We start from the raw sequence: 142,857 nt of genomic DNA, 5'->3' as shown, positions 1-142,857 counted from the left end.
GTGTAGCTACTCTGGTTATTGTTTACCTGGTGTATCTTTCAGCCATCCTTTTCTTTTTTTCAAGACAAAAGCCCAATTTTATTATTTTTATTTTTTATTGATTTATTTTCTGAGATAGGGTCTCACTCTGTTGCCCAGGCTGGAGTGGAGTGGTGTGATCACTTCAGCCTCAACCTCCCTAGGCTCAGGATCCTCCCATCTCAGCCTCCCAAGTAGCTGGGACTACAGGCATGCACCAACACGCCTGAATAAATTTTGTATTTTTTATAGAGACAGCGTTTTCCCATGTTGCCCAGGCTGTTCTTGAACTTCTGGGCTCAAGCAATCCTCCTACCTAGGCCTCCCAAAGTGCTGGGATTATGAGTGTGAGTCACCACACCTGGCCTTATCCATCCTTCTAGATTCAACTTTCTTATGTTTTTATATTTGATGTGTCTCTTATAACCAGCCATATAACCTTTTTTTTTTTTTCCCCCGAGACAGAGTTGTACTGTAAACAGAGTGCCTCTGTTGCCCAGGCTGGAGTACAGTGGTGTGATCTCGGCTCATTGCAGCCTCCACTTCCTCAGTTCACTGCAGCCTCCACTTCCTCGGTTCAAGTGAATCTCCTAAGCCTTCAGAGTAGCTGAGACTACAGGCGTGCACCACCATGCCCAGCCAATTTTTGTATTTTTAGTAGAGACAGGGTTTCACCATGTTGGCCAGGCTGGTCTTGAACTCCTGACCTCAAGTGATCCACCCACCTCAGCCTCCCAAAGTGCTGAGATCACAGGTGTGAGCCACTGTTTCCGGTCATGTGTCACTTTTATAATCAGCAAAAAAGAATGCTAACAACAAGATAATATTTTTTCAATTTCTGATAAGACCAGGCACAATTTAAATAAAGAAATACTTAATTCTGTAGATCAATGCTTCAAAAAAGTAAAATTATACATAATAGTCTATAGTGATTATGAAATTTCTATAGGAGATTTAGTTAAAAACAAGATACAACTGGAGAAGTCTGTTGTGTAACATTCAATAATGAAATTGAGGCCAGGCGTGGTGTAATCCCAGCACGTTGGGAGGCCGAGGCAGGCGGATCACAAGGGCAGGCGTTCAAGACCAGCTTGGCCAATACAATAAAACCCAGTCACTATTAAAAATACAAAAATTAGCCAGGCGTGGTGGCACATGTCTGTAGTCCGGGCTACTCAGGAGGCTGAGGCAGAAGAACTGCTTGAACCCGGGAGGCGGACATTGCAGTGAGCTAAGGTCACGCCACTGCACTCCAGCCTGGGCAACAGAGTGAGACTCCGTCTCAAAAAAAAGAAAAGGATATACCAGAATAATTTAATGAAACAAATTTTATCTTTACACATAAAAAATCTATAGTAAAGGGGAAAATAATATACCAAAATTAAGAGAAAGACAAACTGAGAAGAAATTAGAGCACACTGAAAATATAAGCTAAAGCCTGAAAATCTAAGATGAATGTGGATTTCTGAGATTTTCTGATGCTTTTACTAGTACTCACTATTTATCATTACAGGTTTTAAACCGGGATCTGCTAAGTTATCAATTATTTTTGCAAACGTATTATTTACCGAAATATAAATTTTAAGACAAGACGAAGTATTAACCTTTTGGTAAGTCTGACAACCAGAGTGCAATCAAATCTAACAAAATAGCATGTACTTCCCAAACCAGCAAACTCTAGGCCAGAACAAAATCACTGCAATTTCACTGAGCCAGAAGGATCCACTAAGAAGGCATTTCACTAGTCAAAACCTAATGCCTACCAGCTAAAGCAGCATCTTCTTCACTCTCTGAGCCATACTGAAGTGCCATTGTAATTGCTGATAAACGACCTCCTTGTACTGCTCTTTTATTGCTACAAAGAAAAAAAAAAAAGCATTTAGAAGACAGGGAAGGATGTTATAATAATTAGGTTACTTAACAGGGAACAGGAACTGTTAACAAAGTGTTAAGATAAAAGAAAAATAATTTCTATTCAATTGCCTCCTTAGTTTATCTCTGTACTTAATGGTTCTCAAAATCAATCTTAGCCAAGAAAACTATTTTTTCCTCTTAGAAAAGAGGGAATGGAAAATAAGGACTCAGTCACAGTTGCTGATAATTCTAAGATGTTCATATTTTACAATACAAATTCTATTATGAGGTTGGGCACGGTTGCTCATGCCTGTAATCCCAGCACTTTGGTAGGCCGAGGCGGGTGGATCACCTGAGGTCAGGAGTTTGAGACCAGCCTGGCCAACATGGTGAAACCCCGTCTCTACTACAAATACAAAAAATTAGCGAGGTGAGGTAGTAGGCATCTATAATCCCAGCTATTCAGGAGGCTGGGGCAGGAGAATTACTTGAATCTGGGAGGCAGAGGTTGCAGAGATTGTGCCACTGCACTCCAGCCTGGGCAACGAGAGCAAAACTTCATCTCAAAAAAAATCCCAAAAACCAAACAAACCAAAAAAAAAAAAAACCCAAATTACATTATGAATTAAAAAAACCTACTAGTATTTAACCTCACATTTTATTGGTAGCTAACATTAAACACTGCCTGAGAAACAATGCTTAAGCATCGTCTGAGAGGTGCTGTAAGGCCTACTTTAGTAATTCAATCTTTTTTTTTTTTTTTGAGATGGAGTTTTCCTCTGTTGCCCTGGCTGGAGTGCTGTGGCATGATCTCGGCTGACTGCAAACTCTGCCTCCCGAGCAAATGATTCTCCTGCCTCAGTCTCCCAAGTAGCTGGGATTACAAGCACCCACCACCACACCCAGCTAATTTGTGTAGTTTTTAGTAGAGACGGAGTTTCACCACGTTGGCCAGACTGGTCTCGAACACCTGACCTCAAGTGATCCACACGCCTCAGCCTCCCAAAGTGCTGGGATTACAGGGCCACCGTGCCCACCCTAGTAACTCAACCTTTTAAATAAACCATTTGACAACAGATTTTCGTAACAACCAAACTATACCCAAAAATATTCCTTCAAGATAGCCACTGGCCAAATACTAGTATGCCTATCTTTAAAAGCACAGGTCAACTCTCAGACTAAACACTCTTTTTCTCACCGGTAATACTTGCTAGTGGGATTTCTCTCTTCACCAAGGCTGCCTTTACTGTGTGAAGGACCTGTCAGTCTGGCTGCAGCCAAATTGGATGGAGTCCTATCCAGAGATAAGATAAAAAGCTTAGAAACTTGGTAGCTGAAATTAGAGTGCTGGGTAAACAAATAAACACACACACAACCATTTTCTTCTCTTCTAAATAGAAATGCTAAAATACTTCTGAACTTCTACTATGCAGCAGATTCTGTTTCAGGCCCTGGGGACTCTGCAGGGAAGAACAGACCATGGCTGGTCCTAGGGGAGCTTTTGGTCACTGCAGTGACCAGAGGACCGGTACTGAAACAATGTCAAGGCCAGAGGAAAGCTTTGAAAACCATCACCCAACCTTCCCATTTCAGGTGGGGGGAAATGCAATCCTAGAACTAAAACTAGTTCAAGATCACAGTCCTGGCTGGGTGCGGCAGCTCACGCCTGTAATCCCAGCACTTCGTGAGACCGAGGTGGGTGGATCATGAGGTTGGGAGTTCAAGACCAGCCTGGCCAACATAGTGAAACCCCGTCGCTACTAAAAATACAAAAACATTAACTGAGCATGGTGGCGTGTGTCTGTAGTCCCAGCTACTCGGGAGGCTAAGGCAGAAGAATTGCTTGAACCCGGGAGGTGGAGGTTGCAGTGGGCCGAGATTGTGCCACTGCACTCCACCTTGGGCAACAGAGTGAGACTCTGTCTCAAAAAAAAAAAAAAAAAAAAAAGTCACAGTCCTAGTACAAGGAAAAGCCAGGATGAGACTGGATCTCCTGATACCTGGCTAAATAGCCTTACCGAAAATGTGAATATATACAACTAATATTATATATAAATGCTATACTATTATCTATTCTGTATAATATTAATGTATACCATATTATGTGTATATATATTCATATTTGTACAAATTAATAATATTTGTACAAAGTATATAGTGATGTAACGTTTTTAAAAATGTTTCTTTTTAAATGAAGCCCTTCAGCAGCAAAGGGGCTAAGAGTTACTACTATCTTTAGAATCATAATATCAACTGTAAGTATCATCTTTAAATGCAACACACACCGTGTTTATGTTTATTGATTTCACTACCTAGAAAATTCAGCAACTATAAAGGCATAAGGGTTTTAGACATTTTCTTTTCTTTTTTTTGTTTTTGAGACAGAGTCTGCTCTGTCGCCAGGCTGGAGTGCAGTGGTGCGGTCTCAGCTCACTGTAACCCCCACTTCCTGGGTTTAAGCAATTCTCCTGCCTCAGCCTCCTGAGTAGCTGGGACTACAGGCATATGCCACCACGCCTGGCTAATCTTTGTATTTTTAGTGGAGATAGGGTTTCACCATGTTGGCCAGAATGGTCTCTATCTCTTGACCTCATGATCCGCCCACCTCAGCCTCCCAAAGTGCTGGGATTACAGGCATGAGCCACCACGCCCAGCCTAGACATTTTCTTAAACCTACCTCATTCGAAGACTTGACTTAGCCATTTCATGATGTTCAATTTCAGCCTTTTTCATATAAAATATTTTTTTAATTGAATTTGCATCCTGTCAAGATAAAATTACTTGGTTTAAAAAAGTAACAGATAAAAGGACAGCTTAATGCCCCCAACTCATGCACTGGGCACCTTTTATGGCACTCTTTCCACTTGGAGCAGACTTCCATTCAATACTCACAAAGCTGCATCCTCCAATCTTTCTACAAGCTTCCAAAATATCTATCTTCATAAAGTTGTCACTAATTAAATGTAAGTTAAAATGCCTCCTAGTTCTTTCCTGATTAGTCAAGTAATATTTAGACAAAGATCTAATGGTATAATGCAGTAATGCCCCATTGTCCATGGAGGATACATTCCAAGACCCCCAGTGGATGCCTGAAACCTTGGACAGTACCAAAGTCTTCCATCCATAAATTTAATTCCTTTTCCATATTAACTAAGCACTTTTCATGCACTGTGGCTGTAACTTTTTGCAGTCTGAGGTGCAACAATAAAACTAGCAGACACTTCTTTTTTTTTTCCTTCTTTACAATTTCATGAACAGTAGATTCATCTTTTTTTCTTTTTTCTTTTGGTGGAGGCAGAGTCTTGCTATGTAGACCAGGCTGGTCTCAAACCCCTAGCCTCAAGTGATCCTCCTGCCTTGGCCTCTCAAAGTGCTGGGATTACAGGCCTAAACCATAGTGCCCAGCTGGGAGATTTGTTCTTACTGTAGATCTTAGCAATCTCAGCATACCTTTCTTTTTTCCCTTCTTAAGGAAAACAACTTTCTTAAGTCAACAACTTTCACCTTTTCATTTAAAGGGCGCACTTTAAAGCTTCTTGAATTGCCAGCATCACAACTCCTGTGCTTTGAGGCCATTATTAAATACAATAAGGTTATTTGAATATAAGCACTGTGATACCACAACAGTCAATCTGATAACTGAGATGGCTACTTAGTGACTAACAGCAGGTGGCGTACACAGTGTGGACAGGCTGAACAAAGGAATGATTCATGTTCCAGGTGAGACTGGATAGGACAGAGGTGGATGGCATGAATTTCATCACAATACTCAGAATAGTGTGCAATTTAAACTTATGAAGTGCCTATTTCTGGAATTTTCCATTTAATATTTTCTGACCTCAGAACCATACAAAAGCAAAACCGCAGATAAAGTGAGGTACTACGGACAAGGAACTCTACTTGTGTACACTGACCTAAAAGTCAAAATAAAGATGCACTTCTAAGATTAAAGATTATATACACAAGTTTAGAATGAATGTACTTGCTTAAGTTTCCCTTCTCTTTAAAACTCAAGTTAGAAAAAATAATTAGACCCAAAAGTAAAATTCTTAACTATAACAACAATTAGTACTATATACTATTAAAATGTCCTATTAGGAACTAGGAACACAAGGACTTCATAGTTCTTTCCTTATTTTCTCTCAGAATTTCTTAAAAGATGAAAAATAAAAGTTAACATTAACTACCAACAGCAATTTTGAGTATTTGAGTCAGCATTCAGAAAATTTAAATGATTTTATTACCAAAAGATTTTGAGTCTCCTTTGGCAAATTCCCCATTATACATGATTAATAAATTTCTACAAGCAATTATTCATTACAGAACTATAAAACTTCTGAGATGGAATTTGCAAAGCAATGAAACAGTCATTTCACACTGTGTACTGCACTACACAGATTGCTTTTTGTATTTATGAAGTTTAAATGCAGGGAATAAGTCAATATTTAACTAAAAAATGGATTCAAAACTAACCAGGTCTGCCATAAGGACAGAAATTTAGGTGAGTGGAATAGAATAAAGAATCTAGAAATAAACCCATACATCTATGGTCAACTGATTTCTAACAAAGTTGTCAAGACAATTCAATGGGGAAAGAATAATCTTTTCTCCATATATGGTGCTGGGATAATATGTCATATCAAAGAATGAATTTGGACTCCTACCTTACATGTACCTCACATATACAAAAATTAGTTCAAACTGGATCAAAGATCTAAATATGTTAAGAGCTAAACTATAAAATTCTTACAAGAAAACATAGGTGTAAATCTTTGTGATTTTGGATTAGGCAATGGTTTATTTGACATGACACTTAAGCATCAGCAACCAAAGAAAAAAATAGATAAAGTGAAATTCAAAATGAAAAACTCCTGTGTGTCAACAGACACAATCACAAAAGTGAAAAGACAAGAGAATGGGAGAAAATATTTGCAAACCATTTACATGATAAGGGTATAATATCCAGAACATATAAAGAACTCTTACAACTCAACAACAAAAAGACAGGTAACACAATTAAAAAATCGGCAAATGATCTGAACAGACATTTCTTGAAAGACATATGAATGACCTAAAAATCAAAATAAAGAATTATTTTATTACATCTCATTAGGGAGATGTAAGTCAAAACCACAATGCCATACCACTGCACACTCCCTAGGATATCTATAATAAGAACAAAAACAAAAATGGAAAACAAGTGTTGGTGAGGATGTGGAGAAATGGCAACACCTGGATATCGCTGGTGGGAATGTAAAATGGTATACTTCGGAAAACAGTTTGGCGGTTCTTCAGAAAGCTAAATAGACAGTTACCACACATGATCCCACAATTCCATTCCTAGGTATGTACCCAAGAGAAAGAAAAAAAAAAAAAAAAAAATATATATATATATATATATGTATATGCAGTATTTATACGTCCACATAAAAATTTATATGTGAACATTCACAACAGCATTATTTATAATAGCCAATAAGTAGAAACTATCCAAGTATCTATCAACTGATGAATGGGTAAATAAAATACAGTATATCCTCATAGTAGAGTCTGACACAAGCTACAAAATGGATAAACCCTGAAAACATTATGCTAACTGAAGGAATCTAGTCGCAAAAAATCCCTATCACATATTTTATGATTCCATTTGTGTGAAATGGCAATAGGCAAACACAGAGATTGAAAATAGATTTGAGGTTGCTTAGGGCTGGAGAAACTGGGGGGACATAAAGGGCGACTGTTAATTGACTGGAGTGATGGCTGCCCAACTCCATGAATATAATAAAAACCATTAAAGTAAATACTTTTTTTTTTTTTCTTTTTGAGACAGAGTCTCGCACTGTCGCCTGGGCTGGAGTGCAGTGGCGCGATCTCAGCTCACTGCAACCTCTGCCTCCAGGATTCAACCGATTCTCCTACCTCAGCCTCCTGATTAGCTGGGATTACAGGAGCCTGCCACCACGCCTGGCTAATTTTTGTATTTTTAGTAAAGATGGGGTTTCACTATGTTGGCCAGGCTGTTATGGAACACCTGACTATCGTGATCCACCCACCTAGGCCTCCCAAAGTGCTGGGATTATAGGCGTGAGCCACTGCGCCCAGCCTAAATTAAATACTTTCAATGGGTAAAGTCCATGGTATGTGAATTATATCTCAATAAAGTTGTTATATAAAAATTATTGACTTTAAACTATCTACTATTACCAAGGAAAACAGCAACAACAACAACAAAACTAACCTTGAATACTTGAGAGCCAGGCTCATTGTAAGTTTTGGCATTTTTTGCGAGGAGATCTATATCTTTGGCCATTGCATGAATACTTTTGTAGCTTCCATTCTATAATAAACAACAAAATATAGCAGTTCCTTTTAATGAGAGTTAATCAGTACAACCTTGAAAAAAAGAACTCCACATATTTCTAAATTGTCATCATATTCCAAGACTTTATTGGAAAATACACATATGAACAACATGTAAAGTCATTTTCTTTTTTATAAATTATTACTGTACCCATTTATAAGTAAGTTTTTGAGATAGGTAACAAAACCAGAGCTGCATTATTCTCATAAAAATAAATTACAATTTTTAAAAAGTCAAATAAGGTAAAAGTTTTATTTTGCAAACACATAGTGCTTACTATGTGCCAACCACAGTTCTAAGTGTTTCATGAATACTAATTCTTTAAAGTGGATTTAATAGTGTGAAGCAAAACTCCCTCTAGTTACATGAACCACTTGGGATAAAATATGAAATCAGTCCAGCACAGAGGCTAACATTTTCTGAGTACCTACTGTGTGCTAGAGCTGTCAGGTCTGAAGGCTCACTCAATCCAAAACAACCCAGGAATACTCATACAGTTGCCTAAATTTACAAAGGAAATGAAAGAGGGACACACTTTTAGGTAACAGGCACACCTGCCTAATGATAAGTACACAGAAATGAAAAAGACATGGTCTAGAGAGAGTAAGGAAACCAAACTGAGTGAAATGGAAGGTGCAGAAGGGTAGAACCATAAGCACAGGTAGGGTAAAAACAAAAGAGGCAGAATCCAGAGAGCCAGGCAAAGGAGTGTAACTATTTGCCATGTGGGACTACCAACAACTATACATCCTTCTTATATGGAGGGAATCAGCATAGGTGTAGGGAGGGCTCTACCTCCCACAATGAGGATGAAAGTGGGCAGATGGTCACTTCGCCAGCAGCCTGGCAGCCAGGGCAAGGGGAAATAACCACAGGTCAGCTAATTCATGTTTGGGTCTAGAGGGATTAATGGAATGGCCAGGAATTCATTCCTGACTCCTGCAGGAATGGCAGGAATTCATTTCTGACTCCTGTAGAGGACAGTCTAGCAGTAGAGCAGCAAGTATCCAGGGACCACAGTAGCAAATGACAGTGGTAACAGCAATGGCACCACAAAGAGGCTGTGCATGATCTCGGCTGTGCCATGATGTTCCTGAGTTCTGCCTAGTATCCAAAGGCTAGTTCCTCAACCTTTCTTCTCAACAATTCTGAGCTATCCAATATGCTTTTCAAAAATTATTTTTCCACTTAAGTTAGTCAGAGTCGGTTTTGTTCAACTGGTACAAGCAGTTGTGACACACTTTAGCAGGCATTGGAAAACAAGTTAATTAAGTCTCTGAGCAGGGGACTGGCAGGAAGAAAGCCAAGGTCAGGAGGCAAGATATAGAAAGGACTAGAAAGCCTTTCATCAGAGAGGCAAAATAGATTATTCCAGTAATTTGGACATAAGAGGACAAGGACCTTGAATCAGGTGATGGCAAAAGGTGACTCTGAGACTTTTGGAAAGAAGAAAGCACAAGATAAGGCGAGAAGTCAAAAGAGAAGACTGGGGCTGAGAGAGAGATGATTAAGGATCTGATTTGATTTCCAGGATTATGAAAACATAATCCTCTTACACAGATGTTAGAAATTCCAGGGATTTAAGAGACTTGAGTCATTCTCAGTAGCAGTTATTGGGCTGATCTAAAAACCCAACAAGGCCTGGCATGGTGGCTCACACCTATAATCTCAGCACTTTGGGAGGCCAAGGCAGGTGGATCACTTAGGGTCAGGAGTTCGAGATCAGCCTGGCCAAAATGGTGAAATCCTATCTCTATTAAAAATACAAAAATCAACCAGGTTTTATGGCAGGTGCCTATAATCCCAGATACTCGGGAGGCTGAGGCAGGAGAATGACTGGAGTCCAGGAGATGGAGGTTGCAGTGAACTGAGATCACGGCACTGTACTCCAGCCTGGGTGACAGGGCAAGACTCTGTCTCAAAAGAAAAAAAAAAAAACTCTTAAAAAAAAAACAGATGATACATTAGGCAATCTGTATTTTATCATTCTGTGAAAATTTATCTGTGGTACCAGTAATTATATACTGTTACTCTTTACTACTCTCTTAGAATTTAAAGTCAAAGAAGTTTCTCCTTCCTGGCAAACCACAGTGGCTATCAGTCTCATTTCTCAATGACACTATGTAACACACTGTTTTCCTTTTTGCCTTACCTCCTGGGAGTGGCAAACTCTCCTTATCCTGGGAAGATCAGTGACTCACATTTATAAGGACCTCATGCTGTAGGTTCTATGTGAGATGCTTTTTCTATATTATCACTAACCTCTATGACTCTGCAAAGCAGTGATACTACACGCAACATACAGCAGAGGAAGCAGGTAAATCACCTGACCAAAGTGACATAGCTGGTTAAGTAGCAGAGCTAGAAAAAGAACCATATCAGTTCTACTCTAAATACTCAATTTCTGGTACAATTTACCTCTTTTTCCCTATACTTTCCCTTACTACTAATAATCAAATTTTAAATCCTAGTCACTCAGTCATATAATTAATATTTATTAACCACCTACTCTGTGAAGAAACAGTAAGTGTAAGGGTTGAGAACACAGACTACAGCTAGACTGTCTGGATTCAAATCCTAGTTCTCCTTACTAGGCGGTGATTTGGGCAAGTTACTTAACATTTCTGTGCTTCGGTTTTCTAACTTGTAAAATGGGAATAATAACAGTACTACCCTGTGGGGTTTTAAGAATTAATTAGCTAATACACATAAAGCGCTTAAAACAGTGCTAGGTACATAGCAAGTCTATGCTGAGTGCTTAGTTGCCACTATTTACTGCTAGGGATACAGTGAAGGGGGAGGGTAGAGAGGGCCAAAGAGAAGAAAGTCATATCTAATTCCACTGACCTTACACTCTAACATCTGTTGTGGGTAGCTTTTATTCTAACGTATCCTAAAGCTATTTGGAAGCAGATAAAAATAAACAACAGGTTACCCCATCTACCCTGATGTGATTATTATGCATTGTATGCCAGTAGCAAAATTTCATGTACCCCATAAATATATACACACCTGCTATGTACCCACAAAAATAAAAAATTAAAACATTAAAAATGAAACAAAGCTTTTATCACAAATGTATCTTTTATAAACAGAAATGTCAGTAACCAACGCGTTTTAACTTTTGTCCTAAGATGCAATCCAAAGCTACAATCAGTAACACTATTTTAATTTATTTACATGATTTGCTAATAACCCCTTACAGAGACAACTAGCTTCTCTGTCTTCTAAAAGCTCCTAGGAAAGATCATAGGCCAATCCGCTCTAAACCACAAACATTTATGTATGGTCATCTTCATACCTGTATCCTCTGGGCAATGGTCTTGAGATCTATAGGCTCTTTAATTATTGCATAATAATCTGGATATTGCTGGAAGACAAAAAGCCAGGCATGCTCAATAAGCTAATGAGAAGAGAAGGAAGCACATTGACAATCTGTTGTTCAAACAACCAGTTAAGCAGCTTTGTGAGATTCGAGGCTAAAGACACCGCTGTACAGCACGTTTATTATATCAGAACCATAAATAATTTAATTTTAAGAAGCTTCATGATCTATCCAACAGCATGGCATAGGAGTTAGAACTTGGCATTTGAGTGTTATTATTATGCAACTAGCATACAATTTAATGTTTTAAAAAAGTCTAGGCTGGGGCTAGGTGTGGTAGTTCACACCTGTAATTCCAGCACTTTGGGAGGCTGAGGCGGGCAGATCACCTGAGGTCAAGAGATCGAGACCAGCCTGGCCAACATGGTGAAACCCCATCTCTACTAAAAATACAAAAATTAGCCGGGCGTGGTGACAAGCACCTGTAATCCCAGCTACTCAGGAGGCTGAGGCAAGAAAATCACTTGGACCTGGGAAATGGGGGTTGCAGTGAGCTGAGAGCATGCCATTGTACTCCAGCCTAGGGGACAAGGGTGAGACTTCATCTCAAAAAAAAAAAAAAAAATCTAGGCAGGGTGTGCTGGCTCACACTTGTAATCCCAGCATTTTTTGGGAGGCCGAGGTGGGTGGTTCACCTGGGGTCAGGAGTTCGAGACTAGCCTGGCCAACATGGAGAAACCCCGTCTCTACCAAAAACACAAAATTAGCCTGGTGTGTTGGTGCATGTATGTAATCCCAGATACTTGGGAGGCTGAGGCAGGAGAATCACTTGAACCTGGGAGGTGGAGGTTGCAGTGAGCTGAGATTGTGCCACTGCACTGCACTGCAGTCTGAGCAGTAAGAGCAAAACTCTGTCTCAAAAAAAAAAAAAAAAAAAAAAAAAAAAAAAAAAAAAAAAAAAAAAAAGGCCGGGCGCGGTGGCTCACGCCTATAATCCCAGCACTTTGGGAGGCCAAGGCGGGCGGATCACAAGGTCAGGAGATCGAGACCACGGTGAAACCCCGTCTCTACTAAAAATACAAAAAACTAGCAGGGCGCGGTGGCGGGCGCCTGTAGTCCCAGTTACTCAGGAGGCTGAGGCAGGAGAATGGCCTAAACCCGGGAGGCGGAGCTTGCAGTGAGCCGAGATCGCGCCACTGCACTCCAGCCTGGGCGACAGAGCGAGACTCCGTCTCAACAAAAAAAAAAAAAATAAGAAGAAGCAAAATTCTGGTCAGGCACAGTGGCTCATGCCTGTAATCCCAGCACTTTGGGAAGCTGAGACGGGTGGATCACGAGGTCAGGAGTTCAAGACCAGCCTGGCCAATATGATGAAACCCTGTCTCTACTAAAAATACAAAAATTAGCTGGGTGTAGTGGTGGGCGCCTGTAATCCCAGCTACTCGGGAGGCTGAGGCAGGAGAATTGCTTGAACCTGGGAGGCAGAGGTTGCAGTCAGCTGAGATTGAGCCACTGCACTCCAGTCTGGGTGACAGAGCAAGACAGTCTTGAAAAAACAAACAAACAAAAAAAATGAACCTAAATTATTAACAACTTCTGATTTATCAAATACTAGCTCATCCCAAGAAGTTGAACATGTTGAGGAATGTCCTTGAAGCTTTCACAACAACCTAGAATCACTTACTGTCCTCAGGCTTTCCTACAGATTTTCTTCCTTGGAGGAAATAACTGCAGTTGCCCAAATATCAAAAGTTGGTCTTATCAGATGGGAGAGGTTCAGGGGAAGTCAGATTGTGTTCTCCCAGCTCTTCCTACCTGTTCAAACCCTACCGAAGCCCAAACAACAACAACAAAAACAGAAAGTCACAGCCTTCACTCAGTTACTGGGCTGAATAGATGATCTCTGTGTTGCTTTATCTCATCTGTCCCCTAAGCTTATCACTACTTTCTTAACCCTACTCCTTCCTTTACTTGGATCAATCTCCATTGCTGCCCCTTCTCTTTACCAGCTCTACTTCTGAGACAAAGTTCAGAGGACAAATTATGGCAAAGCCACCCAGCATGGAGTACAAAGTAATTCGAAGTCATCCAATCCCACAAATTCCCAATCTACCTCTCCCACACAGCCAGCCTGCTTGGGATGGACTTACTAAGGAAAGGTGAAAACTGCCCTGCCCCTTCAGGTCTCAATTCTTGTTGTCTTTCAAACTGTCACACCCTGAGGGACCAATAGAAACCTGCTTTTCCCAACCAGTTCCTTCAAGCTGACCTTGAAGGGGGTATGGGGGGAACTAATCATTAACGTTTCATTGCCCCAAATCACTGTTGTTGATTTGACCATCACTGATTATCTCCTGCAGCGTAAGAATAAATCTTGAGCGAAGACAGTACTTCTTTTCTATTTTGCGTGTATGTGTGTGCGGGTGAATGAGAGTGACAGAAAGCGAGAGAGAGAAAAAGAGACAGGGTCTCTTTCTGTTGCCTAGGTTGGAATGAAGTGGCATGATCACAGCTCACTGCAGGCTTGAACTCCTAGGCTCAAGTGATCCTCCCAACTCAGAACCCTCAAACAGCTGTGACCACAGGTGTACACCACCATGTCCAGCTAATTAAAAAAATTTTTTTTTGTAGAGACACAGTCTCAGCTATGTTGGCCTCTCAAAGTGCTGGGATTACAGGTGTGGGTCACTGCACCTATCCTGCACTTCTTTTATAATTTTTTTATAAATAAAAATAAAATAAAATACAATTCACATAGTAACATAAAATTTACCATTTGAGCCAATTTTAAGCGTACAGTTCTGTGGCATTAGGTACACTCACACTGCTGTGCAACTATCACCAACATCCACCTCCAGAACTTTTTAATCTTGCAAAATGGAAACTCTGTACACATTAAACTAATTCCCCATTCCCTCCAGCCCCTGGCAACCACCATTCTAACTTTACGTCTCTAAGATTTTGAGTATTCTAGGTACCTCATATAAGAAATCATACAGTATTTGCCCTTTTGTGACTGGCTCATTTTGCTTAACAAAATGTCTTTAGGGTTCATCCATGTAGGATGTTTCAGAATTTCCTTCCTTTTTAATGCCAAATAATATGCCACTATATGTATATGTCACATATTGTTTATCCATTCATTCACTGATGGACACCTGAGTTGCTTCCATTTTTAGCTATTGTGAATAATGCTGCTATGAATATGGGTATACAAATATCTCTTCAATACCCTGCTTTCACTTGCTTCGGAGTATGTATCCAAAGTGGAACTGCTGGATCATATGGTAATTCCATGTTTAATTCTTCAAAGAATCATCACACTGTTTACTCCTTTTCTTAAAATTTTAAGTCATATGACCAATATTAATAATTATATCTTTCTAGTAAGACTCACACCTAGGACAGCAGTGGTCAGATGCTTTATTTCTAATGTTGTAACTATTCTACAGCTAGTCAAGACACATCTTTAAATAACTAGACTTGCCAGTGACTGATGAGGAAAGTTGCATGCTACTCATCAGTCAACAAGCATCTTGCATACCTATGACCACCCAGCATGGGGTACAAAGTAATTCGAAGTCATCCAATCCTTCGGATCGGGTTCCAGTTATAGACAGGAACACAAAGGTAAATACAGCACAGTCACTGTCCTCAAGAAATTCAGGGAGAAAAGGAGGTAGACAGAAAAGTAAATGATCACAATAGGGCTAAGTGCTACCGTAGAGTACTTCTGGAAGTATACCCTTACCTAGAAATATAAGAATGCTGAGGCCGTGAAAATGTTTCCGGTTTCATAGGCTAATGTGAGTCAAATCTGTATGTTACCTATCTTTTGGGTGTAAAGGCATAAGGAACTCTGATACTTTTTAAAGGTCTCACTTGTTTAGAAAACCTCTTCCTTTTTCAGGTAGAAGAGTACCTAATTCATTTTTCTTTTTTCAGCATCACCAGAAGATCAAAGAGAACTAAAAGGAGGAAGAACTCATTTATCTTCCTCTTACCCTGTCTCCTACACAAAGAGAAAGTTTCCACTCACAAATGCAACGTTTAGGCTGGGTGTAGTAGCTCATGTCTGTAATCCCAGCACTCTGGGAGGCTGAGGCAAGTGTATCACTTGAGGTCAAGAGTTCAAGATCAGCCTGGCCAACATAGTGAAACCCTGTCTCTACTAAAAAATACAAAAATTAGCCGGGTGTGGTGGTGCATGCCTGTAATCCCAGCTACTCGAGAGGCTGAGACAGGACAATTGCTTGAACTCGGGAGGCAGAGGTTGCAGTGAGCCAAGATCATGCCACTGCACTCCAGTCTGGATAACAGAGTGAGACTCCGTCTCAAAAAAATAAATAATAAATAAGGCTTAGTTAAGGTGCTTATTTTATCAATGAAGAATTACCAATCTTGGAAACAACCCAATGTCCACTGACAGATGAATGAGTAAACAAAATGTAATAAGGCATGGTGGCACACGCCTGTATACCCAGCTACATGGGAGGCTGAGGTGGGAGGATCGCTTGAGCCCAGGAGTTTGAGGTCAGCCTAGGCAACACAGCAAGACTCTATCTCTAAACAAAACCAAACACCCCAAAAAACTTATAAACAAAAGATATTATATATAAATAACAAAATGCCATTCAGTTTTAAAAAGGAATGAAATTCTGATTCAGGCTACAATATAGATGAATCCTGAACATATGCTAATTGAAACAAGCCAGTCACAGGACAAATATTGTATGATTCTTCTTCTATGATATACCTAGAATAGTCAAACTCATAGACAGAAAGCAGAATGGTAGTTGCCAGAAGCTAGGAGAAGAGGAGAGTGGACTTGGTGTTTAATGGGTATGGAGTTTTGGTTTTGTAAGACTAAAAAGTTCCAGATGGTGGTGATGGTTGCATAAAAATGTGAATGTACTGTACACTTAAAAATGGCTAAAATGATAAATTTTATGATACATATCCTTTACCATAGTAAGAAACAAACAAAAAGAATTACCAATCAAAAAACAAAAAACATAAAAATCACAACCTTCTGATCATGTAAAATGATAGACCGTGTATGTTTTGTGCTGCTTGTGAGGAGGATCTCTTGGCTGCCTCCAACATCTTCCTTTTATTTATTTTTTGAGACGGAATCTTGCCCTGTCACCCAGGCTGGAGTGCAATGGCGTGATGTCAGCTCACTGTAACTTCCACCTCCCAGGTTCAAGCAATTCTCCTGCCTCAGCCTCCCGAGTAGGTGGGATTACAGGCACGCACCACCACGCCAGGGTAATTTTTATACTTTTACTAGAGATGGGTTTTCACCATGTTGGCCAGGCTTGTCTCAAACTCCTGACCTCAGGTGATCTGCCTGTCTTGCTTGGCCTCCCAAAGTGCTGGGACTACAGGCGTGAGCCACTGCGCCTGGTCCAACATCCTCCATTTTTTTTTTTTTTAATTTGAGATGGGGTTTCACCCTTGTTGCCCAGGCTGGAGTGCAATGGCACAATCTTGGCTCACCCACCACAACCTCTGCCTCCAGGGTTCAAGTGATTCTCCTACCTCAGCTTCCTGAGTAGCTGGGATTACAGGCATGCGCCACCAGGCCTGGCTAATTTTTTGTATTTTTAGTAGAGATGGGGTTTCTCCATGTTGGTCAGGCTGGTCTCGAACTCCCAACTTCAGTTGATCCACCTGCTTCAGCCTCCCAAAGTGCTGGGATTACAGGCAGTGAGCCACCATGCCTGGCCCAACACCTTCCTTTTAAACTTACTTTATTTATCAGTAATTAATAAAATTCTTGAAGTACTAAAAACAAAACACTGACATTTACCTGTTTTTATAATTGCATCACTTACCACTTTAGAAGGCAGTTTCTGAAAAAGTTCGCTAATGAGACGTCCTGATGGATTTGTAGCTACAACTATGGCTTCAAGAAGCTGTTCCAGGATCTCCTTCAAGTAAGTTGGAGAAGACTGGTAATGTGGAGAAAAAAGTACTTTGTAAGAAAAATAATAAAATGCTGAATATTACATAGCTTCTAAAATTGTAAAGCTAATTCATAAGACCAACTTCTTTTTTTTTTTTGAGATGGAGAGGCTGGAGTACGGTGGCACAATCTCAGCTCACTGCAACCTCCACCTCCTGGGTTTAAGCAATTCTCCTGCCTCAGCCTCCCGAGTAGCTGGGATCATAGGCGTGCGCCACCAGGCCCAGCTAAGTTTTATATTTTTAGTAGGGACTGGGGTTTCACCATGTTGGCCAGGCTGGTCTCAAACTCCTGACCTCATGTCCGTCCACCTCGGCCTCTCAAAGTGCTGGCATTACAGGCATGAGCCACTGTACCTGGCCAAAAAAAAGCAACTCCTAACCAGTACTTATTTTAACTCCAAATTTCAAGAATATCCCATAATGTTCTGATGCTGGACACAGGCACTGCATCCCTAGAATAACCTATATGAACCTAATGAGGCTCCTTATGTTATTTTTGCAATGAAATCCCTTGTAGTAGGTCCTTTTATTGAACCTTTTTCTACAGTAAACATTATAATGGCAAAGTTTAAGTGCTACAAATGTAAAATGAGCAACTGAGCAGGAGAAAACATGTCCCATAATAGTCGGTCATTTCTATATCTGCTATTCACATCTATTGGTCTTCATATTCTTACAGGACAATGACTACTTACATAAAGTTGGGACTACATACTTTTCACCATGGGGTGCTCTACCAGGTCTAACAACTGAATTCAAATTAAGTCAAAACTAAATAGTGATTAAGTAAATCAATGTACACCATTTCTGCTCTTTAGACTGACTGGTTTATACCTAGCTTAGTCACTGTTTCAACACAGGAAGTATATGCCCCAAAGAGTACTTGACCAAGGAGGGTCCAAGTCTGAAGCAAGTTTCTAGAATAAGCAATGGAATGTCTCAGTCAAGGATTAAATGATGCTTCTAGTCCAAATCATTCTTTGTACATATAAAATAAAGAGTAATGGTTTTTCCTTGTTTAAATCACAAAAGTAAAGGTATTCTGTCCCAATACAACAGAAGCTCTTTTTATTTAGTATAGTCTCAATTTTAAGGTTCAGCACTTTTTTTTCTCACCACTCTGTTGCCCAGGTTGGAGTGAAGTGGCGTGACCATGGCTCATTGCAGCCTCAAACTCCAGGGCTCAGGCAATCCTCCCACATCAGCTTTTCAAGTAGCTGTGACCACAGATGTGTACCATCATGCTTGGCTAGTTTTTTTTACTTTGTGAACACATGGGCATCTCACTATGTTGCCCAGGCTGGTCTCAAACACTTGGGCTCAAGTGATCCTCCAGTCTTAGCTTCCCAAAGTGTCGGGATTGCAGGAGTGAGCCACCGCGCCAGTCCCAAGAAAATCATCCTTGATTTAAACATTAGAAACCTGAAAATGTCTTCTCCCTCCATGAGAATTATAGAGCTATAAAGAGGCTTGGGGTCTAGCATGGTGGCTCACGCCTATAATCCCAAGCACTTCGGGAAGCTGAAGTGGGAGGATCACCTGAGGTCAGTAGTTAGAGACCAGCCTGGCCAACATGGTGAAACCTCATCTATACTAAAAATACAAAAATTAGCTGGTGTGGTGGCAGGCATCTGCATTCACAGCTACTTGGGAAGCTGAGGCAGAAGAATCGTTTGAACCCAAGATATGGAGGTTGCAGTGAGCTGTGATTGTGCCATTGCACTCCAGCCTGGGCCAAAGAATAAGACACCGTCTGAAAAAAACAAAATTTGAAAGAGGCTTGGGAGGTATAAATGGGAACATACAAGATCCTCCCAATTTCTCATCAATTATGCACTACAGAAAGAAATATGGGCAAGTCCTAAATGTAGGCATTTTAATTTTTTGACTAGAGCCCTGAAGGTCTACACTAAGGGTGGGGCCTCTGCAAGCAGTGTTCTACTGAAGAAAGCATGGGTTGCTTCTCCTGCATTTATACCAGAGAGTAGAATTCCAGGAAATTCCTAATTTTAGCCTTCTATCTAGTTCCAATCACTTAATTACTTAAATTGACAAGGTGCTGAGGAACTATATATTTATATATCATATATAAAATACAAAATTTTACACATATAAAATATACATAATATATAGGAACTATATGTATGTGTATGTGTGTATATATATACACACACATATATATATATATTTTTTTTTGAGACAGGGTCTCATTCTACCACCCAGGTTGGAGTACAGTGGCATGATCTCAGCTCACTGCAACCTCTGCCTCCCAGGTTCAAGTGATTCTCCTGCCTCAGCCTCCCAAGTAGCTGGGACTAAAGGTGCCCACCACCATGCCCAGCTAATTTTTGTATTTTCAGTAGAAATGGGGTTTCACCATGTTTGAAACCAGGCTGGTCACAAACTCCTGACCTCAGGTGATCTGTCTGCCTCGGTCTCCAAAAGTGCTGGGATTACAGGGGTGAGCCATAGCACCTGACTAGGAACTGTATTTTGAGACTCTAATAAGTAATTATATTTTTGAGAAATTCACCCATCACTGCTTCTCTGTGTTCCAGCAAAAGGCCTATGTAGATAAGTTACGGAAGAAAGGGGAATATTCTGCACTGTGCTTCTTATAATTTAGCGGTAGAAGAGTTGTGATCTCCTCTACTATTCTTTTCTCCTCTTTTCAAACATGTCTTTTTATTTTCTTTTTTCATTTTTTTTTGAGATGGAGTCTCACTCACTCTGTCGCCCAGTCTGGAGTACAGTGGCGCCATCTCGGCTCACTGCACCCTCCACCTCCCAGGTTCAAGCAATTATCGTGCCTCAGCCTCCTGAGTAGCTGGGATTATAGGCATTTGCCACCATGCCTAGCTAATTTTTGTATTTTTGGTAAAGATGGGGCTTTACAATGTTGGCCAGGCTGTTCTTGAACTCCTAACCTCAAGTGATCCTCCCGCCTTGGCCTCCCAAAGTGCTGGGATTACAGATGTGAGCCACTGTGCCTGGCCATGAAGCATGTGTATTTATTTAGTAAATATTTATCAGCACCTACGTGCCAGGTATAGTGTAGATATAAAGAATAAATGAACAAGAAGATACCTGCTCAGGAGCAATCATTCTGCTTGGGGGAAGAGAGAAAAACAAGTAAACTAGTATGTTATTATTTCACATATAGTGACATTATAAAAACTGAAGACAACCCTGTGATGACAGGGTGGGGTAGGAACTAAAAAGGAGGAAGGCAGAGCAAACAATTTAGATAGGGTGGTCAGGAAAGTCCTGTCTCAGTAGATACCACTTTAGATGGTGTCAGAATAATAAAAAAGAGACAGTCACGGGAAAAGCCAAAGGAAACATTTTCTACGCAGAAGAACAACTGCAAAATTCCAGTGGTAGAAACACACCTGGTATGTTCTAGGAACAGTAACCATTCTAACCTACAGAAATATTCCTCACTAAGGTGATTACATTCCAACTTCTAATCATACTGCCTTCCCTTACATGATGTCTCAATGTAGCAATACTGGACTAATCCTTGATAATATCAAGATTCTCTTTAAAACTGAGCAGGAAATATGCATTAATATAAGTACAATTCATGAAAATCACCACGCATGGCACACATTGTCCAGGATATCCTAGGATCCCTTAAAAATGGAGTGGGGCTCTCTGGCTGAATGTCCTTTTATCCTCCCAGTTACTAATACAATTGCACAGGAATTCTAGTTGCCCACAACATCCCAGAGGGAATCACAAGCAGGGCCCTCTCTGCCTTCCAAGAGCCCATCCATCACAATTTCCAGCTGCACACTTACTCCTTCAGTCACCGTGCCCTGATTGTCTTGCCCATCTTCATCATCATCTTCATCATCTGCTTCTCCTTTCTGAACAAACTCATTTCTTGTTCGAAGGTACAAATCCCAGAGTTTGCAAGCAGCTTTATATTCAGGAGAATCTGGCTGTATGTTAGCAAAAAGAAAAAAAATCACTTTAGTAATGTATTGGAGATTAGTTGCTACTTTTAAAGTACCTGCTTCAGCAAAGACCAGTATTTTGACACAATTTTGAAAATTCTATTACAAATTTTAACATCCTCATGATTAAAACATATATGGGTCTTAATCCCACTTCCAAAAAATTAAGTGTATGTTTTAAAGACATTCTGAAATCAAATTATTTATGTCTTATCTCATTACAGAAAGACTTCAGGCAGAAGACAAATGATTTGCTAAATTAAAACTAATTATGACCGGGTATGGTGGCTCACTCCTGTAATCCCAGCACTTTGGGAGGCCAAGACAGGTGGATCATGAAGTCAACAGATCGAGACCATCCTGGCCAATATGGTGAAATCCCGTCTCTACTAAACATACAAAAATTAGCTGGGCATGGTGGTGCGTGCCTATAGTCCCAGCTACTTGGGAGGCTGAGGCAGGAGAATCACTTGAACCAGAGAGGTAGAGGTTGCAGTGAGCCGAGATTGTGCCACTGTATTTCAGCCTGGCGACAGAGCAAGACTCTGTCTCAAAAAAAAAAAAAAAACCAAAAAAACCCAAAAAAACTAATTACTCAGACACTAAGAAAGACAACTTAAAGGATAAGATTTGATTTAAAGGATAGACGCTAATGACTGTTCTGATGTTATTAATATTTCTAGTTTGAAATTCCTTAATACCTTGTTTCAAAATGTCTGTTCACGAAGTATAGCGGGTATAATAAACTCTTGACTGAAACCTTCTAGTTAAAACAACATTGGATGCAAACTTTAAGAAATAAAACTTTAAAAATGCATACATGGAATGCCAATAGGAAGTAAGGATGTTCATAAAATTAAAGGAGTAAAAGCAGGAACCCAGATGAAAACCCAGAACACTGAAGTCAAATGTTCACTTTGTGGGCATTCATTTGTGATAAAACAAGCTTTGATTTCCAAGCCTTCTCTGGCAGCAAGGAGGGAAGACAAACGTCGGGGTCTACCAGAAGCTGGGAATCCAAAGGCCATGGCTGCACTGTTAGTGGGAACTCAAATCAGTTTCTGCACTGCCAAGGAGCAAGGAGGACTGCCCATCTCAACCTCTACCTATCTAAACTCACACCTATCTCAAACCATGGCACTGAGAGGAGAGGAGAGGCGTGAAATGAATCTCTGAGAACTCTTCATCATAAGTTAGCCTTAACAAAGACAGGGCAGTCATCCTGGACAAGCAACAAATCATTTCTGGATGAAATCAACTTGAATTTAATGCTCCAGTGATCTCTAGAGATAAAGTTCCAAGAAATATGAGCTCATAGTAAAAAATCATGAGGCACATAAGAATCAAAGAATCACAAGAGAAAGCTAGCAAAAATGACAGTGAAACTAAACAAATATATGTATTAGATACTGGAATTCAAATATTAGATTGTCAGAATAATCTGCCATAGAATAAAAAACAGATGTGTTAAAAATGTTTAAAAGTTGGGCATGGTGGACGGGCGTGGTGGCTCACGCCTGTAATCCCAGCACTTTGGGAGGCTGAGGCAGGCGGATCATGAGGTCAGGAGATTGAGACCATCCTGGCTAACATAGTGAAACTTGTCTCTACTGAAAATACAAAAAATATATCACAATGAAACTATAAAATACAAAAGAGAAAAAGATACTAAAGGTAGCTAGAAAAGAAAAGACAGATAACCTTTAAAGGAACTACAATCATACTGACGGATGACTTCTCAATAGCAAAAAGGAATGAAGAATAAAGAAAGTCGCAATAATGAATTGTACTGACTCTACAAATCAGTATTATTGTTATTATTAACGTTTTTAAAGACAGGATCTCACTGTTGCCCAGGCTGGAGTACAGTCGCATGGTCATAGCACACTGCGGCCTTGAACTCTTGGGCTTAAATGATCCTTCCACCTCAGCCCCTCAAGTAGCTGGGACTACTGGTGCACACCACCATGCTCAGCCAATTAAAACAATTTTTTTTTTGGTAGAGATGGGGTCTTAGTACACTGCCTAGGCTGATTTCAAACTCTTGGCTTTAAGCACTCTTCTGCCTCAACCTCCCAAAGCGCTGGGATTACAGGCATGAGCCATCATGCCTGGCTGAATAGTATTTTATGGCAGGGGTCCCCCACCCCCAGGCCACAAACAGCTACCAGTCCATGGCCTGTTTGGAACTGGGCCACACAGCAGGAGGTGAGCAGCAGGCAAGAGAGCATTATGGCCTGAGCTCCTCCTATCACATCAGCAGTGGCATTAGATTCTCATAGGAGTGTGAACCCTATTATGAACTGAGCGTGCAAGAGATCTAGGTTGTGAGCTCCTTATAAGAATCTAATGCCTGATGACATGAGAAGGAAGAGTTTCATCCTGACCTTGCCCCCCACCCCCCATATCCACTGCTGTCCATGGAAAAACTGTCTTCCACAAAACTGGTCCCTGGTTCCAAAAAGCTTGGGGATCACTTTCTACGAGATTCAAAAATTGCCACAAAAGAACTAAAGTACACAGCACCAGCATTATAAATAAGGAAAAGAGTGACCAGAGTTGAATTATTCTAAAGTCTTTGTATTGTTTGGAGGATTAAGATCCTGATTAGCTTCTGGCTTTGATAAGTTAATTATGCATACTAAAACTTCTTAGATAAGAACTAAAAGATTATCCATAGGTGTTACAATTTCCAAATTTTAGAGGTAATAAGAGGAAAAAAGTTTTGCAAAAAAATGAAATCAAAAGAAGGCATAGAGAAAAAAATAACAAAATGCATTGAAGTGCAAAATACAGAAACTGAGCAAGGTGGTGTGCACCTGCAGTCCTAGCTATCTGGTAAGACTGCAATGGGAAGACTGCTTGAGTCCAGGAGTTTGAGTCTGGCCTGGGCAACTTAGTGAGACCTCATCTTTAAAAACACTTAAGGCCAGGTATGGTGGCTCATGCCTATAATCCTAGAACTTTTGGGAGGTCAAGGCAGGCAGATCACCTGAGGTCAGGAGCTCAGGACCAGCCTGGCCAACATGGTAAAACCCCATAAAAATACAAAAATTAGCTGGGCATGATGGTAGGTGCCTGTAATCCCAGCTACTCAGGAGGCTGAGATGGAAGAATCATTTGAATCCGGGAGATGGTGGTTGCAGTGAGCCAAGATCGCACCACTGCACTCCAGCCTGGGCGGCTGAGTGAGACTCCGTCTCAAAAAAAAAAATAAATAAATAAATAAAAAGATTTAAAAAAAAAATTTAAAAAGATGAAATGAATAGAGTAGAAATTTAGATGGTAGAAACGTATCTAAACATAATGGTAATTACTAAAACTATAAAGAGTTGAAATGCTCTAGTTAAAAGATAAAGATTATACACTGGAGTAATAGAAGTTCATATATATGTTGTTTACAAGACATACCTCAGCATTAAAAGAATATGAACATGTTAAAAGTGTAAGAATAGGCCGGGCGCGGTGGCTCAAGCCTGTAATCCCAGCACTTTGGGAGGCCGAGACAGGCAGATCACGAGGTCAGGAGATCGAGACCATCCTGGCTAACATGGTGAAACCCCGTCTCTACTAAAAAATACAAAAAACCAGCCAGGCGAGGTGGCGGGCGCCTGTAGTCCCAGCTACTCGGGAGGCTGAGGCAGGAGAATGGCATAAACCTGGGAGGCAGAGCTTGCAGTGAGCTGAGATCCGGCCACTGCACTCCAGCCTGGGCGACAGAGCGAGACTCCGTCTCAAAAAAAAAAAAAAAAAAGTGTAAGAATAAAAAAAACAAACTAGGTAAACACCAAAATAAAGCTAGTGTAACTACATTAATGTCAACAAAATACATTACTAGTAACAAAAAGGGCTATCACATAATGCCAAAAAGTTCCATTTACTAGGACAATGTAATAATTTTAAACTGGTATGCTCCTATTTGCATGATTTCAAAATATATAAGGCAAATAGTAACAGAATTATAAGGAGAAACAGACAAATCGATAATCAGAGTATAAGATTTTAAAACACTGAATTCAGTAAGTAGAAAGTTCATGCAGACAAATCAGCGAGGATATAAAAGATTTTAAAAGGACTGGGCACAGCAGCTCACGCCTGTAATCCCAACACTTTGGGAGGCCAAAGTGGGTGGATCACCTGAGGTCAGGAGTTCGTGACCAGCCTTGACAACATGGTGAAACTCCATCTCTACTAAAAATACAAAAATTAGCTGGACATGGTGGCACATGCCTGTAATCCCAGCTACTTGGGAGGCTGAGGAAGGAGAATCACTTGAACCAGGGAGTCGGAGGTTGCAGTGAGCCGAGATCAGGCCACTGCAACTCCAGCCTGGCGACAGAGCAAGACTCCATCTCGAAACAAAACAAAACAAAATAAAAAAAAACCCAAAACCAAAACATTTATAGTTTCAAGAATAAACAACATATTTACAGAATCTTTATGAAGAAACATTTAAAGCTTTACTAAAATACTTTTAAAAAGACGTAAATAAATGAAGACATACCAAATTCACAGATTGGAACAGTCAACATTATGTCAATTTTCACTAATACGATCTACAGTCAAAGCAATCACAATAAAAATTCAAAAAAATTTGTTTGTGTGCTTGTTGACTTAACACACTAATATAAAATGTGTGTGAAATGGCAAAGGGTCAAGTGTAATTAACCTACTTTCTAACCAGAAAAAGAAGTATAAAGCAAGCTGGGCATGGTGGTTTATGCCTGTAATCCCAGCACTTGGGTGGCTGAGGGGCGTATATAGCTTGAGCCCAGGAGTTCAAGACTAGCCTGGGCAACGTGGCGAAATCCCATCTCTATCAAAAATACAACAAATTAGCCATGTGTGATGGTGAGCACCTGTAGTTCCAGCTAATCAGGAGGCTAAGGTAGGAAGATTGCTTGAACCCAGGAGATGAGGGCTGTAGTGAGCCAAAATCACGCCACTGCACTTCAGCCTGGGCAACAAGAGAGATCGTGTCTCAAAAAAAAAAAAAAATTATAAAGCCAAAGTAATTAAGGTAGAAATAGAATGGCCTATTAGAATAAAAGGACAGAAATAGATCCATGAATACATGAAAATGATGACAGCAGTGACTGCGAACAAACGCAGAGAGAATAGTGTTAGTTATACACGTGGGAAAAAAATTGATTCCTACCTTATAAAAGACTAAAATCAATCCCAGCTACATTTATTCCTACCTTATAAAAGACAAAAATCAATCCCAGCTGCATTAAAGGCTTATATGAAAGACAAAACTATAAAACTTTAAGAAAAGCATATAATAGAAGAATATCTTGGGCAAGAGAAATCTCTGAAACAAGATACAAATAAACCCATTTAAAGATTGATAAATTTGATTATACTAAAATAAAACGTTTCTGTTCATCAAAAAATACCATGAAAGGTAAAAAGATACGCACACAGTGGGAGAAGATATTTGAAACACACAAAATCAAAGAAAAAAAAAATATATAAAAACTAAAACATATAATTAAAAAAGGTTTAGTATCTACGATAATTCAAAAATTTTGGCCAGGCGCGGTGGCTCACGCCTGTAATCCCAGCACTTTGGGAGGCTGAGGCAGGTGGATCACGAGGTCAGGAGATGGAGACCATCCTGGCTAACACGGTGAAACCCCGTCTCTACTAAAAATACAAAAAATTAGCCAGGCGTGGTGGCGGGGGCCTGTAGTCCCAGTTACTCGGGAGGCTGAGGCAGGAGAATGGTGTGAACCCAGGAGGCGAAGCATGCAGTGAGCCGAGATCATGCCACTGCACTCCAGCCTGGGCAACAGAGTGAGACTCCATCTCAAGGAAAAAAAAAAATTTCTATGGCCAGGCATGGTGGCTCATGCCTGTTGTCCCAGCACTTTGGGAGGCCAAGGTGGGTGGATCACTTGAGGTCAGGAGTTCAAGACTAGCCTGGCCAACATGGTGAAACCCCATCTCTACTGAAAATACAAAAAAATTAGCCGGGCGTGGTGGTGGGCACATGTAATCCCAGCTACTTGGGGGGCTGAGGCAGGAGAATCACTTGAACCTGGGAAGAAGAGGTCACAGTGAGCTGAGATCGTGCCACTGCACTCACTCCAACCTGGGCAATAGACTTTGTCTCAAAAAAAAAAAAAAAAAAAAAAATTTCTAAAGCCAGGAGTGGTGGCTCATGTCTATAGTCCCAGCTACTCACAAGGCTAAGGCAGGAGGATCACTCGAGGCCGGGAGTTTGAGACCAGCCTGGGTAACATAGTGAGACTGTCTCTAAAAAAAAGGAAAAAAAAAGTTCCAGAAATATGAAAATGACCAACAAACCAAGAGAAAAATGGGCAAAAGATTTGAGAAGACAGAGGAAAAATAAGAATAGTTCATAATCACATGAACGTGGGTTGGGCACAGTGGCTCACGTACATAATTCCAGCACTTTGGGAGGCCAAGGCAGGCAGATTACTTGAGCCCAGGAGTTCAAGACCAGCCTGGGCAACATAGTGAAACCCTGGTCTCTACAAAACATGCAAAAATTAGCTGGGCATGGTGGCACACGACTGTAGCGCCAGCTACTCGGAAGGCTGAGGTGGGAGAATTGCTTGAACCTGGGAGGTGGAGGTTGCTGTGGCTAAGATCTCACCACTGCACTGCAGCCCGGGTAACAGAGCAAGACCCTGTCTCAAAAAAATAATAAATTAAAATATGTAAATAAATAAGAAATAAAACTCCTATGAATGTTCAGTCTCTTTACGAATAAGACAAATACGAACTCAAGCCACAAAAAGAAACTACAACTCACCTGCCAGATTTATAAAGAAGCCAATTATCAAATTGGTATCTTCCAAATTTCATAATTTCTTACCTTATAATAGGCCTTTGCATTGTTAAAAAGAAGCTGGAAGTCAGCAGTCAGCAAATTAACATCATCATACTCTTCCATTTTTAGTTTCTGTTGGATTTTCATCAAGTCAATGGGCTGAGAAACCACTTCATAATAGTCTGGTTGATTTCTGTTATAATTTAAATTTTTTTAAAGGAGATATTAATCTGAAGCTTACAAAAAGTTGTATTTCAAAACTATTTATGGTAATGCTCAATATCCCAAGTGACGGGCACATTAGAAGCTTTCACAGACTTCGGAGCTTACTAAAAAAAAAAAAAAAAAAAAAAAAAAAAATTCCACCATCAAACTCACATTAGAACTAAAAGGGAGTAAAAAAAGCAAGATGCCCATGCATTCCCTTTTCAAAACATATGTTAATGATATAAAAACCTAAATTAACACCTGTGATGATCTTTTCTATGCTAAATATTTAACGTTTAGGGCATCAACGCTAAACCTGTGTCAATGGCATCTTTTATAGATGAAGATGATTTACCATTCATAGTGCTCAAAAGTGTGAAAACAGATATATGTCTCAACTCTCTTTATAAACTTACAAAATGGACTCTTTCTTCAGTAAGTGACCACATAAATTTTTTCTGCCAAGTACTATCAAATGCCTATTATAAATGCTGCTTTAATACCAATTACTAAAATTACAAAGGACGAAGATGAGCCCTTGGCTTAAGTAGCTTAACAAAGATGAATGGACATCAGATACATCTAAACACAACCAAACTCTTAGGAAAAAAAAAAAGCATGGGACTAAGAAATACAAAATTTGGCTTTGTAGTTATACCTTGAAGGAGAGGGGTAGTGAGGAACACACAAGAAATTTTGGAGGTAATTACAATGACAAAATTTCTTAAAATAATTAAGTAATTTATTTAATTCCTTAAGTAATTTTAATGACAATTTCTTAAGTTCCCAAAATAACTTCTTGGGTTTAGGGTTCATGGATGTTTAGTATTTTTTCTGACTTTCTTCAAATGAAGTTCCATGAAACAAGTAAACCTGAAAAATGATGTGACTATTTTCTCAATTCTCCCACAGGGGTAGGTATTCAGCCCCATTCTACATGTGTAAGAGATTAAGTTATTACAAATAACATCATGGCGATTAAGGCTTAAATCTCCCTTGAAACCTTAGCTGACAAGTTATAGCCATTCTTTTATTACGCATATTTAAATTATTTTTAAATTTGTATTCTGACATAAAAGTTGCAAAAATAGTACTTTTTTCTGAACCATTTGAATAAGCTCTGACATGATGCCCTATCATGCCTGATAATTTAGTGTTTGTTTCTCACAAACAAGGACCACAGCTCAACCACCAAAATCAGGATGTGAATGTTAATACAGTACAGTTGACCACTGAACTGTGCAGGTCCACTTATATGAAACTTTTTTCAACCAAAAAAATCAGAATATTGAGATATCAGAGAAAAAGCAGAAAGAATACTGATGTTGTCAGTGGTATTAAGGAACCTTCTCACAGCAAACATTAGGGCTTTGATAACTTGATATCCAAGATGGTCCTCTCCATCTGGGCTTACTGGACCAACAGTCCAGTGCTCTTTGCCGAGGCAGGACCCCAGCAGTGCCTCAAGCTAAGGGGATTATCTGTAGACAATTGAGAATTCAATGAGGACATGTGCCTAGAATGGACACTATCCCCCAGAATCAATGCTACAAGGTTCCTCACAAATATTTTTAGAATTACCACAAAGACAAAAGAAAAATCAGGATACCAACCTCTCACTCTATGTCATATGGTCAAAACAGGGTCCCCCCATTTCAAAATGAAATAGTTCTAATTTCTAACAGTACTAATTTTTTCCACTGAAATCAAACATACAGAAAACCATCAAAAGTAAGAATCATCCTTATAATCCAGAATAAACAGCACTATTTGCATTTTTACACATTCTTCCAGACTTCTCTATAGGCACATGTATGCACAAACCAAATTTAACATAAACAGGATTATATTGCATGTTCTTTCAAAACAACTTTTCTCTTTAAACAATAGGTGAGGGCAGTCTGGCATACAGCTGCAAAACAGCCAAAACGCAAAGTTTTAATCAGAATAATGAGAAACACTAGCCCTGGTGTGCAGAGAGCCTGTGGGCTACTCCATACCCCATTCTCCCTTCTTCCCAGGATGACAGCATTCTAAGCTGCTGCATGGCTACTAATAAGACCATATTCTCAGCCAGCATGGTGTTGCATGCCTATAGTCCCAGCTACTTGGGAGGCTGAGGGAGGACTGAGTGAGTCCAGGAGGTCAAAGCTGTAGTGTGGAAAGATGGTGCTTGTGAGTAGCCTGCATTCCAGCCTATGTGACATGGCGAAACCTTGTCTCTAAGGAAAACAAAACAAAATAAAACAAAACCTTAAAGACCATATTTATTCTCCAGCCTCACTGCAGCTAGGTTCTAGCCAATATGAGAGCTGAAGTGTGTCACATCCAAGTCATGTCCTTAACACTCATTATTTTTCCATACTGGCTAGAAGGTAGTTGTGGTAGTGAGTCATCTCAGACCGTGCAGGCAAGGGTGATACCACAAAGACCGCAGAATAGAGTTGGCTAATACTTGTACCTCGACAACTTCACAGAACAGAACTTTTACACAAGAGAAAGAAATTTCTCTTTTGTTTCAGCCATTGTTGATTTGGATGTCCTAGTACAAAGCAGACTAATAAAGTAACTAAAACAAAGTATCAAAAAGGTATTCACAAATTGTGTAGCTCTGAGCAATACTAATTCTCATAAATACTTGAGAAAAAATACACATTCCACAGAGGTACGTCAGAGAAAGCCACATTATCTTTGAGGTTGTAACGTAACAGTGGTCCAGCACCCAAGGTGTGTATCCTCTGCCCCTCAGCACTAGCCTGCCAGTGAAAAGGAGGCAGCAGAGGGATGGTATCTTCTATAAAAGGTGTTTTGTATACTTCAGTATGATGCTGCTACTCTATACCACATAATGGTTAAGAGCATAGGCTTTGGAGTCAGAACGACCTTAGTCTCAACAACAGTTATCTTTTAGTAGTTACAAGAACTTGTGCAAGTTCTCACCTATAAACTGGGATAACTCAGAATTTTAAATAAGATATGGTCGGGAAAATGCTTGGTATTGTGTCTAGAATGTGGCAAACAATAAATACATGTTTTTACTATTTTATGCTAATTAAATAACTTTCAGAAGACTATTACTGATAAACCAACTCAAATATGGAGACAGTTACCTCATTTTAAAAACAATGCTTCCTTTTTGGCCATGGCTAATTTGCTAATTTACAGGGCTCTCCTAATTCAGAATGATGACACTGCACTCTCAGTGGCTCACTCCTTGAGGTGAGAAATTTGTCTCCAGTTCAACTTACAGCTTGGTAGCTACCTACTGTAGCATTAACAATCATGAAGGAATCTAAATCTTTAGTTAACTCACAGCTTTCTACAGCTGCTGTACCAAATTACCACAAACTTGAAGGCTTAAAACAAAACACATTTATTATATTAGTTCTAAAGGTCAGAAGTCCAAAATGGGTCTCACTGGTCTAAAATCAAGGTATTGGCAGGGCTGCATGCCCTCTGGATGTCTAGTACAGAGCATCTAGTGAAAAAGGTTTCCTCGCCTTTTTCAGCTTCTAGAGCTCACCTGCATTCCTTGGCTTGTAGTCTCCTTCCTCCATCTTCAGAGCCAGCAGTACAGCATCTTCAAATCTCTGACTGAACTTGTCTCCCTCTTCCCCATTTAAGGACCCTTGTGATTACACTGGACCCACATGGATAATCCAGGATAACCGCTCCAAATCAAGATCAGCTGATTAGCAAACTTAATTCCCCTCTGCCATGTAACACAATATATTCACAGGTTTCAGGGATTAGAATGTGGAAATATTTGGGGACCAGTTTTCTAACACTCTCATATATGTTTTCAGAACAAATAACTTCAATTCCCAGATGGGTTTTTTTTGGCTTTTTTTTTTTTTTTTTGAGTCAGAGTTTCACTCTTGTTGTCCAGGCTGGAGTGCAATGGCGTGATCTTGGCTCACGGCAACCTCTGCCTCCTGGGTTCAAGTGATTCTCCTGCCTCAGCCTCCCGAGTAGCTGAGATTATAGGCGCACGTCACCACAACCGGTTAATTTTGTATTTTTAATAGAGATGGGGTTTCTCCATGTTGGTCAGGCTGGTCTTGAACTCCTGAACTCAGGTGATCCACCTGCCTCGGGCTCCCAAAGTGTTGGGATTACAGGCATGAGCCACCACGTCTGGCCAATTGCCAGAGTTTTGAAGAGAATAGTGATTATATTTTGACAGCAAGAGAGGAAAGATGTTCTAGTTAGCGGAACATACCTTCCATAGGAAGGTGTGTGCAAGATAACTCTCTGTGTAATTTAAAAAACTGATCCCTTTTAAACACCACTGTGACAACTTCAATACTGTCTTAAGAACTAAAAAAATTTTTTTATGAATTTTTAATTTTCTCGAGATGGAGTTTTGCTCTTGTTGTCCAGGCTGGAGTGCAGCGGTGCGACCTCAGCTCACTGTAACCTCCACCTCCCGGGTTCAAGCAATTGTCCCACCTCAACCTCCCAAGTACCTGGGATTACAGGCATCTACCACCACGCCTGGCTAATTTTTGCATTTTTAGTAGAGATGGGGTTTCACCATGTTGGCCAGGCTGGTCTTGAACTCCTGACCTCAAGTGATCCACTCACCTCGGCCTCCCAAAGTGATGGGATTACAGGCATGAGCCACCGCGCCCAGCCATAAGAACTATTAATTTTTATACAGACTGTGTGAACCAGGTGTTAAAAAAAAAAATGAAACAAAAAAATTAAATAATTTAAAAAATATGCTTCACTCTCAGCCAGGCGCAGTGGCTCAAGCCTGTAATCCCAGCACTTTGGGAGGCTGAGGCAGGTGGATCACCTGAGGTCAGAAGTTCGAGACCAGCCTGGCCAATACGGCGAAACCCTGTCTCTAATAAAAGTACAAAAAAAATTAGCCAGGCATAGTGGTGTATGCCTGTAATCCCAGCTACTCGGGAGGCTGAGGCAGGAGAATCACTTGAACCCAGGAGGTGGAAGTTGAAGTGAGCCAAGACTGTGCCACTGCACTCCAGCCTGGGCAAGAGAGCAGGACTCCATCTCAAAAAAAAAAAAAAAAAAAAAAAAGAAAAAGAAAAGCTTCACTCTCAAGGAATTAAAGAAGAGCAAACTAAGCCCAAAGCTAGCAGTAGATAATAAATAGAAAGGAGGGCTAGTGCAGTAGCTCATGCCTGTAATTCCAGCACTTTGGGAGGCTGAGGTGGACAGATCACTTGAGGTCACGAGTTTAAGATCAGCCTGGGCAACAAAGTGAAACCCAACCTCTACTAAAAATACAAAAATTAGCCAGGCATAGTGGCACACGTCTATAATCCCAGCTACCTGGGAGGCTGAAGCATAAAAATTGCTTGAACCTAGAAGGCAGAGGCTGCAATGAGCCATGATCATGCCACTGCATTACAGCCTGGGCAACAGAGCAAGACATTGTCTCCAAAAAAAAAAAAGAAAAAGATAGAATGCAGATAAATGAAATTAGAGAACAGAAAAACAATTTTAAAAATTAAAGTTTTTTTTTTTTTTGAAAGATCAACAAAATTGGTAAATCCTTAGCTAGATTAACCAAGAAAGAAAGAGCTGGGCACGGTGGCTCACGCCTGTAATCCCAGCACTTTGGGAGGCCAAGGTGGGCGGATCACCTAAGGTCAGGAGTTCAAGATCAGCCTGACCAACATAGAGAAACCCCATCTCTATTACAAATACAAAATTAGCTGGGCGTGGTGGCGCATGCCTGTAATCCCAGCTACTCGGGAGGCTGGGGCAGAAGTGCTTGAACCCGGGAGGAGGAGGTTGTGGTGAGCCATGATCGAGATCGCACCACTGCACTGCAGCCTGGGCAACAAGAGCGAAACCCTGTCTCAAAAAAAAAAAGAAAAAAGAGAGGCTGGGTGTGGTGGCTCACACTTGTGATCCTAGCACTTTGGGAGGCCAAGGTAGGAGGGGATCACTTGAGCCCAGGAGTTTGAGACCAGCCTGGGCAACACAGGGAAACCGTGTCTCCACAAAAAAAAAAAAAAAAAAAAAAAAAAGTATATATATGTATATATCTCTATATATATCTCCTTACCTAACATTACATACGTATTTTTTAATATATGTATGTTGTATTATGTAAGAATCCAGCATATTTTTACATATATGAATAAAAATACACATTATATGTAGCACATATATTTTATATGTTTACTATGTAAATATACACATATATAAAATACATATATTTGCCAGGTATAGTGGCATGCAGGTGATAGGACTGCCTGAGTCCAGGAGGTTGAGTCTGCACTGAACTGTGATTGCCACTGCACTCCAGCCTGGGTGTCAAAGCAAGATCCTGTCTCAAAAAAAGACAGAAAGAAGGAGGGAGGGAGAGAAGAAGGAAGGGAGAAAAGAGATGCAAATAACTAAAATCATAAAGAGGAGACATTACAACCAATGCCACAAAAATAAAAAGGATTATGAGAGAGTTCTAGGAAAACATGTATGCTAACAAATTAGATAAACTAGAAGAAATGGATAATTTTCTAGAAACACACAACCTACCAAAGAAATACAAAGCCTGAGTAAACCTACAACTAGTAAGGACACTAAATCAGTTAACAAAAAATCTCCCACAAAGAAAAAGCCCTAGACGGATAGCTTCACTGATGAATTCTAATCAGACATTTCAAAAACTAACACCAAACCTTATGAAACTTTTCCAAAAAACTGAAGAGAGATCACGTCCTAACTTATTCTATGACGCTAGCATTATCCTGATACCAAAGCCAGACAAAGACACTACAAGAAAACTACTGATCCATATCCCTTATGAACACTGATGCAAAATTTCTCAATAAAATATTAGCAAACTGAATTCAGCAGCATATTACAAGGATTATATACCATAACCAAGTGGGATTTATTCCACAGTGAACACGGTGTTGAATAGAAGTGGTGAAAGTGGGCATCTCTGTCTTGTTCGTGATCTTAGAGGAAAAGCTTTAAGTCTTTTGCCACTGAATATGTTGCTTGCAGTAGCCAAAATGTGTGCTACTGGTATAAAAACAGACACAGGGACAAATGGAATAGAATGGAGCCTAGAAATAACCCTCACATACATGGTCAAGCGAATTTTGACAAAGGTGCCAAAACCATTCAGTGAGAAAAGCACAGTCTTTTCAACAAATGATGCTGGGAAAACTGGATATACACATATAAAGAACGAAGCTGGATCCTTACCTAAACACTACTTATAAAAATTAATTCAAAATGGATCAAAGGCCTAAATGTAAGAGCTAAAACTATAAAACTCTTAGAGGAAAACTGATATGGTTGTGCTGTGTCCATTCAAATCTCAACTTGAATTGCATCTCCCAGAATTCCCACATACTGTGGGAGGGACCCAGCGGGAGGTAACTGAATCATGGGGGCCAGTCTTTCCCATGCTATTCTTGTGATAGTGATTAAGTTGCAAGAGATCTGATGGATTTATTAGGGGTTTCCACTTTTGCTTCTTGCTCATTTTTCTCTTGCCACTGATGTAAGAAGTGCCTTTCACCTCCCACCATGATTCTGAGGCTTCCCCAGTCACATGGAACTGTAAGTTCAGTTAAACCTCTTTTTCTTCCCAGTCTCGGGTATGTTTTTATCAGCAGTGTGAAAACGAACTAATACAGTAAATTGGTACCAGTAGAGTTGGGCGCTGCTGAAAAGATACCCAAAAATGTGAAAGCAACTTTGGAACTGGACAACAGGCAGAGGATGGAACAGTTTGGAGGGCTCAGAAGAAGACAGGAAAATGTGGGAAAGTTTGGAACTTCCTAGAGACTTGAATGGCTTTGACCAAAAGCCTGATAACAATATGGACAATAAGGTCCAGGCCGAGGTGGTCTCAAATGGAGATGAGGAACTTGCTGGGAATTGGAGTAAAGGTGACTTTTGTTATGTTTTAGCAAAGAGACTGGGGCATTTTGCCCCTGCCCTAGAGATTTGTGCAACTTTGAACTTGAGAAAGATGATTTAGGGTATCTGGCAGAAGAAATGTCTAAGCAGCAAAGCATTCAAGAGGTGAGTTGGGTACTGTTTAACGCAATCAGTTTTACAAAAGAAGCAGAGCATAAAAGTTTGGAAAATTTGCAGCCTAGTCCTGTCCAAGAGAATCCTGATTAACACAAAAACATAGGGGAAAAGCTTCATGATACTGGATTTGGCATTCATTTCATGGATACAACACCAAAGGCACAGGCAACAAAAGAAAAAGATGACATAAACTTTATGAAAATTAAAATCTTTTGTACATGAAGGACACCGTACAAAATGAAAAGGCAACCTACAGAATGGCTCTATCACCCAGGCTGGAGTACAGTGGCATGATCTTAGCTCACTGCAACCTCCGCCTCCCAGGTTCAAGCAGTTCTCCTGCCTCAGTCTCCCAAGTAGCTGGGATTACAGGTGCCAACCACCATGCCCGGCTTTTTTTTTGTTGTTTTTTTCTGAGATGGAGTTTCACTCTTGTCATCCAGGCTGGAGTGCAACGGTGCGATCTTGGCTCACTGCAACCTCCACCTCCCAGGTTCAAGCGATTCTCCTGCCTCGGTGTCCCAAGTAGCTGGGATTAGAGGCGTCTGCCACCAAGCCCAGCTAATTCTTGTATTTTTAGTACAGTGTTTCACCACGTTGGCAAGGCTGGTCTTGAACTCCTGACCTCAGGTGATCCACCCGCCTTGGCCTCCCAAAGTGCTGGGATTACAGGCTTGAGCCACTGCGCCCAGCCTTGCGTTGGCTAATTTTTTTATTTTTTAGTAGAGTCAGGGTTTTGCCATGTTGGCCAGGCTGGTCTTCTCTCCTGGCCTCAGGTGATTTGTCCACCTAGACCTCCCAGAGTGGTGAGATTACAGGCGTGAGCCACCGCACCCAGCCAGTACTCTTTTTAAAATATTTATTTTTAGGCAAGCTCTTGCTCCATCACCCAGGCTGGAGTGCAGTGACACTCATGGCTCACTGTAGCCTCAAACTCCTGGGCTCAAACAATCCTCCCACCCCAGCCTCCCTAGTAGCTGGGTCTATAGGTAAGCACCACCACACCTGACTAATTTTAAAAAATTTTTTTGTAGAGATGGGACTCATTATGTTGCCCAGGCTGGTCTCAAATTTGTGGCCTCAAGAGATCTTTCTGCATAGGTCTTTTTGTTTTTGTTTTTGTTTTTAAGAGACAGGGTCTCATTATGTCGCCCAGGCTGGTGTCAAACTCCTTGGCTCAAGCAATTCACTTGCCTCAGTCTCCCAAACAGCTAGGATTACAAGTGCATGCTCCTGTGCCTGGCTCAAAAAATCAAGTAGGTGGGATTATAGGTGCATGTTACTGTGCCTGGCTCAAACAGATTTTTAATTTAAAAAAAGCTTCACTACGGCTTGACTACTAAAAACTAAAATTGGACCCCAGTATACTTAAGCCATTCCTGCCAATAAAAAGCTCAATTTCCAAACACTTTAATAAACATGGACTCTGGACCAAATCCCCCCCAACTGTACTGATGTGCTTCCAACTTACCTTCGCTTTGGTGCCCTAATGAAGAGCTCACAGAGAAGTCTGCCCTGTTCATCCTTATAGTCTCGGATGGTGTTATAGAGTTCATGGCACACGGCAATCTACACATTAGCAAAGGAGAAAATCATTAAAAACGTGAACAGAAAGCCAGTGTAGATGTAAGAATTATTTTCTATTCTTCAATAAAAGACAAGTAGAGAAGAAATATGATGACTCTCAATATTACCAAACATGCTAAAGTCTGAAATATGGTGACAGTATGTCTCCATGTCTCCTTTCAAACAATCAAGTTGACTAACTTTTTGGTATCTTTCATCAGATTTATGTTCCTGGTGATTTTGTCTTTTAAACTAAATCAGTTCATCACTCTCTTGCTTAAAGCCATCCAACAGAAGGGTTTCTCACTTCACAGAGAATAAAATCTAAACTCCAAACATTGCTTGTGTGGGCCCTACATACTCTGAACGGGTGGAGCTTGCCAGTTTCCTTCTCCTTCCTGACCATCTACTGCTCCAAGACACACAAAACTCATCCCTGACCCAACCTCTCTGCACTGGTTCTGTCTGTCTGGAACTCTCTTCTAGGGAATTTAGGCCAAAACAGTCCAAATCACCCAAAATTTTCCTCTTAGCACTTATTACTAGCTGAGGATACATTATTCTTTGTTTACTTGTTTATATTCTACTCCCTGCCCGCCCTGGAATCTAAGTTCCATGTGAAAAATGGGCTTGTTTCCCACATGGTTATATCCCAACCATGAGAACAGTGCTTGTCACATGATAGTCACACAGTTATTTGTTGAACGAATATATGATGTAACATACTGAAATTATTCATAAGATCACACTATTACTCTAAGACTTAGCTGAATACATAATATTCATAAAAAAAGACAATCAAGAGAATCTTAAAAAAGTGGAGACACCTTGCATCGTACCAATTTTATCATTAAAGGGAAGATAGGGGAATCGTGGGAAAAGCACACAGAAACCATGTAATCCAAGTTACTCACAGGATCTACAGTTGGAAGATTGGAAAGTCTCCTCCTTTTCCTGCTTGGGCCTGGTGTTGACACAGAATGGTGCCCATCATCAAAGTCCCCGCTGACACTGCTAGAAGGGGAGGTAGCTCTTCTTCTCTTGGAACCCATGGAATCCAACTTCTTCTATAAGAAATAATTAGCCATGTTCTTACATTTAAATAGACTCTGTCACCAAGTCTTCAGCTGGTCACGTGCCACCAAAGTCCTGGCTCACTTAGGAGAACATTTTAACGTGTTGTAGTTTAGCTATAAGTGTGTGTGTGTGTGTGTGTGTGTGTGTGTGTGTTTTAAGCCCTGGACTTCCTTGTTTTAGTCTTTCACTTACCAGAATGTTATACTTTCAATTTTGATGGGACAAATTCAATAAAAGCATATTCATTTGTGTATCATCCATCTTGAGTGACTCAACAACTTCTGGCTCCAAATTTGCCCTAGACTGGAGTTTCCCGTTTCCCAACCTACATGTAGTAGTACAATAGTGTGCTGAAGGTATTAAGCCTTCAGCCCATGAGGCAGGCAGGCAGGCCTGGGGTATAGAGGCCCCAAGGTATCCAATTCTGGAGTCAGCACCTCATCTGCTTCTCCATGTGCCTTACAATTATGATCATTTGCTAGGCGGGCCATCACGTGGAAAAGAACAAGAAGTAGAGCCTAGGACAAATGAGTAGTGCAAAAAGGTAAGGGGACAGAGGACAATTAACCTTCTAGCATTTTAGATGTACTCTAAAATTAATACCCTGAAAATGAATGTTCTCCATTCATTAAAGCAGGATCCACAAGACATACCCCTGAAAAACACTTAATGAGACTTGCTATACCTAGACAGAAGTACAAATTGTCCTTCGAAACTCTTCTGTTAATTCAAACTAATCTCCTTTTAGTGATATGACGTACTCTAACACTTTTAACTGTAACTATTTATAACACAAGAAATGCAACCACTGAAATGATCTGCTACATATAGTATATACCCAAGAAAGTTCTGCAATGTTTATATTGTAATATAATCTAACAATACTATCAAATAGTATATTGTGATTTGAAAGGCCTTTTTCTTTATTTTAATTTTTTTTAAGATAGAGTCTCGCTCTGTCACCAGGCTGGAGTACAGTGGCACGATCTCTGCTCACTGCAACCTCCGCCTCCCAGGTTCAAGCGATTCTCCTGCCTCACCCTCCCGAGTAGCTGGGACTACTGGTGTGTGCCACCATGCCCAGCTAATTTTTGTATTTTCAGTAGAGACGGGTTTTCACCATGTTGGCCAGGATGGTCTCGATCTCTTGACCTCATGATCCGCCCGTCAAAGGCCTTTTTCTAAAGCTAAAAGAAAAAAAAGATCCCAGTTTCACTCATCAACACTGAAGGTATTGATCCTTCAGTACCTGAGGTAGTCAGGCAGGCCTGGGGTTCAGAGGCCCCAAGATATTTACTTCTTGAGTCAGCACCTCATCTGCTTTTCCATGTGCCTTACAATCATGAGGAACCTCATACAACTAGAGTACCTCATAATTGTGGGCACATGGAAACACTGAATTTCAGGACAATATGACACCAGCAGCTGAATGATTAGAAGGAGAGCTCTGGTTGCCAGCAGTATGGAAAGAAAAGTTGGGGATCTCCAGGAAACAGAAGGAGCAAAGCAATCACATTTGAAAATCCTGGTGAGCAATTAAGGAAAAAGAGAAGTCTAAGATCTCTTTTTCCAAACTGAAGTCCACAAGCTGTTTAAAACAAAATCTACCATGATGATGTTCCTTACTCTAGGCTTCGGTTTGTTATACAGTATTATTAGTTTGAAGTTGGCTAAAAGTAGTTAAAAGCATCAAAAGGCTTAACCACAACTTAGCCAAGTTTTGCTGATTTTTGTTCCTTTTATAAAAGGCTGATCAACAAGCCTCAATTCATTAAGATAAAGAAATTAAGGATCAATCCCTGTTAAACAATCTACGACAAAGACACAAGTGAATTTGATGAACATAAGGAGGGAATCTTTATGGAAAGGATAACAAAAATTTAAGAAAGGTGGAAGGAAAAAGTCAAGGAAGGACAGAAAAGGGAAAGGGTGTAGATAATCAGTAATTTACCAGCTTTACCAGAGCACAACCAGCGCCTCGAAAAGCCAGTCTCCTCATTATGTCTGAAAGTCAAGTGAAGCCAGTGGGAGAAGGAAGGGCTTTAGAAGTGCTGATTCAGTGTTAGTATATTCAAAACTGAAAAAGAAGAACAAGAGAAGGGGGAAATAGAAAAGAAAGGTCAGAAGGAGTAAAAATGAGTACAAATAGATAGAAAACATTCCAATAGAACTGCTAAAGGAAGATAAAGAGAACTGGAGAAAACAAGCATATCAGTTCTCTTTTATCTATCAAACAAACTTCTGCAAAGGCTCAGACACTAACAGTATCTGACAGTTCTTCCATTTTAAAACCAAATGCTTTCATATGTTTAAAGATGTCTCATTGAGGTTCCCCTTTACTCACATTAGGAATGACTGTCAATTCCAGGAATGAAGCATGCCTGCCCAACTGCCCCCTAGTCAATAAGAGCAGAGTTCAATCACAGAGCTGGAATGGAGAGTGAATACATGTGGGAGGCTCACATGTGACACCAAGTGTTGGCAAGCTGGAACAAACCAAGAATGGCTCATGTGAGCAAAAGGTCTGGAAAACACCCTCCCCCACAAAAAAAAAATTCAGAGAAAGAACATTTATTTCCAAACGTCCTATCTGCATTGGAGACACTATATAAAAATTTGACAAGGTTAAAAAAAAAAAAAAGCCAACCATTTTGGCAGGAGTTCAGAATTACTTTTATAAATAATCCACTGAAAATCAAATGACAAAAAACATAAATTATCAGCATGTGTATGTCATTCAGATGATACAATATCCTTGAATCATTAATTTACTTTGGTAAGACAAGAAAAAGTTTCAACTTAAGGATAATTTTCAAGTATTTACTTATCCATGGGACACATTTTAAAATATATTTTAAAAGTTTAACAAGAAGGGCAATGTTATAAGGTAGGAGAAACAACAGGACCTTTGCTCATAAGACCAGAATAGGAGTCCTAAGTCTTCCACCTCTGATTATCAGCTTGATGTCGTCTGAGTGATAGCCTCTCAGATCTGTTTCTTCATCTCTAAAATAAGAACGTAACGCTGGGTGTGGTGGGTCGTGCCTGTAATCCCAGCACTTTGGGAGGCTGAGGCAGGTGGATCACCTGAGGTCAGGAGATCAAGACCATCCTGGCTAACACAGTGAAACTCCGTCTCTACTAAAAATACAAACAAATTGGCTGAGCATGGTGGCATGCACCTATAATCCCAGCTACTCGGGAGACTGAGGCAGGAGAATCACTTGAACCCGGGAGGCAGAGGTTGCAGTGAGCCAAGATGGCGCCACTGCACTCCAGCCTAAGCGACAGAGCAGGACTGTCTCAAAAAAAAAAAAAAAAAAAAAAAATTAGCTGGGTGAGGCAGTGCATGCCTGTAAACCCAGCTACTCGGGAGGCTGAGGCACGAGAATTGCTTGAACCCAGGAGGCGGAGGTTGCAGTGAGCCAAGATCGTACCACTGCACTCCAGTCTGGGCGACAGAGCAAGACCCTGTCTCAAGAAAAAAAAAAAAAAAACATAAAGTGAAATCACTTCTGCAAGTTCCCCAGGCACAGGAACAGCATATTCATTTTTGTAGACCTGTCTTACAGAACAGTATTTGGTATAGGTTAGGTGCTCAATTTATCTTTTAATAAATGTATTAAAAGTGCACTTAGGGCCAGGCACAGTGGCTCATGCCTGTAATCCCAGCAATTTAGGAAGCTGAGGTGGGCAGATCACCTGAGGTAAGGAGTTCAAGACCAGCCTGGCCAACACGGTGAAACCCCGTCTCTATAAAAAATACAAAAAATTAGCTAGGCGAGGTGGTGGCATGGGCCTGTAATCCCAGGTACTCGAAAGGGTGAGGCACGAGAATTGCTTGAACCTGGGAGGCAGAGATTGCAGTGAGCCAGGATCTTGCCACTGCACTCCAGGCTGGGGGACAGAGTAAGACTCTGTCTCCAAAAAAAAAAAAAAAAAAAAAGAAAGTGCACTTGAGTGCGATCTTTAAAAAAAAAAGCTTTATTTGCATAGTTTATAAGGCCTCAGCCAGGCACAGGGTCTCATATCTGTAATCCTAGCACTTGGAGAGGTTGAGGCAGGATGACCGCTTGAGGCAGAGGGTTCAAGACCAGATTGGACAACACAGATTGACCTTGTCTCTACAAAAATAAAAATTAGCTGGGTGTGGTGCTGCACATCTGTAATCCCAGCTACTCAGGATGCTGAAGTGAGAGGATTGCTTGAGCCTAGGAGCACAAGGCTTCAGTGAGCCATGATCACTTTACTGAACTCCAGCCTAGGCAACAAAGTGAGACCTTGTCTCAAAAAAAAAAAAAAAAAAAAACCTGTAAGCATCCCTTCAGCAATTTTGTTTTTCCATGAAGAGGAAAGACAGATTCCAGAGTTCAATTCCAAGTTTTAAAATGGCCTTGATTATAGTTACAAGTTCAAGAGTCTGACAATCAATAATTTATAGTGGCAGTTAAGAATACTTAATAATGTGCAACTAGAAGAATATCGACTTAGTATAGACAAACGGTGTATTTCAACCGTTTATGAAATTTAGCCCTCTCCTGTATTTCTAGTAATATTTAGCAATACATGCCTAAAACAACATCTTTGAAAACAGGACTCAAAGGAAAAAAACACCTATAAACCTACTTCCAAGAAAAAACCACGTTTAACGTTGTCATTCACAGTTTTTGGGTATTTATGCCTTAGTTACCTATTATTTTTTACCAAAATGTTAACAAACCACATATTTTACAGCCTGTGTTTTAGTGAAGATTCTTCCAAGTCAACATTCTTCCTCATGATGTTTGATGACTTGATAGTAATCTATCATACAGATATACCACAATTTACTTATCTTGGGAATTTTGGTAGGATATTAACATTTGAGGTATTTTGTACATTCCCAAAGCCAAAGAAAGCGGTCAAGGCCCTTCCATTCATCCACACATAACTCTTTATTGTTTTAATTTGAAACACCTCTTCAAAACATATTTTCCAATCTTCCATTTTGGAGCTCAAAATCAAATATGGGCGACCTGTAAGTAATAAAGCAAAAATTATGCTACTCTTTTATGTGCATGAGTCCAATATGCACTTTTTGGGGAAAAGCACATAGCCAAATGGAGAAAAAAAAAACACCTAAAATTATTTGTCAAGAGTCCTAATGTGTTGGAAAGTAAGTTAAAACATTTTACCTCAACATACGCTTCTATAACTATTGTAAGAATTTCTATATCCACTATACCGTGTACTTATTTTTCAGGACTTTTTTCATATTTTTGCAACTCTTTCTGCCCCTTTAAATTAAAACTTATTATAATAACAAAACTGTGCTTCCCAAACCAAGAAATATACACAGTTCCCAAAAACCCGGATTCTTTGTGGTGTTGAGAAGTTGAAATATCTGGCCTCTACTTATACATACAAGTCCCATTGATTAAAACACCCGGAAAAAATACGGAAAGAAAATCATTAAGAGTTTGTGTCGAACCGCCAAGAAATAACAACAAAAAAAAGAGGCCCTGAGCAACGGAGGAAATGAAGGACTTTCCCGACCTGTCACTGGTATTGGGGGCTGAGGGAAACGTTGACAGCTTAGAAGCTGCCCCGCAACGAGCGGGAAAGAGGAGGGCGGGGAGTTTCCGGGCCTTAGTGCGCCTTTGTCCCTGCCGGCAGGTGCGACAAAGCTACTGGGCCCATCGGAAGGCCCGCCGCCGCGCCCCGCCCAACCCCGCGCGCCCGGCCCGACCGGCGCGTCCCCACGGCCGGGGCGGGGCCTCCGCGGCGGCTCCCGCCCGCCCGGGCCCACACAAAGGCCCGGCAGCTGGCCGAGGGGGAGCGGCCCCACCCGCCCTGGGCCCGGCCTTACCCAGCCGCTCCGCCGCCTGCAGCCCCGGCCGCGGTCACCGACCGCCGCGCCCCGCCCCGTGGCCGCCACGGCTGCTGCTATTGCTCCTCCGGCCGCGGCCGCTGCCGTCGCTCCGGCACCCGCCGCCCTCACCTCCCTTACCCCTCCCGGTGCCGCCGCAAAACCAGTCCCGCGGCCGCCAAGCGATCCCTGCTCCGCGCGACACTGCGTGCGCGCACACGCAGAGAGGCGGTGACGCACTTTACGGCGGCAGCGTAAGTGCGTGACGCTCGTCAGTGGCTTCACTTCACACGTGGCGCTAGCGGAGGCAGGCTGTTGTGCTCGTGCGGCTTTCTACAGCCAAGATGAAGCGGCCTAGTAAGTGGGGTCGGGAAGCGGGCGTGGAGGGACCCATGTCTGGAAGTTGCTGCAGCCACCACGACGCTCTTTTACCGCTACGGCTTTGTCTCTGCTGGTATGGGGGTGAGAGCCTACGTGTAGGCCTTGGCCCTATTTCCTCGTAGGACCGAGAGTTGGAAATCCCTACGGCGATCATGTTAACCGCGCGGGCTCATTCTGTGTAACGAAACCGGGCAGAGGGTGGGGAAGACTAGGCCAGATTTTCGTAAGGATCTGAGCCATTTTTCAGGCCCAATATCTTCCTTTCCGTGGCCACGTGCAGGCTGGCCCACGTGAGAGCTGAGACTCGCCTCCCAGACTCAGTGTTCCTCTCCTGCCTTATGATTCGTGCTGTTTGACACAAAGTGGCTGTCGTTTTGGGTCTCATAAACGCTCATACACGCTGCTGTGTATGATCCCATTCTGATACTGTAAAAGTAGGTGCAGGGAACTTGTACTCCATTCTGGATCTACTGAATCTAATTCTCTGGAATTTGAAAGTGGCATGTATGTTTGCATTAGGCATTTCGCATTAGTCTTAACGTTAGGTTTGGCAGCCAATAACACGAGAAAAGGATGTAACTCCATAGTGCGTTAACCCAGAACTAATCATTTGCGTTAACAGATTTGTCATGTTTCTTTGTAGAGTTAAAGAAAGCAAGTAAACGCATGACCTGCCATAAGCGGTATAAAATCCAAAAAAAGGTAAGTGTAGTGCTTGAGAGAGCTATACCAAACACACTGCTAAACTGATTTTGCCCTATTCCTTTGCAGGAAAGTCTGGGTTAATGTGATTTGGTTTCGGGAAATGGCATTGGATAGACTGACCATGGGCACAGACTCTTAGGCATCAGGAGTGCAGCTGTAAGAAAGTGCAATGATTTGGTGATAAGTCTCTAAATTTGTTCAACATGTTAATCTCTGCATAGAGAGCCTTCTGGTTACATTTTCTTACTGTTTTATACTTACCTATGCGTTACTTTGTAAGATTCCAACTAAAGCTCCATTTTCCTATTACATTTTATAGGCATAACTAAATTGCAGCCAGATTGGTTTCTCACTTGAATTCTGCTTAAGTATAAAGATATTTTTGTAAGCAGACAAAATCTATTTTAATAGGTTCGAGAACATCATCGAAAATTAAGGAAGGAGGCTAAAAAGCGGGGTCACAAGAAGCCTAGGAAAGACCCAGGAGTTCCAAACAGTGCTCCCTTTAAGGAGGCTCTTCTTAGGGAAGCTGAGCTAAGGAAACAGAGGGTAAGTTATGTTAGCCAGAATTTTCAATGAGTGGTGTAGTGTGTTATGTGTGATACTTTTCGGAGTAAGGTAACAACACTAGTTACTGGTTCACCTATTTCCCTTACGGCTCTGACACAGCTTGAAGAACTAAAACAGCAGCAGAAACTTGACAGGCAGAAGGAACTGGAAAAGAAAAGAAAATTTGAAACTAATCCTGATATTAAGCCATCAAATGTGGAACCTATGGAAAAGGTATGATTAGGTCTCTTTATGAATGAGAGATCAGGGGTTTTGATTTTGTTTTTGTTTCTTGGGCCTGAGTGCAGTGGCACAATCACAGCTCACTGCAACCTCGACCACCCAGGCTCAAGCAGTCTTACCACCTCAGTCTCTTAAGTAGCTGGGACTACAGAAGCACACCATCATGCCTGGCTAATTTTTTTTAGTAGACATGGGCTTTCACTATATTGCCAAGGCTGGTCTCAAACTCTTGGACTCAAGTGATCCACCCCGCTCAGCCTCCCAGTTTCTGGTATTACAGGTGTGGGCTGTTGCACCTGGCTGAGATGAGTTCTGGTGCAAAAATAAAAGCACATCTACAGGCTGCTGAGATTCTTGGGAGGAAGACAACTGAGTTCAGACTCCATCTTACCTATTTAACAACTGCAAGTGCTGCTACTCAGCTGTGGAAAATGGAGATAGAGGTTACAACTGCTCTACTTCTAATTTTGTGTCCTTTCCCCCTTTATCCTCTAGGCGTTTGGGCTTTGCAAAACTGAGAACAAAGCCAAGTCAGGCAAACAGAATTCAAAGAAGCTGTACTGCCAAGAACTTAAAAAGGTATCTTAGCCTAGGTCAGTGTCTGACAGTGGTAATGAGGTTTAAAAGACTCAAGTCATTTTTTTTTTAACCTTTTAAGATCAAGGGTACATGTGCAGGTTTGTTATATGGGTAAACTTGTGTCGTGGGGGTTTGTTGTACATATTATTTCATCACCCAGGCATTAAGCCTAGTACCGATTAGTTATCTTTCCTGATCCTCTCCCTCCTCCCACCTTCCACCAACAAATCATTTCGTGACTCGACTCTAGCTTATGCTGTTTAATGCCTTTCCTGCTATGTTTACCTGACAGAAATAGTTTCTTTGGTTCTAAATATTTGCACAAAACTGGTTCTGCCTGTAAGCATGACTTACAACATTTTTAAAAAAATGTTGACATAGTGTTGAGACTGAGAAAAGTACATTGGAGTAAGCAGTGTCAGGCTAAGGGTCTCTAAAGTACTCTGTTGAAACCTAAGTGAAAGAGGACAAGAGGGTATTGTCTCCTTGGTGTAGTTGCTCTCCAGCACTCCCATCCCCAACATACATTTTCCCAAGCTCACTCCCCCGTGGATAGAACCTGACTGCCCTTCAGCAGCTTTTGGCAAGGCCAGAGGGACCTACCAAACTACATAATTTACTATGGGAGGATTCAGACAGGGATATTTTCATTTTTGAAATCCATCTTAATCAGAGGCCTATGTTTTACTCTCCTGTGTGAGAAATGATGAGGGTCAACATTCTTCATAACCAAAGTGAAGACATGAGATCCAACTCTGAGCTCACCCTCTTGCCAAATGGATAATGTCAGTACTCTCTTGTTGAAGGTATTACCAGAGCAAGGGATGTCCTTCTGGTCATTTTTTACTTAATAGGTGATTGAAGCCTCCGATGTTGTCCTAGAGGTGTTGGATGCCAGAGATCCTCTTGGTTGCAGATGTCCTCAGGTAGAAGAGGCCATTGTCCAGAGTGGACAGAAAAAGCTGGTACTTATATTAAATAAATCAGGTGAGTAAAGAGGGTACCCTTTGTCTTCCATGTACATTGGTGAGGTATGAGGATACAGTGTAATAGTCACTGAAGACTGATTAGATCCAACTCTGACCTCAGCACAGCCAGAGTATGTGCACTTTGCCAGAGACAGTGCTAGTCAGTGGGGAGGAGGTGATTTTTACAACTGACTCAACGGGTTTCTACTGTTCTTTTGCCATTCAGTATTTACTGTCTTTTAAATAAGAGTGTAAGCTGCTATACCCAGTTAAGTGTAGTATATTTCATCTAGGAAGTGATGACAGTGTGACAAATTCCCCACACCTACACAATGTCGGGTATTAGTTCAAGAGTGAAATAAATTGGAACGTATGTGACAAAATATTTAAATGAAATGCATAATTATGCATCTGAGTTTCAGCAGCAGGAACAAGAAAACCCAGAACAGAGAATTACAAAGCAGAAAATGGGAATGAAATCTAAAATTATTTTTGGGGTTAAGAAACAATTGGCTGCTTGGAAGGCTGAAGCAGGTGGATCACTTGAGGCCAGGAGTTCGAGAAAAGCCTGGCCAACATGGCGAAACCCCATCTCTACTAAAATACAAATATTAGCCGGGCATGGTGGTGGGCACTTGTAGTCCCAGCCACTTGGGAGGCTGAGGCAGGAGAATTGCTTGAACCCAGGAGGCGGAGGTTGCAGTGAGCCAATACCATGCCACTGCACTCCAGCCTGGGCAACAGAGCAAGATTCCGTCTCAAAAAAAAATGAATGAATAAAAGAAACAATTGGCTGCTAGCTAAAGGTAAATTCTGGAAACATAGCTCTAGGGTTAGTAGGTTTGTAATCCAGACGTTGAGTCTGTCCTGAAATTTTTGAGTGAGCAATACAAAGGGAATTGAAATAGAGAAGTGTATATGCTGAGCTCTGTTAAGGTAAGGGCAGCATGGTAGGGGAGCTTACCCTGCTCTGATTTTCTCATTAAATCCTTTTGAAAAGACTGGGAAAATGTAAACCAGAGTAAAATCTATAGTTGCCAGATTTTGAAATGCATCTCAACAAAATAGCAAAATTGGAGCAAATGTCTTCTTTTTTTTTGTTGAGACGTAGTCTCACTCTGTCGCCCAGGCTGGAGTGCAATGGCATGATCTCGGCTCACTGCAAGCTCCGCCTCTTGGGTTCACGCCATTCTCCTGCCTCATCCTCCCTAGTAGCTGGGACTACAGGCGCCCACCACCACGCCCGGCTAATTTTTTTGTATATTTTTAGTAGAGACAGGGTTTCACCGTGTTAGCCAGGATGGTCTTATCTCCTGACCTCGTGATCCGCCCGTCTCGGCCTCCCAAAGTGCTGGGATTACAGGCATGAGTCACCGCGCCTGGCCGCAAATGTCTTGTTTCTAATTCCTATCAGATCTGGTACCAAAGGAGAATTTGGAGAGCTGGCTAAATTATTTGAAGAAAGAATTGCCAACAGTGGTGTTCAGAGCCTCAACAAAACCAAAGGATAAAGGGAAGATAACCAAGGTATCCTTTATTAGTGGTAAGATATGTGGTTCTCTCAGATTTTGGTTGAAATATGATGAGTGTACAAAATCTTGATTTAAATAAATGAAAAATTACAAGATCCAACTCTGATTTCAGCCAGAGATAATCTGAAAGGCAGTGTAGTTAGTTTAAGAGCTGGGCTCTGGAGCCTGATTGCTTGGGGTTTGTTGAAATAATTTTTCAGGTAAGTTGCCAGAATAATTCAACTATTTGGAATTTTAGCATGTGAAGGCAAAGAAGAATGCTGCTCCATTCAGAAGTGAAGTCTGCTTTGGGAAAGAAGGTCTTTGGAAACTTCTTGGAGGTTTTCAGGAGACTTGCGGCAAAGCCATTCGGGTTGGAGTAATTGGTGAGTTTCAGTTCATTACTTTTTACTTTTTAATTGTTGAAATAGTTAAGAAGTTTAGCCAGCTCTCTAAGTGCCCAAGCAGCAGTGTATGGAGTTGTTGTCAAGTAAAAGGCTCACTCAAATAGTAGCTTCTTGCCTATACCTTACTAAAAGCACATAACCACACACAATTTAAAGAAAAAAACTTAACGCAACTGTTGGCCGGGCACGGTGGCTCACACCTGTAATCCCAGCACTTTGGGAGACCAAAGCGGGTGGGTGACGAGGTCAGGAGATTGAGACCATCCTGGCTTACACGGTGAAACCCCGTCTACTAAAAGTACAAAAAGTTAGCCGGGCATGGTGGCGGTCGCCTGTCGTCTCAGCTACTAGGGAGGCTGAGGCAGGAGAATGGCCCGGGAGGCGGAGCTTGCAGTGAGCCCAGATGGCGCCACTGCACTCCAGCCTGGGTGACAGAGCGAGACTCATCTCAAGAGAAAGGAGAAAAAGAAAACTTACACAACTGCTCCAGATTCAGTTTTTTTGTTGGAACTGATTACTGTAGGAAGCTGGTTTCTAAAAGCTCTTGGTTTGTTTGAATTTACAGTATTTTCCTGCCTTTTCATTACTTGTGCAAAAAATGAAACTAAAATTGGCCTTAGTATTGAAGTGAAGACAGAGATCCAACTCTGATCTTGCCCTAAACATCAGGGAAATGGAAAATTAGGCAGTGAAAATTTCATGAATGCCAACATATAATGCTTTTTATATCTGTATTTCCCATTTATTTGTAGGTTTCCCAAATGTGGGGAAAAGCAGCATTATCAATAGCTTAAAACAAGAACAGATGTGTAATGTTGGTGTATCCATGGGGCTTACAAGGTAAATGGAGGTGTCCATAATTGTAATATTACTAGTGAGACACTGTTTTATTTTGGTTATCTCAAGGAAGGTGATTTTCTTTTCTTTTTTTTTTTTTTTTTTTTTTGAGACAGTTTCGCTCTTGTTGTCCAGGCTGGAATGCAATGGTGCAGTCTCGGCTCACTGCAACCTCCACCTCTCAGGTTCAAGCGATTTTCCTGCCTCAGCCTCCTGAGCGGCTGGGATTACAGGCATGTGCCCCCACACCTGGCTAATTTTGTATTTTTAGTAGAGACGGGTTTCTCCGTGTTGGTTAGGCTGGTCTTGAACTCCTGACCTCAGCTGATCTGCCCGCCTTGGCCTCCCAAAGTGCTGGGATTACAGGTCAAGCCACCGTGCCTGGACTAATTTTTTTTAAAGCTTTTGGTGAAGAGATTTAAGCCAGTGCTAGGCTTGGGGAAAAACTGATTGGAGTGGGACAGCTGCCCACAATTTAGTTTGAAAGACAAGTTAAGCAAATAGAGAGGAAAGCTCCCTCAGAGGAAGTGATGTTTGAACCTGGCCTTGAGAAATTAATAAAAATTTGCCAGCTAGAAGGCTGCCACCACACCTAGCTAGTTTTTGTATTTTTAGTAGAGATGGGGTTTCACCGTGTTGCCCAGGCTAGTCTCAAACTCCTGGCCTTAAGTGATCCACTCACCTAGGCCTCATAAAGTGTTGGGATTACACTTGTATTGGGTGGCATGAGCCACTGTGCCCTAAATCTTTTTTTTTTTTTTTTTTGAGACGGAGTCTCGCTCTGTCACCCAGGCTGGAGTGCAGTGGCCAGATCTCAGCTCACTGCAAGCTCCGCCTCCCAGGTTCACACCATTCTCCTGCCTCAGCCTCCCGAGTAGCTGGGACTACAGGCGCCGCCACCTCGCCCGGCTAGTTTTTTGTATTTTTAGTAGAGATGGGGTTTCACCGTGTTAGCCAGGATGGTCTCGATCTCCTGACCTCGTGATCCGCCCGTCTCGGCCTCCCAAAGTGCTGGGATTACAGGCTTGAGCCACCGGGCCCGGCCAGACAGGGCTTTCACCATGTTGGCCAGGCTGGTCTCGAACTCCTGACCTCAGGTGATCCACCTGCCTCAGCCTCCCAGATTACAGGCGTGAGCCACTGCACCCGGCCAGAAGGTGGCGTATTTATAGCAAAGGAAATAGCATGTGTTTTGGTTGATGTAAATATATAAGCTGTAACACGCAGTGTTTCTCTTCAGAATAGTTGGGTATGCTGTTACAGTTTTAGATAAATGTGAAGCAAATGATGATAAACTGGATCTGACTGACTGTGCTGAGTCTGTTCAATCCAACCCTGAGCTTCATGTTCTCTTACCTTCCAAATAAACCAATGCCCCCATCAATTCCATCTCTCTTCTTTCAGGAGCATGCAAGTTGTCCCCTTGGACAAACAGATCACAATCATAGATAGTCCAAGCTTCATCGTATCTCCACTTAATTCCTCCTCTGCACTTGCTCTGCGAAGTCCAGCAAGTATTGAAGTAGTAAAACCGATGGAGGCTGCCAGTGCCATCCTTGCCCAGGCTGATGCTCGACAGGTAAAAACGCCTTCTCATGAGCTCCTTGGAGCCATTTTCTTTCATCATAAGCATTTTCAGTAGAAGAATTTTGGAAGTTTTTTAAAGTTCTGACATGTCAGATGAAGTTCTTTTTTTGTTTGTTTGTTTTTTAAGGTAGTACTGAAATATACTGTCCCAGGCTACAGGAATTCTCTGGAATTTTTTACTATGCTTGCTCAGAGAAGAGGTATGCACCAGAAAGGTGGAATCCCAAATGTTGAAGGTGCTGCCAAACTGCTGTGGTCTGAGTGGACAGGGTAAGCTTTCTTTTCTGTTGGCATTTTGGTGACCACTAGAATAAACCTCCTTTTGACACATCTTATTTTTAATATCAGTGCCTCATTAGCTTACTATTGCTGTACCCCTACATCTTGGACTCCTCCTCCATATTTTAATGAGAGTACTGTGGTAGACATGAAAAGGGACTTCAATCTGGAAGAACTGGAAAAGAACAATGCACAGAGCATAAAAGGTGAGAACTGTGTGTCACTGCTGTCTTCATCAGTTGACAGGCCAATAGAGGTCTTACCTGTTTACATGGGCTTTGTTTCTTCCCTAGCCATCAAGGGTCCTCATTTGGCCAATAGCATCCTTTTCCAGTCTTCCGGTCTGACAAATGGAATAATAGAAGAAAAGGACATACATGAAGAATTGCCAAAACGGAAAGAAAGGAAGCAGGAGGAGGAGGAGGATGACAAAGACAGTGACCAGGAAATTATTGATGAAGAAGTTGATGTAAGTGTGTCCTCCATGAGTTGTTTAAAACTGAAGTGAGTTTTCTAGCATTATAATACATAATGAGAAAGAACTGAAGATAGGAAATATTTGAGGCTTGTGATCCGTTAGCCTTAATTTTGCACATCCCGTTATATGTACCTCCAAAGAGTTAATTTTTTCAGGTACATAACTACTTGGATTAAATAAGCAAGACAAGGGCTACTAATCCAGCACCATTTTTCTTTGTCACACAGGAAAAGAGCTCAGGCATGTTCGCTGCAGAAGAGACAGGGGAGGCACTGTCTGAGGAGTCTACAGCAGGTGAGGCAGGCAAAAGGGGTTCTTCTAACAAAGCAGCATGGTGTAGAATCACTTTGACTTTTTGAAAATCTTTTTATTTTCCTGCAATATAGGTGAACAGTCTACAAGGTCTTTTATCTTGGATAAAATGATTGAAGAGGATGATGCTTATGACTTCAGTACAGATTATGTGTAACAGAACCATGTCTTTTTTTATGAGTTTTTTTATATTCTAAGCAGACTGCTAAACTTCTATGTATAATATATGTAAGTTATGGTATGCATGAGCTGTGTAAATTTTGTGAATATGTATTGTATTAAAACCAGGCAATTTGGAATCCCTAAATTCTTTAAAAAGACAATTCATCTCATTGTGAGTGGAAGTAGTTATCTGGAATAAAAAAATACGATACCTATTGAAAAATGTTAAGTTTTATTTACAGATCAGGCCACAGGTTACAAAATTAAAGCCAACAGCAGTTTTGAATTATCCGTACCAGCTAGCTGAACTAGCTGTATCAGTTCTTTCCAGTCATTCAGTCATTCAGCATTGTAGTAAGAAAACACTTGGTAAGGCAGATGGAGACATATTTATAGTCTATAGTCTGTCTGGGAAGCTGACTTCCAGACAGGGCAGTTTGTCATCTTTACCCGGCTGACACATCTTTTTCCATGGCTTGCTACGATAGGCATTGAAGCCTCGCAACTGTTACTTTGCATACATGCCATCTTCCAGGACTTCCTGAGAAATGCTTATAGTTTAAATTCTGTTTCACTTTATGTTTGAGATCTCGGTGTATCTTCGGATTAGGTTGAATTTGCCTGTTGGGTCTGGAATATACCATTTTTCCCAAACATCAGTATATGAAGCGGTCCTTCCCCATGGCTTAAAATGTCCATTCCAATGGAGTAATTTAGCAGCCTTTACAAACTGAGGTGAATATCGTTTTCCAGCACTGGAACCTTATATTTGAGACAAAAATAGGCACATCATTGTGCCATGTGAAATTGTGCAGAAAACTTAAGGGAAACAAAGAATATACCCTATCCCTGAGGATAGTTCTTTAGGTACCAATTCTTTACTAGCTTATGCCACTGGTTAATTCTACTTACCAAGGTGGCGGACATTCCACATAGGATCGATGGTAGAGTGCTGTTGATAAAATACGATAAGCAGAGGAGGTGTTGTGATGCTACCAGCCAGGGTTCTGCTATACAATCCCTCTCTTGGTGGAACAGAAAACAAATGTTAGTGAAAAGTGCTAACTCCTGTTAGTCACAACTCCCGGAATTGAAATACAACAGTTTTTCACAGCTCGGCCAGTTACATACTTACTCTACATTGAGTTTCATCCATTTTTCCAGTTGGTTAGTTATATTCTGTCGTTTCCATTCTGTCAGGTTTGCAACAAAAACTCCAGGATTAAATGAGCAAGTGCTGGCTTTCATGGAAAGCTTACGAATTCTTTCCTTTTTATAGTCAAGATAGCCAATGTAATTGTACTAAAAACACAGATAGGATATATGTATTCACTGCTTCAAACAGAATAGATACAAATTTTATAGCCAGTAGAGAAAACAGCTGTTAAACTATGACTTCTTCAGATTAGATAATAGATACTTGAAATTCCAAGTTAGAATAGGAACCTAGATGTTGACATATTAAACCAGATGTTCAAGAAGAACAATTAGGCTGTCAAGTCCATGAAGAAGTCTACAGAAAAGCAGGATTGAGTTTTGTGATGAAATGATTGGGGAGTGAGTGTAAATTGCAGCAAAAGAGTTCCCTGAATTTGCAACCTCTTCCCAATAAACGATATTGTAGGAAGAGGGATGTGTGGTAAGCAATTTACCTGGTTTCCTGCTCCACGGATGACAACTTTAGTAGAGGCTGAGTCACAATCTTCTGAAAATGCAGCTGCATGTCCTGACTTCAGTGGTGTGTTGTAAAGGGCAAGAATATCACCTGAAATAGACAAGATGTTAAGATTTGTATTTCAGTTGCCTTGAGAGTTCCCTGTTATTCCCACTTCTCCCTATGGTGACCTTTTATAGAAGACTGTAAATAAAACAACCACTATAGCCCACTGTAACCCATTGTTTTATTTAGCAATTGTACTCAATCTGGGTGGAGAACAGCACTCATGGTAACATTTTTGATACCTTGCACAATTACATCATCATCCATGTATATGGCCTTCTTTGCGCTGGGAACCAGAATTGGCAAGTAGAACCTTGCAAAGGTTAACTGGAAAAGGAAATAATAATTGGCATAGGATACTGCACTGGCTGTGCTTTTATTTACATAGAAACTCCTAGGATGCTTTCAGTACACATTCAGGAGAAGAAAGGACTCTTAGAACCACCCAGGCTTGGTCCCCAGGAAACTACCTGCACTATATCCACAGATACCCAGGTATTCCATTATTTCCTAATACTGCCAAGTACAAAGAAGGATGCATGGAACTCACAGGTTTCATGGATTCCCCCTGGTCAGGATCCTCCTTTACTTTCCCTTCCAAAAGTTTAGGGTCAAAATTGACAATTTTGTATCTGATACTTTTCAGGGAATCACTGTTGAGCCAGGACCTGATGAAGATAAAACACTAAATTTTAGTTTCAAATAATGTCTCCAAACCAATGAGGGAATAATGCAAAAGAAACCCTATGGACCAAATAGGTGTTTACAAGCTCCTTTTATCTCTGAGCTTTGGTTTCCTCGTCTGAAGTGATGGTTATTCCCACCAAAGTCCCTCCCTGAACCAAGGTTACATAGTAATTATAACACTAAAACTACTCTAGAAAAATACAATACAGAATTAAGAACATTTCATCACCACCTAGACCATCCAACTCTTAACCCAATAAATACACTGGTGAAGAAAAGGAGTCAAAGTGACGGTAGCGAAAGCTAATTACCAACAGAGTAATCTCTTATCTACAGACTGACTTCTTAATTCACTGAGTAATTCCACCACTCAAGTCTAAGGCACTACCTGTAAGAAAAAAGTGTTTGCTAAAGGAGTACTGCACATTTTTTCTAGGTCAGTTTCAAATCAGCGTTTTGTGGATACTTAGTGTTATTTCTGTAGTCTATTTTTATACAGCTTCTGTTTCTGTATTTTAAATGGTTCAGAATTTACAGCTTCAAAAACTAAATATGAACCATGGAGAAGGCCATAAGGACGAAAATGTTTTAGAAATTTGACAACTAGTTAATTTGTTAGACCAACAAATTTGGAGTAAGTTTTGTAAGTCTTAGTTCATTTTCAAAACGGATTGGACTATCCAAGTTTCCCTAGATCACTCTGGGGAAAGTCAGGATTTGGATCAGGACCTGTGATCAGCCTGTGATCAGCTTCACAACACTACCTTGCCTTTGTTGCTAAGTCCCTTCCCACTCTAGACCAGAGCTGCTCAGAACATGTCCATGAAATAAGGAACCTGTAACTTACAAATCAACATTTACTGATCCCTTCACTGAGAAAGTAGTATTACCAAAACAACGTCAGGTGGGGTTAACAGTGCAGAGTGACAGTTGACTGACTTTCTGGCATGAGCTCCTTGTATCACTTCTATTATAGGGATAAGCTCATAATACAATCCTAAAAAAATATGTCAGTTGTACAGTTTATCGGTGGCACAATTTCAATTGTAAAAACAACATACAAACCACAGAAAAACAGTTCCTGGATTAGCAGCTGGCCTGCTCTAGATCATTGTCTAGAAGCAGAATCACATAAGCAGAGCTCACCGGAGATGGTCTGCTGTATTGTTGAGAGTAACAATGTAGAAAATCACATTGGAGCGAGTGTTGTGCTGAATGCTGTTTATGGCTGCGATGGCCCCCCCAAGCCTGTCTTCAGATGCAGCGATGACCACAGGAATCTCCTCTTGTCTCCCATCTACTGCATGTCGGAGAGCATTTGGAACAAAGTCTATAGGTTGAGGCCCCACAATTCCTGAATCTGAAAACACAAGGAAGGCACTGTGATACAATCTCATGGGCTTTTGAGTCCAAGACACGGAAAAAGGGAAGGTAAGGATTATGGTTCTGATTTACCTCATTCTCCCCCATTAAACTGAAGCATATAGCCCTGAAACTTTCCCTGTATGTAAACAAGCTTTTGGAAAAGTGGAGAAAGCATTTTTTAAAATAGGCTGACAGCACTTCGATACACTACTGGTAGGAAAATAACAGAACCTGTTAGAATATATTGTGGCAATTTGTATCAAGAGTTTCCTAAGGACAAAATCTGAAATATAATCAAAAGAAAGAATTTTATTTAAATTGTGAAAACGTAGCAGCAAACTAAATATTTTTTAAGTCACAAATCACAAGTAGGCATTAAACCAATTGAGTGAGTCACAATCAATTTATACAGAAAAAGTTTCTGGATTGCAATAGAAAACTGAAGTAGAGGCCGGGCGTGGTGAGTCACGTCTATAATCCCAGCACTTTGGGAGGCTGAGGCAGGTGGATCACTTGAGGTCAGGAGTTCAAGACCAGCCTGATCAACATGGTAAAACCCTGTCTCTACTAAAAATACAAAATGAGCCAGGTGTAATGGTGAATGCCTGTAATCCCAGCTACTTGGGAGACTGAGGCAGGAGAATCGCTTGAACTCGGGAGGTAGAGGTTGTCGTGAGCCAAGATCGTGCCATTGCACTCCAGCCTGGGAAGCAAGAAGAAAATTCCATCTTACAAAAAAAGAAAACTGAATTAGAATACCAAAGAAAATACAGTGTATCACACAAGGAAACTGCAAGTACTGTCCTATATACATTCTTGCCTTTTTTTTTTTTAATTAATTCCTCATTGAACCCTGGTATTTACTATGTGCCAGGCAGTATCTAGGCACTGGGGTTACAGCCATGAATAAAACATCCCTAACTTTCTGAGGATAGACAGCCAATAAGTAAATACATATGTATGTACATGTGCTACATGTAATGTATTTCCTATTGTAGGGCTGCCATCAAAAAGTGTTAAAACTGTTGTACCACAAGATGTTATCCTGTGGAAACAAATTAATAGACATTAAAATTATGTATGAAGAGTTTCTACCATCACAGTGACATGATATACAGAAAAACACATAATGTACAGTTTATATATAGTACAATCTCAACTGTACAGAAAAAAGATATGTAGGAAAAAACTGGAAGGTACTAAGCCAAAAATGTAATAAGTTAACTTTAGGCAATGAAATCATTCATTCAACCAATATTTATTGAACAGCTATAGGTATCAGCCACCATCCATAGGCACAGAAGATAAAACAGTACACAAATTGCCTTCATGGAGCTTGAATACTGTTGTCTCTTTTTTTTTTTTTTTTTTTTTTGAGACGAAGACTCATACTGTCACCAGGCTTGAGTGCAGTGGCGTGATCTTGGTTCACTGCTACCTCCGCCTCCTGGGTTCAAGCGATTCTCCTGCCTCAGCCTCCCGAGTAGCTGGACCTACAGATGCATACCACCAGGCCCAGCAAATGTTTGTATTTTTAGTAGAGACACGGTTTCACCATGTTGGCCAGGCTGGTCTTATACTCCTGACCTCATGATCTGCCCACAGCCTCCCAAAGTGCTGAGACGGTCTCGATCTCTTGACCTTGTGAGGCGCCCACCTCGGCCTCCCAAAGTGTTGGGATTACAGGCGTGAGCCACTGCTCCTGGCCGCTGTTCTCTTTTTTATAAACTTTCCTACTAGGAACATGCATTACTTTATATGTATCATACATATATACACATGATAAAACATGCTATCAGAGCACTCTGTGAAAGTCAGGGGAAAGCTATTATAGTCTCTCACTCTGGTCAACTATGGTGGGTGGCAATCCAAAAATGATTTTTGACAAACACTCAAGCCTCAAACATTCCTTAATACCAAGGGAGAACAGTATGAACAACTAATTCAATATACTGTGCAATGCATTATACAACACAGTGATTTTTAAAAATCACTTGACAAAACTTTTATTGCTACAGTCCCACTGATGCAGCTGCACAGCTGAAGGAAAGTAACTAGACTGACACTCTAGTGACTAGAGCGGGCATCAAACACCAAGGACACTTGTCTACCCTCACTTTCTGAAGCCCTGTCCTGCTGACATGTGAACAGATGGCAGCCCTCAGAGGCTCTCCTAAGGCCTCTGATTTGGTGAAAAGGAATATTCTGTCAGATCAAACCCTTAACAAACAACTGCTAGTACTACCAGAAGAAGAACAACTTAGGATGTGCAACACAGAGAATACCAGGTCCTCAACAGATTCTAAGGCATTATTAGTAAATGTTCCCATACCTGTAACCTCATTCCTTAACAAACTGCTCAAGCCGAGGAAGTTATGGTGCAAAACCAGTAAGAAGAGAGCAACAGCCAGGACCAAGATGATGATGTTTACTGAAATAGATAGGGAAAACCTACGTTATACCTCTTTATCTTTCACCAGGTATAAAAACAAGTTAACTTGTAGAAAGAGCATACCTTTACGGAATGACATCTTTTTCTTCTGTCATATAAATAGTAGTTATTAACCCTACAAAACAAAACAAGCCCCCAAAGTCAGTAAGTGCATGAGAAGGGACATCAAAATGCCCTAACACTTTTTTTTTTTTTTAATTCAGGAAGAAACAGGAGGCATATATGGTATTCTGCAAGAAACTCATTTTGAATTAGCAGTTTCCAAGAACCTAATTTCGGATCTGAAATTTTTGTGGTAGTCATTAATAAAAAACTTAAAAATAAGTTGGAGAAATACATAACCTTAGCCTTGTATATTATACATCACAAGATGAAAAGCAAAAAAAATTTAAGAATTAAGTTTCAGCCAGGCACGGTGGCTCATGCCTGTAATCCCAGCACTTTGGGAGGCTGGTGGTGGGGGGTGGGATCACGAGGTCAGGAGTTCAAGACCAGCCTGGTCAAGATGGTGAAACCTTGTCTCTACTAAAAACTGCAAAAAAAAAATTAGCCGGGCACAGTGGCAGGGGCCTGTAATCCCAGCTGCTCAGGAGGCTGAGGCAGGAGAATCACTTGAACCTGGGCAAGAGAGGTTGCAGTGAGCCGAGATCGTGCCATTGCACTCCAGCCTGGGCAACAGAGTGAGACTCCGTCTTTAAAATAAAAAATAACATAACAGAATTAAGTTTCTACTTAAAATTCCTAAAGTAGACATGGATTCAGGTTGTCTATGACCAAGTAACCTGAGGTCTTAGCCTCATCCGTAAAAACATGCCTGTTCAGAGTTGTATCCCATTCACCTTTAACATGAGTGTCCTCAGAGAAAAGAATATCATCCAAATTCACTTGACAAACCCACAGCAGAGAAAAAGTTACAAAAATTCACAAAATCCAATCGATATCAAAAGTTTGGAGTGCATTTCTAGCCATCGTAACTAGCAAAAACAAAAAAAAGTTTATTTTAGTTTATTTTTTTAAACGGAGTCTCATTCTGTCCCCCAGGCTGGAGTGCAGTGGCACGATCTCAGCTCACTGCAACCTCTGCCTCCCGCATTCAAGTGAGTCTCCTGCCTCAGCCTTCCCAATAGCTGGGATTACAGGCATGCCCCACCACGCCCAGCTAATTTTTGTATTTTTAGTAGAGATGGGGTTTCACCATGTTGGCCAGACTGGTCTCGAACTCCTGACCTCGTGATCTGCCCACCTCAAGCCTCCCAAAGTGCTAAGATTACAGGCGTGAGCAACTGCGCCCCGCCAAAAAAACATTTAAGGTGCTATTCCCAAAAACCATCTCTGTTAGCTAGCTATTCATCTCTTAAGAAGGTGGTGTTTAATTGTCACACTGTCCTGGTTGGTCCTCCTCAGCTCATCTGACCTTGACCTTTTCAAAACAATTCAGTGGAAACAAGATAGTAGGTGGAACTAAATTTATTTAAAAAATAAATTCCTTCAACAAGCTCTGGGTAAAATGTTTCCTTATAGACATTTTACAACCAAGATATCGTGAACCTACCTTATACCCTTACTTCATTTTCACCCATAGTAGTACCGAACACTTACATAAGGCTATTAATTTTACAAACCACTTTCAAACATAGCATATTGCAAAGCAAGTTAGTTCATTTGTTTTTTTAGGCTCTCACCATGTTGCCCAGGCTGGCCTCTAACTCCTAGGCTCAAGCAAGCCTCCTGCCTCAGCCTCCCAAGTAGCAGGGACTACAGACAAAGTAAGTTTGAATTAACTTCATCCTAGGTAAATTGTGTGCATACCAGGCACTTAATTTCTAAAGCCTTTGTAAAGAAGAGAAATATATTGAAAAGCTGTTGAAAAAATTGGGGGCTGGGCACTGTGGCTCATGCCTATAATCCCAAAATGAAAACAACAAGGCCAAGGTGGGCTGATCACCTGGGCTCAGGAGTTCAAGACCAGCCTGGGCAACATTGTGAAAGCCCATCTCTAGAAAAATACAAAAATTAGCCAGGCATGGTGACATGCACCTGTAGTCCCAAGTATTTGGGAGGCTAAGGCAGGAGGATCACCTGAGCCAGGGAGGTCAAGACTACAGTAAGCCATATTCATGCCATTGCACTCCAGCCTGGGTGACAAAGCGATACCTTGTCTCAAAAAAATAAAAAATAAAAAACAATAAAAACTGGGGTCAGGCACTGTGGCTGATACCTATAATCCCAACTACTCAGGTGGTGGGGGCGGGACACTGCCTGAGCCCAGGAGTTCGACACCAGCCTGAGCAACACAGTATGACCACTCCCCCCGACCCCATATCTAAAAAAAATATCTTTTTAAAACTGCAATCACAGGCCAGATTACAAATTAGGGGGGAAATACACATCTTTCTTTCCTTCCTTTTTTTTTTTTTGAGACGGAGTCTCGTTCTGTCACCCAGGCTGCAGTGCAGTGGCGCCATCTGGGCTCACCGCAACCTCTGCCTCTCAGATTGAAGTGATTCTCGTGCCTCAACCCCCCAGGTAGCAGGGACTACAGGTGTGTGCCACCACGCCCAGCTAATTTTAATAGAGATAGGGTTTCACCATGTTGGCCAGGCTGGTCTCGAACTCCTGACCTCAGGTGATCCACCTGCCTCGGCCTTCCAAAGTGCTGGGATTACAGGCCTGAGCCACCAGGCCCAGCTCACATGCGTCTTTCCAAAGCAGTATATATGAAGTACAATGTATTGGTGAACTTCCTCTTACATATATCAGGGCGCCATGGCTCACGTTTGTAATCTCAGCACTTTGGGAGGCCGAGGCGGGTGGATCATGAGGTCAGGAGTTCGAGACCAGCCTGTCCAACATGGTGAAACCCTATCTCTACTAAAAATATAAAAAATTAGCCAGGCGTGCTGGCAGGTGCCTGCAACCCCAGCTATTCGGGAGGGTGAGGCAAGAGAATCCCTTGAACTTGGAAGGCGGAGGTTGCAGTGAGTCGAGATTGTGCCACTGCACTCCAGCCTGGGCAAAAGAGTAAGACTCTGTCTCAAAAAAAAAAAAAAAGAATATACATTGGTATATACCCTAAGTCGTATGTCTCTATCACATTATGGGCTGACCTTATCTACAGAAGCTGGGAGAGGGGAGCTGTTCGGACAAAGCCCCAACATCTGCCTGCGATGAGGCAACTTCCACCACCACTGAGAAAACAATCTTGCACTCAAATAAATCCCAGTTAATTAATGATACAAGAGATAATGTTTTTAGTTTCTTGACTTCCAGTTAACAGTTATGGGATCGAGAGGCATACGTGCGACAACCAGTTGGCTGGAAACAAGAAAAACACAATTCTATCAAGTATCTGACATACTTAAGTAGAGTGGCAAGGCAGAAACCAGTTGCTCCTAAAACTTCCACAGTTACCTACATGCAAAACGCCAGTTATCATGGAGTATGTCTAATCCATATTGTCTTTCCTGGGGCTATTTCTGGTAAGAGAGCTTTCCTGATCTGGTTAGAAGGAATTCTCAAAACAAAATTGCACATAGACCCTGGATCTGTAACTACATTTTCGTTAGAGTATACAATTGTGTACAATTTGATTAGCAACACAGTTGATCCTCAGTATCAGTCGGGGATTGGCTCCAGGACTCCCCATGTATACAAAAATTCACAGGTGGTCAAGTCCCTTATGTAAAACGGCATATTAGAGTCAGCCCTCTGTATCTGTAATTTCAATCCGTGGTTGGTTGAATCCAAGAATACAAAACCATGAATACAAAAAAATAAAAAGACCACACTGGCTAGGCGTGGTGGCTCATGCCTATAATCCCAGCACTTTGGAAGGCCGAGGTGGGTGGATCACTTGAGGTCAGGCGTTAGAGACGAGTCTGGCCAACACAGTGAAACCCCATCTCTACTAAAAACACAAAATTTAGCCGGGCTTGGTGGTGCATGCCTGTAATCTCAGCTACTCAGGAGGCTGAGGCAGGGCAATCACTTGAATCCAGGAGGCAGAGGTTGCAGTGAGCCACGATCGCACCACTGCACTCCAGCCTGGGTGACAGAGCGAGCCTTCATCTCAAGAAAAAAAAAAAAAAAAGACTACACAAAGATGTATCTATTTATACACACATCAGAAAGTCTGTTCAATCACACCAAGAAATACAGAGCATGGGAAGGAAACAGGAATGAACTCTTGCCCATCCCTCTTTCTGCCTTCTACACGTCCTGACTCCTTCCAAGGTCAGAAAAGTGTCAAAGGTGTCTGCATTTTACTGTTTGGTCTCTGCCACGTGCAAGGATGAAAGGGCACTGAGGATATACATACACTTTCTCCTACCCTTTCATCTGGCTGGCTCCCACTTGGCTTTCAGAAGTCAAGGTAGCCTCCTCCAAACTCCACGTTGAGCTGCACCTCCCCTGAGCTCCCACATCTGAGCCTCCCTCTCCCAGGGCTAATCCAGCTGTCACGTATTTCTGGCGTGATGTGGCTGTCTCCCTTGACACGCTCTGGGCTCTTCCAAGGCAACAGCCTGGTCTTGGTAACAACCGTGTCCTCGGTCCGCTGTCTGGCACAAACAAGGTGCCGTGAATATTTGCTGGTTGCATGAATGAGGACAGCAGTCCCACCCTGTCCCGGGAGTGCCTAGAATCTCACTATCTGTGGCTAACCCTGAGTACATAACCTGGGGGCCGGAGAGCCAGCCGGGACCCAGAAGCCCGGGTTCCTCAGAACGGTTTCTCTCCAAAACGTGGACATCCCACCTGGCTCAAGGTAACAGAGGAGGGTCTACGATTTAGAGATACACCAGCCTTGAAAGAGAGGCTGAGTGAACCTTTGGCTGGCCTCTATCGGGAGGGCCCAGCCTGCGTCTGTGAGGGTCAGTAAAGTCGGCCAGAATGTGAGAGGGCCGAGTTCGGGAGCCCCCAGATGAGGGACTCTCCACGCAGATGAGAGGGACAACCGAGGACCGGGGTCCCCTCTCCAAGGGAATTCTCTCTCTTGTGGATGCCGCCTAGGGTAGCCCCCCTAAATTCCAAGGGTCGGTAGGGCCCCCCTTACACTTTGAAGTGATCGGAAAGTGATGTGACGCTCCGGGGATCCCGCCAGGCTCAGAGATACCCCTGGTTAGGGCTCCGACAAGTCCTTCCCTTCAAAGGCTCGCCGCGGCCGCCCTTACTGCAGGCGATGGAGGAGATGGGGATGCAGCCCTGGCCCGCCCTGCCAGCTCAGCGCCCGCGCCGCAGGCCCCGGGGCCTAGCCCGTTGTCTGGCTGCCCGCGTCCCCTGCACGCTGGGCCGAGCCCACTTGCCCTCTAGCTCCGTGGCAGCCGCGCAGCCCCACAACTCCCAGCCAACCCGCAGCGGTAACCGCTAGAGCGTCGCGCCAAGCAGGCGCAGCGGGGCAGCCCTACCGCCGGGGTCCTCGCAGAGAAAATACCGTCGCCATGGAGACGCGGCGCGCGCTGGCGGCCATTGGGCCGCGCAGGCACTGTCAAGGACAGTTTTCGGGACGGGGCCCGCGGCTCCAAGCACCCAACAGCACTGACGGTGAACCCTTCACGGCCGCGCGATGCCTCGACGCGGCGGCCGCCGCCGCCACCACCTCAGCTGCCCTCGCGGGCAGCACGCCGCGGCAAAAGCGCACGTCGCCTAGCAATGGCGCGGGGCGGGGACATGGGCTGTATCGGCCCGTCGGAGACTTCCGCTTCCGGGGCCGCGGCCATCGCTCTCCTGGGCGTAGAAGGCCCGCCTGGCAACGCGCAGCGTGAGACCTTGGCCCTTACGGTCCATAAGTCTCGGTCGCCCTCGCCTCGCAGCCCGCCACCCGCGGTCGGCTGCCCGCCTCCTCAGCCAGCCATGCTGGAGCATCTGAGCTCGCTGCCCACGCAGATGGTGAGGGCGCAGCCCCGGGGACCTCCGCACGCAGCTCCTGTGCCTGGCAGCTTCGAAGCCCATGTCGGAGCACCGACCCAGTGCTGCGCTGTTCCGGGCCTTGATGGTTACCCTCCACCCTCTTTACCGAATTGCCTCCTGGGTCCCCTTCTCTTCTACTCCGCGAGAATGTGTCCATTCTCCGTGAGGGTGTTTCAGTTCCTCCCGGGAAGCCCAGAATTTAATTTCTTGCCCAGGTCCTTAGGTGAGCGGGAGACCCTGATATTGGGGTTACCCTGTGCCAAAGTTGTGAGGTCAGGGCAGAAATTGTTATCTCCTCGGCGGTGGATCCAATTCTTTTTTTCCTCTGCTTCACCCCAGGATTACAAGGGCCAGAAGCTAGCTGAACAGATGTTTCAGGGAATTATTCTTTTTTCTGCAGTAAGTATTGGTTTTACGTTTAATCTCCGCCCCCGCCTCTCTCCCAACCCTCAGTTTGAGTGTGTTTAATATACTTCATTTGTCTCTAGATAGTTGGATTTATCTACGGATACGTGGCTGAACAGTTCGGGTGGACTGTCTATATAGTTATGGCCGGATTTGGTTTTTCATGTTTGGTAAGAAATTTGTGGGTGTTAGTGGCAACTTGGGTTTTGTGAGTCGGGTTGGTTTGGTTAGACCTACTCAGTAGTGAGACCCAAAGCCAGTATTTCCCTCATCCTTCCAGACAGCGTTTCCCTTTGCTATCATTGGAAAAGTAGAATGCCAAAATAGTGTCAGATGGTGTGAACTATATAAAAGGACATAGCTTATTTCCTTTGGCAGCTACTCTAGGTAATAATCTTAAAGTCAAAGCCAGCAGGAGTTTTTCATGGTGCTCACATTGCCCCCTCACCTGTTATTTATTTATTTATTTTAAATTTTTTGAGACGGAGTTTCACTCTGTTGCCCAGGCTGCAGTGCACTGGGGCGATCTTGGCTCACTGCACCTTCTGCCTCCCGGGTTTAATGATTCTCCTGCCTCAGCCTCCAGAGTAGCTGGGACTACAGGTTCACATCACCACACCCAGCTAATTTTTGTATTTTCAGTAGAGACAGGGTTTCACTGTGTTGGCCAGGCTGGTCTCAAACAATCCGCCCACCTTGGCCTCCCAAAGTGCTTGGATTACAGGCGAGAGCCACCACGCCTGGCCCCTCACCTTTTAGGTCTTAAAGCCATTTGTGTAGGCAGTACGCCTGTTCCCATCATCTTACAGTGTTTTGCATGGATGATGGCACAGAGCCTTTATAGGAATATGGATTTTTTTGTTTTTTGTTCCCTCAGCATGGGAGTCGTTTGGGAACCTGGCATTATACATAATTTTTTAAACTTTTAATAGCTATAATTTATGCATTTCCTCTTTTCTGGCCCAGCTGACACTTCCTCCATGGCCCATTTATCGCCGGCATCCTCTCAAGTGGTTACCTGTTCAAGACTCAAGCACAGATGACAAGAAACCAGGGGAAAGAAAAATTAAGAGGCATGCTAAAAATAACTGAGGTTTTCATGATTCAGCACCTGCTTTTGTTTCCTGTGAGATGAGCTACATTGCTTTCATACCCCAGAAAAGAGCTAAAACCATCTAATGCTCTTATGGCACAGCTGTGTGTAGATTTAGTTCTCTTTATACTTCATTTCTAGCTCAGTTGGGTTTTGATTTATATAAGTAGTTTAGACCTTCTCTTCATAATCTGGCTGTGCAATGGGGAACAGAACACACAAGTATGCAGTTTCTTTCAGGTGTAAATAATGAAGAATAAATGCCTCATAAATGATAGTACAATGTAACTATCAAAGTTTTGTAATTCATTATGAGTTGTTAAGCCATTTTAATATTTGCAATTAAACCTCATAGTGCAAGTTCTTTGTCTAAAGGATCTTTTGTTCATTGTTCTGCAAGGAAGATAATTAGTAAAAGCCTAAGTTAGAAGTTCATGGTTCTGGCCAGGTGCAGTGGCTGTCACCTATAATCCCAGCACTTTGGGAGGCTAAGGCAGGAGGATGACTTGAGCCCAGGAGTTTGAGACATTTCATGGTATATAATTAATAGTTGTTACTCGAACATTAGTTCCATGAGAATAGGGACCTTGTTTTGCTCACTGCTGTCTGCCCAGTACATAGAAGAGTACACAATGCATTGTAAGCACGTAAGATTTATTGAATGAGAACTGCATTGTACAATATGGTGCCACTAGACACATGTCTATTTAATTAAAATTAAAATATAAAACTCTTATCAAAAACTAGCCATGATTCAAAGGCTCAATAGCTATGTGACTAGTGGCAACCATATAAAACATTTCCATCACAAAGTTCCATTTAGCAGATCTTACATAGACCCTTGAATAAAATTTAATAGACAAAGTGATTTTGTATTTAATGTCACCGTTACTGAATGCCTATAAGGCCATTCCAATAATGGATCATGTACTAAACAACAGGAAAAAAAAACTGCAAGAAGTAAAGGTTTTGCAGGTGATATTCAGTAACACTGCAGTATAGCCAGAGCAAGGACATAATAACTTCCTTTGCTTTATAAGTCTATGGAAATCAAAACTTCTAAAAGAGAAAACAAAAATCAGAATTATTGACACTTTAGGCCAGGCATGGTGCCTCACGCCTGTAATCCCAGCACTTTGGTAGGCCAAGGCAGGCAGATCACCTGAGGTCAGGAGTTCAAGACCAGCCTAGCCAACATGGTGAAACTCCATCTCTACTAAAAATAAAAAAAAATTAGCCAGGTGTGGTGGCATGTTCCTGTAATCCCAGCTACTCGGGAGGCTGAGGGAGGGGAACTTGAACCCAGGAGGCAGAGGCTGCAGTGAGCCAAGATCACACCACTGTACTCCAGCCTGGGCAACAATGAGACTCTGTGTCAAAAAAAAAAAATGATTATATTGGGAAGAAAATGTATAGTCTTAAATATGAGTTTTTAAATTAATTTAGGAAGATGAATTAAGCACTCAAGTAAAAAAGAACGATAAAAGTGGGAAGAAAACAGGATCAATGTTTAAGCAAAATAAAAATATACAACATGGGAATAAAGTATGGGGGAGGTCAGGTGTGGTTCATGCCTATAATCCCAGCACTTTTGGAGGCCGAGGCAGGAGGACTGCTTGAATGCAGTTTGAGACCAGCCTGGGCAACACAGGCTTCCTCTCCACAAAAAATTTTAAAAATTAGCCAGGTGTGGTGGTGCATGCCTGTGGTCCTAGCTACTTAAGGGGCTGAGGTGGGAGGATCACTGAAGCCCAGGAGGTCAAGGCTGCAGTGAGCTATGATCACCTCACTGCACTCCAGGCTGGGTGACAGAGCAAGACCCTGTCTCAAAAAAAAAAAAAAAAAAAAAAAAAAAAAAAAAAAAGGTGAGATTCCTTTAATTCTAATAAAATACCTGCTTTATACCAATACATTAGAAAAATTAAGTAAAATTGATGACTGTCCAGAAAGATGTGGATTTCCAAAACATGCAAGGAAAGGAATAGCTCAAGGATACCAAGTTTGCCAAAGATTTGTTCCCAACTGGGCACTGGGACTTGATGGTTTTGCAAGGTGAGTTCTAGCAAACCCTTCAAAGTGAAAATAAGAGTTATCAGAAACCAGGCTGTGAGCACTGTAAAAGGGCAGGAAGTACTGTTTTATTCACCACTATATCCCCAGCTCCTGGCAGAGAACCTGGCACACAGTAAACTCTAAAAATTTGTTAAGTGTGCCAGGCGCGGTGGCTCACGCCTGTAATCCCAGCATTTGGGAGGCCGAGGCGGGTGGATCACAAGGTCAGGAGATCGAGACCATCCTGGCTGACACAGTGAAACCCTGTCTCTACTAAAAAAACACAAAAAAATTAGCCAGGCATGGTGGTGGGCAACTGTAGTCCCAGCTACTCAAGAGGCTGAGGTAGGAGAATGGAGTGAACCTAGGAGGCAGAGCTTACAGTGATCCGAGATTGCAGCACTGCACTTCAGCCTGAGTGACAGAGCAAGACAGGTCTCAAAAAAAAAAAAAAAAAAAATTCGTTAAGTGGCTGTAAAGGGAACATTTCATTAGAGTATTTCTGTGTGTGTGTATAATTTTCAAAGATATATTTTTAGTTATAGAAACTGAAAACAGGGCTGGGCACAGTGGCTCATGCCTATAATCCTGGCACTTTGGGAGGCTGAAGTGAGTGGATTGCTTGAGCCCAGGAGTTCGAGACCAGCCTGGGCAATATGGTGAAACCCTGTCTCTACAAAAAATACACCCGTGGTCCCAGCTACTAGGAAAGGTGAGGCGGGAGTATCACTTGAGCCCTGGAAGTAGAGGTGGCAGTGAGCTGAGATCATGCCACTGCACTCCAGCCTGACTGAATGAAATGCTGTCTCAAAAAAAGCCACCTGAAAACATTTCTGGAGCAATTATTTATTTTTAGAGTCCCTCGAATACAGAAGTGAAAATGTACTATTCAAGACTTGTATTTAACTTTATAAAATTTCTTTCCCAGATGGGTATTACCTCTTCTTAAACATTTAACTAATAAAATATGTGATAACATAATCATACATTTAAAACATGGAACGACAACTAATATCTTAAAGTACATGAAGACAAACTTCAGGAGACAAACATTAAATATATCCAAAAACTAAATGGACCTAGACTGCTTACAAATTGCTTAAACCGAAATGAAATTTGTGTTTAAGAAATGTTTTCACTGATGGAAAAATAAATCTAACAAGACCATTATGTAAAAACATACTAATTTACAAAGGCAATGTATCTCAGTTTTAATTTGTATATACCCTAGATGAGGTTTATATTAAATGAGAATAAAATATTAAAAGTCCATCAATGTGTAGAAAAGAAATTCAGCTGCTCAAGTACTAGATAGAACTTCATATTCTTTAAGTCTATTTCTAGAACTGTGAATTGACTTTTTTAAATTTTATAATTTATGGCCAGGCACGGTGGCTCACGCCTGTAATCCCAGCACTTTGGGAGGCCAAGGCGGGCGGATCACAAGGTCAGGAGATGGAGACCATCCTGGCTAACATGGTGAAACCCCATCTCTACTAAAAATACAAAAAAGTTAGCCAGGCGTGGTGGCGGGCGCCTGTAGTCCCAGCTACTTGGGAGGCTGAGGCAGGAGAATGGCGTGAACCTGGGAGGCAGAGTGTGCAGTAAGCCGAGATTGCACCACTGCACTCCAGCCTGGGTGACAGAGTGAGACTCCGTCTCAAAAAAAAAAAAAAAAAAAAAAAATTCCAATCCAAAAAATTTCAATCCAAAAATTTTCAAGCCCTGTATTTAAGCTAATCAGTACCTTAAAAAAATAAAATTCTAGATATAAACTTGGTGGATTAAGGCTCAGTAAACAGTAATCAAACAAACAACAGATTTGTCCTCAGAATATGAAAGCCAAAGTTTTTTTCTTTTGTGATCCTGCTTCATATTATTCTGCTGTCCAATTTCTTTTCTGTAGGAAAACCCCAAAGAGATATAAAAAAGAGATATAAAACAGTGGTGAATGGCTTCCAAATGACTGTTTGCCCTTGTTTTTTAAGCCAAAAATCTCTAAAAATAGGTCTTTAATTCCGGCAGCAGATTAGGACAAACACTCAAAAATTCATGTTTTCTTCAAAAAATTTCAACTGGCGAGCTTTCACGCTGTAAGTTTTATACTTTTCACCCATGTGCTCCCGCAAATGTACCTATTTGAGAAACAAAAAGAAAATCAGTATGTAGTAGGAAAAAATATTTCTGTAATCTTAGAGGAAGGGCTCTTCTAAGCATGATATCAAAGGTGGAAACCATACAGGAAAATACTAATAGTTCAGTTTGCATAAAAATTTTAAACTTCAAGATATTTTAAAAAGTCATAAGAAATTAAAGAGCAAACAAAAAATAAACTAGGGAAAACATTTGCAACATTCATGCCAAAGGATTAATAGCATTCATATATAAAGAGTTCTTTGAATCAATAAAACCCAACAATATTAGAATAGGTAAAACAAAATCAATCTCATAGATAATTCAGCAAATTCATTTATATATGTATGTAAATGTAAATCCCATATATTTACAAAATAATCACATAAACCACTTAGTGAAATGGGAAAAGTTCCTTTGTCCCCCTTGCAGGGCGTTTGATGGGGGTGTGGCTCGCTTCTTCAGTGCCCCACTGCTCAAACCGCTAGGGGAGCATACAGACAGGCAGAATGTGGGGGCTCCGACCCCACGGTAGTGTCTAGGGGTGAATGTTTACAGCTGAAGCCCCAGTGGGCATGTGTTACAGGGTGCTCTTTTAGTTTAGCCATCTGTAGGCAGCTTGTGTTAGCTCAATTAGACCCTTGCCCTATCGCAAGGACAGAGGGCTTTCTGTATCCCAGGGTTCCTGCCTTGGTGTACCGGAAGAATCAGATCACACATAGGCTTGGAGAATGAGTGCAAGGTTTTATTGAGTGAAAGTAGCTCTCAGCAGATGGGGGAACCAGAAGGGAGACGGTTTTCCCCTGGAGTCCGGCTGCTCGGCGGCCCGGGTTCTCCTCCAGCTGCCCTGGCCAAACTCCACCTCGTTCTGCCAGTCGATGGCCTGCTGGCATGCTGGCATCTGTCACTGTGCTCTTCTGCTGTCATGTTCCCCTTGACGTCCTCTCGATGTCCAGCTGCTTGTGTCTTCTTTTGCCGATGTGTTTCTCTCAACATCCAGCCTCTTATCTGTGTTCCTGTTAGGGTCTTGGGGGTTTTTTATAGGCACAGGATGGAGGAGTGGCAGGCCAGGGTGGTCTTGGGAAATGCAACATTTGGGTACGAAGGCAGCAGTGCTTGTTCTGTAGGTGGAGCCCTAGCCAGAGGCCACACCCTCCCTTACCCAGTACTTCCGTGCCCCCCTTCCATATCATTAACATACATAAAATTCAACCTGACTAGTAATAAAAAAAAAAGTACTATATGACATTCAATGTATGCTTGTGGAAAGAACTGTTCAAAATTAAAATAACATCTAGTATGTTATACTGTGAACCTCCTGATACAATGCACTGAGGGCATATCACTTATGTGGTATTCCTGCCAAAAATGTATAACCTAAATCTATTCATGAGAAAACATCAGAAAAATCCAAACCAAGGGACATTTTATAAAACACATGGCCCAGGCTGTCTCATCCTTATGAGCAGCCTGCCCTGAATCCTCTCTCTCTCTCAGGGTATACTGCCTATTCTGCACTTAACTTTCAAAATATTATTTTTCTTTTGCAATAAATTATTCTATGCTGCAAAAAATAAAAAAAACATGGCCCCCGCTCCTCAAAAATGTCAACGTCATCCAGATGTAGTAGCTCACGCCTGTAATCCCAGTACTTTCGGAAGCCTAGGCAGGCGGATCACCTGAGGTCAGGAGTTCGAGACCAGCCTGACCAACATGGAGAAACCCCATCTCTACTAAAAATACAAAATTAGCTGGGCGTGGTGGCACATGCCTGTAACCCCAGCTACTCAGGAGGCTGAGGCAGGAGAAATGCTTGAACCCGGGAGGCGGACGTTGCATTGAGCCAAGATCGCACCACTGCACTCCAGCCTGGGCAATAAGAGCAAAACTCCCTCTCAAAAAAAAGAAAAGTCAAAGTCACAAAAAAGTGAGAAAATGTTTCAAATTTAAAAAGACGTAACAATTAAATATAAAATGTAATCCTGTTTGGTTCCGCATCCAACATGACACCATAAGGAGCTCTGTAAACCTACCATTTCCCTCAGTGGCCAGGCTCACATCTGTAATTCCAGCACTTTAGAAGGCCAAAGTGGGCTGATCCCTTGAGCTCAGAAGTTCAAGACCAGCCTAGGCAACAGGGTGAAACTTTCTCTACAAAAACTACAAAAAATTAGCCAGGTGTGGTGGTGTGCACCTGTAGTCCTAGGTACTTGGGAGAATGACTTGAGCTAGGGAGGCAGAGACTGCAGTGAGCCGTGATCATGCCACTGCACTCCAGCCAGGGCTATAGAGCAAGGCTTCAACTCCAAAAAACAAAGTCTCTGGAAATGGTGCTAAGAGAAAATGACCTTCAAATTTTTAAATAAAAATTATAGGAGGCCATTGTTTTGGACTAAACTCCTGCACTAGTGATGACAGCCGCGGGCCATCCGGAGCAGCCGCTACCATCACACTGGCAGCAGCAGGGAGATGTGAGCAGTGATGGCAGCAGCAGCTGCAGAAGAGCAGTGGCACCATTGGAACCCTGTACCCCGCGTCCCTGAAGCAGCTGGCCAGACCACGCCCACCTTCCCCATGGTCAGGAGCCGCCCCCAGGCCGGGACCCTCCACCACTCCGGACACCTGCCTCAGCTGTGGGGAAGGTGAGGGGAGGAAGCACAGTCCCCAGAGCCGGCCCCTGGGAGCCCGGCCCAGAACCCACTGCCCTGGAGGTTGCTAAGATGGGGCCAGGCTGTCACCTGCCGGTGGGGGAGCAGCGTGGTCAGGCGCAAAGGGGCAGGCACAGAGGTGCCCCAAGGCAGAGCCAGGCCGGAGAGGCCCCAGCTGCCCCCGCAGACTCAGGGGTGTCTGTTCCCACAGCCTGGCCTCTCCCTATTACCCCCACCCCCAGCTCCAATCTCAGAGCCAGATGAACCCAGGCGTGGTAAAAGCCCAGCCAGGTGTACGCATGTTTGGGGCAGCAATGACACACCAGCCCCCTGCCACTTTGTCCCTCTCCAGACTTTGGGCTACAACAAGCGCAGGATGGGGAGAGTTTAAGCTGAGGGCGAGCGGAGGGCAGCTTGGCACTGGCCTGCATGTGCACCATGGCATGAGCAGCCTGGGCCTGAGCAGGAGGCAGACAGGCTACTGGGCAGAAGGGGGCGGGTCCCCGGTGAGGCCCCACCTTCAGGCCAGGGAGGGCTTGAAGGTTGGGGGCCTTGCTGCTAGTCCCATAGACCAGAGTGGGAACTTGTGGTGCCTTTTCTGGGCCTGCCCATGGACCAATCGGCAGGTACTTACTCCTGTTTAAGCCCCCTCAAACCCCTGGGCTTAGCCAGAGCAGAAGAGACAATGGGATGACTAGCTGCGGAGGAGCTACCCTCTCTGCTGAGAGCTCAGCACTCATCAAGTGGGGCTGAATACTCCACGAGACACCCTGTCTATGGAAAGGAGGTGCCCCCTGCGGACCTCCTCTGAGCTGTTCTTTTTTTTTTTTTTTTTTTTTTTTTTTGAGATGGAGTCTCGCTCTGTCGCCCAGGCGGGAGTGCAGTGGCCGGATCTCAGCTCACTGCAAGCTCCGCCTCCTGGGTTTACGCCATTCTCCTGCCTCAGCCTCCCGAGTAGCTGGGACTACAGGTGCCCGCCACCTCGCCCAGCTAGTTTTTTTTTGTATTTTTTAGTAGAGACGGGGTTTCACTGTGTTAGCCAGGATGGTCTCGATCTCCTGACCTAGTGATCCACCCGTCTCGGCCTCCCAAAGTGCTGGGATTACAGGCTTGAGCCACCGCGCCCGGCCTGTTCTCTCTTTTTTTCTGAGACGGAGTCTTGCTCTGTCACCCAGGCTGGAGTGCAGTGGCGTGATCTTGGCTCACTGCAACCTCCACCTCCTGGGTTCAAGCGATTCTCCTGCCTCAGCCTGCCCAGTAGCTGGGACTACAGGCACATGCCATCAGGCCTGGCTCATTTTTTTTGGTATTTTTAGTAGAGACGGGGTTTCACCATGTTGGCCAGGCTGGTCTCGAATTCCTGACCTCGTGATCCACCCACCTCGTGATCCACCCACCTCGGCCTCCCAAAGTGCTGGGATTACAGGCGTAAGCCATCACGTCCAGCCTGAGCTGTTCTCTCAAAGAAACTCCTCTTCCTCTTGCTTACCCTTCACTTGTCTGCGTACCTCTTCCTAGTCACAGGACAAGAACTCGGGACTCACCGAATGGTGAGGCTGAAAGAACTGTAACACAAACATATTAGGAGCTAAGATGCCCCTTTCTCACCACGTTGCATGTGAAGAGGAGAGAAGAGCTGTGGCCCTTCAAGGAGCCCAGACCTGGGAGCTCCCCAAGCCAGGGCTGTGACTCCCTCTTTGGGGCGCTGTGGTTCCTGGCATCTCCAAGCTTCCCCAGTGTTCCCTGGTGCCAGCAGTGGAAACTGCCTGAGGTGCACCTCATCTGGCCGTAGCTTCGCAGAGGACCAGTACCCATGCCGGCACCTGGAGCTGCCCACCCCACTGCAGCAACTAGAGTGTCTTGACTGCACAGTGGCTAGACCCCATGTTCGCTCCCACACCCCTTGTTGCTCACTGCTCCATGCCTGACTCTCCCTTGGCAGGCATGGGATACAGGCTGGTAATATGAGTGCAATGCCAGGCTGTGGACAGAACAAGCCCAGCGGGCCCAAGTAAAACTCAGGCAAAGGCGCCATCAGCCACAGATGTTTCTGGTCAGAAAAGTGACACCCCAAAGATCTCATAACACTAGGCCCAATAATCCAGACTAAAAATCATAATGGCATCACTAATGCTCACCAAACAGAAATTGAGCTGTCATCTGGCCTTTCTAGAAATCGAGAGACTGAAAGAGGTTAACAGCCTAATTTCCCGAACAGGCCAGTTTCAACTGACATCGTATGAAGCTCTCTCTGTTTTAATCTTTCATCTGAAGTAACCTGATGTTAACCAATCAGCTTATTTTTCCATTATTCTGTCTCCCTGTCCCCACCCTAAAATGACCAATCCACTTTTTTTCTGGAGCAACCCTATTAAATGAGACCAATCCACTTTTTATTCTTTTTTCCTTCTTTATCCGACCCCTTTTCTGTCTATAAAGCTAATCTCCTCTGCTTCACTCATTAGAACACTTATTCTATTTTACAGAATGAAGTGTTGCCCAATGCTAGAATCACAATAAACCCAATTGAGATATTTAAACAAAATGTGTTATAATTTTGTCTTTTGACAGAAGAAACATTTATTTGAGAAAATCTAAACTTTGGTAAGAACGGTAAGAGTCAGTGGTACGCGAATCATGACCAACTGCCACCTTTCTCCAGCCCACCTAAGTGAGACAAAAATTCTACTCCAGGCCACTGAAGGCAAGAACATAGGCCTTTGTTTCCCTGCAACTTCCAGTTGAAAGGTTATCTTCTTCGGAGGGTAGGACACTGGCAGATCTCATCCTGCTGCCTGTTGTTGAGGCTACATTTCAGGAGAATGCAGGCAAGAAGCAGGAGTTCCCTTCTTCCACCTAGCCCAGAGTACTAGGATGTAGGTTCTACTTTGGGTACAGGACTGCTAAAAATTATGGGGACCAGTCCAGGTGTGTTGGCTCACACCTGTAATGCCAGCACTTTGGGAGACCGAGGTGGGTGGATCACTTGAGGTCAGGAGTTTGAGACCCAGCCTGGCCAACATGGTGAAACCGCGTCTCTACTAAAAATACAAAAATTGGCTGGGTGTGGTGATGGGTGCCTATAATCTCAGCTACTTGGGAGGCTTAGATAGGAGAATCACTTGAACTCAGCAGGCGGAGGTTGCAGTGAGCTGAGATCGAGCCACTGCACTACAGCCTGGGTGACAAAGCAAGACTCCATCTCAAAATAGTAATAATAATAATTATGGGCCCCCAAATCACCTCTTCTCCAGACCATAAAGTGAAGATGCCATGTTAGTGAAATGCCAAGAAGTATGCCAAGTATGCCAAGAAGACCAGAGGCTACTGCCCCATCTCCCTCCAAAACCGAGTGCACTAAGTTTCTAAAGTGCGGGTATCACTTGGAAGAGTGCCATTGTCTCCACCCACAGCTCCATAGCCATGCTCACAAACTTTGCTTGGGAATAGAAAGAGGCCATAAAACAGAGCACCAAATCTCTTCCTAAATGAACTGACTTCATCTGGAACAGAGTGTGGAGTTCGAGCCTCGCAGTGCTTTCAAAAAGAGTGGAAGTGTAACTGAGTACCTCCACTTTAATCATTATTATTATTATTATTCTGTGAGACAGAGTCTCACTGTCATCCAGGCTGGAATATAATGGCACAATCTCAGCTCACTGCAACCTCTGCCCCCCGGGGTTCAAGCAATTCTCATGCCTCAACCTCCCGAGTAGCTAGGATTACAGGCGTATGCCACCACACCAGGCTAATGTTTGTATTTTTAGTAGAGATGGGGTTTCATCATGTTAGCCAGGCTGGTCTCAAACTCTTGACCTCAAGTCCCAAGGTGCTGGGATTACAGGCATGAGCTACTGCACCTGGCCTCAATTATTTAATTATTTTTAAATTCTTTGTTTTCTCTCTCTTCTTATCCTTTTTCCCACTTCCTACTTAGCTCTTTAGAAATACAATTATAGGCTGGGCGTGGTGGCTCATGCCTGTAATCCCAGCACTCTCTGGGAGGCCGAGGCAGGTTGATCACCTAAGTTTAGGAGTTTGAGACCAACCTGGCCAACATGGTGAAACACCGTCTCTATTAAAAATAAAAAAATTAGCTGGGCATGGTGGCAGATGCCTGTAATCCCAGTTACTCAGGAAGATGAGACAGGAGAACTGCTTGAACTTGGGAGGTGGAGCTTGCAGTGAACCAAGATCGCACCACTGCACTCCAACTTGGGCGACAGAGCGAGACTCCATCTCAAAAAAAAGAAAAAAAAGAAAAAAAAAAGAAATACAATTATAGCCTTTTACCTTCTCTTCATCAGACACTCCCTACAGGGGTAGATCAACTATGTGCTTAGAAGCTCCAGAGCAGAACACTTGCCCACTAGGAGGTTGTCTCAAGAGGTAACAGTAGATTCACAACCCAACGTATGCCTGCTCACAAAGAAACCAGCAGGCACCACCTTGATCACCTGGTAGATAAGGCACCAAGCTAACACACAGACCCTTGCAACTGCTCGCTCCCCGCTAACCCGCCATATCCCATTCATGTTAGGCCCTTCTTTTTGAGACGGAGCTCCATTCTTGTTGCCCAGGTTGGAATGCAATGGCACAATCTTGGCTTACCCACCACAACCTCCGCCTCCCAGGTTCAAGTGATTCTCCTGCCTCAGACTCCCAAGTAGCTGGGATAACAGGCATGCACCACCACACCTGGCTAATTTTGTATTTTTAGTACAGACGGGGTTTCTCCATGTTGGTCAGGCTGGTCTCGAACTCCCAACCTCAGGTGATTTGCCTGCCTTAGCCTCCCAAAGTACTGGGATTACAGAGGTGAGACACCGCGCCCAGCCTATGCCCCCTTTAAAAGTGCTTGCTGTCTACTCCAAAGGAGGAGTACTCTTAAAGGCGGAAAGCCTGTACTTCCCCCCAAGCTAAGCTTTGGAATAAAAAGTCACCTTAGGCCGGGCGCAGTGGTTCACGCCTGTAATCCCAGCACTCTGGGAGGCCCAGGTGGGTGGATCACGAGGTCAGGAGATTGAGACCATCCTGGCTAACAGGGTGAAAACCCATCTCTACTAAAAATACAAAAAATTAGCCGGGAGTGGTGGCAGGCGCCTATAGTCCCAGCTACTCAGAAGGCTGAGGCAGGAGAATGGCGTGAACCCGGGAGGCAGAACTTGCAGTGACCCGAGATATCACGCCACTGCACTCCAGCCTGGGTGACAGAGTGAGATTCCCTCTTAAAAAAAAAAAGTCACTTTATACCAGACCTTGCTCTTGTTAAATTGGATTCTGCAAGCACCAAGCAACTGAACCTGTGTTTTAGATACAGCAGTAGAAAGGCAACTGGGAGGAGATAAGCCAATTCATTGGAGATGTAAACTAAACTATAGGCTGGGCTAGTTTGCAGAGAGGACTACAAAGCTGGGACGAGGCCTCTTGGGGTCAGAAAAAAAAAAAAAAACTCAGATATTGACATTGGTAGCAATCCTGTCAAAAGAGACCAAATTTAATCAGATCAGTCTGTGGAGTGATGTATGCCCCACGACATTGTTGAAAACAATAAAGCAATCAGCCAGAAACTACAGGGTCTTAAAAGTTATGTGAAGTCAGGGAAAGAGAGTGAAGAAAGCCCTTGTACAACTACAGTCATTCCAAGGTAGCTGTTAGCACCCAAGGCTGCATGCATGGAGGGGCAACATCAGGGGCTTTATACTACAGGGAAGGGACAGAGGAAGGAGACAGACTTCACCAAAACAACTCAGGTCAGGCATGGTGGCTCATGCCTCTAATCCCAACACTTTAGGAGGCCAAAGTGGGCATATCATGAGGTCAGGAGATCGAGACATCCTGGTCAACGTGGTGAAACCCCGTCTCTACTAAAAATACAAAAATTAGCTGGGTGGGGTGACATGTGCCTGTAGTACCAGCTACCTGGGGAGGCTGACGCAGGAGAATCGCTTGAACCAGAGAGTCGAAAGTTACGGTGAGCCAAGATCGTGCCATTGCCCTTCAGCCTGGCAACAGAGCGAGACTACATCTCAAAAAATAAATAAATAAAAATCCAGTCAGTTACTATACAAATAAGCATATAACAATCACCGGCCAGGGACAGTGGCTCACGCCTGTTATCCCAGCACTTTGGAAGGCCAAGGCGGGCAGATCATGAGGTCAGGAGATCGAGACCATCCTGGCTAACACGGTGAAACCCCGTCTCTACTAAAAAATACAAAAAATTAGCTGGGCATGGTGGCGGGCGCCTGTAGTCCCAGCTACTCAGGAGGCTGAGGCAGGAGAATGGTGTGAACCCAGGAGGCAGAGATTGCAGTGAGCCGAGATAGCACCACTGCACTTCAGCCTGGGCGACAGAGCAAGACTCTGTCTCAAAAATAACAAAAATAATCCCCAAAGGGGCCAATACCGAGTTTAAACAATGTATTATCTAAAATGTCCAGTTTCCAGTAAAAAGTTGTGAGAAATGCAAAGAAATAGGATAGTATGACACACATGCTGGAAAAAAGCAAACAAGAGAAACTGCCTGTGAAAGTAACCAGACGTTAGATTCAACAGACAAAGGTTTCAAAGTAGGCCAGGTGCAGTGGCTCACAACTGTAATCCCAGCATTTTGGGAGGCCGAGGTGGGCAGATCACAAGGTCAGGAGTACAAGACCAGCCTGACCATTATGGTGAAACCCCCATCTCTACTAAAAATACAAAAATTACCCAGGTGTGGTGGCACACACCTGTAGTCCCAGTTACTCAGGAGGCTGAGGCAGGAGAATCGCTTGAACCTGGGAGGCAGAGGTTGCAGTGAGTCAAGATCGCACCACTGCACTCCAGCCTGGGTGACAGAGTGAGACTCTGTCTCAAAATAAGAAAAAAAAAAAAGATTTCAAAGTAGCCACTATAAATATGTTCAAAGAACGAAAGGAAAACATAATTTAAAAAGTAAAGGAAGGTATAGTGACAGTGTCATATCAAATAGAGAATATTAAGAAACAGAAAAAAATTATTAATTAAAAGACCCAAATGGAAAATCTAGAGCTGAGAAGTACAATCACTGAAAAGCAAAATTCACTAGAGGGGCTCAACAGCATACTTACACTGGCAGAACAATTAGCAAGCTTGGGGACAGACCAATAGAAATTATGCAATCCAAATAACGGAGAAAAAACTAAAATGAAGAATGAACAGAGACTCAGAGAAATGAAGGGCACCATTAACCCCACCAAATATGTATAAAGAAAACACCAGGAGAGGAGAGAAAGGAGCAGAAAAAAGGCTGGGCATGGTGGCTCACACCTGTAATCCCAGCACTTTGGGAGGTCGAGGTGGGTGTATCACTTGAGGTTAGGAGTAAAAGACCAACTTGGCCAACATGGTGAACCCCCATCTCTACTAAAAATACAAAAATTAGCTGGGTGTGGTGGCATATGCCTGTAGTCCCAGGTACTTGGGAGGCTGAAGCAGATGAGTAGCTAGGGCTGTGTCCGGAATTGGTGGGTTCTTGGTCTCGCTGACTTCAAGAATGAAGCCACAGACCCTCGCAGTGAGTATTATAGTTCTTAAAGATGGTGTATCCAGAGTTTGTTCCTTCAGATGTTCAGATATGTCCGGAGTTTCTTCCTTCTGGTGGATTTGTGGTCTCGCTGACTTCAGGGGTGAAACTGCAGACCTTCATAGTGAGTGATACAGCTCTTAAAGGCAGTGCATCTGGAGTTCTTCGTTCCTTCTGGTGGGTTCATGGTCTTGCTGGCTTCAGGAGTAAAGCTGCAGACCTTTGTGGTATTACAGCTTATAAAGGCGGCACAGACCCAAAGAGTGAGCAGCAACAAGATTTGTGGCAAAGAAAGAACAAAGCTTCCACAGGTTGGAAAGGGACCCGATCAGGTTGACACTGCAGGCTCGGGCAGCCTGCTTTTATTCCCTTATCTGACCCCACGCACATCCTGCTGATTGGTCCATTTTACAGAGAGCTGATTGGTCCGTTTTGACAGGGTGCTGATTGGTGCATTTACAAACCTTGAGCTAGACACAGAATGTTGATTGGTGCATTTACAATCCTTTAGCTAGACACAAAAGTTCTACAAGTCCCCACACAACTCAGGAGCCCAGCTGGCTTCTCCTAGTGGGTCCCTCGCCAGGACTGTGAGCGGAGCTGCCCGCCAGTCGTGCGCTGGGCTTCTGCACTCCTCAGCCCTTGGGTGGTTGCTGGGACCTGGCACCGCGGATCCGGGGTTGGCGCCGGTCAGGGAGGCTGGGGCCGAGCAAGGTGCTCCAACATGGAGGGCTGCAGGTCCCGAGCCCTGCCCGGCGGGGAGGCGGCTGAGGCCTGGCAAGAATTCCAGTGCTGCGCGTGCGGGCTGGCAGTGCTGGAGGACCCACTGCACCCTCCGTAGCTGCTGGCCCGGGTGCTAAGCCCCTCACTGTGCGGGCCAGTGGCTCTGGCCGCCCGCAGTTCTGAGTGCAGGGCCCTGCGGAGGCCGCACCCACGCCGCTCGCACCGCACCGGATGCAGCCTTGGTTCCTCCCGCGCCTCTCCCTCCACACCTCCCGGCAAGCAGAGGGAGCCAGCTCCGGCCTCGGCCAGCCCACAGAGGGGCTCCCACAGTGCAGCAGCTGGCTGAAGGGCTCCTCAAGCGCGGCCAGAGTGGACACCGAGGCCAAGGAGGTGCTGAGAGCGAGCGAGGGCTGCTAGCACGTTGTCACCTCTCAGGACTACAGACAGCTAGGACTACAGACACCACCATGCCAAGAACCCAGGAGATGGAGGTTGTAGTGAGCCGAGATCGCACCACTGCACTCCAGCCTGGGTGATAGAGCAAGACTCTGTCTCAGGGGAAAAAAAAAGGAACAGAAAAAAAAAATTTTTTAAGAAATAATGCCTGAACACTTTACAAATTTATTGAAAAACACTCATCTACACGTCCAAGAAACTCAATGAATTTCCAAGTAGGATAAACTCAAAGAAATCCACAGACACACACATTAGGGTTAAAGTGCTGAAAGTCAAAAACAGAAAATCTTGAAAGCAGCAAGATGAAAATAACTCATCAGAAGGCAACACCAATAACATTCACAGCTAACCTCTCCTCATAAACAATGGAGGCTAGAAGGCAGAAGGATAACATTCAAAGTGCTCCAAAAAAACTGTCAACCAAGAATCCCATATCTAGCAAATCTATCATTCAAAAATAAAAGTGAAATAAGGAAATTCCCAGATAAACAAAAGCAGAGAATCTGTGGCTAGCAGACCCACAGTACAGGAAAACTAAGTGAAGTTCATCAGGCTAAAAGGATGAGACCCTACACAGTAACTCAAAGCAATGTGAAAATACAGAAGAGTGCTGGTAAAGGTAATTATAAAACAGTACAAACACATATTGCCTCTCCTTAACTAATTTGAAAAGCTAGTGTATGAAACAATAATATAGAAGATGGCAGAGTAAGAAGCATCAGGAATTCATCTCCTCACTCAAGACAAAATTGTATCTCCTCACTCAAGCAAAAATTGTACTGACAGAATCTCTTTTACGTAACTATTTAAAAACTCTGGATTCTCTTGAAGGCTGGAAACATCTGAGGGAAGTCTTAGAAGCTAAATTGTGGTTCAGTTCAGCCCTAAGCACTCTGCACCCAGTGGCAGACAGTCATGCTGTGTTCCTGAAGCAGCTTGCATGCCGCTTGCAGGAACTAGGGTAGGCAACAAGAAACCAGACCTCCAAATATCAGGGATCTCTGTACTGATAGCTGACTGCTGCTTCTGATCACTAAGGTATAGATATAGAAGCAGGAAACCAATGTTGCAACCATCACTGACACTGTTGCAAACCTCCCTCCCTCTAGCTGAAGTGACTCCCTGGGGATTTAAAAAGACTGGTGCCTTTATTTCTCCCCCCTTTATATTTTTTCTTTTTCCCCTTTTGGGGGCCATACATTAAAGGAGCAGGACGTTCCAAAGCCACTGGGCATGATGGCTTATGCTTAGAATCCCAGAACTTTGGGAGGCCAAGGCAGGAGAACTGCTTGAGCCCAGGAGTTCAAGACCTGCCTGGGCAACATAGGGAGACTCTTGTGTCTACCAAAAAAAAAAAAAATTAATTAGCTAAGTGTGGTGGGGCACGCCTGTTGTCTAAGCTACTAGCGAGGCTGGGACAGGAGAACTGCTAAGTCCATGAGGCTGAGGCTGCAGTAAGCTGTGATTACACCATTGTACTCCAGCCTGGGTGACAGAGCAAGACCTTGTCTCAAAAAAAAAAAAAAAAAGTAACCACATATACAGGGGGATTTGGAAAGTTACCATGCATGCACATGCCCAGGGGAAAACACAGATTCAGACATGAGAAGACTTTAAGTTTATAACCTGTGACTAATCCCTGGTGATAGTGACAGGAGGTAGCCAAATACCTAGGCAGATGGGGCAGGTTCCTAGTGAAACCCCACCTTCAAGCCAAATCAGCCTGAAGGCTGAAAGACCAGACTGCTGGTCCTGGATGAAACCTGTGACACAGAGTGGGAACTTCTGTTCCTGTTTGCTGGCCCTTTCCCAATTGATACTTTCTGAATAATGCCTTTTAACCAATTGAATGTTGCCTTTTCCAATACTACCTACAGCCTGCCCCTCCCCTATTCTGAGCCCATAAAAAGCCCTGGACTCAGCCATATTAGGGGGACTTCCCCACCTTAAGGTATTCCCTCTCTGCTGATAGCTGTTTCATCACTCAATAAAATTCTTCTCTACCCTCCTCACCCTTCAACATCCAGTGTATCCTCATTCTTCTTGGGCAAGGTCCAAGAGCGCAGAAACTGCTGAACATGGGTACAAGCTATAACACAACCGAGCCAGGGCACACCAGCATGGCTGAGCAAGGCTTGGGTCTGGCATTGCCAGCCAGAAGTACCTGGCTTACAAAGTGACTGAGAAGTAAATCCTGCATCACTGGCATGGAGGACCCCTAAATTATCACATGATAAAAACTCAAATGTCCAGTTTAAAAACAAAACCACAAGGCATAAAAAGAAACAAAGTATGGACCATTCAAAGGGAAAAAAAAAAAAATCAACAGACATTGTCCCTAAGATCAGATGGCAGACTTATTAGAAAATGATGTGGCCGGGCACAGTGACTCACGCCTGTAATCACAGGACTCTGGGAGGCTGAGGCAGGCAGATTGCTTGAGGCCAGGAGTTTGAGACCAGCCTGGGTAACATGGTGAAACCCCATCTCTACAAAACGTACAAAAAAACTTGCTGGGTTTGGTGGCATGCTCCTACAGTCCTGGCTACCTGGGAAGCTGAGGTGGGAGGATGACCTGAGCCCAGGCTGCAGTGAGCCATGACTATGCCATTGCACTCTAGCCTGAGTGACAGAGCGAGGCTCTGTCTCAGTAAAAGAAAATTATGTAATTGTGTGGCCAGGCATAGTAGCTCACACCTGAAATCTAAGTACTTTGGGAAGTCAAGATGGGAGGATTAGTTGAGATCAGGTGTTTGAGACCAGCCTGGGCAACATAATGAAACCCTGTCTCTACAAAAAAAATTTTAAATTAGCTAGGTATGGTGGCATGTGCCTGCAGTTCCAGCCATTCGAGAAGCTAAGGCGGGAGGATCACTTATGCCCAGGAGTTTGAGGCTGCAGGGAGCTATCATTGCACCACTGCACTCCAGACAGAATGAGACCCTGTCTCAAAAAAAAATAAAATGATGTATAAATAAAACAAATATCAGTAAAGAGAAAGACATAAAAAGAAAAAAAGAACTTTTTTTTTCTGAGATGGAATCTTGCTCCATCACCCAGGCTGGAGGGCAGTGGAACCTGTGACCTCCAACTTCTGGGTTCAAGCGATTCTCGTGTCTCAGCCTCCTGAGTAGCTGGAATTACAGGTGCATGCCACCGTGCCTAATTGTTGTACTTTTAGTGTAGACGCGGTTTTACCATGTTGGTCAGGCCGGTCGAACTCCTGACCTTAAGTCATCTGCCTGGCTCAGCCTCCCAAAGTGCTGGGATTATGAGCCACTGTACCCGGTCTAAAGAAAAAAAATTCTGAAGCTGAAAAGTACAATAACTGCAATGAAAAAACTGAGCAAGCAGAAGAAAGAAACAGTGAACTTGAAGATAGGATAATTAAAAGTATCAAGTCTGAAGAACAGGAAGAAAAAAGACTACAGAAACTGAACAGAGCCTAAAGGACATATAGAACACCATCAAGCAGCCCAACGTAAGCAATGTGGGAGTCCCAGAGAAAGAGGAGAGAGAGGGGATCAGATAAATGATCTGAAGAAATATAACTGAAAAATTCACAAGTTCGATGAAAGACAAGTATTTAAAAGACAAAATAAATATAAACATCCAAGAGGCTCAACAAACTCCAAGTAGGATGAACTCAAGAGTCCACACTGAAATACATTATAATCAAACTGTAAAAAGACACGGCCAGGTTCAGTGGCTCACTCCTGTTATCCCAGCACTTTGGGAGGCCATGGCCGGCAGATTACTTGAGGTCAGGAGTTCAAAACCAACCTGGACGACATGGTGAAACCCTGTCTCTACTAAAAATACTAATATTAGCCCCGTGTGATGCCACATGCCTGTGATCCCAGCTACATAGGAGGCTGAGTCACGAAAATTGCTTGAACCCGGGAGACAGAAGTTGCAGTGAGCCAAGATGGCGCCACTGCACTCCACCCTGGGTGACAATGAGACTTTGTCTTAAAACACACACACACACACACACACACACACACACAAATTGTCAAAAGACAAAGACAAAGAGAGAATCCTGAAAATAGCATGAGAGAAGCAACTTGTCACATACAAAGGATAAGATTACCAATGGGTTTTTTCATCAGGAACTGTAGAGGCCAGAAAGCAGTGGGCTAATATATTCAAAACACTAAAAGAAAAAATACCAAGAATACTGTATCTGGCAAAAATGCCCTTCAAAAGTGAGGGAGAAATCAAGACATTTCCAGATAAAGCTGATTAACACTAGATCTTCCCTATCAGAAATATTCAAGGGAATTCTGCAGGTTGAAAGGAAATGACATTAAATAAAGCTTTATAAAGAAAGAAAAATCTCTAAAAACAATCAAATTAATCAAATTCATAGGAACAGACAGGAGAATGGTCTTTACCAGAGGTCAGAGAGTGGGTAGAATGGGCAGGTGTTGCTCAAAAGGAACAAGGTTCAGTTATAAAGCAGGAGTAAGTATTTTGAGATACACTGCACAACATGGTGACTACATTTAATAATAATAACGTGTTACATATTTCAAAATTGCTAAGAGAATTTCAAATGTCCTCATCACAACAAAATGATAAATACTTCAGGTGACAGATATGTTGATTAGCTTGATTTAATCAAACCACATTGTATACATATATCAGAACATCACATTGTACTCTATTAATATGTACAATTATGATTTGTTGATTAATAATAAAAATATATTTGCAAAAGAAATCCCTTTAGTAAAGGTAAACATGGGCAACTATAAAAGCTAATATTATTGTAACAATTGTAGCTGGGCGCGGTGGCTCAAGCCTGTAATCCAGCACTTTGGGAGGCCGAGACGGGCGGATCACGAGGTCAGGAGATTGAGACCATCCTGGCTAACATGGTGAAACCCCGTCTCTACTAAAAAATACAAAAAAACTAGCCGGGCGAGGTGGCGAGCACCTGTAGTCCAAGCTACTCGGGAGGCTGAGGCAGGAGAATGGCGTGAACACGGGGGGCAGAGCTTGCAGTGAGCTGAGATCTGGCCACTGCACTCCAGCCTGGGCAACAGAGCAAGACTCCATCTCAAAAAAAAAAAAAAAAATTGTTTGTAATTTCTTTTTTTTGTTTTCTACAAGATTTAAGAGGTTAATACATTACAAAACAATTAGACTAAAAGCTAATATTACTGTAACTTTGGTTTGCAATTCCACATTTTGTTTTCCATATAATTTAAGAGACTAATGCATTTTAAAACCCAATTTTTAGATCCTGTTTTTAAACATACAATGTACAAAGATATACTTTTGTGACATCAATAACTAGAAAGGAGCTGGGGCAGAGCTGTTAAAAGGGTAGAATTTTTGTACGTTATTGAAGTTAAGCTGGCATAAATTCAAACTAGAGTATTATAATTTTAGGACATTAAATATAATCTCCATGGTAACCACAGAGAAAACAGTTACAGGACATGTTATATATTATATTAAAATTTTCACTACAAAAAAAAAATCAACTAAACACAAAAGAAGACAGTAATGCAGGAAAAAAGGAATTAAAAAAACTATAATGCATATAGAACATAAAATAGTAAAATAACGTAAGTCCCTCCTTATCAATAACTACTTTAAATGTAAATGGATTAAACTCTCCAATCAAAAGACAGAAATTGGCAGAATGGATTTAAAAAACACAGAATCCACCTATATGCTATCTATAAGAGACTCTAGATCTAAAGACACAAAAAGATTGCAAGTAAAAATTTTGAAAAAAATATTCCACATAAATTGTAACCAAAGGAGATTAGGGATGGCTTTACAAATATCAGACAAAATAGTCTTTAAATTAAGAAAAGGTTATAAGAGACAAAAAAGGAGACATCTACAGTAAGAAGATTAGGACAATTATTAACATTTATACACCTAAATGTACAAATGAGGATACTGACGTTTTGTTTTTAGGTGTAAAAAACAAACCATGAATAATAGTTGCAGACTTCAATACTCCACTCTCAATAATGGATAGAGCAACCTGGCAGAACATAATTAAGAAAATAAAAGACTTGAGGCCGGGCACAGTGGCTCACACCTGTAATCCCAGCACTTTGGGAGGCCGAGGCAAGCGGATCATGAGGTCAGGAGATCGAGACCATCCTGGCTAACATGGTGAAACCCCATCTCTACTAAAAATACAAAAAAAATTAGCCGGGTGTGGTGGCGAGCGCCGGTAGTCCCAGCTACTCGGAAGGCTGAGGCAGAGAATTGCTTGTACCTGGGAGGCGGAGGTTGCAGTGAGTTGAGATGGTGCCATTGCACTCCAGCCTGGGTGACAGAGTGAGACTCTGTCTCAAATAAATAAATAAATAAATAAATAAATAAATAAATAAAAGGACTTGAACAATGCAGTAAAGCAACTAGATCTAACAGGCATCTAAAACTTTTTTTTTTGAGACAGGAGTTTCGCTCTTGTTGCCCAGGCTGGAGCATTGCTCAATCTCAGCTCACCACAACCTCTGCCTCCCAGGTTCAAGCGATTCTCCTGCCTCAGCCTCCCTGGTAGCTGAGATTACAGGTGTGTACCACCACACCTGGCTAATTTTGTATTTTTAGTAGAGACAGGGTTTCACCATGTTGGTCAGGCTGGTCTCGAACTCCTGACCTTGGGTGATCCACTAGCCTCAGCCTCCCAAAATGCTGGGATTACAGGCGTGAGCCACCGCATCTGACCTACATCTAAAATTCTTTATCCAACAATAGAATATGCATTCTTCTCAAGTGCACATGGGTCATTCTCTAGGACAGATCATACTATAGACAACAAATTGTCTCAATAGATTTTAAAGGAAAGATAGCACACAGAATATCTTCCCCAGCCACAGTGGGATGAAGTTAGAAATCAGTAACAAGGAAAACTAAAATTCCCAAATTTGTGGGAATCAAATAACACTTTTTTTTTTTTTGAGATGGAGTCACCCAGGCCGGAGTGTGGTAGTGTGATCTCGACTCACTCCAACCTCCACCTCCCAGGTTCAAGCAATTCTGCCTCAGCCTCTTGAGTAGCTGGGATTACAGGTGCCCAACACCACAAGCAGCTAATTTTTGTATTTTTAGTAGAGACAGGGTTTCACAGGTTGGACAGGCTGGTATGAACTCCTGACCTCAAGTGATCCACCTACTTTGGCCTCCTAAAGTGCTAGGATTACAGATATGAGCCACTGTGCCCAGCCTAAATAACACATTCTTGAATCACCAATGGATCAAGAAGAAATCAAAAGGAAAATCAGAAAATACTTAAGAGACAAATGAAAATACAAAACAATATACTGAAACTTTTGGAATTCAGCAAAAGCAGTGCTAAGCGGGGAATTTATAGCTGTAAACACTTACATTAAAAAAGAAAGATCTTGGGCTGGGCATGGTGGCTAATGACTGTAATCCCAGCACTTTGGGAGACATAGACGGGAGGACTGCATGAGGCCAAGAGTTCAAGACTAGCCCGGGCAATATAGACAGACCTTGTTTCTACAAAAAATTTTAAAAATTAAGGCACCAGGAATGGTAGCTCATACCTGTAACCCCAGTACTTTAGGAGGCTGACACAGGCAGATAACTTGAGCCCAAGAGTTCAAGACCAGCCTGGGGAACACACTGAAAGCCCGTCTCTACAAAAAGTACAAAAATAATTAGCTGCACGTGGTGCCCCACACCTGTAGTCCCAGCTATTCTAAAGGTTGAGGTGGGAGGATCACTTGAGCCTGGGAGGTAAAGGTTGCAGTGAGCCAAAATCATGCCACTGCACTGTTGCGGGAAGTCAGGGACCCCGAATGGAGGGACCAGCTGGAGCCGCGGCAGAGGAACATAAATTGTGAAGATTTCATGGACATTTATCAGTTCCTAAATAATACTTTTATAATTTCTTATGCCTGTCTTACTTTAATCTCTTAATCCTGTTACCTTTGTAAGCTGAGGATGTACGTCACCTCAGGACCACTGTGATAATTGTGTTAACTGTACAAATCGATTGTAAAACATGTGTGTTTGAACAACATGAAATCAGTGCACCTTGAAAAAGAACAGAATAACAGCGATTTTCAGGGAACAAGGGAAGACAACCATAAGGGGTTGGGCAAAATAGAGTCATATTTTTCTTCTTGCAGACAGCCTATAAATAGATGTGCAAGTAGGGAAGATATCACTAACTTCTTTTCCTAGCAAGGAATATTAATAATACCCTGGGGAAGGAATGCATTCCTGAGGGGAGGTCTATAAACGGCTGCTCTGGGAGTGTCTGTCTTATGTGGTTGAGATAAGCACTGAAATACGCCCTGGTCTCCTGCAGTACCCTCAGGCTTATTAGGGTGGGGAAAAAACTCTGCCCTGGTAAATTTGTGGTCACACTGGTTCTCTGCTCTTGAACCCTGTTTTCTGTTAAGATGTTTATCAGGACAATACGTGCACAGCTGAACATAGACCCTTATCAGTAGTTCTGATTTTGCCCTTGTCCTGTTTCCTCAGAAGCATGTGATCTTTGTTCTGCCTTTTGACCTTTGAAACGTGTGATCTCTGTGACCTACTCCCTGTTCGTACACCCCTTCCCCTTTTGAAATCCTTAATAAAAACTTGCTGGTTTTAAAGCTCAGGTGGGTATCACAGTCCTACCGATATGTGATGTCACCCCCGGAGGCCCAGCTGTAAAATTCCTCTCTTTGTACTCTTTATCTTTATTTCTCAGCTGGCTGACACTTAAGGAAAATAGAAAGAACCTACGTTGAAATATTGGGGGAGGATTCCCCTGATACTGCACTCCAGCCTGGGGGATGAAGCGAGACCGTTTCAAATATTTTAAATTAAAAAAAAAAAAAAGGCCGGGCATGGTGGCTCACACCTGTAATCCTAGCACTTTGGAAGGCCGAGGTGGGTAGATCACCTGAGGTCAGGAGTTCAAGACCAGACTGGCCAACAGGGTGAAACCCCATCTCTACTAAAATACAAAAATTAGCCAGGCATGATGGCAGTTGCCTGTAATCCCAGCTACTTGGGAGGCTGAGACGGGAGAATTGCTTGAACCTGGGAGACGCTGGCTGCAGTGAACTGAGATCACGCCACTGCACTCTAGCGTGGGTGGCTAAGCAAGACTCTGTCTCAAAAAAAAAAAAAGATTGCTTCACTTGACTAGCCAAAAAAAAAAAAAAATGACTCAAATTACCAAAGTAAGAAATTAAAATGGATATACATTACTACCAGCTCTACAGAAATAAAAAGAATTGGCTAGGCATGGTGGCTCACGCCTGTAATTCCAACACTTTGGGAGGACGAGGTGGGCGGATCATGAGGTCAGGAGATCAAGACCTCCTGGCCAACATGGTGAAACTCCATCTTTACTAAAAATGCAAAAATTAGCTGGGTGTGGTGGCGTGCACCTGTAATCCCAGCTACTCGGGAGGCTGAGGCAGAAGAATCGCTTGAAACCAGGAGGCGGAGATTCCAGTAAACTGAAATCACGTCACTGTACTCCAGCTTGGTGACAGAGCGAAACTCCGTCTCAAAAATAAATAAAATAAAAAAGAATCGTAAGAGAACTAAGAACAATTCTATGCCAACAAGTTGCATAAACCTAGATGAAATGGACACACTCCTAGAAACATAAAACCTACTGAGACTGAATCACAAAGAAATAGAAAATCTGAATAGACCCATTAACTAGTGTAAGGAGTATGAATCAATCATCAACAAACTCCCAAAAAGGAAAAGTCCTAGCCCTGATGGCTTTGCTCATGATTCTACCAAACATTTGGAGAGGAATTGATGCCAGTCCTTCTCAAACTTTTCCAGAGAGTTGAGGAGGAAGGGGTAATTCCTGGTTCATTTTATGAGGCCGACAAATGCAGTGAATGTGGCAAAGTCTTTAGATGCAATCCACACCTTGTAGATCACTGGAAAATTCATACTGGGTAGAAGCCTTACAAACGTAGTGACTGTCACAAGGTGTTTAACAGCAATTCAAACCTTGCACAACATCAAATAATTCATATTGGAGAGAGGCCTCACAAATGTAATGAATGTGGTAAAGCATTTAGAGTGTTCAGGACTTACTACCCATCTTGTAATTCATACTGGAGAAAAACCTTACAAATGTAATGAGTGTGCAAGAACTTGAGGCACAAATTTTCCCTCACTCGGAGATGTCATACTGTAGAAAAGCCTTACACATGTAATGAATGTGGCAAGGTCTTTGGTCAATTGCACGGCATCAAATAATTCATAGTACAGAGAAGCCTTACAAATGTAACAAATGTTGAAAGCATTAAGCAAGCATTTAGGACTTATAGTCCATCTTCTAATCCATACTGGAGAGAAACTTTACAAATATAGTGAATGTGGCAAGGTCTTTGGACGCAAGTTATACCTAACCAACCATCAGATAATTCATACTAGAGAGAGACCTTACAAGTGTAATTCATGTGGCAAGGTCTTCAATCAAAATTTACACCTTGCATGACATTGGAAAATTCATACTGGAGAGAATTCACTGCACACCTTACAGATGCAATAAATGTGGCAAAGTCTCCAGTTGTACTTCATAGCTAACAAAATATTGGAGGACTCACGTAGGTGACAAACCTTATAAATGTAATAAATGTGGCAAAGAATTCAGTTTGCATTGAAGCCTCAGTACCCATCTACTGATACACACTGAAAGGTAACCTTACAAATGTAAAGATAATATATATAAAAATAATATATAAAAAGAGAACAGTTGGCCAGGCACAGTGGTTCACGCCTGTAATCCCAGCACTTCAGGAGGCCAAGGTGGGTGGATCACGAGGTCAAGAGTTTGAGACCATAGGCCAGGCACGGTGGCTTATGACTGTAATCCCAGAATTTTGGGAGGTCGAGGAGGGTGGATCACGAAGTCAGGAGTTCAAGACCAGCCTGGCCAAAATGGTGAAACCCCATATCTACTAAATATACAAAAATTAGCCAGGTGTGGTGGCAGGTGCCTGTAATCCCAGCTACTCAGGACGCTGAGGCAGGAGAATTGCTTGAACCTGGGATGCGGAGGTTGCGGTGAGCCAATATCGTGCCACTGCACTCCAGCCTGCTGGGTGACAGAGTGAGACTCCGTCTCAAAAAAAAAAAAGAAAAAAAAAAAAAAGAGATTGAGACCATCCTGGCCAACATGGTGAAACCCTGTCTCTACTAAAAATAGAAAAATTAGCCATGTGTGGTGGTGCATGCCTGTAGTCCCAGCTACTAGGGAGGCTGAGGCAGAAGAATCGTTTGAACCTGGGAGGTAGAAGTGAGTCGAGATCGCGCCACTGCACTCCAGCCTGGGTGACACAGCGAGACTCTATCTCAAAAAAAATAAATAAATAAAAAGACAGAACAGTTATATCAGAGTACAGAGTTTAATCAGAACTACCAGTACAATTCATCCCGTCAGTGGCCAAGTCTACAACATTGAATTCAGCCCTCCCAAAACTGTTATAATTGATCATCTGACAGGGGAGCCTCTCATTCAGCAAGAGGACGATAAAACAGAGATGGTTATCAAGAGACTAAAGGCTTGTGAGCCGAAACAAAGCCAGTCTTAGAATATTACCAGAAAAAGAGGGGTAATGGAAACATTCTCCAGAGCAGAAACCAAGAAGATCTGGCCCTATGTATATGATTTCCTACCAACTAAAGTTCCACAAACAAGCCAGAAAGCTCTTCAGTTACTCCACGAGGATAAACACATGATACGAGTTAAGATAGGAAACCACCTAGGCCTTCCATTTAGAAGCTGCTTTTCCTAAGACTTCCAGTATGTATGAATTCTTTGAAAAATCGTACTACTTTTATTTCTACTAATTTTATTCTGAATACTAAGGAAGTGTCAAATGATATAGATACTAAGATTCATCTTTTGAAATCATCTAGTGTGTTTTATCCACTTATCTTCAAAAACATCAGAGATGTCTAAACTTTTAAAACATTTGCTAGAGCAAAATTTATTTTGGTGTTAAACATACTTTCAGTTTACTCAGAATTTTCAATTTGCTATAAAAATGTATCAATTAGCATAGATAAAAATACTACTTTAAGATCACTTGTTTTCTTTTGAAAATACATACGTACTGAGGGTTATTATTTATGTCAGAAATTGACATTGTAAGTTCTTGGATAAGCACCAAAGTTGAATGAATTTTTCAACAAAATGTAATTAAAGTCTATGTTTACAGATGTTACTCAGGTTAAGAAATGTGTTGTAGGATCTACTTACCAGTTTCTCTTTTTGATTCAAATATATGAGATCTGCCCTGATAAATAACAAAGTATTGTACCGCCCTCCCAAAAATAAAAGAGAAAGAGAAAACCCATGGCACTATGTAAAGTAAGCACACTTTGTCATTAGTAAATAGAGCAGGCATGCCTGGGGATTGTTGCTTTGCCATAAATAGCAATCAACCATAATTAGTAAACAGGTGTGCCAGTAAAAATGATATACATGATACGTTAACAAGGATCAGGAAAGTAAGTGAACTTCCTGAAGGAGTTGTTTCTGATCAAAGAAACTGATACTTGCTAGCATTCACTTGTTGGGAGCAAGTACCCCAAAATCTGGCCATTAACTGGCCCCAAAACTAGCCATAAACAAAATCTCGGCAGCGCTGTGACATGTTCATAATGGCCCTAACGCCCAAGCTGGAAGGTTGTGGGTTTACGGGAATGAGGACAAGGAACAACTGGCTGGCTCAGGGCGGAAAACCCCTTGAAGGCATTCTTAAGCCACAAACAATAGCATGAGCGATTTATGCCTTAAGGGCATGTTCCTTCTGCAGTTAACTAGCCCTTATTCCTTTAATTTGGCCCATCCCTTCATTTCCCATAAAGGATACTTTTAGTTAATTTAGTATCTATGGAAACAATGCTAATGACTGGTTTGCTGTTAACAAATACGTAGGTAAATCTCTGTTCCGGGCTCTCAGCTCTGAAGGCTGTGAGACCCCTGATTTCCCACTTCACACCTCTATATTTATGTGTGTGTCTTTAATTCCTCTAGCGCCACTGGGTTAAGAGTCTCCCCTACCGAGCTGGTCTTGGCATTCACTGCCACCTTATCTTAAGGGGAAAGAATTCTACTGGTGTCATCTGACCGGCCATTTAAAAATTGGAATCTAAAGTGATTCCTTAGTAGGGCAATAAGGATGGTTGCTGATGTACTGTGTGGTCTGGTAGGAGAAGTGAGGCAATATGAGAAGTGGAGGAAAAACCCGACTATGTCTTCCATGGCATATTTACTCTTACTTTACTTGGTGCTAAATCAAATGAAACAAGCCCTTGTAATGTGATACACTACCCTGTTTTAACCTGAGTGACTCTCTCCTAGCACAGAGACAAGCAGGACATACTCCATTTTAAGTTTCTTCACTTGCAGCCCCCTTTACCTCCCTCCCTTAAGGGCATAACTAGTGTAAACTGACTCAAAGCACATCCAGGAATGCACTTACTGATAAGATATTGAGAGGCAAGCTGCACCAGCAGCTCCTGAGGACATGCTCACAGTGGATGGCACCCAAAACCTCTGCGTTTATCTCTTTGTGATAGTTTAAGCCCCTGCACCTGGAATGGTTTTGTAACTGCATTTGTAATCAATTACTTTTTTAACTTTTTGCCAGTTCCGCTTCTGTAAAAATTGCTTCAGCTAAATTCCCCGCACTCCCCTATTTAGACCATGGTATAAAAACAAAACTAGCCCCTTCCTCCGGGCCGAGAGAATTTTGAACGTCAGCTGCCTCTCAGTCGCTGGCTACTAAAGGACTCCTTAATTTGTCTCAAAGTGTGGCGTTTCTCTGTAACTCCCTTGGTTACAACATTTGGAGGCCCCAGTGAGAATTTTCACCACCGGGCGAGAGCCGGACTCGTTCCAACCTCCCCCAGACAGACGGCAGACTTACAGGGGAGCCGCCACCTGAAGACATTCCAGGGCCCCATAAGACCTTGTCTTCCAGAGGGGAAGGATGAACCACCGGTGTGTTCCCACAAAAATTCAACTCCTGAGTCCTCAGTTTCTGGTCCCAGAAAGGTAAGTCAGATCTGCCTCTGTTTCTCTGGGAGGGAAGTGGCTCTGACGAGGGCTCTCCCTTTATGACTGCCTGCATTCCAGGACACTGGAGGACAGAGTCCTGGTTTTCTGTTAGGCGCCTCTGTGTCTCTCTGGAAGGGAAGTGGCCCTAACGGGGGCCCTCCCTTGACTCTGTCCGTATTCCAGGACGCTGGAGGACTGAGTTCTGGTTTTTGGTAGGCTGGCCTCTCCATTAAAGACTAGTCTCTCTTGGCCGGGTGCGGTGGCTCAAACCTGTAATCCCAGCACTTTGGGAGGCCGAGACGGGCGGATCACGAGGTCAGGAGATCGAGACCATCCTGGCTAACCCGGTGAAACCCCGTCTCTACTAAAAAAATACAAAAAACTAGCCGGGCGAGGTGGCGGGCGCCTGTAGTCCCAGTTACTCAGGAGACTGAGGCAGGAGAATGGCGTAAACCCGGGAGGCGGAGCTTGCAGTGAGCTGAGATCCGGCCACTGCACTCCAGCCTGGGCAACAGAGTGACACTCCGTCTCAAAAAAAAAAAAAAAAAAAAAAAAGACTAGTCTCTCTTGGTCTCTTTCTCTATCTCTTCTCATTTTCTCGTTCAGGTCTCCTGGAGACCTCTGTTTTAGAACAAGAATAAAACTGTTATAAACTCTGTGTGAATGAGTGCGTAAATGGGGAGGTCAAGGGCTTGTGCTTCAACTTCCAGTTTGTCCACGCGAAAGCTACGGAGTTCGAGTGGGCCCTCACCTGTGGTTCCGTGGCGACCTCATAAGGCTTAAGGCAGCATCAGCCATAGCTCAATCCGAGCCAGGGGTTTATACCAGCCTGCCAATGCTGAAAGGAGCCTAAGTCCCCTCAAGGGGAGCAGCCAGACAGGCATCTGACTGATCCCATCACGGGACCCCCACCCCTTGTCTATTAAAAAAAAAAAAAAGTCAAACTTGTTTATATGCACTAGTGTCTATTGTCTTGTTTAGTGTCTTTCTAAGTTTCGTCTGTCAGGTCACCGACACTGCCCAAGGCGACTGGGAAAGAACTTCTTCAAGGTCCTCAATACTGATTTTCTACCACAGGAGGTCAAATTCCTCATCAGTTGTTTGGGCTGGCCGTCCCAGTCCTGCCTTTTCTGTCAGAAACAAATCAGGTGTTGTTACGGGAAGGGGTGTGGGAAACACTTGCCCATTTGGAATTTCTGGCACCATAAAGGCTGCTGGAGTTTAGATTGCCACATCCCATGCCCAAGTGACTGGACCGCCTCCACATTAGATCAGTGGTGGATTCAGAATAGCCACCCTGCAGACCTGCTTGCCCACCTTTTCTGTCATCCTGTAACTTTTCACATGCTTTTGAATAGAAGTCTGTGTAGAGAAGCCTACGCTCATACTGCTTTACTCTGTCTGGACTCTTATTCTGTTCCCCTGTGTCTACTCTCCTACCTTAGAAAAGATCCGAGTGGCCCCTTTCCTTCTAATCCTTATCCCTTACCCCACATATCTCGTTTTCCTGTGTCAGAGCAAGTCCAGCGCCTCCAAGATTTGGCTCTACTCTCCCTCCTAAAACCCTTGAACGAGAAGGTCAAGTTGGAACTGATTTGCTCCAAAACGACCACCAGAGTACTCCAGACGACCACCAGAGTAAGTGCCAGAGAATAGGCAAGTAGGCAAAGTAAAAGAAAACTTTATTTACAAGCCAATGTGAAGGAGGGGCGAGGTTCACCGGTCTCCGGCGTTGGAGGCCGATGAAGTCGCTCCGGCGTTCTCCGGGGGAAGGTTCCTAGGTCCGCACAGGAGCAGGGGCCAAGGAAGTTCGCAACCCGCGCCTGCAGGGAGCCGCTTTTATGTCCTGGCCCGGGAGTGGGAGGCCAGTGGGCGGGACATAGGCGGGTCAGGGGTGGGGCAGTAGGCGTGGCTAGGCGGGTTCCGGTTTTTCTCCAGCAGAGGTCAGGTTGCGCCTGCGCAGTCCACCCGTGTCTTTCCCGGGCGCGGGAGAGTTAACAATGAAGAACCCGGAAATGCGCCATTTTAGTCCCTTTGTTCTTTTTGTTCCCTCCCTCCCTCTGTCCAGACAGGAACTTTCTGTCTTTGAGTCATGGAGACACCAAAAATATTTAGGCTGTAGGTCAAGGGGAAGAGGGAGGTCATCTAGGTCTGGCTGGCCAAGGAGCCCTCAGGTCAGCCTCCAGTCCTCCTCCCTAAATCTTGAAGCTTAAGAAAACCAACTTCATGTGGCAGTAAGTGTTGGCTATAGTTGTTTTCCTGCTCTTTCTGGTTGTGTTATTTCTGTTCTTCCGATACGCCAGCCCCCCGCAGGTTGTGAATTTCTCTGTTCGTGCTGGGTTTAATCTCTCTGCTCAAACCTTGTTAAACTGCCTCCAAAATGGGAAACTCCTCTTCCCAGCCCTGTGAAGAGTGAGTCCTTTCCAATGTATGTTGCAGAATTTCTCTTGAGGCTCCTCAGAGGATTATGGAGTCTGCCTGAAGAAAGGCAAACTCTGGACACTCTGTGAAGTAGAATGGCCACAGTTTGGAACTGGGTGGCCCCCAGAAGGGTCATTTAACCCCACAGCTGTTCAGGCTGTGTGGCAGGTCATTACTGGAAGTCTCAGTCACCCCGATCAGTTTCCCTACATTGATCAATGGCTAGATTTGGTCTGGAACCCTCCTCCCTGGTTCCACTCATGCACCATTCATGATCCCACTTCCAAGGTCCTTTTGAGTCGGTCCGCATTTTTGTGCGGACTCTCAGCCCCCTCGGCTCCTCTTGTACTACCTCCTTCTGAAGAAGAGGAAAGTTTTCCTCACGTAGTTCCGCAGTTCTGCTGCCCTACAAACCTCCTGCTCCCCAAGATTCTTCCCTTGTTTCCTCGACTACATCTCCTGTGGGCTCTCCGCCCATAGCCTCCCAATTGCGGCCAAGGCAGGAGGAGGTAGCCCCCCTCCTCCCACTGAGAGAGGCTCAAATCCCTCCGGGTGATGAGCACTCAGCTCCCTTCCTAGTTTATGTCCCTTTCTCTACCTCTGACCTGTACAACTGGAAGGCTCATAATCCCCTCTTTTCTGAAAAGCCCCAGGTTTTGACCTTACTAATGGAGTCCATGCTCCGGACTCACCGACCCACCTGGGATGACTGTCAGCAACTCCTTTTAACCCTTTTCACCTCTGAAAAGTGGGAACGTACCAGAAGGGAGGCCAGAAAGTATTACATCAGTGGGTGGACCAGAAGAGGAAGCCCAAGACCAAATTGAAGAGGCTTTTCCCTCTACCTGGCCTAATTGGGACCCAAACTCCTCAGGTAGAAGGAGAGCTTTAGACAATTTTTACCGGTATCTCCTTGTGGGTATCAAGGGAGCTGCTCGAAAACCCATAAATTTGTCTGAGACAACTGAAGTTGTCCAGGGGCCTGATGAGTCACCAGGAGCGTTTCTGGAACACCTCCAGGAGGCCTATTGGAAGGGCACCCCTTTTGACCTGATGGCTCCCGAAAATAGCCATGCTCTTAATTTGGCATTTGTGGCTCAGGCAGCCCCTGACATCAAAAGAAAATTAGAAAAGCTAGAGGGATTTGCCGGAATGAACATCAGTCAGCTTTTAGAGATAACCCAAAAGGTTTTTGACAACCGAGAGTTTGAAAAGCAGAAACAGGCAGCTCAGGCAGCTGAAAAGGCTGCTGACAAACCATCAAAAAGACAGGCAAAAATCATAGCAGCTGCCATTCAGGAAGTCAAGAAGGAAAGACCCCCATCACAGAAAAATGGTCAGGGAACCCTGGGTCCCCGCCAAAAGGGTCAGAAAGGGGAGGGGGCTCCCCTGGAGAAAAACTAGTGCGCTTACTGCAAGCAGATGGGACATTGGAAAAAGGAATGCCCATTAAGACCAGAGGAAAAGCCAGAAGAGAAAGAAGTCCTCACCCTCCCCGCTGCAAAGGAATCTGATGATTGATGGGCCAGGGCTCCTTTACACTTGGCCCCCAGGAGCCCATGATGACCGCCACAGTGGGGGGCCCGCCTGTACGCTTCCTAATTGACATGGGGGCCGATCACTCCATACTGCAGATGCCCCTAGGCAGTGTCTCTAATAAAAAAGTGGCTGTACAGGGGGCTACTGCAGTTATTCAAGAATATCCTGTCACCCACTCACGAGAGGTGAGTTTAGAACAGAAAAGAGTAACCCACTCCTTCTCGTGGTCCCAGAGTGTCCTTTTCCCCTCCTAGGACGAGACCTGCCCCACAAGCTGCAGGAATCTATTTCCTTCTTGGCCCAACAAGCTCACCTCATGGTAGGAGACACACCACCTCCCGCTGCTCAGCTCCTGCTAACCACTCCTCTGTCAGAAGAAACTCTCTTAGTTTCACCTTCACAACCACCAGAAAATAAAACTAATCCTCTCCTACTGGACTTACAGACTCTTTCCTCGAGTCTGGGCCGAGTCAAACCCCCCGGGACTGGCTAAGCACCACCCTTCAGAGGTAGTAGAACTCCTGGCCACCGCCTTGCCAGTCCAGATAAAGCAATATCCTATGAGTCAGCGGGCTAGGGAGGGAATCAACCCCCATATTCAGCGACTGTTACAAGCTGGCATACTTACACCATGTCAGTCCGCCTGGAATACTCCATTTTTGCCAGTCCAAAAACCCGGAACAAATGACTGCCAACCTATACAGGACTTAAGGGAAGTTAACAGACAGTCACTGTCCACCCAACTGTCCCTAACCTTATACTTTACTCAGCCTGCTCCCACCAGAACACACAGTGTACACTGTCCTTGACTTAAAAGATGCTTTCTTTGCTATTCCTCTGGCCCCCAAAAGCCAACCTGTCTTTGCTTTTGAATGGACAGATCGTGGCTCAGGAGACACCACCCAGTTGACCTGGAGTCGGTTACCTCAAGGTTTTAAAAATTCCCCCACCCTTTTTGGGAAAGTCCTCCAACAGGATTTTATACCATTTTGAGCCAGACACCCTAATTGTACTCTTCTTCAGTACGTAGATGACCTTTTATTAGCTACTGAAACTACTGACAGCTGCCTGCAACATACTAGAGACCTACTTTACCTCCTTCAGGAACTCGGGCATCTCGGCCAAAAAGGCCCAGCTTTGTCTTCCCAGAGTCTCCTACTTAGGGTATGAGATAAACAGAGAAAAAAGGGCACTCACCAGTGCTTGTAAGGAAGCCATCCTGCGAATCCCCACTCCCACCACAAAAGAGAGGTATGTGACTTTCTGGGGGCCGTGGGATACCGTCGCCTGTGGATATTAGAGTTTGCAGAGATTGCCAAGCCCCTGTACACCACTACTGGAGGGAATGGCCCACTAGTTTGGACTGGCACCGAAGAACAGGCTTTCAAAAACCTGAAAAAGGCATTAACTGAGGCCCCTGCTCTAGCCCTCCCTAATATCTCAAAACCATTTCACCTTTTTATTCATGAGAGCCAGGGAGTTGCTAAAGGGGAGCTCACTCAGACTTTAGGACCCTGGAGACGCCCAGTAGCCTATTTGTTTGGCAGTGACTGGACCCTGTGGCCTCTGGATGGCCAAGCTGTCTGCAAGCCACAGGCAACAGCAAGCCTAGTACAGGAGGCTGATAAATTGACTCTGGACCAAAATTTAACCCTTACGGTTCCTCATGCCATAGAGACTTTGCTGCAAAGTGCTTCTGGCAAATGGATGTCAAATGCTCGCATCCTGCAGTATCAGAGTTTACTGTTAGATCAGCCTGATTTGACTTTCTCTCCCACAAGGTGGTTAAATCCAGCTACTTTACTCCCTGATCCAGACTTCACTACACCTGTCCATGACTGCCAAGAACTCTTAGAAACTACGGAAACTGGCTGACCTGATCTCCAAGATGTGCCCCTAAACAAGGCAGATGGCACCGTGTTTACAAATGGTAACAGCTTCCTTGAACAGGGAGTACAAAAGGCTGGTGCAGCTGTTACTATGGAGACAGATGTGCTGTGGGCCCAGGCGTTGCCAGCAAGTACCTTAGCCCAGAAGGCTGAATTGATCGCCCTCACTCAGGCTCTCCAATGGCATAAGGACAAACGTATTAACATTTACACTGACAGTAGGTATGCTTTTGCTACTGTACATGTACATGGAGCCATCTATCAAGAGTGTGGGCTACTCACCTCAGCAGGAAAGACTATTAAAAAACAAGAAATTTTAGCCCTGCTTGAAGCTGTTTGGCTTCCTCAGCAGGTGGCTGTAATTCACTGCAAAGGACATCAAAGAGAAAACACAGCAGTTGCCCATGGTAACTGAAGAGCAGACTGCGGCCGAGAAGCCGCTCGGCTCCCAGTAGTGCCCTTGGTCCTGCTGCCCACTGTGTCTTTTCCACAGCCCAACTTGCCAAATCACCCAAAATACTCCACAAAGGAAGAGAAACAGGCTTCACATCTTCAGGCTAAAAAATTAGGAAGGTTGGTGGATTCTTCCTGATTCCAGAATCTTCATACCCCGAGCCCTCGGGAAAACTTTAATCAGTCATTTGCATTCTACCACCCATTTGGGAGAAGTAAAACTGGCCCAGCTTGTAAGGAGCCGTTTCAAGATCCCCCACCTTCAGGACTTAGCTAACCACACAGCTCTCCAGTATATGGCTTATGCTCAGGTAAACGCCAAACAAGGTCCCAAACCCAGCCCAGGCCACCGTCTCTGTGGAGACTCACCAGGAGAAAGGTGGGAAATTGATTTTACAGAGATAAAACTGCACCAGGCAGGGTATAAGTACCTCCTGGTGCTAGTAGACACTGCCACTACAGTAGTAAAGTTTTTACTAAATGAAATCATCCCAAGACACAGGCTGCCTGTTGCCATAGGGTCTGATAATGGGCCAGCCTTCACCTCATCCATAACTCAGTCGGTCAGCAAGGCATTAAACATCAAAGGTAAACTCCATTGTGCCTATCGACCCCAGAGCTCTGGATATGTAGAACGCATGAACCGCACCTAAAAAATACTCTTACAAAATTAATTCTAGAAACCGGTGAGAACTGGGTGAGGCTCCTTCCTTTAGCCCTTCTTAGAGTAAGATGTACCCCTGACCGAGCTGGGTTTTCACCTTTTGAAATTATGTAGTTCTGTCTATCTTGTCTACGTTGAGAGACACCCATTTAGCAGAAATCTCTCAAGCTAATTTATTACAGTACCTGCAGTCTCTCCAATAGGTACGAGACATCATCCAGCTGGTTGTCCGGGGAGCACACCCAAATCCAGTTCCTGACCAGACAGGGCCCTGCCACTCTTTCCAGCCAGGTGACCTGGTGTATGTTAAAAAGTTCCAGAAAGGACTCATTCCTGCCTGGAAAGGACCTCATACTGTCATCCTCACCACGCCGACAGCTCTAAAGGTGGACGGTATTCCTGCTTGGATTTATCACTCTCGCATCAAAAAGGCCAGCAAGACCCAGCAAGAAACATGGATCCCCAAGCCTGAGCCAGGCCCCTTAAAACTGCGTCTTGGCCGGGCGCAGTGGCTCACACCTGTAATCCCAGCACTTTGGGAGGCCGAGGTGGGCGGATCACAAGGTCAGGACATTGAGGCCATCCTGGCTAACGGTGAAACCCTGTCTCTACTAAAAATACAAAAAAATTAGCCAGGCATGGTGGCGGGCAACTGTAATTCCAGCTACTCAGCAGGCTGATGCAGGAGAATCACTTGAACCTGGGAGGTGGAGTTGCAGTGAGCCAAGATTGTACCACTGCACTCTAGCCTGGACGACAGAGCGAGACTCCGTCTCAAAAACAAAAACAAAAACAAAAAAAAACTGTGTCTAAGTTGCGTGAAGCCATCAAATTATTTATTTTTATTTACCTCTTTTGTTTGTTTCCACCTATCATGCCCTCTGCTCCATCCTACTCTTTTCTCCTCCTTTCACGACAGGACATGTGTGTGCAAACACTACTTGGAAGGCAGGAACCTCCAAAGAAGTCTCTTTTGCAGTCGATTTATGTGCTTTGTTCCCAGAGCCTGCCTGTACCCACGAAGAGCAATGCAATCTGCCGGTCATGGGAGCAAGAAACGTTGACCTGGCTGCAGGATTCGCACATACAGGAAGCCAGACTGGATGTGGGAGCTCTAAAGGTGCAGAAAAAGGACTCCAGAGCGTTGATTTTTACCCCTGTCCTGGAAATCACCCTGACTCTAGTTGTCGAGATTCCTTTTAGTTTTTCTGCCCTCACTGGTCATGGGTAACCCTGGCCACTTACTCTGGAGGATCAACCCAGTCCTCAACCCTCTCTATAACTCACACTTCCCGTCCTAGACCTTGTACTATAAGAAATTGCGACCCTCTTACTACAACTGTCCGTAACCCTAATTCAGCTCATTGGTATTATGGCATGTCATGGGGATTAAGGCTTTATATCTCAGGATTTCATGTTGGAACTATGTTCACCATTCAGAAAAAGGTCCTGGTCCCATGAAGCCCTCCTAAGCCAATCGGACCTCTAACTGATTTAGGTGACCCTATGTTCCAAAAACACCCAGACAGGGTCGATTTAACTGTCCCGCTACTCCTGGTTCCTAAATCTCAACTACAACGACAACATCTCCAACCCAGTCTGATGTCCATTCTGGACGGGGTGCATCACCTCCTTAATCTCACCCAGCCTAAACTAGCCCGAGATTGTTGGTTGTACCTGAAAGCAAAACCCCCATATTATGTTGGTTTAGGAGTAGAGGCCATGTTCAAGGTTAACTCTCTTTCTTGTCATACATGACTCCATGCCCTTACACTAGGAGACGTGTCAGGGAACGCCTCCTAATTAGCAAGGGCTATAACTTATCTGCTTCTCCCTTCAGGTCACCTGTAATCAATCTCTACTTACTTCCTTAAATGCCTCAGTTTCCTACCAGGCACCTAACAATACCTGATTGGCTTGTATTTCAGGCCTTACTCGCTGCATCAATGGGACTGAACCCAGACCTCTCCTGTGTGTGTTGGTTCATCTACTCCCCCAGGTTTATGTGTACAGCGGGCCAGAAGGCATGTACTCCCCCAGGTCTATGTGTACAGCGGTCCAGAAGGGCAACTTCTTATTCCTCCCCGAATTGCATTCCAGGTTTCGCCAAGCTGCCCCACTCCTAGTACCCCTCCTGGCCGGCCTTAGCATAGCTGGGTCAGCAGCCATTGGCACGGCTGCTCTGGTTCAGGGAGAAACTAGACTAATGTCCCTGTCTCAGCAAGTAGATGCTGATTTAAGCAATCTCCAGTCAGCCATAAATATGCCACATACCCAAGTAAAGTCTCTAACTGAAGTAGTTCTTCAAAACCGCTGAGGCTTAGATATACTATTTCTCTCCCAAGGAGGATTATGTGCAGCCCTAGGATAGGGTTGCTGTTTCTATGCCAGTCAGTCTGGAGTCATAAAAGATACCCTCCAAAGAGTTCAAGAAAATCTAGATAGACGCCAACAAGAACGAGAAAGTAACACCCCCTGGTATCAAAGCATGTTCAACTGAAATCCATGGCTAACTACTTTAATTACTGGATTGGCAGGACACCTTCTCCTAGTCTTGTTAAGTTTAATCTTCAGGACTTGTATATTAAATTGGTTCCTTAACTTTGTAAAGCAGCGCATAGCTTCTGTCAAACTTATGTATCTCAGAACCCAGTATAACCCCCTTGCTATAACTGAAGAATCAATGATTTGATTCCCCAAAACATGAGTGGGGAATGTGATACCCTACCCTGTTTTAACCTGAGTGACTCTCTCCTAGAAGAGAGACAGCCGGACAGACTCCATTTTAGTTTCTTCACTTGCAGCCCCCTTTACCTCCCTCCCTTAAGTGCATAACTAGTGTAAACCAACTCAAAGCACGTCCAGGAGTGCACCTACTGATAAGATACTGAGGCAAGCCGCACCAGCAGCTCCTGGGGACGTGCGCGGTGGATGGCACCCAAAACCTCTGCATTTATCTCTTTGTGATAGTTTAAGCCCCTGCACCTGGAACTGCTTTTTTTTTTTTTTTTGGTAACTGCATTTGTAACCAATTATTTTTTTAACTTTTTGCCAGTTCTGCTTCTGTAAAAATTGCTTCAGCTAAATTTCCCCCACTTCTCTATTTCGACTACGGTATAAAAACAAAACCAGCCCCTTCCTCGGGGCCAAGAGAATTTTGAGCGTCAGCTGCCTCTCAGTTGCTGGCTAATAAAGGACTTCTTAATTTGTCTCAAAGTGTGGCGTTTCTCTATAACTCCCTTGGTTACAACAGTAATAGCTGTTATTAATTGCCTTTAAAAATCTGTCCCATTTTTTTCCAGGTACTTAAAATACAAGTGCCAGTAAGTGGTTCTTATATACATTTGCGGGGGGGGGGGGGGGCGCGGAATTCATTTTCCTTGTCTTCTGATATTTTAAAAATCCATCCATTTTTCAAGATTGAAAAGAATTATAGCACGCCGGGCGCGGTGGCTCACGCCTGTAATCCCAGCACTTTGGGAGGCCGAGGCAGGCGGATCACGAGGTCAGGAGATCGAGACCATCCTGGCTAACACAGTGAAACCCCGTCTCTACTAAAAATACAAAAAATTAGCCAGATATGGTGGCAGGCATCTGTAGTCCCAGCTACTCGGGAGGCTGAGACAGCAGAATGGCGTGAACCCGGGAGGCGGAGCTTGCAGTTAGCCGAGATTGTGCCACTGCACTCTAGCCTGGGCAACAGAGCGAGACTCAGTCTCAAAAAAAAAAAAAGAATTATAGTAAACACTTCATTCTTTTCTTTTTTTTTTGTCCCACCCATCCCTGCCCAACCAGCACTTCATTCTTTATAAAACTTTCTATAATGCTTTATTTGAATGTTACTATTACGTGCTTTCTAAAATGGTGTGAACTACCAAACTCATGGATTCTCACTAGGTTATCATGCATACAGTAGTCTTTATCAGAATCAAATGAAACTTCATTAAAAAAAAGAAAACTACCAATATAGAAATTCTTGAGTATGATTCACACTTAACTGCTGGCACTATAATTTGTAGCTCTTTGATTCAGAATGTACATAGTACTCATGTTTTAGGTAATTGGTAATACAGTTTATTTTATTTTATTTATTTATTTATTTATTTTTTTTTTTTGAGACGGAGTCTTGCTCTGTCGCCCTGGCTGGAGTGCAGTGGCCGGATCTCAGCTCACTGCAAGCTCCGCCTCCCGGGTTTACGCCATTCTCCTGCCTCAGCCTCCGGAGTAGCTGGGACTACAGGCGCCCGCCACCTCGCCCGGCTAGTTTTTTGTATTTTTAGTAGAGATGGGGTTTCACCATGTTAGCCAGGATGGTCTCGATCTCCTGACCTCGTGATCCGCCTGTCTCGGCCTCCCAAAGTGCTGGGATTACAGGCTTGAGCCACCGCGCCCGGCCCTTTATTTTTTTTTTTTTTTGAGACAGTCTCGCTCTGTCACCCAGGCCAGAGTACAGTAGCGTAATCTCAGCTCACTGCAACCTTCACCTCCTGAGTTCAAGCAATTCTCCTGCCTCAGCCTCCCCTGCTTCTGGGATTACAGGCACGTGCCACCACACCCAGCTAATTTTTGTATTTTTAGTAGAGATGGGCTGTCAACATTCACCACATTGGTCATGCTAGTCTGGAACTCCTGACCTCAGGTGATCCCCCCACCTCAGCCTCCTAAAGTGTTGTGATTACAGGCGTGAGTCACCACGCCCAACCTAAAGTTTAAATTTTCCTTAAAAAAAAAAAAAAGTGTCCAAAGACCTAAAAGGGCTAAAACTAAAAAACTCTTAGAAGAAAATATAAAAATAAATCTTCATGACTTCAGATTTGGCAATGGGGACCATGGGGAGTGACTGCTAACAGGTACAGAGGTACAGGGTTTCTTGGGGGGTAATGAAAATATTCTAATATCTATTGTGGTAATTATTGTACAATGTTGTAAACATGGTAAAAACCACTGAATTGTACACTTTAGATGAGTGAATTGTTATGTGTAATTTATATTTCAAAAGGTTGTTTAAAAAATTCTATAACATAAGCAGCTTGACACAGCTAATGAGACACTCACCTCTCTCTCAAATTCATCCTCCTCCTCCAAAAGATCATACACCTGCTCTAAAAGCTGAACTCCCAGGCCATGAATTACATCAGCTCTCAAGACTTCAACTAGTCTCCTGATCTTTTCAGAACCTGGCATGATAGCTAAAAGGCAATAACAAAGACAAAGGGAAAAATAAACACTTTTTACCACTATAGCAAGAACACCGCAATTTTTAAAAATTTTGCATTTTATTTTTATTTTTGAAACTGAGTCTCGTTCTGTTGCCCAGGCTGGAGTGCAGTGGCACGATCTCGGCTCACTGCAAGCTCCACCCCCTGGGTTCATGCCATTCTCCTGTCTCAGCCTCCCCAGTAATTGGGACTACAGGTGCCCGCCACCACGCCTGGCTAATTTTTTGTATTTTTAGTAGAGACGGGGTTTCACTGTGTTAGCCAGGATGGTCTCGATCTCCTGACCTCGTGATCCGCCTGCCTCGGCCTCCCAAAGTGCTGGGATTGCAGGCGTGAGCCACTGCGCCTGGCCTATTTTTTTTTTAAGTGACAGGGTCTTGTAGTGTCATGGGGATGTAGTGCGGTGTGACCATAGCTCACTATATAGCCTCTAACTTCTGAGCTCAAGCAATCATCCTGCCTCAGCTTCCCAAGCAGCCAGAAAGAACTACAGGAATGCGCTACCACCTGCAACTAATTCTTAAATTTTTTGTAGTGATGGGGTCTATGTTGTCCTGGTTGGTCTTGAACTCCTCCTGGCCTCAAGCAATCCTCTCACCTCGGTCTCCCAAAGCAGCGAGACTACAGGCTCATTATACCACACCAGGCCTTTTTTTTTTTTTTTTTTTTTTTTTTTTAGTATTTTATTTTTATTTCATTTCATTTGATTTTTTTTTTTTTTTTTTTTTTGGAGACGGAGTCTCGCTCTGTCACCCAGGCTGGAGTGCTGTGGCCGGATCTCAGCTCACTGCAAGCTCCGCCTCCCGGGTTCACGCCATTCTCCTGCCTCAGCCGCCCGGGTAGCTGGGACTACAGGCGCCGCCACCTCGCCCGGCTAGTTTTTTGTAGTTTTTAGTAGAGACGGGGTTTCACCGTGTTAGCCAGGATGGTTTCGATCTCCTGACCTCGTGATCCGCCCGTCTCGGCCTCCCAAAGTGCTGGGATTACAGGCTTGAGCCACCGCGCCCGGCTCATTTGATTTTTTGAGATAGGGTCTTGCTCTGTCGCTCAGGCTGGAGTGCAGTGGCATGCTCATGGCTCACTGTAGCCTCAACCTCCTGGGTTCAAGAAATCTTCTCACCTCAGCCTCCTGAGTAGCTGGGACTACAGGCATGGACCACTATGCCCGGCTAATTTTTGTATTTTTTTGTAGACACAAGTTTTCATCATGTTGCCCAGGCTGGTCTCAAACTCCTGGACTCAAGCAATCTGCCCTCCTCAGCCTCCCAAAGTACAGGCATGAGCCACCGCACCCAGCAGGCCTGTTTCTAAAAAAAATCTTGACATACTAACATTCTTTTTTCCCTATGACAAGAGTTTGGTTTAATGACTTAAAATTTACATAAGAACTTAAGCTTCGCTACCATCTCTTAAACCTTAAAAACACCACAACTGTCTAACTTGAAGAAAAGTCACATGAAAAACCACAAACATTTATCTATTTATTTATTTTTAAAAACCAATTTTCATGTAACTTTTCAGGAATACCTCTGTTGCATAACACAGGATATACCTTTTACGGAGATATGCAAATGAAATAATTTTAAAAACACAAAAAAATTTATAGGCATTAGTTCCTTGTTTTGACATATTTCTCCAATAAACACATGCTCTCCAGTTTGCTGTAAAAGAATAAATTGGGCCAGGCGTGGTGGCTTACACCTGTAATCCCAGCACTTTCAGAGGCCAAGGTGGGAGGATCACCTGAAGTCAGGAGTTCAAGACCAGCCTGGCCAACATGGTGAAACCCCGTTTCTACCAAAAATACAAAAATTAGCCGGGCATGGTGGTGCCTGCCTGTAGTCCCAGCTACTCAGGAGGCTGAAGCAGGAGAATCTCTTGAACCCAGGAAGCGGAGGTTGCAGTAAGCCAAGATCACGCTACTGCACTCCAGCCTGGGTGACAGAGTGAGACTCCATCTAAAAAACAAAAAATAATAATAAGCTGATCACCTGAAGGTAGCTCTTTAAAATGGATTTCCTCTGCCTCTTCTGCAACCTTCCCATGAAGTATCAGTGTGTCCCGATATTTCCGATGAAGTTTGAATTCTGACACTGGGTTTGCTACCGGGACATCTTCACAGCTCTCTTTAGAATCCAGTTTCAGAGTCTGAGTCATCAGTTGTACCAAGGCATTAATTTCATTTGTCTGACTTTCCTGGGGGAAAAAAGTATCCCTCTGTTATTTAATTGACTTCATGAGAATTTTTCGTTAAAAAATTACATGCAAAACCTTTAGGGAGTTCTGCTTTGAAATGTCCAAGTAAGCTCCTACAGACTGACCTGACACTTCCACAAATAACAACTACAAACTCTAGACAAAATACAAAACTCAACAATGTAAAGGCAATGCAGAATAAACAAAATCTGCAGGCAGATCTCGGAGAACAGTCAACACCTTTTAGCCTGAGGGCAAGCCACGGGCAGATCAAAGTACAAGAGAACTCACAATCTTTCTGGCCTACAGAAAGGAGAGTTCAGAACAACCACTGTCACTAGAAAGTGACAGAGGAACCTTGGAGACAGTCTAAAAGAAACAGCCCCAGATTCTGTGTATAAATTCTACCTGTTTCAAAGTAACTTAACCACACTCAAGTACAAAGCTCAAGAACAGTTAAACACAAAATACCAGCTTCCAATAAGGTAAAATTCAGTATCTAGCATCCCATCAAAAATAACCAGATGTGTAAAGAAGCAGGAAAATATCATGCATTTGTGAAGAGACAGAAATCAGTTAAGAGAAACATATCCAAAAATGACACAACCGATAGAATAAATGAGGACATTAAAATGGGTAGTATAAATATATTCCATATGGCCAAGGTAGAAGAAAACATGAACATGTTAAGGAGACACAAAGATATTTTAAAAAGACCCAAATCAAATTTCTAGAAATGAAAGATACAATATATTAAATACATGGGATAGGATTAACAGATTAGACATTGCAGAAGAAAAGATTAATGAACTCAAAGACATAGCAATAGAATCTATGAAATGTGAAACAGAAAAAAAGTAAAAATAGGCCAGGTGCAGCGGCTCATGCCTGTAATATCAGCATTCTGGGAGGCCGAGGCAGGCGGATCACCTGAGGTCAGGAGTTCAAGACCAGCCTGGCCAATACGGTGAAACCCAGTCTCTACTAAAAAATACAAAAATGTAGCCGGGCACGTGTGGTGGCATGTGCCTGTAATCCCAGCTACTCGGGGGGGCGGGGGGGGGCTGATACAGGAGAATCACTTGAACCCGGGAGGCAGAGATTGTAGTGAACTGAAATCATGCCACTGCACTCCAGTCTGGACGACAGAGTGAGACTCTGTCTCAAAAAAAATAAAAATAAAAAATATTTTTTAAAAACATAAAAATAAACAGAGCATCAGTGAGCTGTGGCACAAATTTAAGGAGTCTAATATACATGTAATTGGAATCCCTAAGATGGCAGAAAGAAGTCAAAAAAAAAAAAAATGTGAAGAAATAATGGCCAGGCCAGGTGTGGTGGCTCACACCTGTAATCCCAGCACTTTGGGAGGCCGAGGCCGGTGGATCACAAGGTCAGGAAATCGAGACCATCCTGGCTAATATAGTGAAACCCCATCTCTACTAAAAATACAAAATATTAGCAGGGTGTGGTGGTACGCACCCATAGTCCCAGCTAATCGGGAGGCTGAGGCAGGAGAATTGCTTGAACCTGGGAGGCAGAGGTTACAGCGAGCCAAGATCGTGCCACTGCACTCCAGCCTGGGCAACAGAGCAAGACTCCATCTCAAAAAAAAAAAAAAAAAAGAAAATTAGACGTGCATAGAAGACACATTTTTGGCCAGATTAGTTCACACCTGTAATCTCAGCACTTTGGGAGGCCAAGGTGGGCGGATCACCTTAGGTCAGAAGTCGAGACCAGCCTGACCAACATGGAGAAACCCTGTTTCTACTAAAAATACAAAATTAGCCAGACGTGGTGGCACATGCCTGTAATCCCAGCTACTAGGGAGGCTGAGGCAGAAGAATCGCTTGAACCCAGGAGGCAGAGGTTGCAGTGAGCTGAGGTCATACCACTGCACTCCAGCCTGGGCAACAAGAGCGAAACTCTGTCTCAAAAAAAAAAAAAAGAAGAGACATTTTTAGCTCCAGCATATGCCACAAACCATTTATAATTTTATCAGTGGCAATACTAGAGATCTGAATACTACTGAAAATGTACATTTAATATTCATTAAAACAGAAATAGTTTATAAAGGGAGACAGAAAAACAAGAACTTACCCTTCCCTGCAATCCCCATCTGACTTATTAGTTGAACTTGTTGAAGAACTTAACTCATCCTCAGACAGACAATGAATCAGTTTCCTTTCCTATTAAATGTTTGGAAGACATAAAATTCTACATGACAACACAACCAGAATGTGATACTTGAACCAGTCTTAGAGGCAACAACTAGACACAATATGTTCCTAGGTGCAATACAGCAGGAGAATCTAACAAATACAAAAATTGTTCCCATATGATTTGTGGCAAAAAAAACACCAAAAACTGATTTTACCCATATAATATCCCAGTTCACTCATAAAGTTCACAAGAATAACTGAAGAACATCAGGTGAAGTTTTTTGTTTTTGTTTATTTGTTTTGTTTTTTGGGTTTTTTTTGAGACAGAGTCTTGCTCTGTCACGAGGCTGGAGTGCAGTGGCACAATCTCGGCTCACAGCAACTTCTGACTCTCTGGTTCAAGCGATTTTCCTGCCTCAGCCTCCCAAGTAGCTGGGATTACAGGCACGTGCCACAACACCCAGCTAATTTTTATATTTTTAGTAGAGACGGGGTTTCACCATGTTGGCCAGGGTGGTCTTGAACTCCTGACCTCATGATCCACCCACCTCGGCCTCCCAAAGTGCTGAGATTACAGGCATGAGCCACCGCGCCTGGCCAAGGTGAAGTTTTACAAGAGTCTCAGCTGTCAAGAAATTTCCAGAGGAGAGTGGATGGCTAGTTCTCGTGTATCAATTCCTAAGCAGAGGGCTTGCTCTATAGGAATGTTGGCATTTTAAATTACCTAGGCAACCTCAGCTTGCCTGTTTTTTTGTTTTTTGTTTTTGTTTTTTTGGATACAGGGGTGTCACTATGTTGCCCAGGCTGGCCACAAACTCCTGGGCTCAAGCAATCCTCCTTCCTTGGCCTCCCAAGTAGCTGGGATAACAGCCACAAGCCACCATGCCCAGCTTCAGCTTGCTCTTAATGTGAGACTGTTAAAGTGCTTTAAAGGATTACCTAATAATACACATAAACCTTACAACTCTGGGATATGGAAGGCAGCCTCTATTAGTGAAATAACTAAATGATATAGTTAAAGAAATAATACATCCATTACTTTCAAAGAGCAGGAAGAATTCCCAGAGTATTATACAGAGAGGTGAACATGGGTTACAAACCTAGCAATTACCCATTTAGCCAAAAGATGGTGTCCCTACATCATCTACAGGCAAGAAGGTAAACTACATTGACACAAATAAGAAATTGAGGAAGGATTAGCAAGTGAGACTCAAATCTGGCAACACACATGGGTATGTTGGTATCACAGCAGACTGAGCAAAGTGTTGCCTACTGCAAGTCCTTAGAAAGTTCTGTTTACTTATTTATTTATATTTTTGAGACAGGGTCTTGCTCTGTCACCCAGGCTAAAGCACAGTGGTACTGAACACAACTCACTGTAGCCTTGACCTCTTGGGCTCAAGTGATCCTTCCACCTCAGTCCCCTGAGTTGCTGGGACTGTAAGTGTGCGCCACCTTGCCAGGTTAATTTTTTTTTTTTCTTAGAGACAGGGTCCAACTATGTTGCCCAGATTGATCTCAAGCTCCTGGGCTAAAGCAATCTTCTCACCTTGGCTTCCCAAAGTGCTAGTATTATAAGCGCGAGCCACTGCATCAGGCCAGGAAGTCCTGTTTTAAAGACCAACCTAAGAAATATCTTCACTTAGGCTATCAATTGTTTATAAGAGTACCTGAAAAATTTATTTCCTTAATGGGTCAAACATAATCCTTTTGATTATTATTTACCAGTTCCTTTCTTTATCAAGAGTGAAAAGATGTAATAAGCTGTCCCTGTCCCAAAAATAAATGGAGCTGACATTTAAAAGGTTTACTGCATTAGGCCTGCCAGAAGTAGACTGTCTACCTTCTTCTCTCTTAGGAGTACGTAATGCACCTGAGTGACACTGCAGTCAGAGGAGAGCCGTCGGGCGGGCATGGGCTGGTCTTCCTCCTGGGGTTTTCCTTGCGCTGCTACACTCAGAGAAGCTTTCCTCACTGAAGGGCCTGAAAAAGCAAACATCCCCCGTAGTTGTTTGTGGAGGGCTGCCCCAAGTGAAGAGGGCTTTGTATTTGGTATTGAACGTACCCCAGCAAGAGCTGGCCCAAAAGTAACTCAAACAGCATATTTATCATTACTCTGGTGTCTGACACTTCAGTTGAAATCTTAGCTCTGGATCCACCAGTTCTGTGACCTTGGGCAAGTTACTTAACTCCTCAGAGCCTCTGTTTCCTCAGCTGCAAAATGGTGATAATAATGCATATTTTGGCAGTTACTGTAAATATGAAATAATACCCTTAACATGTTTACCATAATGCCTAAGACATGGTCAGCATTCAATAAATGGAAACTGCTAGTACTATCTTTAAAATATAATAAAAAGAATGATAGCCCTCAGCCTAGGGCAGCACCACACCCCCAGCAATCTCCCTCTGATCCTAAGATGACAGCAATTCACTGACCAGTGGACACTGGACATGGAAAAAAGTTAAACATTCACTTGATTTCTGGTCTGAAACCTCCCAAGAGTTACTGCCACTCAAAGCCCTCTTGTTATTTCTTTAATATCTCCCTCCGCTGATATTTGAACCAGATTCAACACCCTATGATGATTTCTTAAAAGGCTTGACTAAGAAATTTCAAAATCTTTTCCAAATCAATTTCCTACATGTTTTACTGCTGCTGGAAAGTTTCAACCTCTCATAGTCAGAACCAGTGCTTCTGTCCACGGACCACACCTCTAACTGCCAATTAGGTGAAGAAAAGAAGTCAACTTTACCTGAAGAGGACATTTCTTCCTGTGACTGCTTTAGTCGCCTCCTCTCTCTGGCTGATAATGGTCGATCCTTTAAAAGAAAGTCACAGAGTCACTTCCATTCCTACTTGCTATTCTTATAACACCTACAATCCATGATGTATCATCCAGCATTAAGAAAAAGGTCTCAGCTGGACGCAGTGGCTCACACTTGTAATCCCAACACTCTGGGAGGCTGAGCTAGGCAGATCACGAGGTCAGGAGTTCGAGGCCAGACCGACCAACATGGTGAAACCCCATCTCTACTAAAAATACAAAACTTAGCCGAGCATGGTGGTACGTGCCTATAGTCCCAGCTACTCGGGAGGCTGACGCAGGAGAATTGCTTGAACCTGGGAGGTGGTGGTTGCAGTGAGCTGAGATCGTGCCATTGCGCTCTAGCCTGGGTGACAGAGCAAGACTCCGTCTCAAAAAAAAAAAAAAAAAAAAAAAGAAAAGAAAAAGGTCTTACTTCAGCCTGGGTGACACAGCAAGACCAAAAAAAAAAAAAGGTCTTGCACTGGACTTACAGGAGTGTCCACTGGAAACCAGCCCACAGCAGGGTTATAGCTACTAATGAGAAATGATCACAGATCTTGTTTCTGGGGGGTGCTCATTTTTAGAAGGGCAAATGGGGACTTTCACATTTGCCGTATTCAGAATCTACTTGGTTTCTGTTTGTTTGTTTTTTTTTTTTTTTTAGACGGAGTCTTGCTCTGTAGCCCAGGCTGGAATGCAGTGTGGCCCGATCTCAGCTCACTGCAAGCTCTGCCTCCCGGGTTCACACCATTCTCCTGCCTCAGCCTCCCAAGTAGCTGGGACTACAGGCGCCTGCCACCACGCCCAGCTGATTTTATTTTTGTATTTTTAGTAGAGACAGGGTTTCACTGTGTTAGCCAGGATGGTCTCGATCTCCTGACCTCGTGATTCACCCACCTCGGCCTCCCAAAGTGCTGGGATCAGGCGTGAGCCACCTTGCCCAGCCTACTTGGTTTCTTTAATTCACTGGAAGTGACCATCTCTGAAACCACAGAATCTGTCCATTTCAATCAAAGATTCTACTGAGGCTGGGTGCGGTGGCCAACACCTGTAATCCTAGCACTTTAGGAGGCTGGGTGCAGGTGGATCATCTGAGGTCAGGAGTTTGAGACAAGCCTGGCCAACATGGCGAAACCCCATCTCTAATAAAATACAAAAATTAGACAAGCGTAGTGGCTGGCACCTATAGTTCCAGCTACTGGGGAGGCTGAGGCAGGAGAATTGCTTGAACCTAGGAGGCGGAGGTTGCAGTGAGCCAAGATCATGCCACTGCACTCCAGCCTGGGCAACAGAGCGAGACTCCATCTCAAAAAAAAAAAAAAAGATTCTGCTGAGATCACATCTGTCCCATCTGTCCCTTCCAGTGTTTGGCAAGAAGCAGAGCTAAGATGTTTTAATACGAAACTTCATAATATACACAAGATTTTACAACCAATAAGAAGGTTTTGGAGGGGTTTTGCTTTGAGACAGGTTCTCGCTCTGTCACCCAGGCTGAAGTACAGTGGCATGATCTCGGCTCACCTTAACCTCTGCCTTTTGGGTTAAAGCCATCCTCCCACCTCCGCCTCATAGTAGCTGGGACTATAGGCACGTGCCACCACATTTTGCTAATTTTTAAATTTTTTGTAGAGACAAGGTTTCACTATATTGCCCAGGCCAGTCTTGAACTTCTGGGCTCAATTGATCCTCTTACTTCGGCCTCCCAAAGTACTGGGATTACATGCATGAGCCGCCACACCTGACTATAAGGTTTTTAAAAATCCAACATATGTTCCCACAAACCTTTGATGATGACATCTCACTGCTCCTTGAACTGCTCACAGACCCAGTGACCACTCTACATTGGTTTTCAGCCTCTTTTTGTATTGATGTGATATCCACTTTCCCAACAATGGGATGAGAAGACAAAAATCGAGGAGGCGACTCTTGGAACTTAAATAATTAAAAAAGAAGATTAACAGTTTCATATATAGCCCCTTCCAATGTTCCTCTATCAGCAGGTTCCCTATGTATGAGTCAGTGGTTTGCCCTTAAAACCTTCAAAACATTGCATTTTTTTGAAAAGACTCTGCCAAAAGTCAATCATCTAAGAAGCTTATGGAGAGGATACCTGTTGAAGTCATTTCAAGAAATGAGATGTCAACATGATTCCGTGGAGAAGCTGAAGAAAGAACTGTTCATCAGTACAATACAGATGGAGTCAAAGGTTTACCCTCATTAGCCTATTCCTTTAACATCAGTACAATACAGATGGAGTCAAAGGTTTACCCTCATTAGCCTATTCCTTTAACTTTGAAAATGATTTGTCCATCTTTGCTGGAGAAGATAAAATCCTTACTCTCTTCCAACTCACTGATATTTGAAAACTAGTATTTAGCACCTTGCCATTGTCACCCTTCTGTACATATTCCTTGCATTTCTTACATGCCTTTTGGCAATTGTTAATTGCTCTAAATAGAAACTGAGCTTCCCAAAGTCCACCTCCCAAACCAAAGCAAAATGACTTACAGCAAAGAGATCTCTGCCAACCTGTCTCTTTTCCCCTCTGTGCTCAGTCTGTTCTCTCTTCTTCTGCCGTCGCTGTCGAGACAGAGAAGGTTCAGACCCAGAGTTGTGTGGCTGTAAATCTGGGTGGATTCTGCCCTGTTTTTCTATAGTACATTCACCAGCAACTTGATCCTTAAAAATAATAAAATGACATTTTAAAGTATAGCAGCAACCTGGTACTAAAGTAAGCTGCCCATAAAAAGTGGTTTTTGTCTTTAGCATGAAAACTTTCCTCAAAAAACTGTTTCCATATTGCAATTTAAAGTGTTACCTGGAAGTTGTAAATTGACCCGTCACAATGTAAAGTTCACAATATGGTGCAAATATAACAATGCAGAATTGAATACAGAGGTATACATAACCTTCCTCTTAGAAAACAAAAGAAGTGGGCCAGGTATGGTGGCTCATGCCTGTAATCCCAGCACTTTGGGAGGCTGAGGCAGGCAGATCATGAGGTCAGGAGTTCAAGATCAGTCTGGCCAACATGGTGAAACCCCGTCTCTACTAAAAATACAAAAAGTAGCCGGGCATGGTGGTGGGCACCTGTAATCCCAGCTACTCGGGAGGCTGAGGCAGGAGAACTGCTTGAACCTTGGCGGGGGGAGGTTGCAGTGAGCCGAGATCACGCCATTGCAATTCAGCCTGGGTGACAGAGTAAGACTCCGTCTCAAAAAAAAATAAAACAAAAGAAAAAGAAAACAAAAGCAGTTACAATTTCAAATTTTTGTGCAATAAAATTAAATCATAATGCAACAGTTAAAAAATAATAATTATAAAAGGAAGCAAACGCACACAAAAACTCAAAATAATGAATAGTCTTTTGAACATCCAAATGGTCAAACTCTCCATGCCCACTTTTAAACACAATGAAAATGAGAAGAAGCTGAGTGTGGTAGCTCACGCCTGTAATCCCGACACTCTGGGAAGCCAACTCAGGAAGACCACTTGAGGCCAGGAGTTCAAGACCAGCCTGAGCAACATAGAGAGACCTCCATCTCCATTAAAAAAAAAAAAAAAAAAAGTCAGATGTGGTGATATGCCAGGTAGTCACAGCTACCCAGGAGGCTGAGGTGAGAGGATTGCATGAGTCCAGGAGGTCAAGGCTACCATGAGCCGTGATCATGCCATTGTACTCTAGCCTGGGTGACACAGCAAGAGTGTCTCAAAAAAATATATTTATTTATTTATTTATTCATTTAATGTTTTGAGACAGTGTCTCGCTCTGTTGCCCAGGCTGGAGTGCAATGGCACGATCTCGGCTCACTGCAATCTCCGCCTCCTGGGTTCACACCATTCTCCTGCCTCAGTCTCCTGAGTAGCTGGGACTACAGGCGCCCACCACCATGCCCAGCTAATTTTTTTTTTGTATTTTTAGTAGAGACGGGGTTTCACCATGTTAGCCAGGATGGTCTCAATCTTCTGCCCTTGTGATCTGCCCGCCTCAGCCTCCCAAAGTGCTGGCATTACAGATGTGAACCACTGCACCTGGCCAAATTTTTTTTTTTTTTTTTGAGACGGAGTCTCGCTGTCACCCAGGCTGGAGTACAGTGGCCGGATCTCAGCTCACTGCAAGCTCCGCCTCCGGGGTTCACGCCATTCTCCTGTCTCAGCCTCCCGAGTAGCCGGGACTACAGGCACCGGCCACCACGCCCCGCTAGTTTTTTTGTATTTTTTAGTAGAGATGGGGTTTCACCGTGTTAGCCAGGATGGTCTCGATCTCCTGACCTCGTGATCCGCCCGTCTCGGCCTCCCAAAGTGCTGGGATTACAGGCTTGAGCCACCGCGCCCGGCCCAAAATTTTTTAATAAATTAAAAAGATAATGAGAAGTTGTCTTTCTCAAAATGAATGTTTATTTGCAATGCTGACAGGCAAAGACAAAATGCCGACATCAGTTATCCAAATGTTCTGATTTTTTTCTCTTCCTCCAAATAAAAATAATTGTTTTAATTAAATCACTTAAATTGTGGTTAATCTAAAACTACTGGTTTGATTCAATTATTAAAATCTCCTCATAACTTTTCATAGGTTTTCCATTCTGAAAATGAACAAATGTTTTAAATGAATTCCAATTTAATAAAAATTTATTTCCCAAGTAAACATCAGTTATTTGGATGTACCCTAAAAAGAACAATAAAAAAACAGAGTCTTATGTGAGAAACTTAATTGCCCTGAGCCCAGTTTCATCATTTAAAAATGGATCTAATACCCACAGCTACATTATATTACTATTTGAGGATTAGCTTAGAGAATACACTAAAAGTACTTAGGACTATGTCCGATGCATATTAATTAGATGCTCAGCCAGGCGCAGTGGCTCACACCCGTAATCACAGCACTTTGGGAGGCCAAGGTGTGAGAATGATTTGAGCCCAGTCAGGAGTTTGAGACCAGCCTAGACAACATAGGGAGACCCTGTCTCTACAAAAAGATAGAAAAAATTAGCCAGGCATGCTGGCGTATGCCTGTAGTCCCAGCTACTCAGGAGGCTAAGGTTGGAGGATCACTTGAGCCTAGGACACCGAGGCTGCAGTGAGCTGAGATCACATCACTGCACTCCAGCCTCAGCAACAGAGCAAGGACCTGCAGAAGAGGAAGAGGGGAGGGGAGGGGAGGATGGGAGACAATATTTTCTTCTTTTTGTTTTTTTGAGATGGAGTCTCACTCTGTTGCCCAGGCTGGAGTGCACTGGGGCAATCTCAGTTCACTGCAACCTCCGCCTCCCAGGTTCAAGCGATTCTCCTGCCTCAGCCTCCTGAGTAGCTGGAATTATAGGCACGCGCCACCATGCCCAGCTAATTTTTGTATTTTTAGTAGAAACAGAGTTTCACTATGTTGGCCAGGCTGGTCTTGAACTCCTGACTTCAAGTGATCCTCCTGCCTCAGCCTCCCACAGTGCTGGGATTACAGGCGTGAGCCACCATTCCTGGCCGGGAGACAATATTTTCAAATGCTGTATCTAATAAGGAACTGGTATCCAGAATAAAGAACTCTCAGAATTCAATAATAAAATGATAAACCCATTTTAAAATTGGCAAAGAATTCAAATAGTTTATTTCTCCAAAGGAGAAATACTGGCCAAAGTATATAAAAAGATGCCTAAGGCTGGGTGTGGTGGCTCACACCCATAATCCCAGCACTTTGGGAGGCCGAGGCAGGCTGATCACTTGAGGTCAAAGTTTGTGACCAGCCTGACCAACATGGTAAAACCCCATCTCTGCTAGAAAAACTACAAAAATTAGCTGGAGCTGGTGGCACATGCCTGTAATCCCAGCTATTCAGGAGGCTGAGGCTGGAGAATCACTTGAACCCAGGAGGCACAGGTGCTGTGACTGTTACAGGGTACTGGGTTTCTTTTTGGTTTGATGCAAATATTCTTCTATGTTTAAACTGATACATAGAATTACTGATTTTCCTAAAATGACAAGAGAACCCACACATATGTAACTGCACTTTCCGTCTTCTCTCCAAAACCAGTATCTCATGTGTGCATATCACTCACCTGGTCCTTTGGCTTTTGTTCTTTGATTAGGGGCTGCAGAGGCTTCACTGGTTCATTTTCCCCAGTGACAATGTCAGAGGACCACGTGGGAATCAGGTTTTCAGGCTGGGCACTGGATTTACTGTTGTCCTGAAGCATCTCCTCTTTCACTTGAGAAATACTGCATATACCTCCTAACTCATTAGAGGCATCCAAGTGTCTTGGCTGATTATCCTGAATGAAGTCATCACTCACTGAATCCCTCCCTTTTGCAGGTAAGATGTCGATATTTACTTTACTGATTGTGGCTAGTTCTGTGGTATTGCTAAAGTCCTGTTTGCAGGTATGGGCTTTCAGACTGGCAGGTGACTTCAAGGGACCAGAGGCCCTGGGTTTCTCCTGGGACAAACATTTGCCTTCATCCTGAATGAAAACATGTTTGGAAATTATTATAGCACTCCTCATATCTTATACCAAATCAACTCAAAATGCAACAAGAGATTCCTCAAAAAGTTAAACATGGAATTACCATATGACCCAGCAATTCCACTCATAAGTATGTAATCTAAGGAACTGAAAGCAGGGACTCAAGTAAATATTTGTACACCAATGTTTATAGCAGCTTTATTCAAAATAGCCAAAAGGGGGAAACAACCCAAAGGTCCATCAGCAGATGAAGGGATAAACCAAATGTGGCAAATACTGCCGGGCACGGTGGCTCACGCCTGTAATCCCAGCAGTTTGGGAGGCCGAAGCAGGTAAATCACTTGAGGCCAGGAGCTCGAGACTAGCCTGGGCAACATGGTGAAATCCCATCTCTACTAAAAATAAAAAAATTAGCCAGGTATGGTAGTGCATGTCTGTAGTCCCGGTTACTTGGGAGGCTGATGCAGAAGGATTGCTTGAGCCTAGGAAGTGGAGGTTGTAGTGAGCCGAGAGCCCGCCACTGCACTCCAGCCTGGGCAACAGGAGTGAAAACGCTGTCTCAACAACACAAAAAAAGGCAAATACATACAATGGAATATTTCTAATCCATAAAAAGGAGTGAAGTTCTGATACATGCTAAAACATGAATGACCCTTGAAAACATGCTAAGTAAAAGAAGCCAGGCCAGGTGTGGTAGCTCACGCCTATCATCCCAGTACTTTGGGAGTCAGAGGCAGGAGGATCACTTGAGCTCAGGAGTTTGAGACCAGCCTAGGCAACATGACGAAACTCCATTTCTATAAAAATAAAATACCAAAAAATTAGCTGGGCATGGTGGCAAGTGCCTGTAGTCCCAGCTACTTGGAAGCCTGAGTGGGAGGACTGCTTGAGCCGGGAGGTCAAGGCTGCAGTGAGCCGTGATTGCACCACTGCACTCCAGCCTGGTTGACACATTGAGATCCTGTCTCAGAAAAGAAAAGAAATAAGCCAGGACAGGGCAGGGAGCAAGCAGGGGCAGGACTGGCACTGTGGCCAGAGATGCTGCTGGGCCACAAAGGTGATGGGCAGCTGGGAACTCTACACTGAAGGCGCAGAGGTGAGGCACAATGCCCAGAAGGCTGGTAAATTGAATGCTGAGGACAGAAGAGTCTGATGACATAATACTGAATTTCTTTGTTTGGAGTACACATTATGAACTCTTTCTGGAGCATGTCTACAAGCTCTATATGGAAACGATCTGAAGCTGAAAACATTGGCAGGGGATGTGAAAATCAGTCTTCCATGAACTATGCCAAAGAAACAGGTGCCTTCTATTCCCAAAAATGCTTTGCCCATAACTAAGCCTACACCTTCTGCCCCAGCAGCACAGTCAACAAATGGCATGCATGCTTCCTACAGACTCATCCACCTGAAATACTCTCTTCTTGCAGAATTTACCTTGGTTGTGGAGCAGATGTTATTAGGTGTCTATGTGCAGCCATCTTATCCCTCTGTATTAAAGTGGTTTGGACTAATAATCATAGAGCATAGACTTTATCAAGATGGCATATTTAGGCAGGCGTGGTGGCTCACACCTATAATCCCAGCACTTTGAGAGTCTGAGGCGGGTGGAGCACTTGAGGTTAGGAGTTCGAGACCAGCCTGGCCAACATGGTGAAACCCGTCTCTAACCAAAAATATAACAATTTGCTGGTGTGGTGCCACGTGCCTGTAATCCCAGCTACTCAGGAGGCTGAGGCAGGAGATCACTTGAACCCAGGAGGCAGAGTTTGCTGTGAGCCAAGATCGCACCACCACACTCTAGCCTGGGCAACAGAGCGAGACTCTGTCTCAAAAAAAAGAAAAAAAAAGATGGTGTATTTAAGTTTGCAGTTTACATCCATCCCTGATTACTATCCAGATGGTGACTATCCATGCTTGATATTCGGTATTCCCATCTTTCACCTACTAGGTGATGCCACCTCAGATGAACTGGATGTGAAGAGAGCATTTGGAAAATGGAGGTGGAATCATAATCAAATTTGGCAAGTACTAACAATATGCAGGGAGAGTTTTCTACAAGATTGATAAAAAAGCCCCCTAAACCCAGAGGCTGTAATACTATATGAGAAAGATATTCAGCTTTTTAAGAGTAAAGTGGATGACAGTGTTAAGGTGTGCATTTCTCATTTGTCTGACCAATCTAAAATAGAAGACTCATGCAATTAGCTTTTCTCCATGGAATCCTTCTGTACATGATGAAGCCAAAGAAAAGATGCTGACTCAGAAAAGCCTGAAGAACAGCACAATAAATGTTCGTGTCGCCGGCCTGTCATAAGTAAAGACTGGCTCAGTACAATCTTTTAGTAAATAAGAGAAAACAGTAGCAACTTAAGAGATGGTGAATCTGGTACACCATGCACTTTCCTGCTGGACTCTGGACTAGTTAAAGCTGACCAATGGCAATGGACAGCCTGAAAAACAAAACCGTGTTAACAATGAAAAAAAAAAGAAAGAAAGAAACCAGAAACAGAAAGACAAATATTGTACGATTCCACTTATATAATATATCTAGAACAGGCAAATCCATAAAGACAAAAAGTAGACGAGAGCTTACCAGGGCCTGAGGATAGAGGGAATAGAAAATTATTGCTCAATGGGTACAAAGTTTCTGTTTGAAATGATGGAAAGGTTTTGGAAGATAGTGATGATGGTTGCATGATACTGTGAATGTAATTAAGGACAATGAATTATATGCTTCATATGTAGTATTAGACCACATTAACAGAATGAAGGAAAAAAACACATGATCAACACCCTTATGTGATGATTTTCAGGGCTGTGGGGAAAAAAAACACCTTTTCATGAGTAAAAAAAAAATTCAACAAACTAGGAATAGAAAAAAAAATTCATAACATAATAAAAGTCACATATGAAACACCCACAGTAAACATCACATTTAATGGTGAAAGACTGAAAGCTTTTCCTCTAAGATCAGGAACAAGGCAAGAATACCTGTTTTCACCTCTTCTAGTCAATATAGTACTAGAAGTTCTAGTCAGAGCAATTAGGCAAGGAAAAAAAAATAAGGCATCACAATTAGAAAAGAAGTAAAATTATCTCCTTTTGCAGATGATATGATCTTGTGTGTAGGAAACCCTAAAGATTCCACACACAGAAACTGTTGGAACTAATAAATGAACTGAGCAAGGTAGCAAGAGGCAAAGTCAACATACAAAAAACAGTTGCATTTCTATATACTAACCATAGACAATCTGAGAAGCAAATTACAAAAGCAATTCAATTTACAACAGTATCAAAAATAATAAAATAATTAGGAATTAACCAAAAGGTGAAAGAAAGACTCACATAGTGAAATCTACAAAATGGTGTTGAAAGAAATGTAAAGAAGGCATAAATAAATGGAAACACATCCCATGTTCATGGATTGGAAGATAGTTAACATTGTTCGTTCTTTTTTTTCTCTTTTTACAATTGGGCATCTCCTTGAGAAGAGCTTAATATTGTTAATATATTAATACTACCCAGAGCAATCTATAGATTCAATCTAATCCTTATCAAAATCCCAATGACATTCTTTGGAAAAACAGAAAAATCCATCCTAAAATTCAATGGAATCTCAAGGGCTCCCAAATAGCCAAAACAATCTTGAAAAAGAAGAATAGAGATGGAGGGCTCATGCCTCACGATTTTAAAACATACCACAAAACCACATTATCAAAACAGTGTAGTATTCGTATAAAAACAGACATTATACATAGAAACCAATGGAACAGAATGGGGAACCCAGAAATAAACCTTCACATGTGTGGGCAAACGATTTTTGACAAAGGTGCCATGATCATTTAATGAGGAAAGGACAGTTTTTTCAACAAATAGTGCTGAAAAAGCTAAATACCCATATACAGAAGAATGAAGTCAAACCTTTACCTAATACCATATAAAAAATTAACTCAAAATGAACAAAAAACCTAAATGTAAGACCTAAAACTATCAAACTCTCAGAAGAAGACGTAAGGCAAAGGCTTCACAACACTGGATTTGGCAATGATTTTCTGGATAGGACACCAAAGGCACAGGCAACACAAGAAAAAGACATACTGGATTTCACAAAAATTAAAAATTTTGTGCATCAAAAAATACTATCAACAGAGTAAAAAGGTAACCCACAAAATGAGAGAAAATATTTGCAAATCATGTATGTGATAAGGGATTGACATCTTGAATATATGGAGAACTCCTAAAATTCAACAGCAAAAAATGAACGACCCAACTCAAAAATGGGCAAAGGACTTGAATAAACATTCCTTCCAAAAAGATATGCAAACGGCCAAGAAATACACAAAAAATGCTCAATATAACTAATCACTAGGGAAATGCAAATCAAAACTACAATGAGATACCATCTCATGCCCATTAGGATGGCTATTACTAACAAATCCCAGAAAATAACAAGTACTGGTGAGAATGTAGAGAAATTGGAAGCTTTGTATACTGCTGATAGGAATGTAAAATGATACAGAAGTTGTGGAAAACAGTACTACAGGTCCTCAAAAAGTTAAAAATAGAATTACCATGTGGTCAGCAGTTCCACTTCTGGTTATATACCCCAAAAAACAGAAATCAGGGTCTTGGCAGGGAGCAGTGGCTCACGCCTGTAATTCCAGCACTTTGGGAGGCTAAGGCGGGTGGATCGCTTGAGGTCAGGAGTTTGAGACCAGCCTGGCCAACATGGTGAAATCCCATCTCTACTAAAAATACAAAAATTAGCTGGGCATGGTGGCACATGCCCGTAATCCCAGCTACTTGGGAGGCCGAGGCAGGAGACTCGCTTGAACCCAGGAGGTGGAAGTTACAGGGAGCCAACATTGCGCCATTGCACTCCAACCTGGGTAACAGTGAGACTCTGTCTCAGAAAAAAAAAAAAAAAAAAGAAAAAAGAAATCAGGGTCTCAAAGAGATACGTGTACACCCATGTTCATAGCAGCATTATTCACAATAGCAAAAAGGTGGAAACAACACAAATGTACATCTGCAGATGGCAGATGAACCAGATAAACAAAATGTGGGATACATACAACATATTATTCAGCATTAAAAAGGAAGGCAGGCCGGGCGCGGTGGCTCAAGCCTGTAATCCCAGCACTTTGGGAGGCCGAGACGGGCGGATCACGAGGTCAGGAGATCAAGACCATCCTGGCTAACATGGTGAAACCCCGTCTCTACTAAAAATACAAAAATCTAGCCGGGCGACCTGGCGGGCGCCTGTAGTCCCAGCTACTCAGGAGGCTGAGGCAGGAGAATGGCGTGAACCCAGGAGGCGGAGCTTGCAGTGAGCTGAGATCCGGCCACTGCACTCCAGCCTGGGCGACAGAGCGAGACTCCGTCTCAAAAAAAAAAAAAAAAAAAAAAAAAAAAAAAAAAAAAAAAAAAAAAAAAGGAAGGCAATTCTGACACGTCACAACATGGATGAACCTTGAGGATATTATGTGAAACGAAACAAAGCAGTCATGAAAGACAAATACTGCATGATCCCCTTATCTGAGGTACTTACACTAGTCAAAACCATGGAGATAGAAAGTAGAATGGTGGGCCAGGCACGGTGGCTCACACCTGTAATCTCAGCACTTTGGGAGGCCGAGGCGGGTGGATTGCCTGAGGTCAGGAGTTCGAAACCAGTCGGGCCAACGTGGTAAAACCCTGTCTCTACTAATAACACAAAAAAATTAGCTAGATGTCATGGCATGCACCTGTAATCCCAGCTATTCGGGAGGCTGAGGCAGGGGAACTGCTTGAACCAGGGAGGTGGAGGTTGCAGGGAGCCGAGATCATGCCACTGCACTCTAGCCTGGGCGACATGGCAAGACTCCATCACAAAAAAAAAAAAAAAAAAGAAGAAGAAGAACGGTAGAACAGTGGTTGCCAGGGACTGGGGTAGTAGGGAATGGGGAGATACTGTTTAAAGAGAACAGAGTTCAGTTTTACAATATGAGAGTTATGAAGATGAGTGATGATGGCTGCATAACATTATAGATGTATTTAACACCACTGAATTGTACATTTACAAACGATTAAGATAGTAAATTTTACATTATATTTTATCATAATGAAAAAATTAAAATTGGATCGACAACCTAAATATAAGAGCTAAAACTATAAAATTGTTATAAGAAACTATGGCATAAACCTTCAAGACATTGGATTTGGCAAGGGATTCTTAGCTATGACAACAAAATAAAAAAATAGATAAACTGGACTTCATCAAAATTAGAAGTTTTTGTGAAAAGGACATTATCAAGAAAGTGAAAAAAACAAAAGAAATTTTTAAAAACAAAAAAGAAAAGTTAATTAAAAAGGGAAAGAAAAGACAACCTATACAATGGAGAAAATATTGCAAGTTGTCTGTCTGACAAGGGACTAGTATCTGGAACACAGATAGAGAACTCTTACGACTCAACAACAAAAAGACAAAAACACAATTTAAAACTGGGCAGGGGTTGGATGATGTGGCTCTTAACTGTAATATCAGCACTTTGGGAGGAAAAGGCAGAAGAACTGAACTGCTTGGGCCCAGGAGTTCGAGACCAGCCTGAGCAACATAGTGAGACCCACCTCTACAAAAATAATCATAATAGTTAGCCAGGTATGGTGGCGTGCACCTGTAGACCCAGTTAATCGGAAGGCTGAGGTAGGAAAATCCCTTGAGTCAAGGAGTTCAGAGGCTGTGGTGAGCTATGATGATGCCACTGTACTCCAGCCTGGGTGACAGAGCAAGATCCTCTCTTAAAAAAAGAAAAAAAAGCCTGGGCACAGTGGCTCATGCCTGTAATCCCAGCACTTTGTTTAGAAAGCCAAGGTAGGAGGATCGCCTGAGCCCAGGAATTTGAGACCAGCCCGGGCAACACAGTAAGACGTTGTCTCTACAAATAAAAAAATTAGCCAGGCATGGCGGCATGCTGTGGTCCCAGATACTCAGGAGGCTGAGGTGGGAGGATCACTTGATCCCGAGAGGTGGAAGCTAGAGTGAGCCATGATCACACCACCGTACTCCAGCCTAGGCAACAGAGTGAGACCCTGTATAAAAAAAAAAGGCAAAAGCTTTAGCAGATATTTCTCCAAAGAAGACATACAAATGGCCAACAAGCATGTGAAAAGATGCCGTATGTCATTAATCATTAGGGAAATACAAATCAAAAATACAATAGGATACCACTTTACACCCACTAGGATGGCTAGAATCAAAAAATCAGAAAATAACAAGTGTTGGCAAAGATGTGGAGAAACTGAAACCCTTGTGCACTGCTGATGGGAATGTCAAATGGTACAGCCACTGTAGAAAACAGTGCAACAGTTCCTCAAAAAGTCAAACCAAAAAAAAGTCAAATCAAAAATTACCATTTGATTCAGTAATTCCACTGCTAGGTATGGACACAAAAGAACAGAAAACAGGTACTCAACTACTTGTACACATATATTCATAGCAATAGCCAAAAGGTGAAAAAAACTCAAATGTCTGCTAATGGATGAATGGATAAACAAACTGTGGTATATCCATACAATGGTAGCCAGACCTAAAAAGAAATGAAGTATTCATACATGCTACATGGATCAACCTTGAAAATATGCTATGTGGAAGACACCAGAAACAAAAGATCATATATTTAACGATCCTATTTACGTGAAATATCCAGGACAGGTGACTTCATAGAGACAGGAACCACAATGGTGGTTGCCAGAGGCTGGGTGAAGGACAAAACGGGGAGTGACTGCTTAATGAGGAAGAGATTTCCTTTGGGGTGATAAAAATGTTTTGGAACTACATAGAAGTGATAGTTGCACTACACTGTGAATGTACTGGCCACACTTAATTGATCACTTTATTTAATTATTTATTTATTTTTATTTTTGAAACAGTGTTTCATTCTGTCACCCAGGTTGGAATACAGTGGTGCAATCTTGGATCACTGCAACCTCCGCCTCCCAGGTTCAAGCTATTCTCCTCCCTCAGCCTCCTGAGTAGCTAGGACTACAGGCACACGCCACCACAGCTAGCTAATTTTTGTATTTTTAGTAGAGACGGGGTTTCTCCATGTTGGCCAGGCTGGTCTTGAACCTCAGGTGATCTGCCAGCCTTGGCCTCCCAGAGTGCTGGAACTGCAGGCATGAGCCACCGCACCCACCTTAATTGTTTACTTTAAAATGGTTAATTTTGTTATATAAATTTCACCTAAAAAATTCTTAAAAGTTATTATAGCACTGATTTCATGAACATTTTGACGACCAATTTGGATAAAGCTAAATCAATCGCTTAACCAGTATTCTTTCTTTACAATAAGGAATTAATTGTACAACAGAATCTCTAGTAAAGCATAATCATTTCACATAAAATAATTTGCTTAGATGGCCCATTTTTCTAAGTGCAGTTTCTAAAACACATACCCTTTAAAAAAAACATACCATTATATATGTCTGGGAGCCCTCAGAAGAGTGTGGTTGGGGGTGGATTACTTCATGATTTGATTCTGCCTTTCCGGAAACCACTGTAGCAAAAGGCTTGGATTTAGAGTCACCATTTTTAATGTTACTTTTGGAGGTTTTTCTTTATGAAGAAGAAAAGAAAGAGTTATTATCAATATACTGAAGATTATGGGTTTTTATGTATAGGTGGGAGTGTGTATATACAATGAATTCCCTTACAGAACTGCACCATTTATAGAGAACAGTTTTCTAAAAATCTAAGGGGCATCCTACAAAACACCTGACCAGTAGTCTTTGAAACAAACAAGGTCATAAAAAATAAAGAAAGTGAGAAACGATCACAGACCCCTGATTAGATGTACTATATCCTGGATTGGATCCTGGAATAGAAAAGAGACATTAGAGAAAAAAAACTGGTGAAAGCCAAAGAAAGTCTGAAATTTAGTCAATAGTAATACTTTTCTTTTTTTTTTTTTTTTTAATTGAGACAGAGTCTCACTTTGTCACCCAGGCTAGAGTGCAGTGGCGTGATCTCAGCTCACTGTAACCTCCACTGCCCGGGTTCAAGCGATTCTTGTGCCTCAGCCTCCTGAGTAGCTGCAGCTACAGGCGTGTGCCACCACACCTGGCTAATTTTTTTGTATTTTTTTTTTTAGTAGAGATGGAGTTTCACCATGTTGGCCAGGCTGGTCTCAAACTCCTGACCTCAGGTGATCTGCCAGCCTTGACTTCCCAAAGTGCTGGGATTACAGGCATGAGCCACCATGCATGGCCAAGTCAATAGTAATATTTCAATATTGGTTTCTTAGTTTTGACAAATGCATCAGGGTATGTAATCTAGTAATCACAGAAGAAATTAGATGAGGGGTATACAGGAACTTTCCACACTATCTTTCCAACTTTTCTGTTTATACAAAATTATTCCAAAATAAAACTTCTGTGGGAGACTGCCTCACATATGGGAGTACCAGGTTAATTTTCATTTTCAAATTTTACATGTTTGTAATAATACCACAACTGCTTGGCTAACTTTGAGAGTAAAACTGATTGGTATACTTAATGCTGACTTATAGAATAAATGTATACAGGAATAACATCCCCAACTATTTTAGCATGTCAGTTCTAAAACTGGGCTAAACCTCTGGAGAATTCAAGACAAGTGTGGAGATCAGTGCACTGGAAGGCCAAAGTTCTGCTTGGTGGGAAATTATATAGACAATGTACACAAAAAGATGGTTATTCTTTATTCCCTCAGGAATCTGCAGCACTGCCACCTCTCCTTCCAAATTTAACATGCCACAAGGCAAGAGGAGAAGCCAAACAGATTGTGATAGTTTTGTCCAGCCATAAGTCTTAGATCCTGGAACACCTGTTTAGTAAAGGCAGGACCTGCAAGTCAAAGCAAGGAATTCTCTCGGGAAATTATATGAATGAAGAGGGAACTTTATGCAAGCTCTCAGAAGTGTGAGCACTACTTTTTAAATATTACTATATTACATAGTAAGACATATAAGTTTCTCAGATAATCTCTAATTACAATATGATTTCTAAAACATATGCCCTTTTATTATTTGGCTGCTCCTTGAGAACAGGCCTAACTCATAGGCAGTGAGCCCAGAGTAGTGCATATGTCCTTTTAAAAAAAAATGTACACTGGCCGGGCGCGGTGGCTCAAGCCTGTAATCCCAGCACTTTGGGAGGCCGAGACGGGCGGATCACGAGGTCAGGAGATCGAGACCATCCTGGCTAACACGGTGAAACCCCGTCTCTACTAAAAAAACACAAAAAACTAGCCGGGCGTGGTGGCGGGCGCCTGTAGTCCCAGCTACTCGGGAGGCTGAGGCAGGAGAATGGCGTAAACCCGGGAGGCGGAGCTTGCAGTGAGCTGAGATCCGGCCACTGCACTCCAGCCTGGGCAACAGAGCGAGACTCCGTCTCAAAAAAGAAAAAAAAAAAAAAAATGTACACTATATGTCTTAGAACCCTCTGAGGAATGTGACAGTGGTTCTCCAAATTTCTGATTTTAGCAATTAAGCAAATTTCAACATGTATTTGAAGACTGGGAGAATATGCCATGTCAAAAGTGCTACTTTGGCATAAAGATTATTTTGGGCTAAGGTTCTTTAAAAAGTAAGTGCAAGCTTTGGGAGACTGAGGTGGGCGGATCACGAGGTCAGGAGTTCAAGACCAGCCTGGCCAACATGGTGAAACCCTGTATCTACTAAAAATACAAAAATAAGCCAGGCACAGTGGCGGGCGCCTATAATCCCAGCTACTGGGGAGGCTGACGCAGGAGAATTGCTTGAACCCGGGAGGCGGAGGTTGCAGTGAGCTGAGATCATGCCACTAAACTCCAGCCTGGGTGACACAGCAAGACTCCGTGTCAAAAAAAAAAAAAAGTAAGTGCAAGAAAGATACTCTGACCTTCCCTTTTTCTTCCAGAAAGCAGAAGACAAAACTCCCATATGAAATATGTCCTCCCTGTATCAGAAGGAAAGTAATGTTCTGGTTTTTTTTTTTTTTTTTTTTTTGAGACGGAGTCTCCCTCTGCCCCCAGGCTGGAGTGCAGTGGCGCGATCTCGGCTCACTGCAAGCTCCGCCTCCCGGGTTCACGCCATTCTCCTGCCTCAGCCTCCCGAGTAGCTGGGACTACAGGCGCCCGCCGCTAAGCCCGGCTAATTTTTTTGTATTTTTAGTAGAGATGGGGTTTCACTGTGTTAGCCAGGATGGTCTCGATCTCCTGACCTCGTGATCTGCCCACCTCGGCCTCCCAAAGTGCTGGGATTACAGGCGTGAGCCACCGCGCCCGGCCAAAAGTAACATTCTTATTATCAAGAATGGAAAGCTGAACTGCGAGAATTCTATAAACAGACCTTATTAAAATAATTCTTATCTTCCTTTAGCCTCTTCACATAGTTTACTTTTCCACAATTCCCTCTCTTTGTTGAATCAAGCACAAAAGCATTTAGGTTTTGCCACTTCTTTGGGTCTTCATTTCCTTACGAGGGCTCCTGTGTCACATAAAACTTATTCAGGTATTAAATAAATCTATATGCTTTTCTCCTGTTAAATTATAAGTTTAATTCTCAAACTCAGCCAAAAAACCCTAAGAGGGTAGAATCTTGCCTCCTCTACATATGTAATCAGGCCATTTTATTTCTTGTTTTTTTAAAACAACCCACCATTAATTCTTGCATATGAATATTATAGAAGCCACCCTCTTTTACCCCATCTATTTAGCCCAGCTATTTGCAAGGGAAGTAGCTTACATCTTTGTGGCCTCCAAAAAGAAGGAGATTTGCCGCTTTATATAAGGCTGCCTCAGGATGCTCCTGACAGACGGCCTTTCTTCAGGCCTTTTGCTCAGCATTGTTCTTATCAGTTCTGCCAACTCTGGGCTGTAATCCCTTGGCATTGGTGGCAGCTACAAAGAAAAATAATACTGTAATTATGACTAATGGTCTTGTGAAACAAAGTAAAAGCTGATAGAGGTTTCCCAATATTTATTTATAGTCATATATCCACATAAGCAGAAAACAATCAATATATTAGTCTACAGGAAGTGTACTGGTATCCCAGTTGTAAGATAACAAGTTGTAAAATTATAAAAGTATATCCTTCAACCCAGCAGTCCCATCTGATGACACTCTCATTCAGAAATAAGAGTATGAGTTTCCTCATACTCTTGCAGTACTGTACCAGGATGTTCAATGCAGTACTGTTCTTGCAGTAGTAAACAATTGGAAACATAAATGTCCCATAGTAGATTTGTGGAATAAATTATCATACATTCTTCTTATAAAGAAGAAAAAGCCAGTCACAGTGGCTCACGCCTGTAATCCCAGCACTTTGGGAGGCCAGGCGGGTGGATCATGAGGTCAGGAGATCGAGACCATCCTGGCTAACACGGTGAAACCCTGTCTCTACTAAAAATACAAAAAAATTAGCTGGGCATGGTGGCGGGCATCTGTAGTCCCAGCTACTTGGGAGGCTGAGGCAGGAGAATGGTGTGAACCCAGGAGGCGGAGCTTGCAGTGAGCCAAGATCACGCCACTGCACTCCAGCCTGGGTGACAGAGTGAGACTCTGTCTAAAAAAAAAAAACAAACAAACAAACAAAAAAACCAACACTTGCAGGTGCAGGTACCAACTTGGAAAGATGTCCCTCATATATTAAGTCAAAAAAACAAGTTATGTACCATGTAAACAGCCTGATTCCATTTCAGTTTAAGAATCTATGGATCTATGGGTGTATGTGTGCACATGCACATGCACACACACACAGTTATGTCTGTATAAAGACAGGAAAAAAACAGAAAGGCCATGTACCAAATTGCTAGCAATGGTCATCTTCCAGGGAATGGGAATAGAAAGAGAAGAGAATTTCACTCCCTTCTTGTTTGATTCTTAAGTAGTGGCATTATGGGAAAATTTTACTTTTGTGTATGTTTTTCAATGTGTTTCAAATTGAAAAATTAAATGAGTTGTGGGATAGTATTAAAATCAATAGGTGATTCATGGCCTTTAAAACTTAGTACATTGGCCAGGCACAGGGGCTCACACCTGTAATCCCAGCATTTTGGGAGGCTGAGGCGGGCACGTCACCTGAGGTGAGGAGTTCGAGACCAGCTTGGCCAACATGGTAAAACCCCATCTGTACTAAAAATACAAAAATTAGCTGGGCGTGGTAACACGTGCCTGTAATCCCAGCTACTTGGTAAGATAAGGCACGAGAATCACTTGAACCCAGGAGGTAGAGGTTGCTGTGAGCTGAGATCATGCCATTGCACTCCAGCCTAGGAGACAAGAGTAAAACTCCACCTCAAAAAAAAAAAAAAAAATCCCTTAACAGTACACGGATGCCTGACACTATAAAGGGCAACTAGCCTCATGGAATATACAAAGTTGGTCACTCTGGAGCCTACATCAGACACAATGCTTTCTGTGGTTCTTAACTAGTTATTGATTATTGTGATGATTATCAAAGGAACAACAAGTTTAAACAGAGTAAACTCATTTTAAATGTAGCTCATTCAATCATAGGCTGCTTAGAAGAAGAGATAAATAGCCTCCCAGGGCATCTGCACATCCTATGACTATAGGCATAGGTTTCCAAAAAGCCAATTCTTTTGAGCCATTAAGCCGTCTTACAGATTAATATTAAGAAATGATCCATCAATCCCTTTCCCTCTAGTCTGACCTTCCCCACAGAGGGGACCCACCACTGTTAACTATCAACCCAATATCAATAATTACTCACTGACTCATCAAAATCATCAATGATTTTGCTAGTAGCTATTTATAAAGCTGCACTATAGGAATACTGGTCAATTAGTTCTAGATTATTCTTTACCTTTCCTTCAATAATCCGATAAACTAAAGAATTCATATCTTTTGCATTGAAAGCATGCTTCAGGGTAGCCATTTCATAGACACAGCATCCTAGAGCCCAAACATCAGACTAGAAAATAAAAACAGTAAATGGTTAAATGTCAGAATAGCTTATTTATACTTTTTCCCCTTTAAAAAAAGAAAACATTTTCCTTAAACCAATTCATAATTATCTGACTTAACTAACTTCTGAAATTATGAGTACTCTCCCAGAGACAAGGTAAGACAGCATACACAGCCCAATCCTACCTTATAGTTGTAGGGTTTGTTTGAGAACAATTCAGGGCTCATGTAGTAGGGTGTGCCAATGAGTGTGCTAGCCATGTCACAGTGGTTCTCTAACACTCGGGCAATTCCTAGGTCCCCCACTTTGATGATGTTTGTTCTTGTTAGGAAGACATTTTGAGTTTTCAGATCTCGATGAAGGATGTGTTTTTCATGTAAATACTGAGGAAAGAAACAAGATTTTATTACATATGAATAGACTTAATTATGCATTTATTCCTGGCCTATTGTATACCATCAGCAATGGCATGAGTTACAGTCTTTGACCATAAAGAGTAACCAACCATACAATTCCTTATTCAACAAACAAATACCTACCAAACATTATTGCTTTATAATTTCTAAGTAAAAGGTCTAATTTACAATATTTGAAATGAGAAAATTAAGTTCCATGCATTGACTTACCCAGTACACATCAAAACTGTTCCCTGGTAGCCTGACAATTAATACATTTTGGCACTACATGAATCCAGTTTAAAAATATGTTTACAGGCCAGGCGCATTGTTCAGCAGTTTGGGAGGCTGAGGTGGGGAGATCACTTGAGGCCAGGAGTTCAAGACCAGCCTGGGCAACATGGCAAAACCCCATCTCTACTAAAAAAATACAAAAATTAGCTGGGCATGGTGACGCATGCCTATAATCCCAGCTACTTGGGAGGCTGAGGCATGAGTATCTTGAACCCAGGAGGGGGAGGTTGGAACGAGCCATGATTGTGCCACTGCACTCGAATCTGGGCGACAGTGACACTCTGTCTCAAAAAAAAAAAAAAAATGCTTACAAACTCCCACTGAAGGTAGGACAACTTATACAAAGTCAGACACATGAAATCCTCAGCTTAATATTTTCAAGTATAGCAAGAGCATTTTTATTTAAAGTATCTCAGAATTTAAACATGGTCAATTAATTGTGGACAAGTCTACCCAGTTCCAAAATAATATTTCATAAACAGTTTTGCTTTTGAGTTACATGCATTTTAAAACACAAACTTGTAGGAACACTTATTCCATCTTATGGAATGAAGTGCTGCCCAATTCTAAAAAATAAGAAAAAAGAAAACTTATTTTGCATTTCCATCTACTGTACCCCAGCAGGGTGACAGATGAAATCACTTGGGCATATCAATTAGCCTAGCCACCTTTCAGCATGACACAACTGACCAACGGATAACAAACATAGTCACTCTTTGCTCTTGGTTGCCTCAGGGTCTTTAAAATTGACTTTGCTATAAATATTAAATGAGTGGGCTTCCCCTGCAATTAGACATGAAATCTAGGTCTATTTTAATATAGGTATCATTTGCTTAGAAAAGTTCCAATGCTACACCAAGAGTGATTGGGTCAACTTCGCAAATGAATTTTCCAAAAAATACATTTCTATATGTAAGTATCTGAAGAAAAATTTTCCTAAAATACACCTGCCATCTTCTTGCCATCTGGGAACAAGCTAGGATGCCATTAGTCTACACAGTACCTGCAAAGCCATGGCGATCTGTACAAACCACTCTACCACCTGATTCTCAGGCAGAAGCTGCCCTTTCTGCTCCTTAAGCTTTCGGTACAGATCACCTCCTTCACAGAAGCCCATGACAATGTAGAGCAGACCATCTCCTCCTTCCCATGACTCCTTGTAGGTGACAATGTTGGGATGCTTCAACTGAGACAAGAGCTGGGCTTCCTGTTCAGCAGCTCGCCGCTCTCGGCTAGAGGCATTTCGAAGGTTCAGTTTTTTGATGACATACTAAAAACAAAACATGTATTTTCACAATGTGCAAATAAACATAAGATTTGTGGCCTCTGAGTTATCTAAGGGCTCTCAAGAATATCCTCAAAACCAACCTTGTAGAGCCTGTCAGACAACCTATTCATTTTGTTTTTCACCAAGTACAAAATCGGGGAAAATATTTGCTATTATTAATGATACTTCTTATAAGTTAGATTTATAGCCCTGTAGGGCCACAAAAAAATTACCTTTCCATCTGCTTTTCACAATTTCATTAATGACTAAAAAAAGTGAGTTCAAGATAACATACCATTGGATCAATTATAAAACCTGTGTTAGCAATTTCTTAATGTCTGGCCGTATACAGTGGCTCACAACTATAATTCCAGCACTTTGGGAGGGCAAGGTGGGTGGATCACCTGAGGTCAGGAGTTCAAGACCAGCCTGGTCAACACAGTGAAACCCGTCTCTACTAAAAATACAAAAATCAGCCCAGCGTGGTGGTGTGTAACTGTAGTCTCAGCAACTCGGAAGGCTGACACAGGAGAATCGCTTGAACGTGGGATGCAGAAATTGCAGCAGTGAGTCAAGATCGCACCACTGCACTCCAGCCTGGGAGGCAGAGCAAGACTCTGTCTCAAAAAAAATTTTTTTTTAAAAAAGAAAAAAGAAATTTCTTAACATCTAAAGTCTCCCAAAAAGGTGCATAAAATATGGCCTCAGTATACATTTGCAGACAGAATAGTCTATGGATTACATTAGATACTCAAAGGGATCCATGGTCCCGTAAGTTTAATAGTCACTGACTCTCAGCATAGAAAATCATTCACACTTAAAAGAAATTAATAGCCTCTAACACCTAATACATTGCCCTCAATCATTTCAAAGACCATACAATTCATTTCTTCAACACATACATAAACGTGTTTTGTGAAGTGTAAACTAAAGCTCAAATAACTAGCTATTGCTAGTTCCCTATTATCAGCCCCAAAATCCAATGATTCCCCCAATGCCTACTGAATAAATCTCTTATGCATGAGCTTGTGTTCCAGGCAAAGCAACTAGCACCAGAGACAAGGAAGAACAGGCAATTGGGCCCTATATTTAACGGGAACATCTCCTCTCAGCTTGGCTGGAGCAGTCCTACTGCCCTGGTGTAACTATTGATAGTGCCTCCTTTCAGTTTCAAAATTGTCCTAGTTTGTACAATACATTATATTGTCACCCTATTAATACGCCACATTGAAGAATTGGTTCATTATCCTGAGGGTAATGGGATAATGTGTTTTAAAGAAAGGAGGAGTGACAACATCAGATTTAAATTTTAGAAGGATCACTGAGGCTGCAATGAAAGTGATGGATTGGAGAAAAGCAAGTCAAGTAGCAGCGACCAGTTGGGAAACCGTGGCCATAGCCTAGCTAGAGAAAACAGGGTGTCCTGGATTGGGGTGGTACCAATAGAGATGACAGGAGGCCTATTGTCTTAGTGATAGATAAATATAATCAGTGTTGGGGTGCGTGGGGAGGCTTAAAAATGACTTCAGGTGTCCGGCTTGGGCAACTGGTGGGTTGGTGTCGCTATTCACTGAAATGGAAGACATGAAAGAAGGTTTGGCGGGAAGAAAATTAGTCCGAGTTTTAAGTGAGTCCAGCAGTCTACAGTAGAGACGTTTGGGGCCCATTATGCAAGGAATAATGCTTGCTAGGCGCTGTGTTAAGTCCTGGGAATGCATGATACCTGCTCTTATGAGATTGTCGGGGGTGGGAGAAAGGTGTGTAGATCAAGCATGCCAATTAATACAACAAAGAAATAGATATGCAGAGACTGAAAATTTTTACATAAAACGAAGAATCGTAATTAAAGAAAATTAAAATTAAAAGGAAAAAAATTAATACAACAAAGAAGTAAAGGAAGTTCTGGGCGCATATTACAGGGAGGCCTGGCCTCGTCTTGGTCTGGGACCATCTCCCTGAGGAAATGCCATCCGAGATGAGTCCCTTGCGACCACTCCTGACCTAATCTACCGGTAGGCGCCCTCGGCGCACCTCTGCCCGCCCCCGCCCCTTGCCGGGCCTCACGCCTGCAGACCTGCTTGCCGTCCCGCCGGTGCTTCACAAGCGTCACCTCTCCGTAGCTCCCCTTGCCCACGACCCGCAGGTAGCAGTAGGCGTCCAGGGGCATGTTCCCAGCGCTGGCCCAGAGACGGGATGCGGCGGCAGCGGCGGGTAGGGCAGCGGGAAGCAGCAGGATGCTCGGTTCATGCCCTAAAGTGTGCAGTGGGGGCGGCTGTTGAGGCAGCCAGGCCCGGGCGGGATAGCGGGGTCCCGGCCCACGACGACGCCGCTGCCATAGCGATCCGGGCCGGGAGCAGTCCTGCGCATGCTCCTGCGTCCCCAAAGGACTGCCATAGAGCGGACGCCACGAGCGGCCAGAGAGGTTCCGCAGCCCCGGGAGGACCCGCCATAGAGCAGAGGCTCCAGGAGGCCAGAGCGACTTCTCCAGGCCTCGCGCGCTTTCTGTTGGTCGGTTCTACCGTCCTGGTCCCCGCCACGGCAGAGTCGGGGAAAGCTTCCTCTTATTGTGCACTTGTTTGTCCTAAGCCCGTTACAAGTATTGTTCGTTCATTCTACGAATATTTATTGACTGCCTATGTGCCAGGCCGACAAAGCCCCTGCCCTCCTGGAGCTCATGTTCTAATGATTGGTGACAGACTCTCTACCAGTAACATTTGCTGTATCCGCTTTATCACATGCCGTCTCTGTATCCAGCAATCCATCCTCTTTTTTGATACATTCAAAGTAAATTGGAGATATCAGTACCTTTCATCCCTAAAAACTTTCGCCTGCTAATTGAGAACTACAAAGACGCTCAGCAGTTAACGACTGCCCTAACCACTGCACTAAGAGACCTGACTAAACTCTAGCATGGCGTCCTGCTAAGTTAATAGCCTAAGGGCGGATCTCTAGGTGGACGTAGGCCCCTTTAAAATGTATGCCCAAGAAAGCTCAGGGGTGCCAAAAGAATTCACCATTTGTTCCAGCCAATACCTCCCTTTCCTAGAGTGCTTCTTTTTTTTTTTTTTTTTTTTTTTGAGACAGGGTCTGGCCCTGTCACCCAGGTTGGAGTGCAGTGGTGCAATGGTGCTCACTGCTGCTTAGACCTCCTGGGCTCAAGCCATCCTCCCAGCTACAGGCACACACCTCCATGCCTGGCTAATTCTATTTTATTTTTTTCAGAGACAGGGTCTCACTAAGTTCCCCAGACTGGTCTTGAACTCCGAGGCTCAAGCAGTTCACCCACATTGGCCTCCCAAAATGCCAATATTACAGGTGTGTGCCATTGTGCCTGGCCTCTTTCCTTTTTATGGCCAAATAATATTCCAAATAATATACACCATAATATATATGTGGTGTATATATATACACCACAATTTGTTTATCCATTCATGCAGTCATGGACACAGATAGCTTCCATCTTTTGACTATTGTGAATAATTCTGCTATAAACATGGGTGTACGAATATCTGTTTGAATCCCCTGCTTTCTTTTTAATTCATTTGGATATACACTCAGAAGTGAAATTGCTGGATCATATACTAATTCTAGTTTAATGTACTGAGAAACCACCACACCATTTTCCACAGCAAGCTGAACCATTTTACATTCCCATCAGCAATCCACAAGGGTTCAAATTTCTCCTCATCCTTGATCTATATCTTGATAGGAGATTTGGGTGTATGGATTTGTCAGAATTATCTAATGGTAAATTTAATATTTGCACATTTTTCCTCAAAGCAAATTTCATCTTCACTAGAAAACCAAACAAAAAGAACCATAAATAAAGATTGAACTCTAGTTAATGATATTATTAAAGATAAACAGGCCGGGCGTGGTGGCTCATGCCTGTAATCCCAGCA

At 42.9% G+C, this 142,857-nt stretch overlaps 5 protein-coding genes, 3 non-coding genes and 1 pseudogene across 45 annotated transcripts in view; 6 read left to right on the top strand and 3 right to left on the bottom strand.

Moving 5' to 3' along the window:
- PBRM1 (polybromo 1) overlaps positions 1-45,205 on the bottom strand; it is a 146,679-nt gene extending 101,474 nt beyond the window's left edge. For 4 of the 25 annotated variants that reach the window (XM_030929459.1, XM_030929712.1, XM_030929612.1 and 1 more), the window contains exons 1-11: positions 41,131-41,178; positions 39,017-39,169; positions 38,008-38,105; positions 28,341-28,488; positions 21,335-21,478; positions 17,399-17,515; positions 11,535-11,603; positions 8,111-8,209; positions 4,550-4,635; positions 3,071-3,166; positions 1,782-1,873 (exon numbers count right to left, since the gene is read on the bottom strand). In XM_030929459.1, coding sequence (XP_030785319.1) covers positions 1,782-1,873; positions 3,071-3,166; positions 4,550-4,635; positions 8,111-8,209; positions 11,535-11,603; positions 17,399-17,515; positions 21,335-21,478; positions 28,341-28,488; positions 38,008-38,105; positions 39,017-39,169; positions 41,131-41,178 — 1,150 coding nt within the window. Of the gene's footprint in view, positions 1-1,781; positions 1,874-3,070; positions 3,167-4,549; positions 4,636-8,110; positions 8,210-11,534; positions 11,604-17,398; positions 17,516-21,334; positions 21,479-28,340; positions 28,489-38,007; positions 38,106-39,016; positions 39,170-41,130; positions 41,257-41,523; positions 41,666-44,135; positions 44,195-45,027 lie in introns of those variants that run through there. The other 21 variants (XM_030929929.1, XM_030929966.1, XM_030929534.1 and 18 more) reach the window with 19 other exon arrangements.
- A 50-nt stretch (positions 45,206-45,255) lies between these two features.
- On the top strand, positions 45,256-54,248 carry GNL3 (G protein nucleolar 3). 2 transcript variants are annotated; one of them, XM_010364990.2, is made up of 15 exons: positions 45,256-45,384; positions 46,052-46,110; positions 46,525-46,662; positions 46,783-46,896; positions 47,401-47,484; positions 48,339-48,471; positions 49,867-49,979; positions 50,223-50,349; positions 51,123-51,210; positions 52,612-52,786; positions 52,922-53,064; positions 53,143-53,279; positions 53,367-53,542; positions 53,779-53,845; positions 53,938-54,248. In XM_010364990.2, the coding sequence occupies exons 1-15, from the start codon at positions 45,372-45,374 to the stop codon at positions 54,018-54,020; spliced, it is 1,650 nt and encodes a 549-aa protein (XP_010363292.1). In that variant the 5' UTR covers positions 45,256-45,371; the 3' UTR covers positions 54,021-54,248. The 2 variants fall into 2 exon arrangements, with proteins under 2 accessions (XP_010363292.1, XP_030786238.1); XM_030930378.1 differs by lacking the exon at positions 45,256-45,384 and having other exon boundaries at positions 46,068-46,269.
- LOC115892206 lies at positions 48,513-48,580 on the top strand. Its single transcript, XR_004052090.1, has one exon. It is a non-coding gene; the product is annotated as a small nucleolar RNA SNORD19 (small nucleolar RNA).
- On the top strand, positions 50,019-50,102 carry LOC115892224. The gene has a single exon (XR_004052112.1). It is a non-coding gene; the product is annotated as a small nucleolar RNA SNORD19B (small nucleolar RNA).
- Positions 52,480-52,556, top strand: LOC115892211. Its single transcript, XR_004052098.1, has one exon. It is a non-coding gene; the product is annotated as a small nucleolar RNA SNORD69 (small nucleolar RNA).
- On the bottom strand, positions 54,237-65,936 carry GLT8D1 (glycosyltransferase 8 domain containing 1). 5 transcript variants are annotated; one of them, XM_010364992.2, is made up of 11 exons: positions 65,303-65,936; positions 64,580-64,808; positions 60,313-60,364; positions 60,130-60,228; positions 57,579-57,792; positions 56,296-56,413; positions 55,988-56,072; positions 55,678-55,790; positions 55,161-55,327; positions 54,938-55,050; positions 54,237-54,787 (listed from the first exon to the last, which is right to left on the bottom strand). In XM_010364992.2, exons 3-11 carry the CDS (start codon positions 60,326-60,328, stop codon positions 54,597-54,599), a joined length of 1,116 nt encoding a protein of 371 aa, XP_010363294.1. In that variant the 5' UTR covers positions 60,329-60,364; positions 64,580-64,808; positions 65,303-65,936; the 3' UTR covers positions 54,237-54,596. The 5 variants fall into 5 exon arrangements, with proteins under 5 accessions (XP_010363294.1, XP_010363295.1, XP_030786468.1 ...); XM_010364993.2 differs by having other exon boundaries at positions 64,580-64,804; XM_030930608.1 differs by having other exon boundaries at positions 64,568-64,808; positions 65,303-65,684.
- SPCS1 (signal peptidase complex subunit 1) lies at positions 65,835-68,014 on the top strand. The gene is made up of 4 exons (XM_010364996.2): positions 65,835-66,135; positions 66,496-66,555; positions 66,645-66,731; positions 67,528-68,014. Exons 1-4 carry the CDS (start codon positions 65,899-65,901, stop codon positions 67,651-67,653), a joined length of 510 nt encoding a protein of 169 aa, XP_010363298.1. The 5' UTR covers positions 65,835-65,898; the 3' UTR covers positions 67,654-68,014.
- Positions 68,015-71,436: 3,422 nt separating this feature from the next.
- Positions 71,437-141,319, bottom strand: NEK4 (NIMA related kinase 4). 9 transcript variants are annotated; one of them, XM_030929044.1, is made up of 16 exons: positions 141,030-141,319; positions 138,692-138,958; positions 137,185-137,382; positions 136,898-137,005; positions 134,815-134,969; positions 131,525-131,666; positions 122,663-123,064; positions 119,124-119,294; positions 118,398-118,547; positions 116,562-116,628; positions 115,649-115,788; positions 111,439-111,643; positions 109,284-109,417; positions 104,414-104,524; positions 101,851-101,928; positions 97,833-99,766 (listed from the first exon to the last, which is right to left on the bottom strand). In XM_030929044.1, exons 1-15 carry the CDS (start codon positions 141,120-141,122, stop codon positions 101,857-101,859), a joined length of 2,415 nt encoding a protein of 804 aa, XP_030784904.1. In that variant the 5' UTR covers positions 141,123-141,319; the 3' UTR covers positions 97,833-99,766; positions 101,851-101,856. The 9 variants fall into 9 exon arrangements, 7 of the variants coding, with proteins under 7 accessions (XP_030784939.1, XP_030785191.1, XP_030785053.1 ...); XM_030929119.1 differs by having other exon boundaries at positions 97,833-100,041; positions 119,124-119,195; XR_004056921.1 differs by lacking the exons at positions 97,833-99,766; positions 101,851-101,928; positions 104,414-104,524 and adding exons at positions 71,437-71,841; positions 113,744-113,832.
- On the top strand, positions 124,259-125,441 carry LOC104663693 (annotated as a pseudogene).
- Positions 141,320-142,857: the final 1,538 nt, after the last annotated feature.

This window comes from Rhinopithecus roxellana, chromosome 1, assembly GCF_007565055.1.
Source record: "Rhinopithecus roxellana isolate Shanxi Qingling chromosome 1, ASM756505v1, whole genome shotgun sequence".
NCBI classification, from domain to species: domain Eukaryota; kingdom Metazoa; phylum Chordata; class Mammalia; order Primates; family Cercopithecidae; genus Rhinopithecus; species Rhinopithecus roxellana.
Note: the sequence above shows the minus strand (reverse complement) of the source record. Positions and strands in the feature narration are given on the sequence as shown.

Excerpts from the sequence above, each read along its gene's own strand:
- GNL3 (XM_010364990.2), top strand. Across the intron at positions 48,472-49,866 it reads ACTTATATTAAATAAATCAG|ATCTGGTACCAAAGGAGAAT; the intron begins GTGAGTAAAGAG and ends AATTCCTATCAG. Across the intron at positions 52,787-52,921 it reads CCCAGGCTGATGCTCGACAG|GTAGTACTGAAATATACTGT; the intron begins GTAAAAACGCCT and ends TTGTTTTTTAAG.
- GLT8D1 (XM_010364992.2), bottom strand. Across the intron at positions 57,793-60,129 it reads GTTAAGGAATGAGGTTACAG|ATTCAGGAATTGTGGGGCCT; the intron begins GTATGGGAACAT and ends TTGTGTTTTCAG. Across the intron at positions 55,328-55,677 it reads TCCGTGGAGCAGGAAACCAG|TACAATTACATTGGCTATCT; the intron begins GTAAATTGCTTA and ends CTGTGTTTTTAG.
- NEK4 (XM_030929044.1), bottom strand. The coding sequence starts at position 141,122 with ATGCCCCTGGACGCCTACTGCTACCTGCGGGTCGTGGGCAAGGGGAGC. Across the intron at positions 119,295-122,662 it reads AACAAAAGCCAAAGGACCAG|GATCAAGTTGCTGGTGAATG; the intron begins GTGAGTGATATG and ends ATTATTTTTAAG. Across the intron at positions 101,929-104,413 it reads ACCTATTGGAGAGACTGCAG|TCCTGTATAGGTTGGCAGTC; the intron begins GTACTGTAATAA and ends ACTTCCCTTAAG.
- SPCS1 (XM_010364996.2), top strand. The coding sequence starts at position 65,899 with ATGGCGCGGGGCGGGGACATGGGCTGTATCGGCCCGTCGGAGACTTCC. Across the intron at positions 66,136-66,495 it reads GCTCGCTGCCCACGCAGATG|GATTACAAGGGCCAGAAGCT; the intron begins GTGAGGGCGCAG and ends GCTTCACCCCAG. Across the intron at positions 66,556-66,644 it reads GAATTATTCTTTTTTCTGCA|ATAGTTGGATTTATCTACGG; the intron begins GTAAGTATTGGT and ends ATTTGTCTCTAG.